The 144179-nt window shown below is 40.0% G+C and overlaps 2 protein-coding genes and 1 long non-coding RNA gene across 3 annotated transcripts; all 3 read right to left on the bottom strand.

Annotated features, from left to right (window-relative positions):
- Positions 1-29058: 29058 nt before the first annotated feature.
- On the bottom strand, positions 29059-31812 carry LOC311090440 (uncharacterized protein C14orf93 homolog; the record flags this gene model as incomplete). The annotated part of the gene is made up of 6 exons (XM_084125697.1): positions 29059-29840; positions 29934-30726; positions 30822-30940; positions 31022-31113; positions 31262-31323; positions 31531-31812. The coding sequence occupies 5 exons, from the start codon at positions 31810-31812 to the stop codon at positions 30487-30489; spliced, it is 795 nt and encodes a 264-aa protein (XP_083981823.1). The 3' UTR covers positions 29059-29840; positions 29934-30486.
- Positions 31813-46153: 14341 nt separating this feature from the next.
- On the bottom strand, positions 46154-95741 carry aadac (arylacetamide deacetylase). The gene is made up of 5 exons (XM_084127632.1): positions 95160-95741; positions 71864-72092; positions 70254-70323; positions 47367-47538; positions 46154-47266 (listed from the first exon to the last, which is right to left on the bottom strand). Exons 1-5 carry the CDS (start codon positions 95298-95300, stop codon positions 46646-46648), a joined length of 1233 nt encoding a protein of 410 aa, XP_083983758.1. The 5' UTR covers positions 95301-95741; the 3' UTR covers positions 46154-46645.
- A 38836-nt stretch (positions 95742-134577) lies between these two features.
- Positions 134578-136255, bottom strand: LOC311091437. The gene is made up of 5 exons (XR_014608093.1): positions 136119-136255; positions 135433-135501; positions 135151-135216; positions 134920-135009; positions 134578-134728 (listed from the first exon to the last, which is right to left on the bottom strand). It is a non-coding gene; the product is annotated as an uncharacterized lncRNA (long non-coding RNA).
- Positions 136256-144179: the final 7924 nt, after the last annotated feature.

Here is a 144179-nt window from a genome sequence, read left to right as displayed (position 1 = left end):
ACGCGTTTTGAGAGCGCAGGAAAGCACACTCTGTAGAATCTCCACCATTTAAGCACACTGTCTGGATCTTGGTTGTCCGAGAGTCGGTGCGGAGATATTCTGCTATTTCAGCATCGACAGGCTTTGCCGTTGAAATGCAGAATGCACTGACTTCCCAGTCTGTGAATCGGTCAGAGAAGCTTTGCTTTTTGGCTGGTGGTGGTTCCTCTGCTGGGGCCAGCACCTGGTCAAACCTCATCTTGAGGATTATTTCCTTTGCACCTTTGGATTAGATTGTTTTAAAAAAAAAAGTATTAATCCTTATTCAAATTAATTCATAAAAAACAATTTTTGGGGAATTTTTTCTTTCTTCTGCTATAAAGTTTGTTTTGCGTAGGCTATAATTCTTATAGCAGTAGCTACTGAACTTTTCACAAATTTAAATAGATTAAGTTCACTTTAGAATAAGTCTACAAAGAAGATTAATAATAACATAATCTTCAAAACAATATTGCCTATTTTAACTGTTCATACACACCTTTGACTACATTTCTTGCATCTGGGCACAGCATCCGTAGCAATCACATTTTAGGAGTCAGGAACGTTGCAATCCTGTAGATCATGTGGAGGGGATTTGCTGATGTGCCACTAGTGCCCATCAGTTCTTCCAGATGTGAGGCACACACACTGGTGACTTCGGAGAGCAAAGGCTCAAGGGATGCTGCTTGGCAGTGTTAAATGAGTCTGACTGACCACGATAGCGCAAGTGATGCGCTTGGAGTGGAGTTGTCAGACTCTAAGTCATTAGTAGCATTTTTGAATAACTTAAAGGGGGGGTGAAATGCTAGAGTTGGATTCCCATGCTAAACATGGACAAAGTTTCAAAAATTAAGTTGTACGTTTGATGGAGTATTTCTGTGCCAAAAATACTCCTTCCGGTTTGTCAAGTTTCGGAAAGTTTTTTTCGAGTATGGGCATGTGTGACGTAAGATGGGGCGGAATTTCCTTATATGGGTCCTGAGGGCACTTCTCCTGGAAGGGCGCGCGCGCACCCGTAGACCAGAGCGAGAGAGTGAAAGCAGTACGCCCATCAAAGCACTGTGCTCGCTGCTGTCACAGGACTTTGTTTATTCCCTGCATTTCGACGATGATTGTTTTATAAACAAGGCCCAGTTCGACGCCGGATTTGCAGATCATCTAATGCTTAAGGATGGAGCAGTCCCAACGATAAAGGTTCACGGTCATGCGTTGGAACCGCAGGCGGTGAATAAAACTGCTTCAAATGTCTGTGTGTTGTTAGCTATCGGCGCATAACGGCACGCCTCCAGCCGCTCGTTTTTTTCTGGAAAGACTCGGTACAGCCTTTCTTTCTTTTATAAATATAATAAAACTAAAGACTTTTTGGAGATATGAAGGATGCAATACTACTCTATAGGTACTCAAGATTAACATGAGATTGACTGAAACTGAGTGTTTCACCCCCCCTTTATTAAGAAAAGCAACCAATGTTTTCAAAGTATTTTCATTTATCTGTGCAATTCTTTCATAGTGGTTGTTGGTCACCAGTAATGTGGGGGATCTCCTCATGCTGTTGAAGTATTGAATCTAGCATATCATAATTTGAATTCCATCGGGTCTCGATGGATTGCTTGAGGGATGTCTTCAAGCTGTTCTGCAGACCTGAATGTTTGAAATATTTTACCAGGTTTTTTTGCATTGGTCAACAATTCAGACAGCTCAGGTGTCTTGGCCAACACATGCACAGGGGCAAATGCGCTGGACAAGATGACATTCAGGATATGTACATTGCAGTTCAGCCTGGTGGATCCATGCAGGGCAGCAATTATGTTGGCTCCGCATTCAGTGACAAACACAACACGGCCAACTAGCAGTGACGTGTCTATTTCAAACGCATAGAGTTTCTGGAACAGCAGGTTCCAGATGTTCTCTCCTGTTTTTGAGACAACATTTTTTTAAATGGAGCCGCAAACAAAATCCTTGAAATGAGACCAAAATCATTGTTTGTGTAATGAATGGTGCTGGATATGAATGAAGTTTTATGGTAATCCTCAGTCCATATATCTGTTGTGATGGCACATCCATATGTTTCAATTATGGGCTTTATCTCCGTTGCGACAGACGACTGAAGTGCCTGTGCTTTTCCCTCAACATGTTGGGACACAGTGGTTGGATGTGGCAGAGCATCTCTTACATCAAATCTGCCATATTTAGCAGCTGCATTTACAAAGTGTTGAACTATGTCAACAAAGCCTTTCCTGGCAACAAGGAATATGGCTGAATGACTTTACAGCAAAGTGCAACACATTTATCAGTAGTGTCTTGCATAACGTGAGCAGAAATACGTGCTTTATCGTTGAATTAAAGTTTGCTTTGACCCTGGAGAATAACCGAGCAGGTATGTCGCCTCAAACCAGAGGTTCCAGATTTATGCCCGTTGTAAACAAATACCTTTGCACATTTGTCGCAACTTACAAAGTTCAGTTCTTCTCCACTTTTTTCAGTAACAATTGAAAACTGTTTCCAAATTTCAAACTTGCCTTGCTTTGTTTTAGTGAAGTAAATAGCCGCTTTAATTTTCTTCTCAACCTCAATTGTTGACTCCATTATGACCGCCCACTCCCACCCACAGCAAAGGTAAAACTGCCCGCTCCCGTGAGATTTGCGTTGAGTCCCGTCTGACCCCAATGCAGCCCTCTAGTAGGGTCCTCTCCAAGGAGGAGTGGTAGGCCATGAAGAACGGCCATTCGTCTTGCATTGATGTTGGATTTCTGCAAAGTTATGAAAATTAATATTTAATAGCATTCATGACACTAACACAAAGCAAACAACAACAGCAAAAGCAACATTTGTTTTACTATCAAAAAAGAACTGTGATGTGTCTGAGGAGCTTACGTCATTTTAATTCCGGTGAAGAGTCTTCTTAAGTTTGGAGCCAATATCAACACATTTAGCCCAGAAGATTTCGATGAAATGTTGAGTGAATCTGTCCAGTTCTTGAAAGAATTCAGTTTGCTGTTTTTTGGCAGATATACGACTAAACTCTGCCAGAATAAAAAAAAAATATAATAATTGGACAAATTGACATTAAGCAATCACTTTTCACTGAAATGTGCAAGTATGAATTAAATATCAATCTGAAAAGTGGTTAATGATCAATTTGCTTAGAAAATGTTCAAGATGAAATTACATATGAAACCAATAAAGACAAGAATATTTACTCACCTGACTCTGTGTGAAGAGGGCTGGCAACCTTTCTACTGTATTCTTCACTGCAGGCTCCTTCTTTATCAATTCATTTCTACGCTAGGCAAATGTAGAATTCATGTTCTGGGCTATCAGTGCAGCATTAAGACCATGTTTCTTCATGTCTTCAACCATCTCTTTCCTTTTAGACTCCATGCTGGCTTCATCTTCACCATCGGGGAAGTTCGTTAGAAAATTATTTTATTTTATTTTACTTCTGATGTTTCTTTGAGGCTACTGTCCTCTTCTTTTCCCACCATATATGGATACCTCCAGACATCCAGCTCAATGCAGTTTTGAGCAGTAATTACCCATTTTCCATCTGAGGCTATCATAGCACTCAAGCCACCCCTCGTAGCACTCGAGCCAGGGATGTTTTTTATTTTTTTTTAAATCAAAATTGCAGCAACAGCCTTGAAATCTTCCTTATCTGGGTAAGCTTTGTAACTGTTTATTGTCTCTTAGAGTAGAGAGTAGAGCTCTCCTGACAATTGTAGATATGTTTGATCTCGCTTGTACTGTAGATTTCCCTGGCATAATCTATATTAAACGTCAACAGGAAAAGTAGAGATCTCAAACGTTTCTGGCCACGCAGTCCGTAGACAATGATGTGGATCATCCAACAGTGAGTCAACTGTCTGTGGTTTCACAGGAAGTACGATTTTTCTGATGTCATTGTCACAAACTATAACTCTGAGTACGGCCCTTGTCTCCATATTTGGTCTCTCTACAAAGGTTAAAGAATTTGAACTTAGTTTTAGTTTTCCATCTGAACTGCTATGCACACTGCTGCTAGCTGCACTAAATAAGTTAGAATTGCTGCAAGTCCCTTGAACCTACATCATAATTACGTCACTGCGTTAGCTGGAGGCAAAACAAAGGGAAAACTGGAGGCGGCCAATACAAACTAGCACAGAGTCGGAACTTAAATGTCATCTTGTTGTGTTGTTGGGTGCCAGAATCAGTCCAGGCTCCAATTTGAAATTGTATTGTATATCTGCTGCTACTGCCAGACTAAAAAGGTAGGTGAAATTGAGTTTTCTAAAAGTGACTGAGTGAATGCTGTAGTAGGCTGTAATTTGTGTGTGCAGTCTGCTTCACTAAAATCTCTATGTTTTGTCCTGCTTTTCTAAGGCTGAAGAGGAAAAGTAAAAGGTAAAGTCTGACAGTGGACCAAGAGGCTCCTCGCCATGGTAAGAACATTAAAATGATGTTTAAATCACTGTACAATGTTATTGTCTAACATAATTATCACACTGCTTTGTCACTTGTCTTTGACTTGTCTTGTCTTTCACAAATGTCTTCCAGCTGATGATGATACAATGACACCAGAGGAACCAGTGGAAGAAGCTGAAGCTATGGTCCCTCAAGCAGCATACAACAGTCTTAGTGAGAAGTATGACCAACTCAACACTGAATATGTCAACTTGAGAAAAGACTTTTACTAACTCAAAGAGGACAATGAAAAACTGAAAGAGGAACTTCAGAAATCATACTTCTCATTCTTCATGGTCAAAAACAAGACTGCACACTTTGTATTTCTCACTGGGCTAACTTCAGTCATCTTCAGTTGGTTAATGTCAAAAATAAAAGACAGTGTGCAGAAGCGAACTGAAAGTCTCATTCTGGAAGATCATTTATTAATGGTCCTTATGAAACTGAGATTGGGGCTCAGTAACAGAGATATAGCATATAGGTTCAAAGTTTCTGAAAGCACAGTGTCAGACATTTTGTAATGACAAACATATTGAAATCTATTATTAAATGGACAAGTAAGGGTGCTGTCCTTAAAAATATGCCCAGATTGTTGTACCTGTTAGAGCCAAAAGATGAAATCTTAGCAGACAGGGGATTTTTGAAAAGGGATGAACTTGCTGCTTATGGTGCCACTTTTCGTATACAGTATGGCAGGGGTCGGCAAGTAAGTTTGACATCGGGCCAAAAAAAAAAATTCACCACTAGATGGCGGGCCAGAACATAGTCAAAGGATAATTTAAGAAATTAATTGATGACAAATATAACTAGAATTGCCTGTGATAGACTGTTGCAGTGTCTTTTGTAACTGGTATTGAGCTGTTACTTTGTGTTAAATCCTGTAGTAGGACAATCATTAAAAAAAGCCACATTTGTGTGGCGGTGTCCGGGTTTTACACTGGATAACTTAATAAAGCAGTAGTGACTAGGGATGAGTCACACTTTCGAATATTCGATTAGTTGATTTAATTATAGAATATTGAATAGGTTGTGCGATTATTGTCTAAAAAAAATCCCCATGTTTTCGGTGCTGATGCGGTGGTGACGCGTTAATGTAACCAGAGGGTGACGCTGCCAATAACGCTCCTAAAAGCTGTCACAAAGAACCGGCAAAAGTAATGAATGTTTCAAATATAGCAAGGAGACATTTGAATTGTTTATTAATAAACTAGTGTTTTCTGTGTCAGTGTCATCTGCAATAGTGAACGCGCCTAAAGAGAGAAATGTACATTTCATACGGATTACATAAGCAGAGAGTAGTCGGTTTCTTTTCGTTTTAAATTGTTTTGTTTAAAAGTAGACATTTCAAGCTTTCTATATATATATATATATATTTCTCACATCTGTGAGGCAGCTCATACGCAAGTTTCGGTTCATTTTTGAGACAAACTCCAATTCACGTGCAATGCAAGTGATTGCGTGGGTGCCTCCATGTCCTGATTATATTGTCTGCTTAATTTGAAATTAAGATACAATTAATACAAAACGAAACTCACTTTAAAGAAAGGTTTTCTACAAAACAAAACTTAATGAAGTGGTCATAATCATGTCTGACCCACTCTATATGTCTCACAATATATTACGGCATCTTGCAACACATCCCGCCTTGCTAAAACACACGTATGTGGGAGATGCAGAGTGGATAAAATTAATTCAAAACATAAAAAAGGACTTGAATAAGCCCATTAATGGGATGTTTGATTCATGCTCTTAACAAACTTGTTTTATTATCTCTTTCCATATTGTGAATAATAAATGTGTATAATTTTAATTTGCTTGTTACACAATGGAGCCTAACTTATTGTAATAATTCTTTGACATATCCTACTTTTACACTCAGCATTATTCCTTGGCATCCTCACGTTGTCACATTCACCATCTGTCTTCGTCTGTGTCTGCACTACACTTCCCAGAATCCTCCGTCATCATCATCTTCACCTGCACATTGTCATCATCATCCTCGGCACCTGTGTTCACTCATCATCATCTCCTTCACCTGTTGTCTTGTCATTATCTCTGTGTATTTAAGCTCCCCTTGTTTATGAGTAAAAAATGAGTATTTTGTATCGAAATTTCACGGAATTTGTCAGATCTTGGATGAAAAGTAGGTTACTAAACTTAAATAAAATAGCGATATAGACTAGTGTCTGTGAATATATAAACCGCATAAAGACTATCTTAATAAGAATCATGCATGTTCTGCGCATGTCTGTGAATGAATGGCGCAGACGCGTGGTTTCATTTACCACACACACTGAGGCAGGCATGACGCTCGCGATGTTTTCAGCCTATATGGACATGAACTTCTGAACGCTCTGAGAGTCACTTGAGCAGCATTTTAGCTTGATTTGAGAAAAACTATCGTCATATCATAAAAACACATAGCGACTCAAAGGTCTACACGGCAACCCGTCAAAATAAAAGGTTGGTTTAACCTTTGAAAAAAGTTTTGCTTAAATCATTACATTTTAAATCATTGGTTATTACAATTTAATTCAACTATTAAAATGCAATCAAGAAAAAAAAATTTTTTTTGAAGAATTTGGTAAAAAAAATAAACATTTCATAGTGCCCTAAATAATTTATTTTACCAATTTTAATAAATTATTGTTAAATTGTATAAGTTTCATGATTTCAATTCATTAGACATGATTTATTTTTGATTACTAAAATGAATTTGGAATGTGGGAAAAAATAAAATGGATTTCATAGGGCCAGCTTTTTGCATTACCTTCTGTTTAGGACTGTGACATCTCGATCCTTGGGCTGACACGTGAGAAATGTACTTAATGGAAAGATGCACACACACTCTCGCAACCTGATTTTGTTATAGTTTTATATAGTTATATGCTTTTATATAGTTATGGTTTTGTTTTTTTGCTGCCAAATTGGTTTGGAACAGTTGTTGAATAAACAATTGAACTAACAAATTATGCCTGCCTATCTGTTTGACTGACAGATTTATTGATCACTGAGATAGCATTGACTATTGAAGTTGGAATGAAGTTGGTTCAATATAAAAATTAAATAAATAAAAAAATAGTTTGGATGTAGTAAACTACTTTTGCCATGTTGCTGTAGCTTAGCTTGCTACAATTCCCAAGGTGGTAGCTTCAATGCTGTACGGTATAGCGGCCTGGTTCGGTAATTTGACAGATACTCCTAGATCTCCGTTGAATCGTTTGGTGCGTACGGCAATGAAGGTGGTTGGTTTAGGGGTTTACCCCTATCTTCAGTCTATTTTAACAAAATTATTTTATACAGGCAAGGAAAATAACTCTGGACCCTTATCATGTGCTTTATCCAGAATTCAAACCACTTCCATTGGGTCAACGTTTTTATATTCCAAGGTTTAGATATAACCATTATAAAACCTTTGGCTACAAGGCTGTTAAACTCTTGTGCAAAGGACATGACTGTGTGATTGTTATTGATGTGGGTATCTAGTTATGCAGCTTCATCTGTATGGCCCAAAACAAATTTCCCTTAAAGGGACAAATAAAGTATTATGTTTTGTTATACCAAATTTCAATAAAGGAAAGAGTCAGTTGCCTGCTTCTGAAGTTGATTCATCCAGACATCTGTCTCGTGTGAGAATACATGTAGAGAGAGTTAGAAGAAGATGGAAGAGTTTCAAAATTTTGCATTCTGTTATTCCAATTTCCCAAGTTAGCTTCTTGGATGACATGGATTGTGTGTGGTACTCTTACCAATTTATGTAAATCTGTGGTGCCCAGAAAAGAAAGAGTATGTCATGTATGAAATAAAGTCTGTGTAAAACAACGAAATGACAATTTATATTTCATATATTTTTCACTCTGCTCACTTTTTTGATTAATTGTGAATCATCTGTGATTGTAAATACATTTTTGTAATTGGTTGTGACAAGAACCTGGTAAGAAAGAAAAAAATCAAAGACAAAATTTTAACATGTACTGTAATATCAAATTTACATAATTTACAGAAGTCAGGTGTATTTATCTACATAAACTACAGTGCCAATTCTGTAGCCTCCTCTTAACTTTTTACTTAACAACTACAATGAAAGAAGTATTTGCACACCATACACTCAATCATTTTTCCAAACTTTGGCTTTTCACATGTGTTGCAAAGTACTGGTATTTGAAGAGTAGGATCTTGGCTGCGGGTTATAAGTTCTGGCAGAATAAAAGATACAAAACATTGCTTTGCTTTAGGTAATTCCTTCTGCAAGAACTCTTTGTCTCTTGGGATACGATTTACAACCAGCTCCTGAGTTGTCCACACCACAAAATCACAGTACTGGACATTGCAGACAGACACGTGGAGATAAACCTGTCCTCTTTAGTTGGAATGTTTGGTCAAGGCAGAAATCCTCAGTGACTGTGACATCCTGTAGGCCTTTTCTGTATTTATATGGGCATTTGATTTCAAGGACTCCTTCCCCGCTGTCCCTCTGTTGACCGTTTTGTGGACTTTCTCGAGAATAATTTGCAACAGAAGCAGTAAACCGCATAATTTTTCTTTGAATAAATTAGCCAGCTTCGCTTAATATTTTCCACGTTAACTAATTGTCTGTATGTATAGTGGTAGTGAAAGCTTCATCCATCTGATTTCTTGGGGAAGGTGAAGGCGTCACTTATTGGCACTGGCCCTCTTCTTACCAGATCAGTCCTTTCTGAGTCTGACAGGAATGCTGACCATTCAACTGGGTCAATTGGAGGGGCTGTTGATCTATCTTGATAGCTGGAGCTTGAGGGAGTGGATGGGAAATCTATAGCAGTGGGTGCAGATGTAGAAGGACCTGTAGGGACATTAGATAAAAAAAATTGAATTATAACATAACACAGGATATTTTACAGTAAAGTCAAAACAAAAACTGTTAGATTAACTGACCTGTCATGCCGGCTGAGGTTGAAACCGATGTATCAGTGAATGTAAGTGCTTGTAACTGATCCTCGCTTTCAGGTGCTTATAACTCTGCAGTGGATGAACCTGCAATTATAAAATAAACAAACAAATAAATAAATAAATAAAACCTGCTGTATCATCAGCTGTGGAGGCTCTGACACTCAATGAAAGATCAGGGGTGGGTAGAGTTGGTTGTGCTCCAAAGTACTTCAATAGTGTTCCTGAAAAAATAAATAGCATTGCATAAGTGCATAGTTGATCGAGCAGAATGAGTTTATTTTGCCATCATTACTTACACAACAAGCAATTCCACACCACACCTAACAATTCATATTCTATTGGCAAATGAGGCATACTTGCAGTATGGTGAAAACTTAACATGGTGATCTACTGCAGCCTATAAATATGAGGATAGCGCCGCTATTGTAACGGGGCGAACAAGACGTGAGACGTGCGGATCCAAATGCAAGGCTTTATTCCAAAAGATGGTCATAATACAGGCAGGGTCAATAAACAGCAAACAGGTATGGCAGAGGTTTGACACAGTAGTGATGTTACGTATGACACTGAAGCTTCGATGCGCGTATCACACAAGCGACACAATTTCTAGTGAAGCCCCGTATCGGGGTGTGTATTGGTTTACTAGAGTCACGTGATCGATGACAAATGAAGCCTCACTTTCTGTCAAATCACGTGTGTGTTTCGCTTTGGGTGTCAGAAGGCTCGAACTCCAGAGCTTATTTAACGAGTCATTGTTGCCTCAGTCTGGTTGATGGGTTTGTGAGGAGAGTGCTGTACTTTGAAAGTTAATCAATATATTACATTTAAATAACCAAAATTTATTTTTCACTACTTAGGCTATTATTTTTTGTTGTTTTTGTGTCTTTTTGTTTTTGTAAAATCTTTGCACTTTTTGGTGATTTTAGGTAATTTGGTGTTGGTATTTGGGTTTAGGGTGGGATTAGGGGGGAAGGGATAGGGTATTGGTGTTTGGTGAAGGGTTTGTATTTAGAGCAATGAAAATAATAAAAATAATTAAAAACTTTATCACCTTTCTGTCATTCCTACAGTTACATAAGCACTATCAGTAACAAGTGTCATAAGCACATTTAATAACAGATGATCCTATCAGACAATGTCCTTATTCATTTTGTGTGTGTGGAGAGAGAGAGAGAGAGAGAGAGAGAGAGAGAGAGAGAGAGAGAGAGAGAGAGAGAGAGAGAGAGAGAGAGAGAGAGAGAGAGAGAGAGAGAGAGAGAGAGAGAGAGAGAGAGAGAGAGAGAGAGAGAGAGAGAGAGAGAGAGAGAGAGAGAGAGAGAGAGAGAAGGCCTACATTAAATCTTGTTGAATCATATAAGCTTATATTATATTTTATTGTCACACTTTAATGGGAAAATTAATTTATTTAATGAACAAATCAAACACAAACATGTAAGGCGTTGTACACATAACATTGAAACTATGGAGTGTGTTGTGGTTGCTTCATCTGCCAGAGCTTCTAACACAGGCTTCTGGCTGCTTTATTTTAAATAAGCACCAGATGGCGCTGTTCTCGACACTCTCAAAGCTTTGAATCTTTTCCCGGAACAGTCAGGGGAAAGCCTCAGTGATTCATGAGGCTTCATTTCCCCTTCCCTATGACACAGAATAAACCTTAGGGCAAGCGTGGGTAGACGATCAGCGAACAATATCCAACAGGGGCAAGACAAGGAGAGGTAATCCAGGTAAACAGCAATGATCCAAACGAGGTGCAAACAGAGTCCAAAGGGCTAGGCTAAAGGTTAATCCAGGAAACACAGGCAAGAATCAGAACACAGGAAAACACAAAGGACAAGGCAAGACTAAGATCACTGGATGGGCTCTGTAGAGTAACTAACACTAGGGAAGTGCTAAACGCAATACAATACTTGGCCACAGGGAGAGAAAGTCCAAGGCTTATAAAGAGTGTGAGATAGTGTGTGATAGTTCTCAGGTGTGAGCGTGATTAGTGGAATCAGCTGTGTGTGTCGTCATTGCAATGAATGATGGGGATGGTAGTGAAGTGCAAGAGTCCATGCTGTGGTACTGGCTTATCATTTATTACCGTGACGCGCGATTTGTCAATGCACGCGAGATGTCTATTATGCGCATGACTCAAACGCTGGCAGACACAGCAGCAGTTGTAGGCAAATCAGAATTTTCCTGTCTTGAATTATTCATTCTCTCATTCATTCATAGTCATTCATTCATTCATTCATTTATATCACAAAAAAAAAACAAAAAAACTATTGGTGGCCCCAAACAGCCGCTTAGTTTGCTTATGCCTCAGGCCGGCCCTGGCGGTAATACTTCTCACTTTTTAGTGCATATCGTGTTTTTTTTGTTTCTGAAACATGTCAAGTATTGTAGGCTGACATGTGGATGTTGCCCCCTGCTCAGATTCAGATTTATACAAGTCATTGTGATGAATCCTAAGATGGGACCACAGGTTTGAAGTATTGGCACTTTTTGCCATTGTACCACCCATGCTGACAACATCTTTACATGTACTGCACACTGCTTGCCCTGGTGATGGTTGAGTGTAGTACTCCCACACTGCACTTCTGAATTTGTCTTCCCCCGTGTATCCATCTACAGTGAGGGTAAGATAAAGAGAGAGTTAAAAGTGGGCCACTGTACGTTTCATGATTAAGCCTATGGATACTGTACTACAGCTAAACAGCTTGGGGAAAGGGAAGTATTGGCTTCAATAATTTACATATTAGAAATGTAGGCTATGTGTAATAGCCTCTCATAATTATTTTCTGATAACCAAACGTAAAATTAATCGTCTAATGCACATCAATGGATTAACTTAAAAAAGCAAATTTTATATATATATATATATATATATATATATATATATATATATATATATATATACACACACACACACACACACACACACACACATATATGATGATTGTAGTCATACAATGACTAATGATGATGTTGAAATATGTTATATTTAGCATTTTCAATCGTTACACCTGCTTAGCATGTATATTGTGAACATTCTTTATTCATATGAATATACCCCAAATTGCATGAAAATCACACACAAACCATATTGTAATTGTATGTTTATTCTCTTTATTTTTGATGTGTAGAAACCAGAGGTGGAAAGAGTACTGAAAATTTGTACTCAAGTACAAGTACCGTTACATTGCTGAAACAATACTCAATTACAAGTAAAAGTACTGGTGTCAAAAAAGTACTTAAGTAAAAGTACAAATTACTCTTCTCAAAAACTACTCAGAGTACTAGTTACTAGTTACTTTTTAGCTGGCGATAGTTAATGTATTACCAATAAATATTCAACCAAATCATAGATTTATGTAGAAAATAGCTACTTTTAACACGTTTTACCTTATTGTCGAAGGACATTAGTGGTCATGATACTGGAATTTCTAACTTCAATATGACACCTTGAAATATGTCAATATTCAGTAGGCTTAGCCTATAATTTTTAATACCATTGGGAAAACTACCACATACTAAATATTTTAATATATACATTTTTGTCCATCCATTTTGTCAAGGCAATCATTATTTTCAAGCATCGAAAAGCACAACACTCATTGTAACAGTAATCTATTTGAATGGAAAAGTTTAATTCAAGTCTTCTGAAGAGACACGTCCACTTTATACGGTGAGATTTTAATTTAGGCTTTTGTTTACATATTTAAACATTGATCAATAACCATTACAATAATCTAACTTAAATATTTACTCACTCAGTGTATTTGTCTTTACAATAGGGTAACGTTAACTGTTGCAATAGCTCACACACAGCACAAGGAAGCTTGATTTCAAACTGAATTTAATTTGCAAAAAAGACTAGATTTTTCATAACTTTTGACAGCGTTTAATTCAAGAGCATGGAGAGATTGGAGCTGGACGTCATTTGAGTCTGCAGTGAGAACCACTTGGAGAGATTCGCTATTGCACATGATATGACACAGTCCGAGAGCGCACACTCAATATCCGAGTCCAGTTCACTCGTATATTTGAGAGCTCGCGTCCAGTTTTCTGCGATTACATGAATGTGCCCTCGCGTTACAATATTGCACTCGTGACATTTGCCATTAAAAAATGCCATAGAAACTTGCAGGTATTAATAAAATTATGCGTAATAGGCCTACCTGCAATCCCGCGCTGAGAGGAGGCGGGTGTCAAACTCGCTGTCGTTGAGATGAGAGAATGCGAACGCGCAGCTGGTATCGTATCGGTGTATAGGCCTATACGCCTATACTGCAGAAAATGAGTATTGACTGACAGATATTTAAGTATTGATATGTATCAAAATATAGATATTTTGACAATACTACTATGTAGTTTATTGTTTCTCCAAATGTTCAGTCCAGCCATTAATCACTCTGAGCTCCTCGTCTTCTTCACTTATGATCAGCTCTTCAAAACCTGCTGCGACTGCGGCGGCTTTAATTCAGTCCAAATATCAGGGGTTTTATTGGTCCGTTTACAATCAAATATTTTTATTGGCTACCGAAATGCCGGTCTAAGATTTGAATATCAATTCAAATTGTACTCAGTAACGAAATGTGATTTTACAAGTAACGAAGTAGATTACTTAGCTTAATATGTACTTGAGTACAAGTAAAATTACAGATTTAAAAATATACTCAAAAAAGTACAAGTACCCCAAAAAAAACGACTTAATTACAGTAACGTGAGTAGTTGTAATTCGTTACTTCCACCTGTGGTAGAAACATTTGTTTTACTGTTTATCACGGAGATAAAAACTAGGAAGTGTACAGGACAGCGTCATCCAGAAACGTGGCATGTGAGATGATTGACAGCTATTCATCGAATGAGAGAGCGCGGAGATCATAACTGACGCAAATCAGGAATAGGGGAGACAGAGCTCGCGCTAAATGCTCTTTCAGCTCTTCAGATCGCATAATTCAATGAGAAATTAATAGAAATGGTATTCTGTATGACGAAATATTTTGAAATCATGTAAAAATAAATAATAAATAAATACATTTTTGACTATGGACGCTGTTCAGTGAAGCTATGTGAACACAAAAACCACAGCAGACGTGAGTGAATTAATTCGTGTTGATAATCTATTCACAATATAACGTTAAGATGGCCGAATGGTAAGAAGCTAAAATAGGTTTTAGTTACACTAAAAAATAACAATAACAATAACAAATGTGAGGCTCCGTTCAGAAGCCTATCACTGCAATGACGGACATTGACCGGGAATTCACAGTACAGGCCTAACTGGGAATGGGGGGGCTTGTCATCATAAATAGATTATATTGAGGTGTTTTGCAACTTCAGTGAAGTGATTTAACGCAACTATAGGAACGTCTTCTGCTGCCTTACATTTGAGAGACAACTGATGCGTGATGATCACTGAAGCAGCTCCTGTAAGCAAGTGCTTTCGGTGTGAGAGCGCAACATTGGCCGGACTCGTGACTCCCAACAAATCAGATGGGCGATGGGCAGGCATTAGTCTAGGCCACAGAGCGGTGCGCTCTGACAGAGGGGGCTGGATCAGAGCCAGATCGCGCATTTCAAAATTCAATTATTTTATCGGCAAATTGGTTTTGAAAATGGCCGATATCGATAACCATAAAAATGCTTAATCGGCGCCGATAATCGGTCGACCCCTAGTCCTGATAAAGGTTTTGCATAATGCTGCACTGCCTCACAGTTTTAAATGTATGTGTGCATATTATATCATTATGTTATAATATATTTTATTGCTTTCTTTGTTGTCCCATATCTGGTAATTTTGTTGTATGTAAAATGTGTTGCGACTCAACTAATGCACTTTGAAGTTTTACTAGACACTTGACTTGAGAGTGAACCTACACTTAGCAGCATAACTCTGATCTGGTCTCGGAGTAATTACATCTTAATTCTTAACTCTATCTTAAATCACTTTGTTTCTCTTGACAAAACAACAAAGCCTGGTCTACTCTGGTACATGCCTCTAGCACTGCTACTGAACCTCCATATTTTGGCTGGAACTGCTTCTGTCAACTGTCTTTTAGGCCTCTGGAAGTTGATCTCCCTAACTCTAGCTGGTCTGACCTCTCTTTGTCTGTTTCCAGAAGCATTCTCCTGATATGCTTGCTGGCTGCTCAGTCCTCCCCATCCTAACATACAGCTCCACCTTAAATAGTATTGCAGTTGCCTGGCTACAACAAGACCCTAGACTGTGATGGCAGATGGAAAATCAAACTTGTGATAACTTGTTGCTCATCTTATAGCACAGCTAACACAACAACATAGCTAACATAACAACTGTTAACAAAATAAGTGTTATATTAAAGGCGAGGTAAGTCGTGTTTGAAATATGCTGTTTGGAAGTTAAGCATGCAAAGAAAAGACATTCCAAATTCCTCTGATTCCTTTCTGGGATAATGAGTACTGTGTGACTGAGATTAAAATAGTCTATTTCACTTGAGTGTTTCTGTTGTATTTTTTTCAACCTATGGCTGAAAAAAAGTTGGTCAGGTGTACTGCTTTCTGTGTACCCAGAGCAAAGTATAAGACTGATGTGTAAGTAAGTTAATAAATAAAACTAAATTAAATGTAAACATCAATAAAAGTATAAAGCATTTTTATGCACAGACCAAAGGTATAATCACTATTGTCTGGTTCATCTCAGTCCTGCAATAACATATACAACAGAAACACTCAAGTGAAATAGACTATTTTAATCTCAGTCACACAGTACTCATTATCCCAGAAAGGAATCAGAGGAATTTGGAATGTCTTTTCTTTGCATGCTTAAGGTTACACATGTTGGTCAAAGCCCAGGCTGCTTACAATATTACAATGCAACCAGTTATTATTGTACATATATTACTGCCTCATACTTAAATGTTAATTTACAGAATTACAGTATATACCAAGATGAAATACAATTGGTCTAACTCAATTGGTCTAGAGTTGAGATTTCATTACTCTTACAGTAGATTGTGTTTTGTCTGTCACAAATGAAAGATAAATGGTGTAATTTTGCTTGCACGGAAGAGCAGATTTAAAAGTGAATTTTTTATTATTTTTTTTCAGTGCTTTTCACAATACACATTGTTGCAAAGCAGATTTACAGAAATTCATGGTGTTAATATTAGTAATAGCTTAATGCCAAATTACCCACAATGTGCCACAGTTCATTGATGCACAGAAATAATGGGGTTTAAGATTATGGTTTTATCGCTGTTACTGTATTTAGTGAACTGTAAAATTAAGGAGCTGAAGAGATTCAGAAGTTGATAAATTGAAAGTCCCTCGCCAGTTGCTTGGCACAGGTTGCAATTTGTAGATTTCAGATAAAAACCTTAAACTGAGCCGGATTGGACAGACTCTACAACGTTCAGGATAAGAGGGTAGGAAGGAATGCAAAAAGATTGAGGGATTTTGAATAGGTGTGTGCTTCACTTTAAACTGAGAGAGTGTGACTGAGTCCTGAGCAGTGCTGGGAAGACTATATAATGGTTTAGGAGCCAAACAGGAAAAAGATCTGTATCCCTTTTTTGCATTGTCTAGGAATTACCAACAGGTTAACATTTTGAGACCATAGTGAATGTGATTGATAATAGCACAATATAAGGTCACGCAAGGGCTAGTAGGCGGCTGCATATATGGAAAAAAAACACCTAACCCCAAAAAAATTCTAACAAAAGGTTTCGCAGCTGTTTTTTTGTAGTATTCGGTGTCCTTAATAACATACTAAAAGTTTACCAAAGTTTGACCACTAGAAAGGTGTAATTTTCAAGATGGCGTCCAAGATGGGCAGGAAGCCTTTAAAATATCCTAACTCCTTCATTATTTGACCTAGCCAAGTAATCGTGGTGTCTAACCCCATGTTTTCTGGGTCTATGAATCCATTGGACTTGTCTAAATTGCACTGACATGATTGCATACTTATGGAATACATGATTTTGTGAGATAACTGTAGAGCCGAGTTCAGACTGTACGATTTTCAAAGTAGTCGGGTCACTGTTCTTTTCACACTGCGTGACTATCTGGGGTAACATTCAGTTGCTGGTGTGTTCACACTGCACAATGCATCGGCGACAGGAGGTTTCACACTGCATGACTTTCAGGAGGAAGAATCGCTGACAACTTCTGTCTGGTCCGCAAACTACGTTTCGCAACCGTAGAAACATGCAACCAAACACACGCGAGAAGTGATAAGGAAATAGCGCAAAATCCCGCGTGCGTAAGACCGCAGTTCTCGCGCGAGACTGAAATTGTTATTAAAATTGATAGCCTGCAAGAAGCTTGCAATCCAAATTGTCTGTGCACTGATTTGCTGCGAAAAGGAGAAAAAGAAAAAACATATTATGTATGAGGAAATGGCTGGGAAGACAAGGGATGCAAGGACTGTTCTGCAAAGAGAGTTGGGGGTAAATAAATAATTTTGCAATTTGCTGCTGGTCAAGCAAATGTTTGTGCTTTGTTTCTGTTTGATATACAGTAATTGTAAATATATCTATTAAAATACTGATATTGTGACCTATAACTCCTCCCCGAACTCCCCGCTGCTCTGTATCTTGCTCTCTCACTGGCTGTCGGTCATTGCCGATGTAGTTTTCAGTCAGAACACTTTCACACAGCAGGATTTTGAATCGCCGACAGGTCCAGATATTTAGCATGCCAAATATCTCACGGGCGTCGGTGATTCTCTCAGATCGCGTCTTTGCTCATTCATACTGCGTGATTGTCACTCGCGTGAACGAGCACCAATTTGCCTGTGATTTCGGGCATTTGTCGGCGATTTCTCAAAACCTGTCGGCGAGCCAAAATCGGGGCTAAAATCGTGCAGTCTGAACTCGGCATAAGGTTTTATCTTTGTTTGGGGTGAACAGGAGATGTAAACGATTTAGCCTATGTCATGTAACCCCTACTCAGTACGTGTTTTTGGACACATACCATTTTTTTGCTAAAACACAGACTTGACATTCAATGTAAAAGTTATTGCACCCAAAAGTAAATTAAATTGGAGTTGTATAACTTTGATCATAAACAACTCTGAATCAGCCCGAACAGAGGCCTGTGTGTGAACCCTCTAAAATGGACACTTATTTCAATTTGAATAAGGTAATACATATGCAATACATCCTTTATTAGTCTAGTCATTTTATGAAAAAAGGTTGAACAAATTGCAACAGAAGAAAACTCAACTGATTTTGTATCCTCAATATGTCCTGAGTAAGGAAAAAAAGTCCCGAAGAATCCCATTAGGGGAAAGTTTCGAAAAAGACCCAAATATAGCCTATTCATACGCCTATTAATTCTTTTTCTTACGTGAATAGGGTAAATATTTCAACCTTTAGTCCATGTATTTTCACCATGAAAATTACTGAGTTGATTACTTACATCAAGATAAACAAAAATTGTATTACAAGTTTTTTGAAATTGTTTGTTAACATGGACAAATGGTGCATAATCTAATTATGTATGTGCTAATTTGCATAAATACCACAACAGATCTAAACACTGGGTCGAGCCTGTTGAAAATGTCTTGTTGAATCTTGTTGACACATAACAGTAAAATACTTAATGTTAAGGTCTGAATGGAACCCATTTAGGCTACCCATGAGCATACTTTAGAAACCAGCCTTTATTAATTTTTATTGCAGAGATGGGGTTTGGGGCTGGGTCTATGGGACTGTTTCTGGGGATTCACTTTTTATTTTACTTACCTTTTGTCTTCTGCATTCTCCTTACCATTGTCTCCTGTTCTTCCCTCAGACTCGTCCCCCAGAAACAGTCCCACGGACCCAGCCCCAAACCCATTCTCTTAAAAAATAATAAAGGCTGGTTTAATTAGATTATGCACCGTTTGTCCATGTTAACAAACAATTTAAAAAAAAACTTGTAATACATTTTTTGTTTGTCTTGATGCAAGTAATCAACTCAGTAATTTTCATGGTGATATCTAAAGGTTAAATTTTTTACCCTATTCACGTAAGAAAAAGAATGAATAGGCGTATGAATAGGCTATATTTGGGTCTTTTTCGAAACTTTCCCCTAATGGGATTTTTCGGGACTTTTTTTTTTCCTACTCAGGACATATTGAGGATACAAAATCAGTTGAGTTTGCTTCTGTTGCAATTTGTTCCAGGTTGACCCCCATTTTGGCTTAAAATGACTGGACTGTATAGATGTTTTTGAGTATAAAGGTGGCATTATACTAAACCTCAGTATCGGGTCCTTCCATTTGGTCCAGCTTTGGCTCCGCGGACATTCTCCAAGTGCATGGATGCAGCTATGGCCCCCTTGAGGCTCCAGGGCATCCGTGTACTAAATTATCTAGACGACTGGCTCATTCTGGCTCATTCCAGAGAGTTGGTGTTTCGTCACAGGGACATCATTCTCCACCACCTCCGGTCTCTTGGTCTCAGGTTGAATGCTCAGAAGAATGTCTTAACTCCTTCACAGCAGACCACTTTCCTTGGTGCCCAACTCGATTCTCTCTCTATGCAGCCCCGTCTGGCCCCTGCTCGAGTTTCCAGTCTCCGTGCGTGCTTGGCCCGTTTCAGGTTCGGCCATCATGTAGCGGTGGGCATATGTCGCAGGCTTCTGGGGCTCATGGCAGCAGCCTCTCCTGTGCTGCCCTTGGGTCTCCCTCATATGAGACCATTCCTGTGCTGGATGAAACTCAGGGGCATCCGCCCTTCTTGGTCTGCCTTCCGCCTGCTGAGAGTGTCGTGCAGTTGCCTTCACGCTCTTTGGAGGTGGAAAGACTCCCCCTTTTTACTTCAGGGGGTCAAGATGGGTGTAGTTTGCCGTTGGCAGGTTGTCACGACGTATGATGTTTAGACGGGCGAGCTTCTCTTGTGGCACATAAATTGCCTCAAGTTGCAAGCTGTCTCTCTGGCCCTGGATCAATTTCTCCCGGCCCTTATGGACTCATGTCATTGTCAGGACGGACTACATGGCAGTGGTGTCCCATGTAAATCGCCAGGGGGGCTCGTGGTCGCGCACCCTCGACAGGCATGTGCACCGCATCCTCCTTTGGGCTCAAGACAGGTTTCTTTCGCTGAGAGCAGTTCACGTTCCAGGGGACCTGAACATCGCAGCGGACTTTCTGTCGAGACAGAAGCTCAAGTCGGGGGAATGGATGTTGCACTGCTAAACAGTGGCTCTAATTTGGAGCATGTTTGGCAAGGCGGACCTCTTTGTGTCGCAGAGCTCGACACAGTGCCCCCTATGGTTTTCCCTGTCTCAGCTCATCCGACACCTCTGTGGATAGATGCCCTCGCTCATCCGTGGCTGGAGTTGAGACTGTATGTATTCCCTCCGGTCAAGTGAATCCCTGCAGTCCTTTGCAGAGTGAGGGAGTGTGGGATCCGCCTCCTTCTGTTAGCCTTGTTCTGGCCATCCCAGACGTGGTTCTCGGAACTGAGCTCCCTGGTGGAGGAGTCCCCTTGGCAGATTCCTATCAGGAGAGATCTGCTGTCTCAGCTCCAGGGCAGGAATTGGCATCCTTGACCCGAGATATGGAGGCTGTGGGCGATAAGAGGCAATCGCTCGCGACAGTGGTGTCTGGTCTTCCCGCTGATGTTTGGGAGACCATTGATAACACTCATGCACCTTCTACTAGACTGCTGTATTACTCTAAGTGCAAGGTTTTTGAGTCTTGGTGTTCGGCTCATGCAGTGGACCCTGTCAGCTGACCGGTCGGTTCAGTGCTGGAATTCCTGCAGGATAAATTTGTGGCTGGAGTGGCTGCAACTACCTTGAGAGTTTATGTCAGCTATTGCTATTAGAGGGGCTATTAGAGCCTTCCTTTGAACCCTTGGAGCACTTTTGTTAGCGTTGGCCTCTCTCAAACGCGTGGGGGATCTGCAGGCTCTTTCTGTGAGTGAGCCTTGTATGGAGTTTTCCCAAGGTCTTGTGAAAGTGTTTCTATGGCCTAGACCTGGTTATGTCACCAAAATTTTGTCCACGTCATTCCGCTCTCAAGTTGCGCCACTGAGGAGGCGCCCGCGCCATCAGCCAATGAAATGGTGTGATTCTACACATGCCTTCACGTGGCAGCCCTGTTTTGACTAATTTGACAGTACCACACAGTTCTAATGAATTTATTCTTTATTGGAATCAAAAGAATGGTTATGAACCAGGCAGGCAAAAGCATCGTTTTTTTTTTCACTGGTCAATTTTGAGATTTTGGGATATTTGTCTTCAATAACATGTCTTCTTTCAGACTTGTGGTGAAAAAGAGTCTGAAATACACATTTAGGTCTTTATTTTACAACACTTTGTCTGTTTGCGTCTGTAGATTTCTCAAAAATTCAACAAAAGTTGGCGTTCTAAATCATCCCGCTGCTCCGCGATTGCTGGAGCACCCTGCACCCTGTCATCACATACACCGTAATTTTTTTCCCATCTAATATGTGAACACAATGAACAAATTATTTTGAACCTGGCTTTATCCAATACTCAGATTTTTTTATATATATGCAAATAAGCGTATATTTAATTAGATAATGCCTAATTTGCATATTTAAACATTAAATTACAGAAAACTTGTAATACATTTTTTTTTCTCATCTTAATGTAGACAATCAACTGGGAAAGTTTCATGGTGATATCTGCTAGTTAAAATTTTTACCCTATTCACCTGTAGTGTCTCGCCTTAAGGGAAATTTTACTTATTTTTTGCATAAATATGCTTGTAACCAATTGTACTGTAATCACTTATCTATCATGCAAATATGTTAATTAGAAAATTACATGGCCCAAACATGTATCTGGCACCAGTATTCCTGGTCTAGGAGGAATACAAAGGAGTAATGGTCATTTTAAGGGTCCTGACGGCCGCCATTTTGAAAATGGGGCCTTTCTTGGAGTCAAACTTTGCTAAACTTTTAGTATGTTTTTAAATACATCTGATACTACTGTAAACCACTGAGAAACCTTTTGTTAGTTTTTTTTTGGGGTCAAACCATATTTGCAGCTGACTATAGACAGTTCAAAGCATTGAAATGGCTTAAAGTGAGGAAAATGCCTGTTGATGTGAATGGGCATCCATTAACTGAATTTGCCACAACATGTTCAGATGAGCCAAAGTCCTCAAATCCTTTCTCAAAGAAATCTCTCAAGAGTCAAAGTTCCAGGTCTCAGAAGAATTAGCTTTATTGATAAGCAACAAAGTGAGATGCCAGCTGGCCATCTGTCTTGCAATAGTCGAACTTCAGGTCTTATACCTTTTCTTATCACTAAGTAGCCAATCAGCTATCTTTCTCTTTTTTGCTCCGCCTCGAGATCTCGTTACCGTTAGAATCACCTTTCCCGGTACCAACCACATACACCATCTTGTATCAACCACCTATACACATCTTCTCTCTGAGCTTGTACTTATCCATCCTCACAGACCCTTTGACCTGATTTAACCCAGCAATACAGACTTTTACATGAAGGAAAATCTCCAACACATCCACCCTTTGGGACTTATTCTAGTCCCACCTTCATTTTTTTCCCAGAATGTATCTTCATGCGCAAGCCTCCTTCTGTTATCTATCAATCATGGCCAAAAACAGACCATCCGTCTTTCTTATCAGTAGGCTTTTGTCACAAAGGTACACTCTGGAGGAATAGTGAGACCAAACATCTCCACATCCTGCCCTTGCTGGTCCGGCAATCGGTGACCGCGCTTGTAATTAATTTATCTTTTGCCCCGTGAAAACATTTTCCAGTAGTCTACTACATGTACTTAACATTTATTTCATAGAAAACTTTCCATTATTAAAAAGAACTCTTTTATAGCGAGTAAAGCGATTAAAAAGTGACAAAAAGTAATAAAAACATTCTTATCTTTTCCCTTTATATCTGGTTGCATTACCTCGTACCACGGGCAATGACCTGCTTCAAACCTTGTATCGTCTTATATTGGCTGGACTCGGAACTGGACTCGGAACTGGATCTGGCTCCTCTGGGCCAACAACTGTCTCAGGCTCGGCGGGCATGGCGCGAACTGCCTTGGCTTCGGCAGATCTGGCGTGAAGTGTGGGCTCGGCTGGACTCGGAACTGGATCTGGCTCCTCTGGGCCAACAACTGGCTCAGGCTTGGCGGGCATGACGCTCTCAGTCTCAGGCTCGGCGGGCATGACGCGAACTGCCTTGGCTTCGGCAGATCTGGCGTGAAGTGCGGGCTCGGCTGGACTCGGAACTGGACTCGTAACTGGACTCGGAACTGGATCTGGCTCTTTTGGGCCAACGACTGGCTCAGGATCGGCGGGCATGACACTCTCAGTCTCAGGCTCGGCGGGCATGACGCGAACTGCCTTGGCTTCGGCAGATCTGGCGTGAAGTGCGGGCTCGGCTGGACTGGCGTTAAGTACAGGCTCGGCTGGACTGGCATGAAGTGCAGGCTCGGCTGGACTGGCGTGAGGTGCAGGCTCGGCTGGACTGGCGTGAGGTGCAGGCTCGGCTGGACTGGCGTGAAGTGCAGGCTCGGCTGGACTGGCGTGAGGTGCAGGCTCGGCTGGACTGGCATTAAGTGCAGGCTCGGCTGGACTGGCATGAAGTGCAGACGGTGACATGGCGTGCCACGGGAGGAAGCTCTCCAGACATCTGGAAGCTCCCTCGGATCAACCAACTTGGCCCCAATCCGGTAACACGCCTTGATTGATTCATCGCTCAGCGAGCAGGAGGCTGCAAGAGGAACAAAACCCCAGGTGAATTGGAACAGATCGCGGCTATCCCGAGCCAAAGCCACGATCTGTCCAGCGAGCTCACAGCTCATGATTTGGTCGGTTATTCTGTAACGTCCAGGTTGAGGAAAAAGACAATGCTAAGTGAAGTACAAAAATAACAAAGGTTTATTAATAAAGAAAGACACGAAACAGTGAGCATGTGCTCAAACAATAACCGACAAAGACATGAGTGACAAGGGGAACTATATACAGACACAGATAAACACAAGACAGGTGATGCAGATGATGATAATGATAAACAGGTGGGTAATTGAGGGAGTGAGTTCAGGTGTGGAGACAAGGAGGATACTGGGAACTGTAGTGAACAGGACGATGACAGACGGTGAGTGTGACAGCACCATAGTTTTATCATCTACATTTTTGTTGTTGAACACATTATGTCCTTTTTTTGTCTTAATAGAGAGTTCAGTATCACTCAAGTTTATATCAGCTCTGTTTTGAAAGCAGAGCCCAAAAACTCTCTGTTCAATGGACAACATCATCACTTATCTAATTATGCATTTACCCCTAGTTTGTTAAAGCAGTAGTCCCTCACTATGCTAAGTCCAGCCTCAGTTTTAGTTAATTATTGAGTCATGCAAACTCTCAACTTGCTCAACTTCCCCTCCCATCCTCTTTTTTTTTTTTTTTTTTTTTTTTTTTTTAAATGCTTACAACTGGACTGATGTCTATTGAAAGAAAGCAAATAGAGTGTTAGCTGAACAGAATATAGAGAACTGCTGTTGGACCAATCAATGAAATTTGAAGCGGTCTCTGTAGTGATCATTGAAAACGCATCACCTGTGCCCACTCAGTAAAGGATGCAGTCCTTCTGCTTGGACCAGCGATCCGTTGAACTGGTTGGGCTGCTGTCTGAGTGTTTCCCTCCTCATCCGATGCATTTGATCTGTCAGTCTTTGTTGGCATTCGAGGTCTGGTGTCATGTTGGGACATAGTGGTTTGACTCTGGATGCTGTTGTCTCTCTGCCTCCCCTCAGCCTGGCTTTCGGCCAAGCCACGGAGGAGGCAATTTTGCATGATGGCAGGATGTTTTTCTTGGTTGTTTCTGCATCAACACAGTCTTTGTACATACCAGCCCCTCAGAAGTTTCAACTTCCTCTTTCAGGGGGGATGAAGGCCCACCAACCAAACGCCTCTTCTTTTCTCTGCAGCTGTGTCCTTCTGTTTCTCGCTCTCACTTGTTGCACTGTCCAGTTGCTGTTGTTTATGTTGAGGCAGCTGTCCCAAAAGCTGTCTGGTGTCATCTGGAAATTGAACACTCAGAGATCCGCATGAATCAAATTCATCCTTTATAAATTCTGCAACCATCTCTTTCAATTGTCCCTTAATTTCAGAAGTCTCATCTGGTTGATTACAGCAGTTTCCCCATGCAATAAAGCAAGTTCTTCTTTGCAGAAAATAGCAGCCTTTCAGTCTGTCTGAGTTGCCTTATTTTCAGTCACTTGTATAGTATTTGTATCACTCGTTATATCAATCCCTACTCTCTCAAGCATTTCAGGATTAAATCAATGAGTCTCATTACTGTAAAATGTGTATAATACAGTATGGTTGATAAAAATGTCTGTTTAGCTTGGTCACCCAATCTTGCTTATTCAACACAATGCACAAGTTATTTTGAGTAACACAATCCAAAGATCTAAAAACTTTCTGCAATGTATGGTGGCCGAGAAGGGTCACAACACATACAAACGCCACAACAACTACATATTCAGAAAACATATGCAAATTCAGAAAACACATGCAAACGCCGCCACAACAACTACATATTCAGAAAACATCTCCAAATTCAGAAAACATGCAAACGCCACAACAACTACATATTCAGAAAACAACTTCGTCGATTTCACATCACGTACGCTGCAAATATTCACAGCACGAGCAAATAGGGAAACGAACTGCAAACTGCAAAGACACAACGGAAATGTTTCCAGGGGGGCCATGATCAGTGACGCGCATCATAAACCCGCATCCATCCAGTTGTCTTCGCGCTATGATCTGAATGTGCGCTTTTGTTGTCTATGGCTACAAGAGGTAAGTAGTGTTGCTTTCGTCAACGAAAATTATGACGAAATATTGTCGTCAACGAACCGTTATCACCTGACGAAAACGAGACGAGACGAGACGTAAATGCTGGTCATGTGACGATGACTAAAATACATGTATAATGCAATATCGTTGACGAATAAAAACGAGACTAAATGTGGTTTACAAAATAAAAACTATGCTAAAATGTCTCTTCATTTTCGTTGACCAAAACGAGACGAGACGAAATGTTATAACGTCACGACGAATGAGAGAGTTGTGCGTGAACCCATAGCTTTGTCGGCTTTAAATTCTGGTTTGCGATCTGGTCACCCGATTATTAGCGAATTTAACAATATTATTCCATTAGTTATTCCATTAAAATGTCTCATTGATATATCTGACACATTCATAATCATTACTTTTGCCGGTTCTTTGTGACAGCTGTTATGTGCGTTATTGGCAGCGTCTCTGGTTACATGAACGCATCACCGCATCAGCACCAGAACATGGAGATTTTATTTTAGAGAAAAATCGCACAACCTAGGCCTATTCGATATTCTATAATTAAATAAACTAATCGAATATCCAAAAATCGTGACTCATCCTGCATGGAATCTCTTGTTTCTTTTCCCAAATCTTCACTCACGTCTCACCCATTTTCTAAAGGGATTATAAACATTTCTTCATTGGTTCGCTTTTAATTAGGCCTAATATATTCGTATTCTTTACTGTGGTAAAGTAGAAAAACGCTGTAGGACAGATAGCCTACATTTGTGTGTACTTGCATGTCAAATTCTTTTTAACACAGTTTGTGCTTGTTATATTAGACATAGGGCGCGTCAAGTTTAGTTGTAAAGCGTGTTTCACACGCGCGGGTGATTTTTAGTTTCACTTTCTCTGGCAACGCAATCTCACACATAGCCTAAATATTTCGCCCTTGTGGAGGATAAAATTTGCTCTTCAGACCAATTTACATCAAGTAGGAAAACACGAAGATATCATAAAGAGATCGATGGTCTCTTTCCTGCTCGTGTCCCACATCCCTCTCAAAGCGCAGAGTGGTAGCCTATATCACGTGTCTTTGTGTGGAAATATAAAACGAGGTTTTATTTTTTTTATTTTTTAAAATAACCCCCCAACCACCGCCGGTAGCTGGTCCATTCCATTAACACCGCGGTGGTAAAAAAAAACTGCCACCGTCACAGCCCTAAATATACTAAATATAATAAGATAACCTTGTTTGAAATTCTATATTGACTGGGTTAAATAGAATTGCATTACTAAAAAGAGACTAAAATACAATTTTCATTGACTAAAACTAGACTAAAATGTCATCAGTTTTCGTTGACTAAACTTGACTAGACTAAAAAGAGTATGAACGTGACTAAAACTAATAAAAACTAAAACGACAGCTTGACACAAAGACTAGACTAAAACTAAAATTAAAACAGGCCGCCAAAAACAACACTAGAGGTAAGTGTTTCTCTTTTATTATGACAGACTTGTCGATGTGTTCTGATACCGAAGAGGTTTTGTGTGTTTTCAACATATTAAGTTATTGTCCCCATAACGTATTAGTCCACGCAGATAATTGTTAAACGTTCTGCCAACGTTGTTAGCTGGAAACTAGCTGGCTAGCTTGCTTCTGGTCACTAAATAGATGCATTACTGGCGTTTGTACATTGTTGTCCTGATATCTGAACTATTTATTTATTTTTCAGATTGAAATGTTCTGTCCGTTTTGTGCTGTGCAACTGGGGGACGCTCCCAAGTTTTGCCCGTCGTGTGGTCTGAACGTGGGGTTCCTTACGGAGCGTCCATCCACGTCATCAAGCGTAGGCCGTGGGCCCACAGGTAACATCCCCTTACTGTGCTCCCATTCCACTGTGCTGCATTGAATTGTCCCGTGGTTTTAGCTGTCAGAAAGGCAACAATTTATCAACCAATCACAAATCATAGCTATAATGAATCAGTGTGTGTGTGTGTGTGTTAGTGAATGAGACAAGTATCCAAGGAAGAGCAGCTCAGTTCATGAGGTTCAGGGAAGTTAAAGAGGCTGAGAGGAGGACCTTTTCAAAGGCTAAAAAGAAACTAAACTTTACGGTCAAGGTAAGCTAATATGGAGGTTTAAGGTCGCAATGTGACTATTACACACAGTCTTAAACATGTTTGTTTTTCTTTTTTCTCTTCTTTTCTTATTTCTGTAGATTTCGATTGGCATAATGACCAGAACAAAATATGGGTTAAAACCTATAAGAGGGAAAACCTTGCCATTAAATGTTGAACCCCTGTGGTCATCAAAACAAATTTTGCCAGCTGCTATAAAAAAACAGCGAGATTTTAATCAAGACACAATGTACGATGGAGAATATGTCCTGGTCTATCCTGATGGCTCTCAACACTGCATGAAAAGAGGTGTGTCCGGACCAGTATACTCCTGTATACACTGCTGAAATTCAGAAGAATCCAGGAGTATACTGGCCGGATAGCTCAAATTCCATGGGTCTGTATATATCCGTATACATCCGAAATGATACCAAATCGGATGTATGTTGTGGACGTATACTTCCGTGCTACAGCCATTTGTTGCCATGGCAAGTAATCCCATCAAAGGTTTTTTCAAGAGAACATTTTCACACCTTTGTGCACCTTTCGGCCTTCCCCCCTATTGGTCCTTTTCTTTTAAAACCACTCCCAATACCCAGACCACTATTGGAGGACAGGACACATTGAAAACCCAGGAAAGTGATTTGATTGGTTACTTTTAGGACATAGCCCAGCCTAGGCCTTATCGCACAGTGATTTGATTGGTTATAGGCCAGCTATGCAGATATTGCTCAGTATACACTAAACCTCCCTTACCCCAATTTTAATACATTCAAATATAATTTTAAAAACACACACAAAGAACAATGAGAGTCTGAGAAATTTTTATTAAGGTATAAAACATTCCAAAGAGCATTATATAGGAATGGGTGGACAAAAACAAGAAAAAAATATATATTTAAAGGGATGAAAATGCAAGTGTATGAACTAACAAGGGCATTTCAAAGAAAGAAAACCAATATAAAATGAACATTCTAAAGAACATTATAAAATGATTGGGTAAAAATAAATTAAAGAAAAAAAGTTAACAAAATGTATTTAAAGGACAAAGATGTAAAGGAATAAAGTGCACAGTGTTTACAAAGTAAACAATATAAAATTAGTACAATAAATCTATAGAAATAAAAAAGTTTATAAAATATACGTAAATATTCCAAGTAAACAATATACATAAAAGAACATTCCAATGAGCATTATAAACATTAAAATGCAGTGAGAAAAAGAAATAAGTAAACAAAATGCCTCTAAAGTAAGGAGATGTAAAGGAATACAATACAAAACATGGAGATAAGCAACATGGACATCAAAATAGGAACAATACAAAGCATACAACATAAAACGCGAACAAATTATATATATAGAAATTAAAGTAGACATACATATACACACTTTTTGAGTTTTGAACATTTTCAGTCTTCAATGATGCGCTGGTGGTGTGCCACATAGCGTTGGTTTAGCCTCTATTCTGGTTTGTAGTACCTGGCAGAGAGCAGATAACTCTGTGGTCAGTTACATCAGTTCTATTGTTGCAGTCTTCTACAGGTCCCTTTCCGTGTTGGTTTGTAAAACCCAGGACCTGGTCTCCAGCAACTGCAAAACATGACAGTAATTTATCCACTAAAACACAGAGAGTATAGTTACATTTAAAAAAACAACAACACTTAACCAGTTTTTTTTACTTACCCGCCTCTTTCTTTGACAGTTCTTTGTCATGTTCTTCAGGGTTTCTTTTCTGGGCCTTTTCAGGCTGAGCCAAATAATATTTCCTCCACAAAGTCTTAAAATACGTCTTGCAACCTGCTCAATAAATCATGAATAAATGTAATGCCAATCAAAAGTCAAACAGAGGACATTAAAATGATTGCACAATCTTTAAGATTACCTTTTACACATTCAGTGTCAATGTCTGTAAAAGTTGTTCTTAATTCTTCTAAGAGGTAAGTGGTCAGAGCCAGGTTGTGTTATGTGATGAATTTATTCTGGTACATTCGTGTCGCAAGATGTTTCAAAGCGGTGGGGGCAATATCAACCTTAGGAAAAAGTGGAGGAGAGTGGGGACACTTCCCACCCGCAAATTACCCCCATGCATAAAAGTAAAAAATTGCTAAAAATGGCATAGCAACCTGTGCTTTAAAAAAAAAGTAAAAAGTAAAAAAAAGAAAAAGACAACCGAACCGTGACCTTAAGATCCAATCGAGGATTTGGAGATTCACACTTTTAGAATTTTGAACATTTTTCAATCTCCAATGATGCGCTGGTGGTGTGCCACGTAGCTTGGGTCAGCCTCTAGTCTTGTTTGCAGTACCTGGCAGAGAGCAGATAAATCTGCATTTCTGTTTGGTGGAGACCTCACCATCCACACTGGCCTTCCAGCAACGATAGCATCATCTTCATCCAACATCAACTCTGTTGTTGCGGTCTTCCACAGTTCCTTTTCAGTGTTGGTTTGTACAAACCTGGACCTGGTCTCCAGCAACTGCAAAACATGACAGTAATTTAACCACTAAAACACAGAGGATACTTATATTTTGAAGACAGAAAAGAAATTGCTTAAGCAGTTTCTTAACTAACCCGTCTCTTTCTTTGCCGGTTCTTTGCAATGTTCTTCATAGTGTGTCTTTTCTTGGCCTTTTCAGGCTGAGCCAAAGAATACTTCCTCCTCAGAGTCTCAAAATATGTCTTGCAACCTGCTAAATAAATCATGACTAAATGTAATGCCAATAAAAGTAAAATGGAGGTCATTAAAATTACTACAACATCTTTAAGATTACCTTTTACACATTCAGGGTCAACATCTGTAAAAGTTGTCCTTAACTCTTCAAAGAGGTATGTGGTCACAGCCAGGTTGTGTGATGAATTTATTCTGAGGGGAAAAGTTGCAGGTATCAATAATGAAATACAGTTTTGGCATTTCAAATCCATATAGTTGTTAACTATATTAGATTATTAAAATAGATTATTAATTAGATTAAACTAAGATTTACAGTATACATTACAAGAAGCAGTCGTACCCGGTTTGTGGATCATATCTGTGTGGGTTGTTCTCTGAATTATGGAGGCGCCTTACAGATTCCTGTAAAATTTGAAATTACAAAGCGTTTAGCTGCTAAATGGATACACAATCTGCAAGAACCACAAAACTAATTTTCAGTTTCAATAAGCTTGATCATCACAGTAACTTAACCGCAAGAGACAAAAAAACATATCAGGCTAGTTGTAAGCAAACTATGGTTTAAGTTACAGCCACGTTATATAACAATAACTGGACCGCAATGCTCACGTTATGTGCCCTTTTTATTCTTTTCGAAGGATTGAATGGTTCTTCATGAATTCTGTGTTGCTGCTCATACTTTTGCTCAAGAGTATCAAGACGCTGTACAGCCTCTCTTAGAAGATCAGTCTGTGCCTGCTGTTCCGCCATCAAAGAAGTAAGCTGACGAACCATGGCATTCTGGCCGGAGATCATCTGCCTCATCATTTCATTAACGCTGACTGGGCTTGGACCTGCTTGCTCACCTCTATTTAACGGAGTAGAAAAGCTCAGATTCCTTCTACACACCATGTTCACCAAACCTCGACCGGAAAAAAACAATACAATCCGTTCTCTGTGCTTCCGGAAAGAAGGCTGGCATTTTAACTTATTTTTCGCGCGCTTTAAGCAATACACTAATGTTATTGGTTGCACCTCCACAACGTCACCACCTCTGTTGTGAGTGGTGGATTTCAAACCTCAAACCGCCCACTTTTGCAGCTTTTTTTCAATCAAACCACGCCCTCGGTTTGACGCGCTGCAAGTGTATCTAATTTTGTGAATAAATATGATGCAGCTGGGTATACGTTATTACCTTTCAACATGGAAGGACAACCTGCTGCTGACAATAAGAGAAAGAGAGCTTGGCGGTTTTGCGACCACTGCAACGAGTTTGTTTCACAAGCACATTTTTATCGTCACAAAAAAGTTTTTTTTTCCAATGGAGCTTGGATCAAAGCTGCGACAAACCATGACACAGAGTTGGAAGACAGTGAATGTCATTCACCCGAAATGAGACATGTGAACTGGGATGATGCTGGTATTCCCTTTGGTAAGTTATGAAATATTTTGTTGGAATGTAAAACCAAATGATAAAAGTAAATAATAGAAAAATAATAGTATTTTTGTATATTTCTTTACTGTTACCTGGTGTTGATAGTGTGTAGGCCCATGATCTGCTTTGGTTATCAGAGTTATCACAAAATAAACGATCAACTCATATAGTGATTTCAGGGCTGCCAACTCTCACGCATTGAGCGTGAGACTCACGCAATTGACACTTTTCACACGCTCTCACGCCACACATCCATTTTCTCACGCACAGAAAAATTGCGGAGCAAAGAGATACTTTTAATATTAAACTAATTCTCAGCTCTTAGATTCCGTCAATTTTATTACGAAATTCAGACAAAAATACGTTTGGCGCTTGTAAATGTGACGTGACAGATCGCTGAGCGCCTCAGTTCAAGTGCACGTTGAAGTCAAGTGCTCGGTTCGATCATCTGTTACTTTTTTATTTAAAGATGCAGTACAACTTACCGAAAGTATACATAATATCGACCAATTAGTGTTTTTCAACCACGGAAAGAGGTCAATATAGCAGCAGGAGAACAATTATGTCACATAACATTACATTTAGCTCAGGAAAGCCATTTAATGACCATAGCATGTTAATTGAATAGAAAAAAATAGCTAGAGAGGAGATTTTGCTGAGCACTATATTACATATTTATTATGTTTTTACTTATGTCATTAAATAATTGTTATTATAACAAAAACTGCATTATATTTAATTTAATTTGTTATTTGTAACCTTTAATAATACCAGCAGATTGGGCCCTCTGTGTTTACAGCATTAGGTGAGATTATTTTTTTTAATTAATTTTAGATTAATTTTTGTCAAGCAATAATAAAAACTGTATCCTACCAGTCATTGTACAATGTAAACATTGTAACATGTTGTCACTAAACTTCATAAAATTCTATTTAGTTACCAAATGTTTTGACAATCACAATTACACTTCTTGCAAAAAATATCTCACTCCAAGCTAAACTCAAAAGTTGGCAGCCCTGTGATTTGCTTGTTTTTAATGCAATATGTTATTTTGGCCAAATAGTCAGTATTAACCTTGTTTATGTGATATTTTAAGTATGAGTATTCTTATTAATACATTGTAACTTATATTCATTGCAACTTTGGTCATAGCTGCAGATATTTTTTGTAAATCTTTTTTATTTAACATAGCTTTTATTTGTAAATAAGTGAGTAGCTACAAATCATTGTATTGTTCTTTTTTGTTACAGAGAACTTTGGAAACAAAGAGCATGGGAATTTCTGCATATTTGAAGAAGACATGCATTTAAATGAAAACCAAGATTCAGCGCAAGATCTTGAATCAACTTTTGCTGAAGGTAACTCTCCTCACATTTAAATTAATGCACACACACATTTTTTGTCCGTTTTTTGTTGTTGTTGATATCTTTCAAAATCCATTGCATTTAAAGGGATAAACTATTTATTTTACAGCTTAATTTGACCAAAGACATTAAAGGGTTAGTTCACCCAAAATTGAAAACTATGTCATTAATGACTCACCCTCATGTCGTTCCAAGCCCTTAAGACCTCCGTTCATCTTCGGAACACAGTTTAGGATATTTTAGATTTAGTCCGAGAGCTTTCTGTCCCTCCATTGAAAATGTATGTACTGTATACTGTCCACCTCCAGAACGTGAATAAAGCCATCATCAAAGTAGTCCATGTTACATCAGTGGGTTAGTTAGAATTTTTTGAAGCATCAAAAATACATTTTGGTCCAAAAATAACAAAAACTATGACTTTATTCAGCATTGTATTCTCTTCCTGGGGCCTCATTTATAACCGTTGCGTACGCACAAAACAGGCCCTGAAAGAGGCGTACGCCACTTCCGACGCATAAGTTGTGATTTATAAAAACAAACTTGACGGGAAAATTTTCGCACCTGCACGCAAACTCTGACCCATGCATACGAACGTTTTGGAGATGGAGCAATTTGGCGACACCGATGGTGAGCTGGAGTTAAGCGTCTTTTTGTTCACTTTTAGACAGAAAATCTAAAGAAAAAATACAAGATAATACAAATATAATTTCACTCACCAAGCCTGTCACTTGAAGCAAATCCCTTCTTAAATGTCCGCGCCAGCGAGCGCGTTGAGCCGTTTAGTGAAACTGACGCAAATAACAGTTTAAATAAATAAAATAATGATTAAAACTATGTTTTACTTCTGATATAAACATTTAGATTAAATATGCCATTCAAATTAATGGAGAACACTTAAACATGAAATCATTACTGAGAAGTTACAACATTTTTTATATTCGAATTCAATCAATAGAAATATTTGTTGTGGATGCGATGTTTTTGAACACGTTTCCTGTAGCGTGCTGTGTTCTAATGTTTTAACCACAGAGATAATTGCTTATCAAGATAATACAAGATTGTCTGAGAAAATAGTTAAAGGCAGGGTAGGTAGGAATGGTCTAAAAAACTTCTTTTTCAAATTTGTTTAAACTTTATGTACATATCAATACATAATTAAAATGTAAGTACTCTGAAAAAGAAAGTATAAAAATCGAGTGTCTGTAGACCTCTCAGGACTGTTTTAAAGACAGTTCATTATTTCCATTCACTCCACCCCCTCCCTTCTGGGCTCCTTCCAAAGCCACGCCCCCAAAACACATGAACGCGCGACTCCAACCGCTGAGCTGAAGAGCATTATTTACCTGAGACAAGCAGAGAGGAAGGAGCACAGTACATGTAGTGACATCATGTCAGAATCACATGTAATAAAAAAATCTAACGCTAATTGCTTATAAATATAAACAAATAAGATGTATTTTAGTACTCACTATCAAGCTAGCATATTGATATTGGTAAATTTAAAATATATATTTTTTGATTCGCTAACGAGCTAGTTATATAAGCTAAAAACAGGTTGCATTGATACACTTTTTTACATTACCATCAGTTATATTGTGATGAAGATGAATTTCGTGTAAGATTCATAACATATATGGTGTTCTGCATGTAGGGGTGGGAGATATTGACAAAAATGAATATCTCGATATTTTTTTTCAATATCTAGATATCGATATTCAGGCGATATTTTTGCCATCCTTCAAAGAAATGTGAGCAAACTGGCAAAGAAGGTCCAGTTGGTTTTTTGACTTGCTGCATTTAACCTATATTATACTAGGCAATAGAAAAAAACAAAAAAGGAGCTAACTAAACAGAATCTGTGGCAGCCCCTACTTTTTCCACTTACAAAAAAAACAAAAAAAAAAACTTAACTAGGCACTTCTTGCAACAGTGATTATTAAATCAAACAACAATATTTTTGATGATCAATTCAAAGTAAAAAAAAAAATAACATTTTCAAAACGGTATAAATCCATTCATTTTTCCCCCAAAACGCTATAAATCCATCTTTTTCTTTTTCTTTTTTTTCTAAATTTATGGTTTGTCTTTTTAAAAAGTTTTTGTCTTTTATTTTTCGTGTTTGCATTTATGAGGAAAAAACAATATTACGTGACAGTTCTCCATTATGGACGCGAGCGCTCTAAAAAGCGGCACTTAGACTTTCAAACTTTCACAGAGACCTCAAAACAGAAAGCACAAAGCCTTTCTTTAAAACGAATTTCGTTTTGTATTAATTGTATCTTAATTTTAATATATATTTTTTTCATTAATTCATTAATATTTTCATTCCTGGATTAAATACATAAAGTAAATATAGGCTATCAATCACAACATAAGGTGCTTGAACTGGAGATTATATCATCGTGAACCGAACCGTAGCCTCGCCTCACAGGCCTAAAAAATGTGGAATATATTTACAGAAATCTGGTTCTAAACAAAACCATCCAAAACAAAATAAAACTATGTAGCCTAATAAATGTGCATTTCTCCGGTGCATGCGTTCACTAGCCTACTGCGAAGATCGCGAGTCAAATATCGTCAACTTCATCTTTGCAGCCGACACAGAAATTAATAAACAATTAAAATGTCTTATTGCAATATTTTACACATTCATAATCATTACTTTTGCTGGTTCTTTGAGGCAGCTTTTTAGGTTTATGGCGTTTTGGAAAAGAGCTCTTCACGTACAAACACCGTTTCACCAAGGCACAGCAGCCCTTCAGCACATAAGAACAAAAAGAGAAAAAGCACGGACTTACTAATTACGAAACTTTGATGTGGTTGAACAGGTGAAACAGTAACAAATTCCTCTGCAGCTCAACCCTTCTCAGTACGAGTTATGAAGGAAGAGAACAGCATTTCAGTTTTCAGCGCGTCCTCCTTTGATTGCTGTGTTGTGACTGGAAAAGTGCATGCAGGAGCACATGCGCAAAATGTAGGTTTGTAAAATGTCCTTTTGTAAAATAAAAATAATTTTAGGGCGAAGCAGAGGAGGTCGTGCAAGAGGCCGTGGCGTGCAACTAGGGTCCGAGGAAGTAGAGGCCGAGGACGGGGTGGTCGCTGGAAAGCTACGCCGATATTGACACGCGTTTTATTTCTTTGTTTATCCAAAGACTTTTTGTTCATTACCTTTTCTTGTACTGTCTTCTTTTTTTGCCTTGTTTGCCTTCACTAACTGCATGCCGGTAATGTGAATTTTGATTGCTCTTTCTCTGCCATTGTTTTGCTATTCCTAGGTTCCGTGCCTCTCGAATTCCTCAAATCAAACGTGCGCGCGCAAGTGGGCAGATCCCGTGGCAAAAGGGTGGTTGCCATGGTTGCGAGAGAGAGTGACAGTCGCCTAAGCCAATCCTTTGATTCGTCCCGAATCGAAATAATGAGCTGTGTTTAATACAGATTAAACGGTCTAGAGTCACTTGATTTTTATACTCTTTTTTTCAGAGTACTTACATTTTAATTATGTATTGATATATATAGAAAGTTTTAACAAATTTGGATCTTTTATTTTTATAAAGTCCTACCTACCCTGCCTTTAAGTGCAAATAATGCCCAAGGCCTATCTGTTTCCATTAAAAATATAAATCAATTAAAAATACTATTCGGCCAGTGGAAAAGATGAAATGTATTTTACACTATTTGATTTATGTATTCAAAAACAAGACAAGGATAGGCAAGTACATGATTTTTATTAATGTAATGTGTCTTGAACCATTAAACGTTATCACGTGGATGAATGATCATATGCAAATGATATGCAGATGAGGATATGCATAGTAAAACTAGGCGTTGTCAGCTCCATATATGGTTATTTCGGGGTGGAGACGCATGTGCGCACAATCTTCCGCTGACTGGGATTTATAAAGTGAATTCTGCGCAGGTTCTGGCGTACGAACGGTTTTATAAGTCTGAATATTTTTTTGCGTACGTCATTTTTGGCTTTCGGGCGCACGTACATTTTTAGTAAGGTTCCTACGCACAGTTTTATAAATGAGACCCCTGGGCCCGTATCCCTAAAGATTCTGAGAATCCTCTCAGAGAGCTCCTAACTTAACCTAAAAATTCCTTGCCAGGAGTTTTAGCTTAGAAGTGATTCCAGAACATTTTCAGTGAACTCTGAGCAAGGAATGGATGGAAAATCCTATCTTAGTGAGGAGGTGTGGTTGACCCCGTTGCTAGGTATGAGTCATCATTTCAAAAGCCGTGATTGGTTGATCCTACAAGTTTGATGAAAATGAACTTTTGGTGATAATGAGCAAAGGATGTACCCTCAAATCAATAAACATAATTATACACTCTAATCTTATGCAGACTGTAATTGTAAATAATATTTCACATTCAAGAAAATATCTGGAAAATGAATAGTAAGCTGTAGGGGTTATAGCCTAACATTAGAATCTAAAATATGTGAAAACTTAAGCTCATTACACCCTGTTCAAATAATGATTCGTGTCTTATTTGCTCATATTAATATCCTAGCTGGCATATTTTGTACTTTCACTCCCATATGGACCCCATTGAAAACAAGATGGCCTATCTCAAGGGGCTGTCCTTAATGAAGTAGAAATTGCAACGTTACAACTCAGTGTGGTCTTAACGAGGGTAACACGGCTCAGCTTTTATCAATGTCTGTGATTGCTGGCTGGTCTATTTATGAAGGCTTGTTAACAAATATCCTACAAACACATTTTGTGCAGCTGCTTAGGGGAACTCCTAAGCCACTAAAAGTCCTCTTCCCTGCTCTTAGCAGATCTCGCCTTAGGAGCCCTTTTAAGCGCTAGGAATCTTGAGGAATAGCTTTTATATTAACTGGGATTTTCGTGTCACTTTTAGGGGAAATTCTAAGAAAACGTCATGACTCTGAGAATTTTCTTAGAATTTGGCCGCTAGGAGCCACTTTTTGCACAAAAATTCTTTAGGGATACGGGCCCTGGTCTGTTGTCAATCCGCGTTCACGACTCCGCAGTGACGATGCTGACGTACAAAAAAAAAACATTGAAAACTTTTGCAATGTTCATTTCCAGCTAATTTAGTAAAACTTTGTAAACTTGAATAGTCATTTAAATACTTTTACTTAATTATCTGGACTACGAAACTTTGGGAGATTATTTTTTAAAGTCTGTTCTTTGAAATTAGCACACACACAAAAAAATCTATTACTTCATTGTTTTTTTGTTTTTTTACATTATCGGCCCTTATCTTAAAATGGAACGTTGCGACTTCCGACTCATTTCGCCAGATCGTCACATATATATGTGTGTGTGTGTTATATTATACTTATAGTCATGGGCGTCGGAACCATTGTATATGGGTGGGACAGGACCCACCAACTTTTTAAGATCAATGATATTATACCCACTCACTTTTACCGTCTCTAATTCAGCGCATTTGTCTGTTCGCTTTTCAAAGCGCTGTCAGTCAAATCCATTCCACTTGAGGAATTAAAATAAATATTTTTTTAAATTAAAATTAATTGAGCGTCAGCGTCAGTTCTGGCAGGCCAGGTAGTCAAGACGCTGCTAATGCTGTTTGCTAACAACACTGTCCCGTCAGCTGATCTGCTCCAGCTGAGCTGCATTAGCTGGTTAACTCCCCTCGCTGCTCAATGGCCAAAGCTCAAACAAGGCGCCCTATTTAAAGCACATTCAGTTGCTCATACATGCTTGCTGCTCGCTTCTGCTGATCTGTACGCTGGTAAAAAGCTGTTTAATTCCTTCATCTAGCTCGTTTCTCAGAAGGTGGCTTAGTCATCTCTTCATAGCGCTTACACTGTAGACTGTCAAAACAGTCAAAGACAGATAATTCTAGGTAACAGCATGTTTTAGCTATTGTGGTCTTGAATAGTCATTTCAGTAATTAATTAATAATTTTTACCATAATATAATTGCTAAATTAGGGTGGCTCAGACGACACCGTTCGAGACACTCAATTTCTGTTTTGGGGGAATAGCTCATCTAGTCAAAATAATGTGAGAGCCCTTATGCTGCTGCTGCATCCCCTCATGCTGATAATGCTGTCCCTATATGCGGCTGCTATCTCCTCATACTGTGCTGTCCCCTGACTCTGCTAATTCATGAATGGTCAGGGGACTCATCTGATCAGAACATACTGCTGCTGCTGTCCCCTGATTCTGCTAACTCATGGGTGGTCAGGACTCATCTGATTATAACATATTGCAAATTATCCGTGTATATTTGTAGATTACTAAGCATATAAATTGTTAAAATAAAATCATCCTCTGTATCTCAGAGGATTGCCAGGTGTGGTTTTGTTTGGGGGGATATTTTATCTCTCACAGTCCTAAACTGTGTGAGCGTTCCCTAATGCTGCTGCTGCTGTCCTCTGACTCTCTGCTATTTCATGGTGCTTATGAAAGGTCAGAGGACTCCCTGAACAGAGCCATACCGCCAAATTTCAATTCAGGAACATCAACCTGTTTGCAATCTATTCAATATAAATTCTTTAATTATTTTTATTGTCTGTGTTCTTGACTTAATGGACCTGACAGAAATTAATTAAACTCCATTTCCGCTGAATCGCTACATTATATTTCTCAACGAGCCGCAACTGACGAAAGTAACCGCCCGTTGTACCTTTCCAGTCAAATATTGCGTTGCAAACATCAATAACAGCTTTAAGTTGTCATTGCTGGCAAATTACCGTATTAGGGGGATAATCCACGGATAGCTGTGCATTTACGTGGAGGCAAAGAACCGCCCAACGTTAAATCAAATCAAATCAAATCAAGTATATTTGTATAGCGCTTTTCACAATACAGATTGTATCAAAGCAGCTTCACAGTATTAAATTAAAATAAAATAATACAACAAGGTTTGTTTCTAGTGGAATTTATTGATTGATAGAATAAAATTAAATATCCCCAAAATATCCCCAACTGAGCAAGCCAAAGGCAACAGTGGCAAGGAACCAAAAAAACTCCATCAAGTGACCTAATGGAGAAAAAAAAAAACCTTGGGAGAACCCAGGCTCAGTCGGGGGCCAGTTCTCCTCTGGGATTTATGAACTAGAGGCCGGATTGTAGTTTGAACTGTAAGATTAACAATATTATATGAATGCCTGGCCGAAAAGATGCGTCTTTAATCTAGTTTTAAACTGGGAGAGCGAGTCCGAGCAACGAACAGTATCAGGAAGACTATTCCAGAGTTTCGGAGCCAAATGCGAAAATGCTCTCCCTCCTTTGGTTGATCTGGATATCCTAGGTATGACCAAAAGCCTCGAATTTATTGATCTTAAAGAGCGCGATGGATTATAGGGCGATAGAAGATCCGTTAAATAGACTGGAGCTAAGCCGTTTAGGGCTTTATAAGTCAGTAGCAATACCTTATAATTAATACGGAACTTTATAGGTAGCCAATGTAGTGATGATAAAATCGGTGTTATATGATCATATTTTCTTGATCTAGTAAGAACTCTAGCGGCTGCATTTTGAACTAACTGTAGCTTGTTTATTGAGGATGCAGGACAACCAGCTAATAAAGCATTACAGTAATCTAGTCTCGAGGTCATGAATGCATGAACTAACTTTTCTGCATCAGAAACTGATAGCATATTACGTAGCTTAGCAATGTTTCTAAGGTGGAAAAAGGCAGTTTTTGTAACATACGAAATATGATTTTCAAAAGACAGGTTACAATCGAGTATAACACCCAGGTCTTTTACTGTAGAGGATAAAGTAACAGGACATCCTACGATGTCAAAGTTGTATTGTGAGAGGTTTTGTGGGCGGTTTTTTGAACCGATAAGTATTACCTCTGTCTTGTCTGGATTTAATAAAAGAAAATTACGCGTCATCCAATCTTTTAGATCTTTAACACACTCTGTCAATTTGGATAATTTAGCGTTTTCATCCGGCCGTGATGAAATATATATTTAAGTGTCATCAGCATAACAATGGAAACTAATTCCATGTTTCCTTATAACATTTCCAAGTGGCATCATATATATTGAGAATAATAGAGGGACCAACACAGATCCCCGCGGCACTCCATAGTTTACTGGAGTTATGATCGATTTTTCTCCATTTAAATAGACAAAATGGTAGCGGTCAGATAAGTATGATCTAAACCAGCTTAATGCTTGTCCTTGAACACCAGTATAATTTTGTAGTCGATCTAAGAGTATTGTGTGATCTATAGTATCGAACGCAGCACTTAGATCAAGTAAAACTAGTATTGAGAAACAGCCTTGGTCAGAAGCTAAAAGTAAATCATTTGTGATTTTAACGAGCGCAGTTTCAGTGCTATGATGCGGCCTGAATCCAGACTGAAACTTTTCATAGATATCATTTTCTTGCAAGAAAGAGCCCAGTTGAGCGGACACAACTTTTTCTAGTATTTTAGACATAAATGGAAGATTTGAAATGGGTCTATAATTTGCTAGATTATTATGATCTAATTGTGGTTTCTTAATGAGAGGTTTTATAACTGCCAGTTTAAATGTTCTTGGAACATGACCTAAAGATAAAGATGAGTTAATAATATTGAGGAGAGGCTCTTCCACTACAGATAACACTTCTTTCAGTAGTTTAGTTGGTATAGGATCTAATAAACATGTTGTTGTTTTAGATGAAGTGATAAGTTTATTTAACTCTTTTTGTTCTATAGTTGTAAAGCACTGTAATTGTTCTTGCGGGGGGATAATTGAGGTTGAATTATAAGGCGCGATTGAGGACTGAACGTTTACAATTGTGGTTCTGATGTTTTCTATTTTCTCAGTGAAGAAGTTCATGAAATCATTACTACTAAACTGTAACGGGATATATTTTGTTCGGGTGACGTCTGTTTATTTGTTAGTCTAGCCACGGTGTTAAATAAAAACCTAGGATTGTTTTGGTTGTTTTCTATTAGTTTGCGGAGGTGCTCAGCCCTGGCCGCTTTTAGAGCCTTTTTATAACGTGACATACTGTCTTTCCACGCGATTCTAAAGACCTCTGAATTAGTTTGTTTCCATTTACGCTCTAAATTACGGGTTTCTCTCTTTAGAACATGCGTAGTATTATTGTACCATGGTGCTTTAATTTTCTCTCTGACCCTTTTTAATTTAATGGGTGCAACAACATCCAATGTTCTAGAGCAGTGGTTCTCAATTCCAGTCCTCGTGACCCACTGCTCTGCACATTTTGTATGTCTCCCTTATTTAACACACCTGAACCAGATCATCAGCTCATTAGGAGAGACTCCATGAACTGAACTGAGTGTGTCAGATAAGAGAGACATACAAAATGTGCAGAGCAGTGGGTCACGAGGACTGGAGTTGAGAACCACTGTTCTAGAGAGAATGGTGCTCATAGTGCTAGTTAGTTCTTCTAGTTCATCTGTTTGTTTGGGTTCAGGCAGCAGCTGAGACAGATTAGATAAGCAATTTGAGAAATTATCTATGGTGGATGGAAGGATTGATCTGCCTGGTCGATAACGCGGCGCAGCATGACATATTACAGCAGTACGTAATATGCAAGTTACCAAGTAATGGTCAGTGACATCATCACTTTGTGGAATGATATCTATATCGGTTGGATCGGTTCCATATGATATAATTAAATCGAGTGTGTGATTAAGACGATGAGTTGGTCCGGTGACGTTTTGTTTGACCCCAAAGGAATTTAATAAATCTATAAACGCAGCCCCTAACGCATCATTTAAATTATCTACGTGTATGTTAAAATCTCCAACAATTAATGCTTTATCTACATTGACCAATAGATCTGAGAGAAAATCTGCAAACTCTTTTAGGAAATCAGCGTAAGGCCCAGGCGGTCTATATACGGTAGCCAAGGCTAGAGATAATATGGATTTTTTTCTAACATCTAAGAGCGTAACATTTAGTACAAGTACTTATAAAACTTATAACCCGTTTTCTGAGTAACATTGAGAATATCTCTATAGACCGCTGCAACACCGCCACCACGACCAATCAGACAGGGCTCATGCTTATAGGAGTATCCAGATGGAGTAGACTCATTTAGACCGAAATAATCATTTGGTTTAAGCCAGGTTTCAGTAAGGCAAAGTACATCGAAGCTATTATCCGTGACTATTTCATTTACAATAACTGCCTTAGGTGTGAGTGATCTAATGTTTAGAAGACCTAGCTTTAGAAATTGTTTTTGGTTACTAATAGCAACATTTTCTGTTTTAATAACAATTAGATTTTTCCTAGATCCTGCAGTAGAATTATTATTTGATCTCACTAAACGAGGAATAGACACAGTTTCTATGCAATGTTCTACACTAGTATTTATATCATTTAAATTGGTGCAGGAGAGACTATGATTTGGACTTTTGGTTACTAGTCATCTAATGGTATTTAACATTTTGGAGATGTTATCCGACAGAAGATCCACTCCGAATCTGCTTGGGTGTAAGCCATCGGCATGGAAAAGCCTAGGACGCTCCCAAAACAGATTCCAATTATTTACAAAGAGCAGTTTCTGCTCATTGCACCATGACATTAACCATTCATTTAGCGCGAATAGTCTACTAAACTTTTCATGTCCTAGTCGGTACGTAGGAAGCGGTCCTGACACAATGATCGTTATTTCAGGCGATGTGCTGCGTACCGTATCGATCAGATTCCTGAAGTCTTTCATCTGGCGCAGCCTGATGTCGTTCACTCCCGCGTGCAGGACCACAGTTCCGACGCGCTCGTCACCGTTCAGAATCTCAGGAACGCGAGCAGCGATTTCAGAAACACGAGCACCAGGAAAGCAGTGACTGTGCACCTTACTTTTACCTAACGTAGCGTGTACGTGCCGAACGATGGAATCGCCGATGATCACAGCATCGCGTTCGGTTTCGCGAAGAGGGGAGAAGCGGTTTTGTGTGGATAACTCGAAAACCGGGAGGGTCGGAGAGAGTCTTGGTCTAGACCTGACTTGCGTCTTCCGCTGCGGAACCATCCAGGCTTCGTGGTGGCGTGTTGGAGCCGGAGTGAACGAGACCATGGCTGATCGCGACCTCGGCGCTCGGGACCGATGCTGAGTAACGCACGGAGTAGACGAGGTCGGAGTCAGCGGGTTAGTAACGTTAATCACTGATTTGTGTGCATCGGCGCGTGATGTTTCAAGAGCTAACCGCCGGTCTATCAGCTCGGCCTGTCTCACTAAAAGGTTGTGGATCTGTTTCTCAACAGCTTCCAGCTCAGACTGCAACGCGTGCAGCTCAAATGTGTCCTCACCTGCACCAAGAGGTAGACTACTTACATCTGATATATTCGCCATGTTTGTTTGTAAGTGAGTGTGGAGAAGACGCGTTCAGCCGTGATCCACGGACGTAACCTATAAGAGTATCCAGCGTTGGATCACTAATAGGATAGAGACGCGTCTGCTCAACAGTCCGCGTTGTAACTATGAGGTTTGAGCAGTAGTGCTTCTCAGTGAGGAAAAGTAGAAAATGTTCGTTGTAAGTGAGTTTAAAGGGAAAAATCAAGAATTATAAATCAAATCGATAGAGCTCCAAAGACAACAACGCGTTCAGACGCGACGTATGCGCATCTGGCGCATGCGTCTAAAGCACTATGTGCTTTACAACAGATTTCATGAAAACAACATGAAGGAATTTTGCAATAAACTTCGCAAAATACAGCTTGTTCCTGAGTTGGCTGGAAGAGTTAATTCTCTATGTGCTGTGCAGTTGTTTTCTCAAATGAGAACAAACAACTACTTTGTAAATGCTATGAAGCCAACAAACATGTGTTCCTTTTTCACAGTATGAACTCCATGCAAAACCTGTTGCACCACTACAATGTTGCAATAAACAATAGGTTTTCTGAACAACTTACCAAGCATGTTGGTTGCACTCAGGTTGTCCTGGACAAGCATGGCCAAAAGCACTTTCAGGTAAACATGTTTTGGCACAATGTTTGCATTTTGCACAATTTAATGTCATTAGCACATTTATCGACTTTTCCCAAAAATGTATTTGACACTGGTATGGGATGCTGACATGCTTTAATGCTAGGGATTGCATGTGAAAGCACAATTAAAAATGAATGATGAGCCAAGTAAAAGGTGGCTGTGAAAACTCTGAAGGATGTAATGTCATACAAGACCTCCTGGGAACAACCATTCAGTGAAGCAATGGAAGAAAAGGTGATTGCTCTTTGAAGGTAGAAATGCACTACACTACCACTACTATGTGGTTGATATTGATGCTTGTTGTTTTAGTTAGCTCTTTTCTGTTTCAAAGCATCATATGACTGAAATTGTTTGTAGGCAATATACTAAGAACTATTTTTTGTGAGATGACGCATGGTTGCATAATTCAGATTTGTTTATAAGTATTTTCTCTCATTCCATGATTTTACTAACTGGCCTGTCTTTTTTCTAAAACATAAGTTACTAAGTATTAATTTGTTTATACAAATCAAACGTAGCTAGATAAGAATTCAGAGAACCAGGAAATTCATCAGACAGTTTACTGCATATCAAACCAAACCTGTCAAAATGTCAAGCAGTCAGTGACAATTGCAAAAGATTTAGAGAAATAATAATGGTACAATATATAGTACAATCATAAATTAAATAATAAAACAATATTAGTGTAATGTTAAGAAGATTGATCAACAAAAATATTATTGTCATGCTAATGTGTTGAACAACTTCATTAGTAACATACATAGTTAAGGGATAACAATGGATACATATCATCAACACTCTTCATTTATGATTGACCTTTACAAATAATATAGTCCAGTGTTTCTTAAAACCAGATTTGGTCATAATAGGAATGCCTGTACCATAATGGATTAATACAATCAAAAGTGTGCCCTTTTTAAGACAAAAAGTGGTGCACTGTAAACAACAGAAAAAAAAAAAGAAATAAATAAAAACAAAATATATAACCTAGATCAACCAAAACTGATGCATAAATCACTGTTGCATTATACATTAATCTTATAGATTTTGCTTAAGCCATGTTACATAGTTGTCCACCATCCTGTGTCCAATATCAAAGTCTGTGGGCCACATAGTGAACATTAGTGCACCATGAAATCCACCGGGGTAATGTTCATGTGTGACATCAACTCCAGCATTACGCAGACGTGTGACATACATCAAACCATCATCCCGCAATACATCATACTCACAGGTCAACACATAGGCCTTAGGCAGGAAACGCAACATTGTGTCCGGCACCAGCAATGGCGATGCCCGTGGATCTGCAAGCGAATGATGGAGACTGATAGAGTGCACTGGACTTTTTCTAGTGGCCACAGGTGGAGCACTGTAATTGTATGTCTGGCGATATGAATCAGGTAAGTATGAACTCCAATTGACAAATTTAAGCAAAGCAGCCGATTCATGGTTATTGTGTCTGTTTGCCATCATGGCTCTGAAAAATGACTTATCGCTGGTGAAGTACTCGCTCCAAAACCTCACCATCAGTGTGCGAGGCAGTATAGGCATGTATTGGTTCTGCTGGTAGGAGGGAGTGTTAAGATCCAAGGCTTGCAGGACAGGGTAGATTAGAGCCTGGGCCTTTAGCTGGACATGCTGTTGTGGGTCCTTCTGCAACTGATTATACATACATAAATATTAAACATATCAAGATTATACATTATTCTATAAAAATTAAACTCACTTTTTTTAAAGTAAACTTTTTTTTAGATTTTACCTGCTGAGCCACTGCAGCTGCAAGGTTGCCTCCTGCACTGTCTCCAGACACAGCAATCCGTTCTGGACTGATATGGTAGCCCTTCAGGACCTCAACATGAAGAAAGTACTTCACCACACGATACACATCCTCAAATTGGGCAGGAAAATGATAAGCTGGGGCCAGACGATACCTGCACAGAGCAAATCATGCTGGTATTGTTCCTCTTAATTCTATTTTTCTGTCAGGATAAATCAATTCTTCAAATATTGATTAACCTGAACAATATCACATGAGTAGAAGGGATGTTGTGGATAGCATGGCTGTTCATAGTCAGCACAAACTACATATGTTGCAATTTTAATATATTTTAATAAATTAATAGAAAGGACAAACAAGTAGCATCCCATCTGTACTAGTGGCTGAGCTTCCCCTACTGGTAACTGAGGTCACTAAGCTTGTTCTGTGTTTGTTGTTGGTTTGCAAGCTCCAACAGACTTCTCGCTTCTTGCTAAACAAAGTAAATGTCTCTATTACTTATGGAATCTTTGTAACCTAAATAGGGAATGAGATGCTGCATCAGTTGCTGGCGCAATGGAAACATCCCTAGGTGTGACAATTGACTAAAGCCCATATAGAAACTCTTCCGTATGCCGGAAGCTAGTTATTTTAGGCCTAGTTGATTAAGTTATAAATATAGATATTTTTCTTACACAAACGCATCACTGCGCTTCAGAAGGACTTTATTAACCCCATGAAGCCGAATGGACTACTTTTATCATGGATGGATGCACTTTTTTGGGCTTCAAAATATCATCCTTCATTCACTGCCATTATAAAGCTTGGAAGAGCCAAGACATTTTTTAATACAACTCCAATTGTATTCGTCTGAAAGAAGAAAGTTATATACATCTAGGAAGGCTTGAGGGTGAGTAAATCATGGGGTCATTTTCATTTTTGGGTGAACTATCCCTTTAAGACCCGCAGACCAATAGATGAATGAAGACCCGGAGTCAAGGGTTACAATCAATATACGAAAATTTACTTAAAAGAAAGGTGTTTGCAATATCAACAGCAGGAGTCAACAAGAGTTTTTAGTCCGCCTCTGATTTACAATCAAATACAGCAAAACTTATGGTAGACAGTATCAGTGAATTACAGTTGTAATCAAAAATATTGGCTAAATTTACAGACTTTCAGCTGTTTGCAATGAACAAATCAAACAAAAGTAATTGAAATAGCTCTACACAACAAATATTTCAAGTGGTTTCCGCAAAATCAACTAAAGAATGCAAATTTTAATGACTTCTGAAGTCTCAAAATTATTCAACCCCCTGTATTGAATCCCTCACAACAGCACAAATATGCAAAACAGGTGTTGTCTCAAGCCACCTGATGCAACTAATCAAAGTCTTCATTAGTTGCACCAGGCATGCTTGAGCTAGAACACATGAAATATCTGAACTGGCTAGGTTTGCTGAAAGTCATATTTCTAACATGCAGTCAAAACGTGACAAAATTAAAAGAATGGTCCAAAAAGTTAAGAGAAGATATCATCACGCTTCACAAATGAGGAGACACCATTGGAAACATAAGCCGCGTTTCCACCAAAATTACCCGGAACGATTTGTCCCAGGAACTTTTTTACCAGGAACTTTTTTTCCCCTAGACCTGTTGCTAGCCGCGTTTCCACCGTGCCCTAAAGTACCATAAAGATTAGGCAAATAGTCCGGTGACGTAGGACTAAGCGCGACTTTACAGTTCCCACTGGATTTCATCCTCTGAATTTAAGCTAAATAAAGCCTGAACCGCGTCGTCAGTCCATCGGTCGCATTTTTTAAACTCCATTGTTAATTCGAATAGCAGACGACTGTTACTGCACGCACCTCAACAGATGGTGGTTAAATAAAATGGTGCGTGGAGTCAACCAATTAAAATCCGGCATGAACTCAACCAAGTGACTGCAAAAGACCTGCAGCAAGACTTGGTGCAGGAAACAGGTTTCAGCTGCACAGTAAGGCACGTACTAAACGCATGCGTACACCACTACTGACCCAAAAGCACTATGGATCAGTGGTATGTCTAGAGGAAGAAGAATGAAGCATATTGTAGCGACTATGGCTCGATGGGTAAAAATGGACTCTTAATTTATATACTAATTAAAAGTGAAGACACTTTCTAATTCCCACAGACTTGGCAAAGTCTGTATCTGAAACCCTTTTTTTTTATGACTCACTTCCCCCTCTCCACAGTGAGCTTCAAAGACATTACTGACATTCCGATCTCAAACAGAAAACCTGCTCTGAATCACACACACACCAAACCACTCTGAAACTCCTAAAACACAAGTTACACACACGCATGAATCATTATCAAAATGTTTTTATGTAGTTTTCTTGTCTATGGGATGTGATGGGATAAATTGAGATATTTATGCCCTTCGGCAGATGTAATGGACACGTGTGTTCATACATTTGAGATGCATCTGTTTCATTAACTGATATTAATATCGGGTTTGGTATCCTACGGATCGTAATGAGCTTCTTTATACGGAAATATAAACTATATTCCGCGTCGAATGTTTATCCTAGACATAATGTGGTATTAAAGTTTTAATGCATTTTTCTGTGTACGATCAGAAGAGGCGTTCCTTCACAAACAATGAAACGCTCCCGCCTCAGAACCGAAAGATTCCATTGGGTCACGTCATCAAACAGGGCGTTACCCCGCGCTGCTTTAAAACCACAACACAAGCAGACGTCGCTCTCTTAGCTCTCTCTCGGCTCTCATACACTCTCACCCTCGTGACTCCGAACTCTGACCCCTCCCTGCACCAGCAGCGGAGTGGGAGAAGGCACAGGGCCTTCATCCAAACGAACCGCGGATGTAAAAATCCAGCTTCGTCCTGTAACTAAGTTTCCTCGCCTTTCCCGTACAGGGAAAAGAAGTCTTCACTCGGTAATGTTACTTTCAAGTAAGCTTTTAAGAACTTCACGCGAAACGCAAGCCTACAAATCGATGAGACACGGTCCAGCCAAGGTACACACGTGGTCCCGAAGCCCAGCTTCACACAGACAAAGGAACAGAATCGCAAGTAACGTATAAAATGATCTCTCTCGAAGCTGCTTTCACAGTTGTCTCTTAAAAGGTTCTGTTTGTAAATTACCATACTTTCTCCCTCACTTTCTTCCTAGTTTCATTTTGATCAAGTCATGTTTTATGTTTGTTTGTCTAAACGTTCGTGGGTCTTGTGTAATTTTACGTACGTAGATTAGCCTATATTACTTCCTATATGCATAATCCTTTGTGTGTCATTTTTGATTAAATAAATCTTTTATACTTTGACTGACTCTGTGTTACAATCCCACCAATGTAATTGTCAATGAAATTGCGATAAGATCTGGCTACTAGCTCTTTATTTTAATTCATAAACCCAGCAATTTGTATCCACGGCCAGGAGAGAATTTGTCTGAGGTTTGATAATATAAATATTCCTTCTTAACTGGTATAATCAAAGCATTCGCTGGTCGAATGACTGATGAGAGACCAGTTATAGAACGAAGTATTTTTGATAGTTAGCAGGTAATGTAATAGCATATGTGACATTTATGAATTATGACTATGAGTTATGATTTTTAATATTTCCCCAAATTTCCTTACTGCTCGAACTAATATTTCATATATGACCTAATTACGATTGTTACCATAAACGCTACAATATGTTGAAAAAAACACCCTGTCTGCAGTTAAGCATGGTGATGCTCTGGGGCTGCTTTGCATCTTCTGGCAATGGAAACCTGCTGCGTGTGGAAGGCAAGATGGATTCATTGAAGTATCAGGAAATCCATGGAGAAAACGTCATGGCGTCTCTGAGGAAGCTGAAGCTTGGGCGTCATTGGACCTTCCAACAGGACAAATGATCCCAAACATACCTCAAATTCCACCAAGGCTTGGTTGCAGAAGAAGTCCTGGAAGAGTCTACAGTGGCCATCACAGACACCTGACTTGAACCCCATAGAAAATCTCTGGTGGGATTTGAAGAAGGGAGTTGCAGCACACAAACCCAAGAATATTCCTGAACTGGAGGCCATTGCTCATGAGGAATGGGCTAAGATTCCTCAGAAATGCTCCCAGAAGCTGGTGTCGGTTATACATCCCGTTTGCAGCAGGTCATAACAGCAAAAGGTTGTTATACAAAGTACTAAAGATGCTTGCCATTAAGGCGCTGAATAATTTTGAGACTGCAGAATTCATTAAAAGTTGCATTTTCAGTTGAATTTGGGGAAACCACAATTGTTGTGTAGAGCTATTTAAATTACATTTGTTAATTGCAAACAGCTGAATGTCTGTAAATGTTGCCAATAAACCTCATTTGCAATAGGGATTGAATCATTTTGATTATAACTGTACGTTAAGTGTCCAAGAATACTTGGTTCTGATTAACACAGATTAAACATAGGAACTCTCCAACATGTCCTTCATGTCAGCACATCAATTATCAATTATCAAATTGCAAGAAAGTCAGGAACAAAGACCCAGGAATGTCACATAACAGCATATTTATATATAAATCTTCTAAAATCATTTGGACCCCTCCATAGTTTTTTTAGGACAGGGAAAGATGGAGACAGGAAACACAAGCCAAGGTGACGTTTCTCCAGAGAGCAGCTGTTATCTATCTTTTTCCCAAAATATTAGGGACAGTTAGAAGTTTGAATGATATTCTTTATTCTGATTCATAATTCATACTAAAATATTTATTTAAACATGAGAGAGACTAAAGAAGACCTCTTTGACCTACGCAATGGATCACCTAACAGTACGACAGTTTTTGTGTACATGCAGAAAGGGACATGTATGCTAGACAGGAACATGGGAGCCAAAACAACTTAAATCATGTACACACTCTATTCTATATTTAGTTTGATCACTTACTAAAGACAATTACTGTTAAATATTGATTATTGATTAACAAGCAGGTGGTGGGAAGATAATTAAGCACCCTCCCCGTCCCCTTCCAAACATTTTAGCCAGGACTAATAGATACAAATTTTCATTGCTCAACTATGTAAACAGGACCTCGATATATACTATATATATTATCCGTATCAAGAACAAATCCATATCAAGAGCCTTGACCGTATCAAGGTTCAAAGTATTTGTCTGGAAAACTGAGTTGGGTTCAAGTTAGTTCATTATCTGCATTCCTAGATATCTCCTTGTAATTTCAGTCATTATTTTTTCCAACATTAATTGGCCAAATAATGTTTAAAAACAAAAAAAATATTTAGTGTGTCCTGTAGTCCAGGGGTTTTCAAAGTATAAGACAGTGGGCCTCCCTTTTGACACAACTTACCCAATGCCCCAATGCATGCATTTGGATATTTCGAGATCGGTTTCAGGCCTCATTCATATGTGGAAATAAATCAGATATAAATCAGATATGTTCCAATGCGACTGTCATGTAAACAGGCAGATCGGATAGGCATTAGGCAACGTCTCCGTGGTTTAATGACAAGAGAAACCCCGATGCGCATCTGCAAAGGGACGGATGGCCCGACGAAACGTTGTTTCGTTGTAGGAGAGGAATGTGGACAAACGTTGACACAACATATCAAAGGTTGGCTTGCTCATCCTAAAATTTCAGACCCACTGCTCCTCGTTAAAGCCAATATTTAAACAGAATATGCTCCCACCAGTCCTGAGATCTCTCTCGCACACAATAACTGAAGCATATGCACAGGCTGTAATAATGACACTTTTTGTCCTCCTCCGCCTCAAAATCATGGTGATGTTTGGCAAACTTTGCATAGGCCTATTTCGCAGAGCCAGAATCAAGCATATTTTGCGTTTGTCCATCTGTGCAAGAGAATTTAACCCTTTAAGCATGCGCAATGTTTCAGATAGTATGGCAAGTGTACAGATACAGTTGAAAGAACGTGTAAATGGACGGTAAATTGGGCATCAAGACCTGCAGTGTAAACGAGGCCTTATTTTCAGAATAATAACAATTTAACTTTTTTAATTTATTAAACTAATTACTAGGCTATAATTTTTACCACTCTCCGCGCCTCCCCTGGCATGCTCTGGCACCCCCCTGGGGAGGCGCGCCCCACACCCCTGCTGTAGTCCACTATATATTCCACTATAGTTTCTGACAGTTAGACATTGGGTAAGCAGTCGAATTGTTTACAGTTTCACAGAAGCAGGCAGTTTGGCAGCAGGAAGCCAGACAGCCAAGTCTACATGTATATGTAAAGAAGATTAAAAAAAGAATGCTTCAGACTTTTGGTCTGAAGGTTATCAGACATTTTATTGTTACTTCACAAAGTTTGTTTTGGCTTTTATGTTATAACTTTATCTCTTTCCTGCGATCCATTGTTTTTGCTGCAGTCCATAATACAGGGATTCTGATTTAGAATGCTGAAGCGCTGTCACGTGCAGATAGGGCTTACTCTCACTGCAGATTCATTGTTCATGGTTATCAGATCACAGCTGAGTCAACAGCACATTCATTTCTACCATTCCTGCAGTGCTTGACTAAAAGTTAATATGTGAACAGCAAGAACAGCCTAGAGCCAAGGCATCCACGTATTGATGTCCTTTTGTTGAAAATGCGTCAACAGAGTTAGGGCTGAGGAAGCGCATCATGCGGCTTTGTCAACAAACTAGGGCAGTTATAGGAAGATATAATTTATATAGATATACCAATCAGTGAGTGCTGTCATAGGTATTAGGCCATGCAAGTTTGTTAAGGGTCATTACGGCCACATTTACACATAGCCGGGTATTTAGAGAAATTAATACCTTTTTCAGATGAAGGGTGTGTTACAGTAACTTAGTTTCTATCATGGTAAGACCTCTTTTTACAGTATGCCTGTATTGAATGCCTATATCTGATACAGCAGTTAGCTGATATGTTTTCCTCCTCCTGACACATCTCTGATCAATCTTTTATTGACTCTTTCCGCTTCAGTTTTTGTATTGTTTATTTATTAAGCACTACTATAAACAGATTTCCATCGAACAAAATGCTGTACAATTTTACGAATCACATACAGAGACAATCATAAAAGACAACAATAAAAAACACAAATAACAAAACAAATAAAGAAAATCCAGCAGGTGACCCATAACCCTAGCTGTAACGTTGATATCCACAGAAGACGAAGATGAAGAGAAATCCAAGGTTTATTAAACAAGTACTAACAAAAGAGCCAATGCGACACAGTATGCTAAACACAAACAATACCGGACAAAGAAGTGAACACAAGGAGGAACTTAAATACACAGTGATGATGACGTGCAGGTGATCAGGTGATGGCTGATTGAGTGCAGGTGGGAATCATTAGGAATGCTGGGAAATGTAGTGCCGTTGAGGTGTGTGACACTAGCTCATATGCTAAAGCAGGAAATATTATTTTAACTTGTGCTTAAACACTTGGCGTAAGATCATTCCAAAGTTTAGGAACTTCCACCGCAAATGCTCGATCTCCACCCGTTTTCCGCGGGGTCCCAGGAATCGTTAAGGCCAGCTGGTCATTTCGGCTCATATTTCTTAATTCCACCAAATACAGAGGAGCCAAATTGTGCAGCGATTTATAAACTAAAATCAGTTCTATTCTATTCTATTCTATTCTATTAAGCCAATGTAAGGAACCCAAAACATTGCAGCAGCATTTTGTGTCAGCGGTTAACTCCCTGGGGTCGGCAGAGGGAGTTTTTTTCTTTGTGTACACACTCACAAAAACAAAATGTTGTGCTTTTTATAAAATATTGAAAACAAACAGGGTGCACGTTCTGCCATCTCTCTCTCTCAGTGAAGTCCATTCTGAAATGTGTCAGAAGATGAAATATAACCTAGCGAATACTTGCCACACAGACATGAGATATACAGTGAGGAAAATAAGTATTTGAACACCCTGCTATTTTGCAAGTTCTCCCACTTGGAAATCATGGAGGGGTCTGAAATTGTCATCGTAGGTGCATGTCCACTGTGAGAGACATAATCTAAAAAAAAAAATCCAGAAATCACAATGTATGATTTTTTAACTATTTATTTGTATGATACAGCTGCAAATAAGTATTTGAACACCTGTCTATCAGTTAGAATTCTGACCCTCAAAGACCTGTTAGTCTGCCTTTAAAATGTCCACCTCCACTCCATTTATTATCCTAAATTAGATGCACCTGTTTGAGGTCGTTAGCTGCATAAAGACACCTGTCCACCCCATACAATCAGTAAGAATCCAACTACTAACATGGCCAAGACCAAAGAGCTGCCCAAAGACACTAGAGACAAAATTGTACACCTCCACAAGGCTGGAAAGTGCTACAGGGAAATTGCCAAGCAGCTTGGTGAAAAAAGGTCCACTGTTGGAGCAATCATTAGAAAATGGAAGAAGCTAAACATGACTGTCAATCTCCCTCGGACTGGGGCTCCATGCAAGATCTCACCTCGTGGGGTCTCAATGATCCTAAGAAAGGTGAGAAATCAGCCCAGAACTACACGGGAGGAGCTGGTCAATGACCTGAAAAGAGCTGGGACCACCATTTCCAAGGTTACTGTTGGTAATACACTAAGACGTCATGGTTTGAAATCATGCATGGCACGGAAGGTTCCCCTGCTTAAACCAGCACATGTCAAGGCCCGTCTTAAGTTTGCCAATGACCATTTGGATGATCCAGAGGAGTCATGGGAGAAAGTCATGTGGTCAGATGAGACCAAAATAGAACTTTTGGTCATAATTCCACTAAACGTGTTTGGAGGAAGAAGAATGATGAGTACCATCCCAAGAACACCATCCCTACTGTGAAGCATGGGGGTGGTAGCATCATGCTTTGGGGGTGTTTTTCTGCACATGGGACAGGGCGACTGCACTGTATTAAGGAGAGGATGACCGGGGCCATGTATTGCGAGATTTTGGGGAACAACCTCCTTCCCTCAGTTAGAGCATTGCAGATGGGTCGAGGCTGGGTCTTCCAACATGACAATGACCCAAAGCACACAGCCAGGATAACCAAGGAGTGGCTCTGTAAGAAGCATATCAAGGTTCTGGCGTGGCCTAGCCAGTCTCCAGACCTAAACCCAATAGAGAATCTTTGGAGGGAGCTCAAACTCCGTGTTTCTCAGCGACAGCCCAGAAACCTGACTGATCTAGAGAAGATCTGTGTGGAGGAGTGGGCCAAAATCCCTCCTGCAGTGTGTGCAAACCTGGTGAAAAACTACAGGAAACGTTTGACCTCTGTAATTGCAAACAAAGGCTACTGTACCAAATATTAACATTGATTTTCTCAGGTGTTCAAATACTTATTTGCAGCTGTATCATACAAATAAATAGTTAAAAAATCATACATTGTGATTTCTGGAATTTTTTTTTTAGATTATGTCTCTCACAGTGGACATGCACCTACAATGACAATTTCAGACCCCTCCATGATTTCTAAGTGGGAGAACTTGCAAAATAGCAGGGTGTTCAAATACTTATTTTCCTCACTGTATGTCTTTAGAAAGCTTGAAGTTTAAATGAAGCAATTCATATCAAAACAAATATTCTCTGTTTATGTAATTCGTATGAAACCAACAGTACAGTTTCTCATGCGTCTACTCATTACCTGTAATGTGACCACACACGCACAAGCGATTTACATGCTAATCGTCCATGCGTGAGCCACGCTAACCTGTAAACACCCCCATCACCTCGATAAACAAACCATCAAGCCTCATCATTCCTTTGCTTTTCATTTCATTTTCATGCGTTTGGAAGACACGCTTTGAGTTTAACTTGGATTTACCTCAGTAGAAGAACAAAGTGATTTATCCAGCGGGGGTAAGGAATTTATTCTCACTTATATTAGTTAACATGTTATTGTTGCATAAACTTCACATTGTACTAGTTGAACTATTGCCAGACTAAAATGTATGAAATCGCTGGAAACATGTTGAAATATGTAATATAGACAGGTAGACAACATTTGAATGCGATTTCAATGTAACAACACAAATATGTTTTTATGCTCTATAATATAAAACACAGTACAAGTGTTAACACTATATAAAATTAGTACAAGTGTTTACACTAACAAGTAAAGTAAAAATTATAATTATTGTTGTTATTATTATTTTATGCTGCCCAAGAAGTAAGCAGAACAAACCTGGTGTTCTTTATATATATATATATATATATATATATATATATATATATATATATATACACACATTTTTACATTTACATTTAGTAATTTAGCAGATGCTTTTGTCCAAAGCGACTTACAAAATAGGACTAAATTAAGGGAGTCATCGTGAAGAGGCAAAAAACAACGCAAGAAGTGCTCAAAATACGAAGTTCAGGCATTGTTCAGAGTAGCATAAGCCCGATAAGCGAGGATTTAAAGGCAAAGGAAATAATTTTTTTTATTATGAAGTTAAGTGCTCACGGAAGAGATGGGTTTTCAGCTGTCTTTTGAATGTTGCCAGGGATTCTGCATTCCGGATGGGGGCGGGGAGAGCGTTCCACCAGCATGGAACTGTGAATGAGAATGTTCTGGAAAGTGATTTTGTGGCTTTTTGTGATGGAACCACGAGACGTCGCTCGTTGACCGATCGTAGGCTTCTGGTAGGGATGTAGACTCGTAGGAGTGAAAGTAGGAGGGAGCTGAGCCTGTGATAGATCTGTAAGCAAGCGTCAATGCCTTGAACTTGATGCGAGCAGCGAGAGGTAGCCAGTGCAGAGATATGAACAGAGGAGTGACGTGGGCCCTCTTGGGCTCGTTGAAGACAAGACGAGCTGCAGCATTCTGAATCATTTGTAGAGGTTTAGTTGCACATGATGGAAGTCCGGCCAGAAGAGCATTGCAGTAGTCAAGCCTAGAAATGACCAGGGCCTGGATGAGAAGTTATGTTGCATGCTCAGTTAGGAAAGGCCTGATCTTCCTGATGTTGTGCAGTGCAAACCTGCATGATCGATGTAGCAACACTGACTTGGCATCCGGCCAGATGGTCTGAATTAGGCGAATCCTGACTTTTCAAACACAGCCCCTTTGTCAGATGAGGAAACAAGAGCTTCTTGTTTTTACTCTTCTGCAAAATGGAAGAATAATGCACAATGTCTAGGACTAACTGCTTCCCTCATCAATTTTTACGACTCTTCAGGCCATAAGTGGTTTTGCATACAAAACTACTTTTGTCTCTGAGATTGCCATTTTCAAATTAAACCCCCAACCCCTCACGTGGTACGCGCACCACGGGATGCAACAGATGTCGACCAAGTCCCCTGATTTTCAACCTCGTAACTTTACACCACACACACACACACACACATACACACACACACATACACATACACAAACTTTACACATTAAGCTTAGAATATAAGCATGTCATATTTCATATAGCCTACTCCTGTGTGTTTCCCAGTTTATATTCACTTCGTTTATGACGTTTATTTGAAGGAACAAACTTAAAATGCCTATAATAATAATATCTTATGTAACTTTGTTTTCCTATAATCTTAATATGACATGTTTGATATCTCTGTAATTCTCTAAATCTAACGGAGTCGAATTCCGATAGCAGAATGCAGTAATGTACATTGTTTTACACATTTCATATGTCTGAAGCCGAAAGGTTTAAGTCAAACACTTCTGTAACTCAAGCCAGGAGGATGTTCCAAACCAACAAAGGAATCTTCCCACTCGCAAAACTCGGCAGATGATTTGCCCATCACGCGAAAGGAGGCGTACACGGGACACTGTTAAAAGTCTGAACCTTCAGTGTCCAAACTCTCTCTCTTCTCCCTCCCTCGACTCCTCCGAAAACTTTGGAAACCCATGTCTGGACTGGCTTCGGCCTGCTTCTCTTCTCTTTTATTTCTTTGTATGTTTTCTATAGTCTAGTTTTGTTTCCTATTCGCCTCTGTTCATTCACGAGCTGAATGAACTTAGCCTGAATCATTCTCGGTAACGTACGTTCAAGTGAACCTTCAAATCTTCCCGCTACAGAACTCCGGAAGAAACCAGTTCAGCTCTAAAAGGGACACACTGATCCCTTTTTCTCAGCTCCACAAACGAGTGCCTCAAACTGCAAGTATCTGACATATTTTAAAGCTGAATCTAGGTGTCTCTCAAAGGGGTTATTTGTTTGTAATAAGTTGCCAGGCTCTTCTTCGATTCTCTCTCTCTCTCTCTATCTCTCCGATCTCTCTCTCTCTCTCACTCTGATCGTTCATTTTGCTTTCACTTTCCCTCGCTCATCCTCACTCTCTCATTCTATCGTAACTCGTTATTCATCTTCTTGTAATATGTTTTGTCTAGTGTTGTCTTAATGTTTCTGTATATACATATATTCCGTGCATAATCGTAGTATGTATTATTTAGTTCAATGATTAAAAATCCATTATATCCTAGTTTTGATTCTGTCTATATTTTTCACATTACGGGTCCCTGAAATGTTTTGATCCTATAGCTACAAGCTTTACAATTTGATTATGGTTTAAGTAACCTAAATCTTATAAGGACAGGAGAATGGTTTCCATGGCCAGAAACTATTTTTCCTGGAATTATAAGAGGTGATAACTTTATTGAAAGTTGATAAGTTAATCTTACAGTCTTTGCTGGACAAACAACTGTTCGATAATGACATTAATTTCCAGTAAAAGATATCAGGATAATTGATCTGAAGAATGATATATTGATATATTCAATTTATCTATTTTTCATAATTTTAATGTAACTGTAATATGCAATATATATTAATCATATTCCTGATTAATTATTAAAATTCCCTGTATATCATTTGAGCTAATGCGTTTACGTTACATCGAGCTGTCTTTGAAATGTGATCTGTGAAGGTCAGCTGGTCATCCAATATTACTCCAAGATTTCTGACCGACCTTGATGGGGTGATTGATGATGATTCTAGCTGGATAGTGAAGTTGTGCTGTAGAGACGGATTGGCAGGGAGGACGAGAAGCTCAGTCTTTGCCAGGTTAAGCTGCAGGTGATGTTCCTTCATCCATGTCGAGATGTCCGCCAGACAGCTTTAGATCCGTGCAGCTACTGTGGGATCATCTGGTTGAAATGAGAGGAAGAGCTGTGTGTCATCAGCATAGCAGTGGTAGGAGAAACCATGTGCCTGTATGATGTGTCCCAGTGATGTGGTGTAGATGGAGAAGAGGAGCGGACCAAGAACTGAACCCTGAGGAACCCCTGTGGTCAGTTGATGTGCTCTGGATACCTCGCCTCTCCATGCGACCCTGAATAACCTACCTGTGAGATAGGACTCAAACCAGAGGAGTGAAGTTTCTGTGATGCCCAGGGATGAGAGGCTGGACAGAAGGATCTGATGATTCACAGTGTCGAAGGCAGCAGATCCAGGAGAATGAGAACTGAAGATTTGGAAGCAGCTTTTGCGATCCGTAGGGCTTCTGTGACCGACAGTAATGCAGTCTCAGTTGAATGGCCTTTCTTGAAGCCGGATTGGTTGACATCCAGCTGGTTGTTTAGAGACAAGAAGGATGTTACTTGGTTGAAAACAGCTCTTTCAAGTGTTTTCGCAATGAATGGTAGGAGAGAGATAGGTCTGTAATTCTCTACAAATGATGTGTTTAGTGTTGGTTTTTTAAGCCATGTGACTTTAGGGCCTTACAACACTGCCCATCTTATAACGTTTCTGTATGCTCTACAGGAAGCACTACTGAGACGTGAAGAGAGAGGTGATGAGCAGGCAGAGCATCCCATGTATGTGGTAATCTGGGACAATGTAAACTTTCACCGTGGTCCTAGAATTCGTGAGTGGTTTGAAAATAACTCATGTTTTATAAATATGTGCCTCCCACCATACCCGCCTTTCCTTAATCCCATTGAAGAATTTTTTTCTGCATGGAGCTGGAAGGTCTATGACAGAAATCCTTATGCACAGGAAAATATCATTCAGTCAATGGATGCAGCATGTGACAACACTGGAGTGGAAGCGATTCAAGGTTGGATTCGGCATGCTAAAGGATTCTTTCCCCGTTGTTTAGCAAGGGACAGGATTGCCTGTGACGTTGAGGAGGTCCTGTGGCCTGACCATGCCCAGAGGCATGATGCTGAGGCAGAATGATTCCAAGACATTGCTTGCTATCGATCTGCTGAATATTTTTGTTTGTGACTACATTTATATGTGTGCAGGATTGTGCAAGTACTTCATAATAAATATAATTGTTCCCCTGCTCTGCCCTGAGTGCAGTGTTTTGCATTTATCTCTATAGTGTGTAATGACTGCTGTGTAGTGTTTATGCATTAGCTGGATGTGTGTGTTATCTGAAAACAGTGTTTGGTTTTGGGTAAAGATAACATAGTTCTGAAGCAATTGTTTGATATAGCAAGACAAGTCAAAGGTTTTGACAGTGTAGCTTAAGGCTACGTTTACACGGAAACGATCTGAAGAGAAAACGCAAAAGTGATCACTTTTTATTCTGCGTTTAGACGAGCGTTATGGGGGGGAAATCTGCGTGCATACGGTGATGCAAAAGTGTGTGAAATTCAATGTAGTATGCACTCCAGGCGGCTAGGTGGCAATGTGAAGCACTGATCGGTGCCTTCACTGTCTAGCAGACTTTTGCGTTTTTACCGTTTAGACGGAAACGCGACGGTGGAGCGTTTTTAAGATTTCCACTCTGGAGGGTGGTTTCACTTTTTTGCGTTTTTAAGCCCCAAAAACGCCGTCGCCGTCTAAACGAAAGGCACATCTGATAAAATATTTTTACGTTTTCACCCGCGAGCGTTCTCGTGTAAACAGGGCCTAAGTTTGGTGATTTGTGTTTAAGGTTTTGAGAAAGCGAGAGAAACATTCAAAAAATGTGTTTTAGCAATTCAGAAATACTGTAAGAAAAAAACACTTGTGCGCTCTTGCCGTGTCCACGTACTGACCGCTTGTCCTGGTTATGACCTGAATCTCCTCTACTTTTATATCTGTTCTACAGTTGCTGTCTCGGCCCAGCAATTAAGCAAATAATCCGAAAATGGGAGAAATCGAAACTAGCTGCTAGGAGGCGATACTTAAGTGCAATGGAACTGCAATAATTTTCACACACGGCTGTTATTTAAAGTAGGAACGCGTCTAAATAAAATACAGATTTGTGTGAAGGTAAAAATGAAAAATAAGCAGAGAATCGAAAATAGGCTTACCTTGAGTTTACATAATCTAGTTTGAAAATTAAAATTAAGTGTGACAATGTGCCATTTTGTACAAAATAAAAGTTTTTCAAAACAAAATTCCTGGTGAAAAATTAAAGTAGACTAGTATGATCAACAGTGCCAATTTTCTTCTGATTTTATTTAATATTTCCAAAATTATTCAAAAATAAATACTCAAAATACTAAAGAGCCAAAATACTTTTTTTACTCAAAAAATGAAATGCCTTCTGTCAAATAAATGAGGCCTACGATCAATCAGATGCAAATAGAAATATAAAACCAGTCCTAATAGAAAGAGAACAAGTTGACAAAAAGATTGAATCCAATATTGAGTGAAAATATAGTATAATGAGAGATTTATAAGCTATTCTTTATAGTCCGGTCATTTTTGACAACATCACGAGTGTTATAGGGTTTTGAACACCACTCAAGGGTTAAATGACAGACAAACTTCAATAAAAAGACCTTTAAATGCTTTAATCACGGCCGGGAGATCTCAGAGCAGTTCTCCAGAGCATCTCACCCAAAAAGAAGAATACATCAGGTTTTATAGGATAAAGACAGACACATCAAAAAATAGGATCAGCATGACTAACATGTCACTTTCTATCAATATGATTGGTTCAATTGGTAAAAATTACGACTAAATATTGTCATCAACGAACCTTTATCACGTGACGAAAACGAGACGAGACGCAACGTGAATACTGGTCATGTGACGATGACTATAATTAAATGTATAATGCAATATTGTTGATGAATAAAAACGAGACTAAATGTGGTTTACAAAAAAAAAACTATGCTAAAATGTTTCTTCATTTTCGTTGACCAAAACGAGACGAGACGAAATGTTATAACGTTATTTCGTCTCGTTTAGTCGCGTTATTATTATTTTGCAGTATTTCTTTTTCCCGTGTTTCACTTCAGGAGGATGCATCAGGTCGCACTGCGCAGACGACGTCACTTCCTCAAGCCCCACTCACGGCATTATTTAGAAGATGCAGCTGCGGTGAATTAGCGTAAATGACAACAAACAAAGTTAAGTCTGACACAGAGAATGGGACCGATGGCCAGCCAGCTGGGGTTCGTCTTTGGGAGAAAAAATATGTACTTATTGTTTTCATTAGAGCCGGGACTTTAACGCGTTAATTAAGATTAATTAATTACTACGGTGGCCGAGAGAGCTCAACGCGCTGCAACTGAAGAAAACACATGCAAATAGAAAAAACACCCGCAAATTAACATCTTCATCAGTTTCACAACACGTGTGTTCCAAATACTCACAACACAACCAAATACAGAAACGCGCTGCAAAAGTTCACAACACAACCAAATACAGAAACGCGCTGCAAAAGTTCACAACACAAACAAATACAGAAACGCGCTGCAAATAGGACAGAACACAACGGAAATGTTTCTGGGGAACCCAATAAGTGACGGACGGACGGCTGGGACGTGCTTATTGCTCGTGAGCTTTACCTATGCCCTACTCTCTTAAAAGGGCAGACGACAGAGCCCTTGAATTGGGCACTTTGGAGGGAGCGGGGCACTTGTGTGCCATGTTGATGAAGGGAGCAACCAGAGAATGTCTAAGCAACGAAAGACAACGTAATTTCCTCATTATTTTCACCTGGGATGTTCCCATGACAACGCAGCGCGTGTCCATCAGCTGAATAGCTGTTCTTACCAGAAATATAGTATTATTGCTGTTAACATAACTGTTGCAAATAAATATACATTTTATACAACAAAGTTTTTTAAAATATGCGTTATATCTGTGTGTGAGTGTCTCAACTTTAAAACTTGCCGTCTCATATTTGGACCCTAGCTGCATTCTAACATTTCTTATGAAACTTATTTTAACATAACATGACAAAATGTGTACAATGTAACTGATGTATAGATTAATGTCTTTCCCTCATGTTCTTTTTCTCTATCTTTATTTATTTATTTATTTTAGTCTTCAGCTCATTGTTCTTTTTAGTATTCTTATGACATTGAACATATTGTAAATACATTTTGTATATTGTATACAAAGTTGTATGTCATAAACGTGTCATCTCTGTATGTTTTGCCCAAAAAAAAAAAAAAAAAAAAAAAAAAGTAGACAGCTGTAAGCATGTCCCAGCCGGGTCCGTCACTTATTGGGTTCCCCGGAAACATTTCCGTTGTGTTCTGTTCTATTTGCAGCGCGTTTCTGTATTTGTTTGTGTTGTGAACTTTTGCAGCGCGTTTCTGTATTTGGTTGTGTTGTGAGTATTTGGAGCACACATGTGTTGTGAAACTGGTGAAGATGTTTTCTTAATTTGCAGGTGTTTTTCTATTTGCATGTGTTTTCTTCAGTTGCAGCACGTTGAGCTCTCTCGGCCACCGTAAATTACACAAAAAATAACGCGTTAATTAAGATGAATTAATTACACAAAAAATAACACGTAAAAAAAAATTCCGCATTTTTAATCACTTATTTTTGCACCGCGGAACGTTTCTCACTGGATGAGTTTCGGCAGACCAATTATACTGGAGCACCAACTAGTGGTGCCAACTATGACAATTTATGGTCATACAGAAAAAAGAAATATAAAAAAAGAATCTGTGATATTTCTACTTTTGTATGTGTCCACTTACAATCAAATCAAAACATTGTGCTTTTGTAAAATAAAGAAAATAAACAGGGTGTGCGTTCTGCCTCTCCGTCGCGGTGAACTTTTTTTTCTTGAGCACGTCTATAAACTGAAACAAAACTCAGCGAATACTTGTCACACATTTATGAGCCATATACCTTTATAAACATTTAAGTGTGTACTTTTAAATAATCGGATTCAAAACGAAAACAAATATTCTCTGTTTAAGTAATTTGTATAAAACCAACAAGATGTCCAGCTTCTCAAACGCTTGCTCATAATTTTTTTAATTTACCACGCCCACTCGCGCAAAAGATATTCACATGCAAATCTCCACATGGAACGCGATCGCGCTCATTAGGCCTACCTCAAAAACAAAACACCAAAACACTTTACAAGTCTCTGCTTTTAGACGCACCTGAGCTTACATTGGATTTACATCAGAAGAAGAAGAACGCGATTTGAAGACAAGAAAGATAAGGTAAGAAATTCTTACATATTAGTTTGCTATTGTTGCATAAATTTCACATTGCAGTTGAACTGTTGCTAGATATATGGTGAATATTATAATATTTAGACCCGTGTTTACTGTTACTGTGTTTGTGGATATCTGCTCAAACGTAGATATGTATATGGTAACCATAATGTTTTATATTTGAGCGCGATCGCGTTTGAATGTATCATATTTTGCAGCGCGATCGCGTTTGAAAAGCAAACGGCTTCATGTTTTTACTATTATCTCATTTCATATCATCATAACGAATGGAAACATTTGAAGTAACATGATAATCAATATATTTTTCTCTAGCTTAGTTGTTACTGAAATCTTTTGGAAGATTTATACTGCTACAGGTTATTGTTATTTTATCCAGCACTGCGCATAGCTTATGCCTACAAGGCACAACAAACAGGTGTTCATTATATTATATAGTGTTGGAAACATTTGTGTGTGTGTGTGTGTGTATTCTGTGAATTTTAAAAAGCAATTTTAACCAGAAAAATCTAAAATGTATTCCCAAAATCGTGCAGGCCTTTCTCTTGATATCAGTATGTTCAGGGCCGCGGGAAGTGGGGGTGCTGCAGCACCCCCTGTTTTCACAGAATTGTAAATGCAACGCATGTTTGTTCATTAAAATTTATTAATTTCTAGCATTTAGTCATTTATTTGTAATAAACACTTCAAGTGGGCTATTTAAAAATTGTTATTTATATGTTAAATTATGTTTTTAAAACATAAGCGCAGAGTGTTACGTAGGCTAATATTGTGTGTGTGTGTCGAAAGAATTTGTCCGCAGCTGCTCAAAAAAAAAAAAAAAAACCCCAGTCAAAAACCCCACTGTCAGTGTTTTGTAAGGAACAGGCACATATGTCCAATATAGCAGGAGACATTTTAATTGTTTACTAATAAAACAGTTATTTTTTATGTCAGTGTCTGTCGGCTAGACACATTAAGTTGACGACTCGCGAACTTAGCAGCGCCATCAGAGAGACATTCCCCTTTTTATACGAATTACATAAGCAGCGCAGTCTGTTTTCTTTCGTTTTGACTTGTTCTGCTTAAAAGTAGACATTTCAAGCTATCTATATGTCTCAGGTCTGTGAGGCAATAGGCTACCTTATAGGCCTACGCTGAGTTTCGGTTCATTTATGAGACGAGCTCCAGGTTCGCCAGCGCCTCCGTGTCCTGATTATCTATTTTCTAATAGCCTATATTTAGGCTACTTTTTATATATTAAATCCAGACAATTTGTTGATGAAACATAGATTAAAATTAAGATACAATTAATACAAAACGAAATTAAATTTAAAGACAGGCTTTGTGCTTTCAGTTTGAGGTCTCTGTGAAAGTTTTAAAACATTCTTTTGTACTGCTTTAGAGCGCTCACGTCCGTAGCAGAGAACTGTCTGTAACTTTTTTTTAAATGAATTTCTAAAAAAAATGCGACTTAGTCCAGTGCGACCTAGGCTATATATGTTTTTTTCTTCCTCGTGGTGCATTTTTTTGACTGATATGCGACTCCGGAGCGACGTATAAAATAGGCTACGGTAAGTTATTTATTCTTTTTGTGCAAATGTCCCATAAAGTCCCATTCTTTAAGGATTAATTTATGTCCCGTTCACCGGTCCATTGCATTACGAATAAAAGCAGAATCAATAAAGTAAAAAATGTGATGTGCAGTCAGGTGATTTGAGTGTGAGCGCGTTTTTTGACGAGTTTTATAGTCTTAATTGATACTGTTTCTTATTCAAAAGTGGTGCACCCCCCCCCCCCCCCCCCCCCCCCCCCCCCCCCCCGCTCTGGTCTCGTGCTCTGTTGTGTTACCTGCTCTCCACCACCTGACCCACACCATGGAGGTCTCAGATGACGACCCAGCCTAAGGTTCAAGGGTGACTTTAAAAAGGACCTGTCTCAACGCCAAGATACACTCAACCATGGATGGCTCAGGGTGGCTACAGCACTCGACCCACGCTTTAAGGTAACGTGTAATGGTCTTCTTTGTTTTTCTTTTCTCTTTCTTTTTGACCCCCTTTGCCTACCTGTAGTAGATGCCTACCTAGCAGTAACTTGCCATTTTATAGATGACAATGACAAACACTGCACTATTTTACTAGGTGTAGAGCATTTCCCTAAGAGCCATACTGCTGAGACTTGGATACTGGACATAAAGCACATGGAGGAGTGGGGCATAAAAGATGAAGTGAAGTGCCTGGTAACTGATGCTGCAGACAATATGATAGCATGTGTACAATCATTAAATGTTAGGCATGCCATATGCATTGCACAAGCACTAAATCTTATTGTGAGGAAGTCATTTGATGACATCAGTAGCTTCAACGTAATTCGATCCAAATGTAGGAAACTTGTTACCTTTTTCCGAACTAGACCAAAAGCCATATTTGGCAAGACCAGTGGCCGAGACCGAGACAAGTCCGAGTCCGAATACCAGCGAGTCCGAGACCATAGAAAAGCGGTCTCGAGTCCGGACTCGAGTCCAAGACCGGACTCGAGTACTACAGCCCTAGTAACAGTTCACTGCACAAAAAAGCCCCTGTAACAAACCTTAACTTTACCCACCACAGACTGCTCTGTTGCAGTTTGATGTATTACACTCCCTCCACCATAAGCACTGCACTCAACAGTCTCACTTTTGTTGTTCATACTGTCCCTATCCAAACAATTTATGAATAATTAATAAACTCTGTGTGTGACAGTTTTCTCTACACAAGTCAGACAGAGAATGATACACATTTTATTTTATACCCAGGCAATGGACAAATGTCTGCTCAGGTCATTGGTTCAGGATTAATAGATTTGTTTGACATTTCTTTTGCACAGTAGCTAGGCGTCTTCGGGTAATGAACCTTTTGGTGAAGCAATGGGCCGCGAAGTCTCAGTGGTTCAGGAAGCCTTATTTTGCCATCACTACCAAAAAGCCAGTTGAAGGTCAAACACACAGATAAACAATCCAAACAAGGATAAAGTCAAGGGCACAAGCAAAAAACAGGGAAAATCCAGAGAACATGCAAACGAACCAAAAACCAAGATATGGGAGAAACAATATTCAAAGGCTCAGCACTGCAGCTTAACAGACATACAAGACATTGCAAAAAGTGAGTGAGTGGACCAGGCTTTTATATACAGAGCTAACAAACTAATGAGAAACAGCTGTGGACAATCAGTGATCATCAGTGGAAATCATCAGCCCCTGTGGCATGGACAACTTTGAAAGATATTTCATTTATCCACCTTATTTTTTAATGTAAGAGACAATGTCATTCGTTTCCAGTTATTTTACCTGTAGAAAAAGAGTCAGCCATGCTGCTTTATACTGGTTTTTGTTATCATATTATTTGCATTTATTGCACTTTGTTTTTTCTAGTTATTAACCAATAATGGCTAAATTAATCCAAGGTCTTGCACATTCCAAGAAATTATCTTACTTCTGTGTTGAAAATTAAGGTGGATAGGCTACAAGATCTGATTTACTCCAATATTTCTGACAGGAACTGTAGAGTTACATTGTTTCAATTATATGTTACACACAATTGCCAGGAATTTACAGGATTAAAGAGTATTATTTTACAATAAATTACATTAGTCAGAAATTTACTGTGAAATCAATGAATTCTGGGACATTTTCATACAAATGATTTTGAATCAAAAAGCAGAATGATGCTGACATCACATTAATTTACTGCTCTTGTTTTATTGTGATTTCACATTATAATGTTGTCTTTAATCATGCCACTGTAATAAATATATTCTTTACCACTGTAATTGTTTTGAAGTCACCATAATGTTGATTAGTGTTCCATTTGCTTGGGACCTCTCTATACATATTCAAACTCAATTTGGGGTTAAGGAAACAACAGTTACCATGGTAAATACACAATACCAACAAGAACTGTTACTGAAACATACAGAAACTGCTCCTGATGAATAGAATAAACATCATACTGTACCTGCATGCAAATCCTTCCCAACTATCACCCAAATTACAATGTTGTTGTTTCTTTTACTGTACACTGCGACCCACCAGTTGAGAAACACTGATATAGACTATAGTTGTGCCACTCTCTAAGCTGATATCTTCCAATAGTAGAAGATACCCAAGCTTTTATGGTCTATAACAAGGGAAGTCCCGGCCTTTACAACCTTCCTCCCTTCCTTGTAAAAGAAAAATCTTTAGGGCATGTCTGACATGCTGACAACTGTCTGCCGAGGATTTCATAAAGAGGGCAAAATGAATGTTACTGATGTTTTGCTGAAAAGCATAAAGTATAACAAATTATAGGTATTGGAAATATAACAGGTATCCGATCCGAAAGAACCAGTTTGCGGACAAGTATTGGGCTTCCCATCACTGTTGAGAAGAATACATGATGGTTTCAACTGATGTAGCTGAAAATAACCATTTGTTGCCCATCACATTTTTTGCATATTTATGTTTAGTATTAATTCAGATAAACCTACTAAAAAAGGACCTGCTTAAAAAAAATTTGAGGGAATTCTATTATGAAATATTACTATTTTATTACAAACCGGGTTACAGATGATTTTATTGAGTTGACGATTTAGTGGCTGTAATAAACAACATTAGATACTTACTCTACAGATACAATAACTGCGTTGAGTTCTGTAACCATGTGCCTGGCTAGGAGATCATATGGGCCCATACCTATGGTGAGAAAGAAAAAAATCTTTTTGACTTTTATTTAATTTAGCCGGTGAAGAAGTACTCAGGGATTAAAGCAAATGTCTTCAGGATGTTAACCTTTTCCAGGCTAGGTCATATTCCTCTATCCATCACTTTATTTTAATACTTGAGACCAACAGCATTTTAATAGAAGATGTTTTAGCACAGCTTATCTACAGGTTGTACAGTTTTGAAGCGGTTTTTAATCTATGAAATAAAACTGATTTGTAAATATTGCAATATTTGACTGCAATAAAAAAAAAACTGCAATATTTGACACTTTCTTAGTTATACAAATAATCCAACATTTAGTTTATTTTTACGCATTACAAAAACAACATTTCACATCTTAGCAGCATGAAAAACAAAAGTCATTCAAACTGGAAATAAATTGTATAATGAAGAGAAAAGAACATTCTCATCACTTAAGCAGTTAATGACTTCAGTGCACGCACAAAAACTCCTGTTCTAATCCCAGTTCTTTGTGCTTTTAGGGTACGTTTACAAGACAACGATATGCTTAAAAATGTGTACAGACATTGTAAAAACGGTCCCCATTCACACAGATCCACGAAAACAACTAAAAATGCTGTATTCTGCTGCCAGGCCATTAGATGGTGATGTAACACTATAAACTGAACACGTAATACGCATGTGCATGACATCATCGTCTTTAGAGTTTCGCGTTTTTGTTGTTTACATGGAGACCGTCTTCAAAAACTTGTACTTTGAAGCCCGTTTTCAAAGGTTTGCATTTTCAGGCACCCAAAACGTTATTGTCATGTAAACGAACGGCCAAAACTCTTAAAATGTTTTACATATATAGTTGAAAACAGTGTCGTGTAAACACCCCCCTAGTTCTGCCCTAGTTCCCCTGTTGTTAATTTGTTAATTTGTCTTACCTGTGTTTATTAATTATTTCATCAAGCTTCTTTGTAAGCTCCATGTATTTAGTCCCTGTGTTCTCCCTCAGTCTTCGTCTGTTCTCATCAATGTATATAAGGTTTTTCCCCTGCGTTTATCTTGAGTATTTGATATTAAAGCCTATCTACTTGAAGTATTCCTTGTCGTGAGAGTTTCTATTATTTACATTACGTGACACCCTGAAGCTGTCTACACTGCTAAATGAATCATGTACATCGTACCGGACTTTATAATTGAACTAATAATTGAATTTGCAAGAGTGCAGAATTCAGTCAGTGAGCGTGATGAGCAAACCTTCTTTGATGCAACATGATCTAAATGTAAATGCTGTAATCAACACTTTTCATATATTTTCGCATTTCACTCATTTTTTTACATCCTGAATTTAGGGGGCATTGGAATTATTGCCCCAAGCCCCTGTTAATTTCTAACCCTGATCTGCGCTGATCTCATACAAGCCAAAAATGTGTCGCAGCAACAGGAGAACTTTAATCCCTGAGTACTTGAATGACTTGAATAGAAATACATTTACCTTACTCTTAAGATATGAAAGCCAGAACATTCCGTTATACAGGAGTGTGTGGTTAATAATACTCACGGGAGCTGCCAAGACACCATCCACCTCCATGCAGGTAAATGATGGCTCTTCTCAGCTCTCCAGTTTCTTCTTGCTGGGTAGGCTGATACACAATCACCTCTACACCATCAAAAATCTCATCTGCCACTTGCACCCTCTCATCTGACACAGTTACTACTCGCTCTGCAAAGGTGATGAACATCATAACTCTCCAAAAGTTCAGAAGTCCCACCTGCTCACTAAGTTCTGCCTGTGAAGACAGAAAAAATAAAAATGCATTGAAATGGCAGTGTTTGGGTTATTTATAGCTTGCCACATGATGCATGGCTGTATTTTCCCACAAAGGCTATGTGCAAGTCAGACGCATGGTTGATCAGCTGAGATCATCTCACTAATAGCCAGAACCCTAAACATTTGGTTCAATGCACAACAGCCCTTTGTTTAGCCACTTAATGTTAAATGATGTTACTCCAGCATGTTCACAGAAGTCTTTGATGCAGAGTTTGAGTCAAATCTCGTCACTAATCCAAATCAAGTCTTAAAGTCACCATTTTTTTTATGAAATATTGTAGAATTATTATTATTAATGATGTATCCATGCACATCATTTATTTATTTTTAATTAATTTGTCCTCATAGTCTTTAATCAAAATAACTTCCCTTTTCTTGTGCAGCGGCATCTGTCGGGGCAACCTGTCACTCACATGAGATCCACCAATAGCAAACAACAACCATCCAACCAATTCTTTATGGATAAAATCAAGTTCCACCCTAATTTTTTTCTTGTTTCAGAAGCGTTTCACTCAGATATACGTCACAATAGGGAAAAGAAAACTATTGCAACTTCCATTTTATGTCAACTTAAAATCTCTTTAAAGTAATAGTTTTTGATATTTTGCAGGTTAGTATTATAAACCATGTTGGGACTCCAATGGTTGTGGATCACCCTAAGGGTACGTTTACATGACAACGTAAACGTAGAAAAGAAAAAGTTTTCTCTTTGTACAGATGACGTTATCAAAATGATCCCCATCTGTGAAAACGACTAATAACACTGTATTATGCAGGCCAGACAAGTTGGCGATGTCATTTCGTAAAGAAAGACTACGTGCCCTAACATACAGTTGGTTGTCAACCAGAATGCCGAAATTCACGAAATGACCGCCAGGTGGCGCAAAGGGACATTTTGCAAAACAGTTGCAATTGCTGCATTTTGAAACCTAATTGCTAATGTCAATTAACAGTAAGGATGAAATACTATTTGAAGGATGATATTTATTTGAATAAATAAAAATAACCGCCCTCTGCTGTATTCACAAATCGCACCCTGGTTTTAAGGGTCCAAAGATCCAGCCCGATGGAAAGATGAAAAGATGGGTTTGAAGGGGCAGTTCAGTGGCTTTATCGTGTTAACACAATAAGGGCCCTATCTTACACCTGGCGCAATGCAGCGCCAAGCGTTTTTTTTTTGGTACTGTCATTTTCACGTCCTGCGCCATGTTGTTTAAATAGCAAATGCATTTGCACCCATTTGTGCGGCCATGGGCGTGCTGGTCTGAAAACGAGGAGTGTTCTGAAAACCAGGTGTGAAAACACGTTGCTATTTTGAGGCAACAGAAATAGACTGCGCCATTGACCAACTGAAACCTGGTCTAAAGTCAATGGTGCAATATTTGCATTAGTAATGTGCGCCTATAGGCGGGTCCACAACGCGCATACACTCTGCATATTAAACACACAGGGACGCACGTACAGCAGCACACAAACATGCCAAATATTTAAAATAAAAGGATTATAATGTAAAAGATTATTATTGTGTACATAAAGATATGATGGAATCCAGCTTGTCCCGTAGATGGTCTGCTTGCGCACTTTTACCTTGTGCATGTACTTTGCAGCCAGGGTCCTCTAGCAACTCTCCGTTGGCTTTTGAGCTGGAAAAACCAAACTCTAGTCAGGCCAATCACATCGTGTATAGAGTCGGTGGGCGGGCTTAAATAAAGAGAATGACTGCTGCTGGCGAACAGCGGTCTTTCGAATCCGCTTTGGCCGCGACTCTGGAGGACTTGGAGTTAAGCTTTTCTTTGAGAAAATAACAAAGAATGGCATTGAAGTCATTCTTAAAAAAGGAAGATGTGTTCGGAGTTTTGCCGACCGAATACGGCAAAAGTTTAATCTCTCTGACTACGTCACCTTCTTCGTTGCTCTGGTTGGTTGTAGCACTATTCTATTGCGTGCAGAGGGAATTTGGAAGACAACCGTTTATCCCGCCCCTCGGATTGAGCCGTGCCAATGGTGTGTTCCCAGACCCAACATCTTGATGTAGGTCTGGCTTGTCAGGCTATCCAAATAGGCCCTATCTTAATTAAATTATAAATTGTAGCCAATGTATTTAAAGGTTTTTCATTAAAAACAAATCAATTGAAGTGTTCAATCCAGTTGTTTCAACTGGTTTTGTAGAGTTTTAGAATGTTTGAGCACAATCTGGCATTATCTAAACATGAACTGTTGATGAAACTCGTTCATGCCAACTAAACGAATGCGAGTGAGCAGCAGATACAGAGCGCTTTAATTCGCCATCAACCTCATTTTAATGTAAGGTGAATTCAACAAGGCATTCTTTTTCTTTGAAGCAACTAAATAATTTGCTACAGTTGTTTTTTGTAAATGGTGTGGATGACAATCAATATACAGTATATAGAGAAATATACAGTATTATCAGCTGTATGTGTTTCTACCCTGAAATGTTTAATTTCAACAGAGACCCGGCGCACGTAGTGAAGGAGACTAAAGAAACTTGCTAAAAAGAGATCCAGTGCGTCTGCGAGAGAGAGGCAAAGAAAAGCGCCTGTTCTTAATTTATGTTGCTTTGTACTAGTTTTATTTTGTACTGTGTTAATTGTACACAGCAAAGTCAACAAAATCAGTCTTTTTTCTGATTTGTTCAATGTATGGATCTGTTTTGAAATTTTTCTTTCGTTGCTATGGCCGAGTATCTGTCACGCTGGGTTCTCAAATGAGGACGATGGAGGCAACGGTTAACAAAATAACAAAAAGCTTTAATCCAAACAACGATTCGTATACAAGGTGCGAAACAGTGTGAACTAACACAAACAATCACATACAATGAACTACTTCTTCTTTCGGAGTTTTATGACGGTTGGCAAACCAGCTAAAAGGTGCATTTACCGCCACCAATTGGACAGGAGTGTGAAGCGTTAACCGAGTGAAGCAAATAATCAAATAATTCTGATTAAAAAAAACAAAACAAAAACGACACCAATGAACTGAAAACAAGCAGGAACTAAAAACAGAGAAGATAACGAGACAACAGCTGAAGACAATGACGATGATGACTGGCAGGTGCGGGTAATGATGAAAGACTTGCAAGTGTGGGACAAGGAGGATGCTGGGAACTGTAGTGCAAATGGAGACTAACAGATGACACTGACGATGACATTGACATTGACAGTGACAGCGACAGTGACAGTGATCGTAACTGTCAATCGTCTCAATTTCGTGAATGATTCATAAAACAATAATTTAGCAGATTAAAGACGAGCTTCATCATCATCACTTTCTGGTGCTTCAACAGCACCTTCGAGTTTTGTCGTCTGTGCAGCACAACAGAGGCTCTACTGGAATCTAGCAAATTTATGTTGTAATGTGCCATTATTAATTATACAAAACGCTTGACTTTAATAATCTGTTACCAATTTAAGCATCAAGAAGGGTAAAATATAAACGCTGTCGGCCAACATCGGTTAACAGCATGTAGGCTTCAATGTTATCGTCTAAACGTCTATTAATAAAAATGACAATGAATAACAAAGCTCCGAAAAGTGTTTCGAATCAATAAATTAACATTTCAGAAGTTTTTATTTTTGACAAATAGCCTATTAAACTAGAAACAAAATGATGAAGATTCAAACTAAGACCGATTGAAGCACAGCGAGGCTCATGTTGAAGCATTGACCACACAGCTATCGTCTGAGCACTGTTTCATGAGCATGAACTTAAGGTCTTACTCTCATGCAAAGCCTCATTGATGTGACATTTTTCTATTGCAATGTTTATGTTGAAATGTTTTCATTATTTATTAAAGAAAATTATGCTAATCATAACAACCTACTGTATGCCTATTTAATTCTTAATTAATGCTAAAACACAAATGCTGCCGACTAACATGTTTTAATTTTACGATCATTTAGTATAATTTGTTTCACTGTTATGTTTCAGTTCATAAATCTAGGCCTGCTAACAAATTAAAATAACATGAAGAATAAGACACAGAACTTTGACATGCATAGCCTTTCTAAATTATAGAAAAACTGGGCACACAATGTTAACATTTAGCCTACTTTGCTTAAATTTGATACAATAATAGAAGCCTACATTTGTAATGTAATTACAGTATTGGGATTATGAATTCGTTCAACTACAATGTTTCAGTTGAATTTATCTGCTACCAGTTCTAAAATGAGCTACGGCAGATAGACAGTAGAGAGAATAAACTGACACTTTGGGTGGCACGATGGCGCCTGTGTTTGGCGATGCGTCTGTCACTTCTCAGCTCTCACGTTCATTTGTAATCCTCCTTGTGATATTACTTGTGTCAACCCTATCAACTACCAGCTATGTATCTGCAATCATACAATATGATCGGGCCGCGTTGTTCCGCATTAAGGCACATATGCAGGACTTGTGTATTACCTGGGACAGATGTTATGAGTTTTTCCCTCCAAAACTGGAGTGCCAAGTGCCATCGTCGGAATACCTGCTGCTTACCCGGCGCCGCGGCAGGAGAAGGAAGCGGGGATCCAGGGCTGGGGTTCAAGTCTGGAGGAGAAAGTGGCGATCCCGTGGATTTTCTCCCGGGCCGAACGGATCCAGAGCTCCCGGGAGTGAGCGGTGCCTGAGGCCGGTTCCGGTCTGCGAGTCAGATCGGGACGCGGTCTGTGCATCGTCACCTGTGTGGTGCACCTCCGACCGGATCTTCCCCATCCGGCCTGCTTGCCATCGTGCACCCCGTCAGCGTGCCCTGTGCCCGGTTACCTGTCGGACGGATCATGCCATCCAGCCTGCCCCAGGACAGCCCTTGTCACGCACACGCTCTACCAGGATTGCACTTATCAACGCGCGCTCCATTGCGAACAAGGCTTTTATTCTGAATGACCATTTTACTAAGGAGAACTTGGATTTTATGTTTATTACGGAGACTTGGCAGCGGGAGAACGAACACTTTCATCTTAAAGAACTATGCCCCCCGGACTGCTCCGTGTTTGGGACTCCTCGGCTCGCACGACGTGGAGGCGGTCTTGCGCTGGTCTTTCGTGACTCTTTCTGCTGCAGTTTGACGGACACAGCTTCGTTCGACTCCTTTGAGATGCAGATGTGTAAGGTTGGGAAAACACACCCCTATTACTGTGTTTTAGTTTACAGACCTCCTGGTCCTGCACGCACATTTATTGATGATTTCTCTGAGTTTTTAACGTCTATCATAAAACTAGATCGCGTTTTAGTCCTTGGGGACTTTAATCTGCATATTGATGGTCCCACTTGTTTGATTGCAGCTGAATTGTTGACTACCATGAACTCGTTTAATTTTGTACAGCACGTTTCTGGCCCCACGCATAAAAAAGGTCACACGTTAGATTTGGTCTTCTCTTGTGGCCTAACCATTGATAAACTGAGTGTGGAGGAATTTCAAATTAGTGACCATTTTTGTATATCTTTTAATCTGTCACTTATCATGATGCCTACTGTCTGCAATGTTGTAACACAAAAACGCATCATTAGTGAGACAACACTTAGTGATTTCTCTGCCTCCTTTGACTCTCGCTCCTTTGTTGATTGTGAGGATGTTGATTCATTTGTGCAAAGTTTCAACAACCACTGTCTGTCAATTTTAGATATGGTAGCGCCTGTTAAAAACATTTCAGGGTCACATAAAAAAGCCCTCCCATGGATGAATGATAACATTTGTAGTTTTAGGAGAAAATGGCGTAAGACTGAGCGTCTGTGGAAAACAACTAAATTAGAGGTACACAGACTCCATTTAAAAGATATGATACTGGATCTGAATGAATTGATAAAGCAGGTAATAAGAAAAATCCTAAGGTCTTGTTTGACACCATCGATAATCTAACTGCACCTTCAGCTCCTCTTGTGCCTGTGTACACACATGAGGACTGTAACAACTTTTTGTCGTTTTTTGTGAGCAAAGTACAAGACATTAGGGCCAGTGTTAAAGTTCCCCTAATCACTGTGTGTTCTACTGAATTCTCAATGATGTTGTCTTGGTCGTCCTTCACTCCTGTCAGCCTACAGGATGTGAAGACCTTAATAGGAAATATGAAACCGTCTTCAAGCCCCGTTGACATTGTCCCAACAACCCTGTTGTTAAAAATGTTCGATATTGTTGGCCCCTGTGTGGTAAAAATAATTAACCTGTCACTTGCATCTGGCTCAGTCCCCAGCTACTTCAAACACGCTGTGGTAAATCTTGACCCTTCAGAACCTAATAACTATAGGCCCATATCAAAACTTCCATTTATTTAATAAAATTGGGAAAAAGTAGTGGCATGCCAGCTGACCTCCTTTATGGAGCAGCACAACTTGTTTGATATTTTTCAGTTTGGTTTTCGAAAATTGCACTCCACTGAACCAGCTCTTATCAAAGTCTCTAGTGATGTGATGATGGCAGCGGACACTGGCCACTACACTGTACTTGTACTTCTCGATTTGACTTCTGCTTTTGACACGGTAGATCACAGTATACTGATCAACAGGCTTCATAATGAGATGGGACTATCTGGATCTGTCCTCCAGTGGTTCTCTTCCTATATTCATGACAGAACCTTTAATGTCGCTATAAACATGGGACTATCTGGATCTGTCCTCCAGTGGTTCTCTTCCTATATTCATGACAGAACCTTTAATGTCGCTATAAACAATGTACAGTCAGATGTGACCAATTTGTCCTGCGGAGTGGCACAAGGGTCAGTTTTGGGCCCTATTTTGTTTTTACTGTACATTTTGCCACTTGGTCATATTATGGGTTGTTTTAAAGATGTATCGTATCATCTCTATGCCGACGATGTCCAGTTGTACTGTTCTTTCAATGATGCTGAGTTCCATCGTTTGTCACTGTTCTTAGAGTGTGTGTCCTCCATCAAAGACTGGCTGGCCACTAACTTTTTGCAGATAAATGCAAGTAAGACTGAAACACTGATCTTTGCTCCAGACCACAAGATCCCGCTGATCAAACAGCACCTTGGCTATCTTGGCTCCTCTGTCAAATCCAGCCTCAGAAACCTGGGGGTTGTGTTTGACCAGGCCATGTCTTTGGAGATACACTCAAAACAGCTTGCCGAAACTGCTTTTATCACCTTAGGAATATCTCTAAAATACGCAAAATGTTGTCAAAGAATGATCTGGAAATTATTATTCATGCTTTCATATCAACTAGACTTGATTATTGCAACTCTGTCTTTACCTTCTTGAATAAGTCAGCTCTGAACAAACTGCAAATGGTTCAAAATTCTGCTGCTAGACTATTGACTGGTGCCCCGAGAAGGTCGCATATCACTCCCATTTTGTTGGCTCTCCATTGGCTCCCTGTAAAATTCAGGATTGATTTTAAGATTTTAGTGCTGACTTTCAGGGCCTTAAACAGTCAGGCCCCACAGTACATCAAGGACCTTTTGAACCCGTACTCCTCTAGCCGCACTCTTCGGTCCTCTGGCCAGAACCTGCTTATGGTCCCCAAGACTCGTTATAAGACCCGAGGGGACCTGTCTTTTCAGTCTGTTGCCCCCAGACTGTGGAGCGCCCTGCCCCTGTCTCTGCGTCTGGCAGACTCTGTTGACTCTTTTAAAAAAGATCTGAAGACTTGTTTATTTAGGAAAGCTTTTGGTTGATGGGTTTTCACTAGTGTCACTTTGATTTTACACATGTATATACATTTTTTATATTGTTTTGTTTTACCTTTCTCGTGTACAGCACTTTGTGATTTTATCTGTGAAAAGCGCTTTAGAAATAAACTTTACTTACTTACTTACTTTTCAAAGTCTGTGATTATAGCGCCTATTAGTGGTAAAAGGCAGCAAATACACACCCACAATTTTACCACAGCGGGAACGGTGGCGGTAAAAGTATTATTCTGGTTGAACACCAACTGTATGCATTCTTTTACTACAGTATTACTTTTTGTCTTCTGGGTAATTTTTATCGTCACAAAGCCAGAAACATTCACTATAATCCCAATTTTAGTATGTTCTCCTCTGAGTACCTTTTTACTTCCTTTAAGAAAATGTCAAATCCTTTGAACACAAAGGCTGTGAAAACATATCATCCTTGAGTCTGTTGTAAGGAACCTTTAATTTTTCATGATGACAAAATGTTATATTGTGTTGATTTGTGTAATTCTTATAACCACTTGTGATGATGTCTGTATGCCGTAATGTCCGTAAAATCACATGAATTAAAAAAGATGTGCATGGACAAATCATTTATAATAAACACTGCAATATTCCAAAAAATACGAACTGCATAGTGTCTTTAAGTGAAATTAAAGTGGTGCCAAAGTCACAGCAGTGATGCATTCATTCTATTTTTTAGACTTGAAATAAACAACCGATGTTGTATTTCAATGTATTTTTATTCTTTGTCTGAGACCTAAAATGTCCAACTCCTCCTAGTAGGGGTGTAAATTACTTGAGTCATTTTACTTGATTACTATTCTTACATATTATTTTGGGGGATTTGTACTTTACTCAAGTGCAATTTAAACTGAACAACTGTACTTTTATTTAATTACATTTTTAAAGAAAAAAAAACCTACTTTTTTCTTCATATAATTTTTAGACTTGAAAAGTACATCAAATTGCATTTTTTAACATTAAAATCAATTGATCAACAGAAACTGTCAACTAAATTGCAAATAACAATAAAATAATTTTTTTCTTCTGCGAGAATTGATATGAAAATTAATAATTTAATGGCCACAATTAAATGTTTTTTATTAAATGTTATAAACCTCAAAAACAATTAACATTAAATTAATTTTAAATTCTTCATAAATATTTATTCACTGTCAGGAGTATAATCCAAATGAAGAGAGATGCGTGACGCAGAATGAATGACGATAACACTTTTAATGAACACTTTAACACAAGACAATAAACTGAGGAAGACTGAAGGCTTAAATACACAGAGGATGATCATTAACAGAACAGGGAACAGGTGTGACGCTAATCGGGACCATGGCAACTAATGAAAGAACTAGGACCCCGTTTACACGTACATGGTTATTTTGAAAAACGGAGACAATTCCCTTCGTTTGTGCACCTTGTTTACATGCAAAAGGAGAATTCGCCGATTTTTTTATCTGCCGAGTTTTAGGCAGCCGACGTCACAGTATGCGACAGAACTTGCACCTGCGTCAAAAGTGCGACCTATGTTTCGAGATTCTGATTGGCTATGTTCCCAATCACCTCCAAGTGGCAATTAAATGAGCCAATGGACATTGGCCAGTGAGACTTGCATGCAGAGTCACACCCACTAGTGTGAAGGTGCAGTGGTGTGTGCGTTCAGCGCACTAGGCACAGACAGCGCATCATTCATCCCTGGGCATTTCAGTTTAAAGAGCAGTTTACCTAAAAGAGCTGCACAGGCAGTCAGCGTCTTTTTCAAGGTGTCTTTCAGTCCATGTGTTTCTGGATGCAGTTGTTTCCTGATCTCATCTCAGCCATGTCTCTCATGCCTGGGCAAACAGTCTAGTTAGGGCTGGGCGATTTAAATCGTGAGATTGTTATGCGCATCTCGTCAGTAAAGCCGGTTCCTTGATTAGTAGTAAATCGCCATCACCTGCTTTCAGATGGAGCGGCATTTACTACAAAGAGCCGTAGTTAACTGACAAGCTGAGCCATATCGCATTAAAAATCGCAGGCGATACGTCCGCGATTTTAATGCGATATGGCTCAGCTTGTCAGTTAACTACGGCTCTTTGTAGTAAATGCCGCTCCATCTGAAAGCAGGTGATGGCGATTTACTACTAATCAAGGAACCGGCTTTACTGACGAGATGCGCATAACAATCTCACGATTTAAATCGCCCAGCCCTAAGTCTAGTCTGGTTAGCACTCTGGAAGATCTGAGGGTTACAGTGGGAGCTTCTTCGTTGGGAACTCCCCACGAAACTCCTACTCCTCTAGTGCACCAGAGTGGTGAGCGCGCGCTCTGACGTAAGGCACGCTCTCATTTGTATAGAGTCTATTACTGTACCCAGGAAAGAAACACTCTGCCTGGGAGACAGTCTGCTTTTGGAAGCATTGATCCTGAGAACCAGGCATTCTAGATGGCCGAGGAGCCAGGATCTGTGAGTTATCAATTGCGCCTCCGATTGGACTATATTCAGCCAATCGTCGAGGTAGTTTAACACCAGCACTCCCCGCTGTCTGCGTCCATGCACTTCTTAAATGTACACGGTGCTAGAGATAGGCCGAACGGTAGTACTGTGTACTGGTAAGCCTGCCCCTCGAAGGCGAATCTCAGGAATGGCCTGTGATGGGGCGATATCTGGATGTGAAAATAAGCATCTTTCAAATCCACTGAGAAAAACCAATCCCCTGGGTGACTTTGCACGAGGATTTGTCTGGTTGTCAGCATCCTGAACTGGTGCGTCATAAGCACTTTGTTCAGGTGTCTGAGGTCTAGGATGGGCCTGAGGCCACCATCCTTCTTTGGAACAAGGAAGTAGCGACTGTAAAAGCCCGACTCACTTTGTGACCGAGGGACCGGTTCCACAGCCCCTTTTTCTAACAGTTTCGACACTTTGGTGCGAAGGACGTGCGCCACATCTCTCCACATCTCCAAATGTTCCTTGATCCTTTGACAGTTAAGAGTTCGTTATGCTATAAAAATACCCTGTAAGTTACAAAACTCAAAACTTCCTTGTTATTCCAAAAACTGCTTTTATTGAAACCAAGGCCAGCAAACGACAGGATAGTGGAGACTTGTGACGTCACACTTCAGCATTGGCCCCGCCCACAGGAGCGTTAGTGAACAGTGACATAAGAACGAGAGAAGATCGATACAGGATCAATACCATTACCTTCCGAACAATCCTAATGCTAGGATAGTGGGGGTTTTTCCCAACAATGTGAAAGTTTCAGCAGTGCATTATTTGTTTGTATTCGTTGTATTTCACTGTGGATTATTTGATAAATTTCGGCGGAGGCTTTGCAAACAGATTTTTTTACGATATGGATCTGCCAGCAACGCCACAAACATGCAAGTAGTCATGTTTATTCTAATGCCTGATCTGTGATCAGTGATTTCTGATGTAATTATTCAACTTCAGACAGATTTTCGATGTAATTATTCAACTTCAGACAGATTTTCTCTCAAAATATCGTTCAATACTGTTTATGCATCAGTAAAGGGTGGGCGTCCTAGAGTCTACCACTGGATGGTGAACTAGGACAGGGGACTCCAGGACGGTACCGGCCGGACAGAAGGTCATGGCGGATCAGGCAGTGCAGGCGGCCATGGCGAAGATGACCCTTCGGGTGACCATGGCGGAGACGACCCTTCAGGTGGTCATTGTGGAGACGACCCTTCGGGTGGCCATGGGGGAGACGACCCTTCGGGTGGCCATGGCGGAGACGACCCTTCGGGTGGTCATTGCGGAGACGACCCTTCGGGTGGCCATGGCGGAGACGACCCTTCGGGTGGCCATGGCGGAGATGACCCTTCGGGTGGCCATGGCGGAGACTTAATTTTCTTGGGCCAAATCAGGGGATCGGGTGAGACGCCGGTCAATATCTCAGGGGACGAGGGTTCCGGCTCTGGGATGGTGACAGGCTCAAGGCTGGGCAGAACCAGCGGCAAAATAGTCTTTGTGCTGGACGGGACCAGCGGCGTAGAAAGCTCTGGGCTGGACGGGACCAGCGGCGAAGGGAGCTCTGGGCTGGACGGGACCAGCAGGTGAGAAGCTTCTGGCTTGGCGGGTATGACTTGAACAGTCTCTGGCTCGGCGGGCGTGACGTGAACAGTCTCTGACTCAGCGGGCATGACGTGAACAGTCTCTGGCTTGGCGGACATTACATGATGCGCAAGCTCGGCGGGACTGACGAGAAGCGCAGGCTCGGCAGGACTGATGTGAAGTGCAGGCTCGGCAGGACTGACGTGATGCTCTGGCTCGGCGGGCAAGACGTGATGCGCTGGCTCGGCGGGAAAGATGCGAGGCGAAGGCTCTGGACTGGACGGGACCAGCGGTGAAGGCTCTGGGCTGGACGGGACCAGCGGTGAAGGCTCTGAAAAAGGTCAATTAAGTCCTTCTCGCCCGGACTCTGGATGAGGACAGGAACAGGAGACACTGGACTCTCGATGACTCCCACAGTGAGGGAGGATCCACATACCCACAAGGTGTGGTCGATGAACTAGACAAAAGAGAGGTGAATATCTCCCAACAGCAGCATCTGGGCGAGTAGATCGTCCAACCCGCTCCAGAACTGCTGTTTGAGAGATTCCTCATCCCAGCTCGCGTCCTGATACAGGTAGAGGTAAACCTCCACATAATCCTCCAGCGAGCGACCGTTCTGAGAGATCCAGTCTTCCACGTTCATTTTAAATGGGTCCGTTCTTCTGTCATGGTGTGGTGTAGGTTGAAGAAGACAAAGAGGCCAATGGCTCCAATACATACATTTTACTAATTCACTCAGATAGGCACATAGAGGCAGAAGGTTAACACACACCAAACACGACATTACATAGATGAGAAAGGACAAAGACTGACTGAACAGAGGGAACTAAATACAGACACTGATGAACATAAACCAGGTGACACAGATGAAGGTGATTGACAAGACACAGGTGATGATGATGAACTAATGATAAACAGAACAGAAGTGATACAAATGAACTAATAAAGACAGACAGGACTCAACAGAAACCCAACACTGACACATACGCGATCAACAGACTGTCCGTCATCTGCTCAATGCTCATCACTGCAACCTTTCATGTGATGGGAATAGATCACTATGATCAATACTTAAAATGTAGTAAAAGTTTTCGAGAGAGTTCCACATGTAATACTAGCTATTTCATATGCAAACATATCAGCCAATCACAGCAGTGGGCGTTTACACTGAAGTCTAACAGCCAATCACAGCAGTGGGCGTTTACACTGAAGTCTAACAGCCAATCACAGCAGTGGGCGTTTACACTGAAGTCTCACAGCCAATCACAGCAGTGGGCGTTTACACTGAAGTCTCACAGCAGACACGCCCCTTCAAACAGAGCGTTCAAATCAGAGGCTAAAATCAGGCTTGGAAAAATGCCTTTTATTTATAAATTATGACAATTTTTTATGTTAAAATCATTCTAACATTATAAGGGCACCCCAGGAAACATTATAAAATAATAAAATAATCCATTCCATGACCCCATTAATATTTCTTTTGTAATCTTTCACATTTTAAAGGCCCTATATGGTTAAATTATTGAATTATGTATAGTATGTCTAAAATTATTGAATTTACCCATTTTCAATATATAGCTACACCAACGGATATTAGCCTATTGTAAATATCATCAGCCTCTATTCAAAACGATAAACTTAAAAGTTTTTATTTTATTTATTTTTTTTGGTCAGGAAGATAGGCTACATAGATGCCATATTACTTAAAAGCACAATAACTGAATGTCTTTGAAATTTTATCCAAAAAAAGCATTTAGACAATGGCACTAATTTTAACTAGGCCTAAATGATGTTGCAAGCATGTAGAAATAAATGAAAATGCATATTTTTTTCAGATAAAGAGAACTTAATAGGATTAGTATGGGCTGCTTTTTAATGCTCGATATTTTACAGAGACTTTTACAGACTTTACAGGACAAACTGTCTTCTGTATGGCTTTCATACGGGACACTTCATTGATGCCTTAAATACGGGACGATTCCGTATTATACGGAACAGTTGGCAACCCTATTTCTCACTAATATGTCTACAACTCAAAAACGCTGGCCTCAAATTTTTTTTTTTTTACTCGTAATTTCACTTTTTTTTTTTTTTTCACTCGAAATTTCAACACATAAATGAGTGTTCAACTCAAAAATGTTTTATCCGACAAGACTTGATGTGCTCAATGTTAGCATCATGTTAAAACAAGCTCGCAGCATAAACATTTGTTATAACATGCTAGCAATATGTTAACTGTCAAAACAAGCTAGAAACATGTTCACAACGTGCAAAAACATGCCAGAGACATGCTCAAACACGCTAGCAGCATACTAAAACATATGACCGTCATCTTAACAACAAACTAGGAACATGCTATCAGTGTTTTAAAATAGTGGTCCTCAACTCCGATCCTGGGGACCCACTTCTGTGCACAGTATGTACACTCACCTAAAGGATTATTAGGAACACCATACTAATACTGTGTTTGACCCCCTTTCGCCTTCAGAACTGCCTTAATTCTACGTGGCATTGATTCAACAAGGTGCTGAAAGCATTCTTTAGAAATGTTGGCCCATATTGATAGGATAGCATCTTGCAGTTGATGGAGATTTGTGGGATGCGTATCCAGGGCACGAAGCTCCTGTTCCACCACATCCCAAAGATGCTCTATTGGGTTGAGATCTGGTGACTGTGGGGGCCATTTTAGTACAGTGAACTCATTGTCATGTTCAAGAAACCAATTTGAAATTTATTTTTTTCCACTGATATACAGTAGATGAAAATGAAAAGGACTGACATGGTTTTAAGGCCATTGTTATCCAATCTTTACCCTCCAGACATTTTAAAATGCACATATGTAGATAAAATTAATCAAAATGTGACAAAATTACGGTTTCATAATTTTTACTGTACTCTTTCACCCCTAAGCCCAATTTATACTTCTGCGTCAAACTCACACCGTAGCTACGTCGTAGGCTGTGTGTAGCACGCTTACCCTTCGGCGTACCCTGACGTGCACCTCTCCAAAAATGTAACAACGTGTCAATTCTACGCAGACCGCAAGCGCTGTGATTGGTCTGCTAGAACCATTCCCTCGGGTTTCACAAGCACCCTCTGCATGTGTAATTGCGCTTCAACGCGGACAACGACGCAGAATTATAAATGAAAACCAACGCGTTGCCTACAGCGTAGAGGCTCCGGCGTAGGTCCGACGCAGAAGTATAAATCAGCCTTTAAGAATGCAGTATATCATGCTGGAATTCACACTTGGCTTCTGTAAACCAAGCCTTCCAAACCTTCTTTGATTTGATTGGACTTCCCAATTATTTTAACATTGACAAGTGCTGCAAGACCACTGAGGCAGAGCAGCCTGAAAATACAACTTTTAAAAGTTTCGTTTCATTCTTTCACCCTGACAACATACAGAACGATGCAATGCAGCAGAGCAGCATCAAGAATATCAAATACTGGGGACACGTCTCCCTTAATGTCTGCTGATATTGTGTTAAGACAAACAGTATACAAGTGGCACACAACCATATCATTCATTTACTTTTTATTCAAGAGTAAAATCTCCCTTCATTACTAAAAAAAATGTATGCTTAACAATTGTCTTTCCTATTTAAAAAAAAATTAAATCTACAGTCATGGTTGATGAGCAAGGCTTTAATAAGATTTTCCCAATAAAAAAGCATGAATAAATCAGGTGTCCTCCATGATTCCTGTTCTTTCCGACAACAAAGCACTTGAATGGGACAAGCTCTTATGGTGTGTTCAAGTCATCCCGTAAAGATCATATTTACGAGCTGAACACACATTGAACACACATCGCCACCACAATGTCGTAAATACGAGTGGGAAGCTCGGGATTTTCTTTTAAGCCCCGATCTTAATGAGTTGGGGGCGTGTCAGTGAGAAACAAGGTGGAATACCACAATACTTAAAGGTATACTAGCTGTGTCCCAATTCAGGGGCTGCATCCTTTGAAGGCCGAGTCCTTCGAAGTGCGCAGCCGACGCGGCCTTCGGAGGACGCACCGAGACTCGTTTAAAGGGGAAAGTATAGCTGATTGAGTCATCGCGGCGCAGCGATGGCTGTCCCAATTAGAAGGTACATCGAAGGCTCCTTCAAAATGCGGCCTGCAAATGCTTCGCAGCCTTGCCTACCCCAGAATTCATTGCACGCCGGACACGAAATTGCCAGATTACAATTTTAAATGTAAGTATTGGGTTTCAATTTAATCGAATAGTTGAATGTATCTAATGATTCAAATTAAAACTAAAAATAATAATAAATACAATAAAGATTCAAATGTTGACTTTTATGTTACCAGTATGTGATTTTATATAGGCTAGTTTATACACTTTAGACTTTATTATATACATAAATTGACCCATGAGCATTTTAAGATAGATTTTCAACCCTGTTTTGTTTTTAGCCAGTTATAACTATATATGTATATTATATATAACTTATATAAAGTCCAGTACATGTGATAGCCTATGATATCTATGAAAAGTTTCAGTCAGGATTCAGGCCGCATCATAGCACTGAAACTGCGCTCGTTAAAATCACAAATGATTTACTTTTAGCTTCTGACCAAGGCTGTATCTCAATATTAGTTTGACTTGATCTTAGTGCTGCGTTCGATACTATAGATCACACAATACTCTTAGATCGACTACAAAATTATACTGGTGTTCAAGGACAAGCATTAAGCTGGTTTAGATCATACTTATCTGACCGCTACCATTTTGTCTATTTGAATGGAGAAAAATCGATCATAATTCCAGTAAACTATGGAGTGCCGCAGGGATCTGTGTTGGGCCCTCTGTTATTCTCAATATATATGATGCCACTTGGAAATATTATAAGGAAACATGGAATTAGTTTCCATTGTTATGCTGATGACACTCAAATATATATTTCATCACGGCCGGATGAAAACGCTAAATTATCCAAATTGACAGAGTGTGTTAAAGATATAAAAGATTGGATGACGCGTAATTTTCTTTTATTAAATCCAGACAAGACAGAGGTAATACTTATCGGTTCAAAAAACCACCCACAAAACCTCTCACAATACAACTTTGACATCGTAGGATGTCCTGTTACTTTATCCTCTACAGTAAAAGACCTAGGTGTTATAATCGATTGTAACCTGTCTTTTGAAAATCATATTTCATACGTTACAAAAACAGCCTTTTTCCACCTTAGAAACATTGCTAAGCTACGTAACATGCTATCAGTTTCTGATGCAGAAAAGTTAGTTCATGCATTCATGACCTCGAGACTAGATTACTGTAATGCTTTATTAGCCGGTTGTCCTGCATCCTCAATAAACAAGCTACAGTTAGTCCAAAATGCAGCCGCTACAGTTCTTACTAGATCAAGAAAATATGATCATATAACACCGATTTTATCATCACTACATTGGCTACCTATAAAGTTCCGTATTAATTACAAGGTATTGCTACTGACTTATAAAGCCCTAAACAGCTTAGCTTCAGTCTATTTAACGGATCTTCTATCGCCCTATAATCCATCGCGCTCTTTAAGATCAATAAATTCAAGGCTTTTGGTCATACCTAGGATATCCAGATCCACCAAAGGTGGGAGAGCATTTTCACATTTGGCTCCGAAACTCTGGAATAGTCTTCCTGATACTGTTCGTTGCTCGGACTCGCTCTCCCAGTTTAAAACTAGATTAAAGACGCATCTTTTCGGCCAGGCATTCATATAATATTTTTAATCTTACAGTTCAAACTACAATCCGGCCTCTAGTTCATAAATGCCAGAGGAGAACTGGCCCCCGACTGAGCCTGGGTTCTCCCAAGGTTTTTTTTTTCTCCATTAGGTCACCTGATGGAGTTTCAGGACACCATTAGGTCACTTGATGGAGTTTTTTCGGTTCCTTGCCACTGTTGCCTTTGGCTTGCTCAGTTGGGGATATTTTGGGGATATTTAATTTTATTTTATCAATCAATAAATTCCACTAGAAACAAATCTTGTTGTATTATTTTATTTTAATTTAATACTGTGAAGCTGCTTTGATACAATCTGTATTGTGAAAAGCGCTATACAAATATACTTGATTTGATTTTGATTTGATAGCCTACTGCCGCTCGACACAGCTGTCACCAGTTGCTGGGCGACAAAACCAGGCTGTCCCATTGCATTGAACAACTCCCGGGACACAGCTAGCAACCATTTGTTAATGTGACAATACATATTCCAAATAACCAGTGGTGGAATGTAACAGCATACATTAACTCTGGATTAAAGTATACATTTGAAGTACTTTAGATTGTTATGCAACTCCTCTTCATCTCAGAGGCAAAGATTGTACTTTTTATGAAAAACTGACTTTTTACACATGGATATTAGATTTTAATATTAGATATTGTTTAAAAAATATGAACAGAATATAATACAAACACTAAAAATATGTCGGTCCTGGAGGGTCGCTGTCCTGAGTTTAGCTCATAGAACGGTTTTTCATGTCAGAATATTTTATGGTTTGATTTTTGAGTATGCGAGTTAATTGAACTTATTCTTCCCTCTTTCTGAGAACATCTCAGTGACTGGCAGTGGAAATATGCACTGATCCCAGGTGATGTCCCACTGGCAGAGGCCTTGCCAGCGTCTCTATTGTGCAGATTATCCAGGATCTCCTGCTCAACTGGTTTTCTTCCAATCTGTTTTATGTATACTGTTAATTTAAACATGCATTTTGTTTTTCTTATCTTTAACGCAAGTTATCTTGTAAATACTTGTAAAAAGTACTGTAAGTAAAAATGGAGCCTATAGAACAATTTATTTTGTTTACAAATTAATTGACATGACAAAAATAAATGAACAGAATAATTTCCTTACATTTACAAGTTGTAACTTGCATTACAAAAATAAACGATGCACAGAAATTATTTTTTGGTTCATTTACAAATATAACTTACATAAAAGTAATGTATACGATTGTTTCATTCTCAAATTTTAATTAACATAACCAAAAGTTTATTTCTCTACCATTCTGTCAAGAAGAGAAAACAATCTGTTCATGCTCTCCTGTGATCTCCTCTCTGTATCTCTCTCTGAAACGGCATGTCCTCCCTAAATATCTCGATCAGCTCCTCTGGGCCTCGTTTTCTAACATTAGAAATTTCCCGGGGGGAAAAAGAACGGTAGGGGACCATTCGGTATTTATGGAATGGACCACCGGAGGGTCATGTCTTTTTATTCTTTGTTGAGGGGAGGGTCACCCAACTTTTCATGAAAACAGCAAAATTTCAAAATGGCTTGTTTGGTGCATATTTTTCCATGTATCTCTCTCAGTCCCGCCCCCCATCGCTAGCAGATGGGTCTGTCCAGTTTGGTGCTGTTTGACAGTGCGCGCGCTTCAGGCGTACGCACTAGAGGATGATACCCGACCCGAGCCCGACGGGACCCGCCGGTACCCGACGGACTGGGCTGGGTTCGGACAGATATTTAGAAATGATGTTCGGGTTCGGGTCGGGCTCGGTCACATCAGCGCAATAAGGCATTGAACATTTTAAATTTAAAGCAGCTTATTATGTCGGTAGCCAATGTGCCTGATGCTTTCATTTGATGCAAACGTTCGTTTTTGTGATTAAAATACATGTAAAATATTACCATAACATCTGTCTTCCTGTGTGCGGAAATTTGTTTATGTAGCCGTGACAACGAAACACGTGCATGCGCGTCTTAAGTGCGCTTGTTGCTCCATGCGCGCTGATGCACTCATCCTGTTGACATTTCCGAATGCCTTCCTACAGTTGCTTAATAAAAGCGGGCTTTCCACACAAACAAACGTACATGTGTCATTAGTATGAGAAAAAAAGGGATTTTAACTGTCGGCCTCGGGTCGGGTTCGGTTACTGCTCTGTCAGACGCGGGCCGGGCTCGGACAGAAAAATTCGGCCAAATCCGCACTCTAGTACGCACTTAGAAAATGTGCATCATGTCAGAACAGAACGCCAATTAAATGTTTACCCAGCAAAGCTTTAAAGCACAAGCAAATAATGAACTTTTGTGATTGCGAATAAGTGCAGTGTCCTCTATCGCTGCGTTAACATGTGATGTGAATGTAAGTCGAGTTTTACAGTATTGGGACTGAGGCGCCAGAACTGCAGCTGATAGAATGTGCGCTGTACGATACTACCATCTTTCTTCAAAAGCAGATCGTGGAGACATTCAATCATCCACGATCAAAAACCGTGATATCGCATAAGCACAAGTATAAAACAACTGTTATAATGTCTGAAAACAAACACAAGTAACGGAGTTTACAAAACTAAATCGCACGTGTACTATGTGTGGTGTTTAAGATGAGAAAGCAGAGGTTAAGTCGTTTGTCACGGTTGTAAAAAAACAATGGCTATCTGAACATCTGCCAACATCTTGCAACATTGCCAAATGCAAACCAGTACAGAATTAATCAATAAATTATCAGGGAGGGTCATCATCATTGAGGGTTTTTCACAATCATTTTGGAGGGTCATAGAAAAATGTATTGCTGGCGAAGGGAAGGTCAAGTCTATGACTATAGATCTCAAAACTCCTCCGGTAGCCCCTTAAATTAAGAACAAACAGTCCCTAGGAGGGTTGCCAGTTCTTTGCAACAAAAGAAGAACTGCCTGCACAGAATATGATGGCATTATATTATAACAATATAATATGCAACGATAAAGTTTGCAGAAGCTTCATTAATTAAAAACATAAAAAAGCAATGCACACCTGATGTCTTTGTTCTTCATTTTCTTGCTGTATTTTTGTGTAATTAAGAGAAAGTACTCCGCCATCTTACTCTGACGAAAGTGACTTGAACGCACCTGCTGTCGTAAACACGACTTCCCACCTCGTAAATACGAACTTCCCAGGAGGACTTGAACGCACCATTTATCACGACTTCAGAAGTGGGAAGTAGGAATTTTCCAATAGCACATGAAGGAAGCATATGTGGACGTTAACTGTGACCAGATGATTGACAGGCCAGTTTACAACGACAGGATCAACACAACTATGCCAAGAAAAAAATATTCAATTATGACGTGGTATAATGTTCCAAAATTTGCCTAGTCTTCTGCTACACTCAAAAATATGTACTTTTTCTTCAGAAAAAGAGTAGCCTACATATTTTTTGGGGCGTAGTACAAGTAGGCAAATTGGGATGCAGCATAACAAGACATTGTGGCATGATTCTTAGTTGTTAGCCATGTATTTATGTGTTTGTACAGTATTCATTTTTTTCAAACTTGTTTACAATTTGGCCGTTTCTCAATATGCGTTCTTGTCTGTACTTGTGTTCTTGTGGACTTGTGAAACGTCATCAGTCGCTGCCCAAGTACTGTCCCAATACACAAGTTTGCATTTTGGCAAGAACGGTTAAAAATCCCGGAAGTGTTCTTGACACACCCATTTTACCGAGGATGCATCGTTTGGTAACTTGTGTGAACTTGACGGCAGAAATATCCCAGCATTCATTTCGGCATTCGAGGAAGGAGAGGCAGGTCCTTTTTCTACAATTTCGTACGCTATTTCATCACTAAATTCACTTCTGAGAACATTTGATGCGAGAAATCAACTGTGTAGATTTCAAATATTGGCATTTTTACGAAAATTTATGGCGAATCGAAAATGTGCTCAAACGTTTTCGGAAGTGAGAATCTCCATCTTTATCGTTATGAATATACATTACATTGTAGTGTACAGTTGTAGAGTAATCCCTTGAGCTGAGGGTAGGCTTGGACGATAAAGCCTGGCTGTTATCGTCAATAATTCTCGTTATGTTTGGGTACTGCAGACGGCGTCTCTGCGAGGGTATTATTGCGCAATACCAGCAAGAACACATCGTCTCAAACTGTCAGCAGCGTTCTGTGTGCTCGTCACCTTGTGAGTTCATTCTTCCAAGAACAACTAGCAAGAGCGTTCTCCCCAAGAACATAAGTCCATTCTTGGTTTTGAGAAACACCCTTTAAATGTTTCCTATTTGCTAAATGGAAATGTTTAAAGCTACAATATGTCATTTATTTTTTGCCGCTAGGGGTCGCTAACCTCTCACAATAACAAAGGCGTAGATTCATGACGCAGTGAATAAAGACAAATCATGGAACTTGTCGTCATGCCGATGGATCTAATAATGTTTATGGGAAATAATGTTTATGGATGAGTGAATACATTAATGTTTTTTAACATGACTGTGGTATGAAACAGGGCATAATTGCTAATGAGAGACAGATATCAGCGCCACACGCGATATAAAGGAATGAGGACATTTCATTCTACCGAACTACCCGCAAGTGCTGAATTAATACTCACACAGGGCAGTTTATTTAACAAATTAAAATTGTGAGGTAACACAGTGCTCTTTAACTTGGTCTACACTATCACACTAAACAGCATTTGAGTGTGTTTAAAGTTATAATGTTATTATGTGTTAGTTTGTTGGCTATATGAGACTAGCAGTAAGCTAGATCAACATTAGAATAACATACTGATCATATTCTAACATTTCATCATGTTGAACTATATAACATTGATTTGTTTTATGTACACAATTGAAAGAAATAACACTGTGCAAGTAGTTTTGGGATATTTTGATTCAAAATTCTTACATATTGTACCTTTAAAATGAAAACTGGAGTCAGGGTGATGGGGAATGGTTTAAAAAAAATCATGAATTTTCAGTTAATTTTATAAACAAGATGAATGTCACTTAAAAATGTAAACTGATGTCCATATTTTTATTAGTGTTCCACTGCACCTACAACTCAGCCAGTAGTTGTAACAACAGTGACACATTTTTACAGTTAATCAGATTTACAAGATGTAGATTTCAAAACAACCGTAATTTGTAAGACAAACTGAGACCGGGAAAAAAGCAGCAGCAACAACACAGAGTTAGACACTAAAGCAAATAGTGTTACAACACTCACCCCTATTTAACGTGCGTTTTACACATTAAGGTATTTATTTAAATGGCATTTCCTGCAATAATTTCCTTCTATTATTAACCACAAAGCTTACTTTAATGGTCGGATTAAGAATTGACATAATCTGTAAACTGTAAATCTGCCTGACTCTATTGACACACACTCTTGAGCAGTGTCGTGCCAAACACTTGTGAAATTCAAACAAATAATCTAACGCTTGAAACAACAAATAGGTTACAACTGCGATTAGTTGCGTAATCACACTCTTTGATCAACCCAGCCGAAAATAGCAATATGGCAGTAATATCGCAATACACATGCGTTTAACTGGCATTAAACTTCAGAATGATGTCTGTCAGTCTTTTATCCACTTAAAATACAAATGCAAGCAAACTTACCAAGTGGCTTAAAGTTTTGAAGAAAGAGTCAGTGAGCATTAGTTTCCATCTCTCTTCTATGTTATTCGGGATTGGTGAATAAACGTAATAAGCGGTTAACGCGCCCAGTAACACCAGCACAAACACTCCTTTAGACCTCATTTTTAGATCTCGCCTGTACGTGTCTTCCGTTTATTTTATAGTCTGTTTGCGTTAGAAGTCCTCGACAAGTGAAAGCTCCGTCAGCTGCGTTTATTAGTCATTGAGTGCTCTCTGTGTTAAAGTGTAATCCTGGATTAATTTTGGACTGGAGCCAGCGAGATATGACAACACGTGTTAGAGTCATCTGATCGTGATACTGTACGCGTGCATGTGGAAAGATTTGCGCTTGAGCGCGCTCTGGTCTCCTCAGATCTGCTGCGCAAAGGATTTATTAAATCGTAATGAAACGCGGCTGGAGCTCCTCTCAAATTCCTCAGAAAACCCTGTGGGTCATCGCACGGTTTGTGTGCCTCCCTCTCTATACTCACAACACTGCTGAACGGCTCCACTTTTCTGGCTTGCTTTGTGTTGACATTTCTACGAGCAGTTCGTCTCGTGTTAAACCAGCTGTTGTCATCGTGTTGATATATGCTGCTGCGCAGGATCAGATGTGGGGTATAACGGGCTAAAGGCCTTATACAAATGCGCTTTTCACTATTCCCATGGTGTATGATTGCAGAATGATTCTATGATTAATGTTTTTATTGAACAATGCGCAGCAGATAAATAATGAGGTCTTTAACCCCACAGACACACAGGGTAAAACCAGCAGGGGGCAAAGACACACAGTACTGATACAAATACTGCAACTAAAATAATGTTATTAATAATGTCTAAGTTAGTACTTGATCAAAACAATCACTTTAGCAAAGTTTGCACTATTTTTGATCAATATTTCTGTTCAATAAATATACTGTCATTAAAATGTTCATTTTAAAAATGCAGACACAAAATTATTTTAAAAAGTAAATATTCTGCAAATATTGAAGGAGATCCCATAATAATTCAATAAAGCTTTACAGTTGTAACTAACCATTCTATTTTATAATATGATTAATATTATATTTCTACATATGATGGCTTCACCGTAAATATGGTGATTATCGTTAAGGTGGACACCCAACTTGTATGATATTTCCCATCTGAATCTAACCATATCATGCCAACAAATGGAAAATTCAGTCAGGTATTTATTATCATTTTAAAGGGATAGTTCACCCAAAAATCAAAATTAAATATATTATATTAATTATTATATTTATTCACCCTCAAGCCATTCAAGGTATGACTTTCTTACAGACAAATACAATCAGTTATATAAAAAAATACCCTGGCTCTTCCAAGCTTTATAATGGTAGTGAATGGAGGACGAGATTTTGAAGCCCAAAACAAATACATCCATCATAAAAAATAATCCATCCTGGGGGTGAATAAAGTCCTTCTGAAGTGAAGCCATGCATTTGTGTTAGAAAAATATCCATATTTATGACTTTATTAGCTATAATAACTCTTGGACTATGAGGGCTCCCTGGAACTTACTGTTGGGCCCTATGTGAATATGAAGGCCCCAAAACCTTTTATAGAACCATTGTCCCATCCTGTTTAAAATTATATTTATTAGAACCACTCTTTAAGTTTTTTTTTTTTTGGGGGGGGGGGGGGGGGGGAGGTATTGGGAAAATAACTATTTATTATTACAGCATAACTGTCCAACATTGCCTAATTTTTCATTTGCATAATTGTTTGTTGCCCAATTATAAATGATCCAAAAAATGGGCCAAGAGAGAGCATGTTTTAGCATATTTATTATTTAAAGCTGCAGTCCGTAGCTTTTTTGGGTTAAAAATTAGCCAAAATAAATTTGAGCAAGTACATAACCAGCCAGTGTTCAAAACTCTCTGCTTGCCTTACTCGATTCAAAATGTTAAGCTTGTAATAATGATTTTAATTCCAGTGGTACTGGTGGATTTCCGCGGGAAATTCAAGCATGTCTTTGCGTCATTACATCACATCTGTACTCATAAAGAAGAGTTTTGGCTAGTAGGCTATGAGTGTGAGGATGTTGGAGGTGGAGATTTAAAGCCTTTTCTCACAGCACTTGATATAATTAAACTTATCAGTTTGATGGCGGATCCAGAAAGGTTCAAACGACAATCATCAGTGACAATTGGAGATTCACCCGTTGTAAAAGGCGAAAGACTTCGGACTTCGGAGAAAAAAAGAGACTACAACCGGGCCCATGCGAAAACAAGGATAAATATCGGAAGGGCATTAAATGTAGTCACACAATACTGATGTTGTTAACATTAACAATTTGAGAACAAAGTATAATTTGCACGGTTTGACATGATATGAAAAGCGATCGTTAGATTAATCACCGCAATTTACAGCAATGCTTTTTTCCCCTTAGTTGGTCAGAACAAAAGTGGATGTTACTTGTTCAGACGACATTTTCCGGTCAAAATTCTTATGTTGGTCATACTTCCAAAAAGTAGAATCTGTGATTGCGAATTGCTGTATCCACATGAGTGTGGTGACTAACAGCCGCACACTCTCCTCAAAACATCGGATTCATCCGCACCGTGCCGTGCCGAGGCACAACCCACGTAAAGTTAATAATTCTGCGAACAACTGCAATTGCAGATTTTGAACAGAGATGGTGACAAAGAGGAAAGAACTGCAGACTGCAGCTTTAAAATTTGAACTGTAAAAAGTAGAAACATACACCCTTCACTCTACAGTTGTTTGAACGACTGTAAAAGATGCACCTTCAAATAAAAAAGGCAATTAAGCAGTGTATATTGGATTTTCTTTTTTTTACTGGTCAAACCAAATTTTCCCCTTTACAAGTCATAATCTGTCCCTGCCCAAATACCATACTTTTACATGTTCTTCCATTATTGAAAAACTAAATTACCTGAAAAAACTGAAAACTGAAAATGATTAAGACAACCTTTGTTTCAAAATATAAACATTAATTTTCTTAATTTTAAATTAATTATTAATTAATTAAAAATTAATTTTCTTTCATTAATTTTCATTAATTTTTACAAGTATTCGCTGAGTTTTGTTTCAGTTTATAGACGTGCTCAAGAAAAAAAAGTTCACCGCGACGGAGAGGCAGAACGCACACCCTGTCTATTTTCTTTATTTTACAAAAGCACAATGTTTTGGTTTGATTGTAAGTGGACACATACAAAAGTAGAAATATCACAGATTCTTTTTTTATATTTCTTTTTTCTGTATGACCATAAATGACGGAGTAATTTAAGTTTATAGTGCTACAATGTGGAGAAAATCCAGCAAAACGCGCCCGCGCGTTTGCCGACCTCAGAGGTTTAAAAGGAATTTATACCTGTGTGAGATTACATTGTACGCATATTGGACCAGCGGTTTGGAAATGCATGGATGGATGATTCAGCTGCGGCAATTCATTTAGCCAACTCTCACAATGCATTATGGGTATTCTCTAGCCATTGAGCGTACATTAGTTGTACACTCATTATTCTGGGATTGAATGAGTGCACTCGATAACGGCAGAAAACAAAATCCACAGAAACCTGTCCCTGCTCTTGATTTTAAAAATACTCTACACGAGGACGGTTTAGAACCCAAAACCTCTGGCACACTTATCAAACGATTATTACTAGATTATTAGTGAGACGAAATTCCACGTTAACACTAGATTCCGTTAGCCTGGGTTTCCCCATGCTGCCTTTTATTCACGCTGCTAGGCAGCCTGGACACCATGGACCAGATTTTCCCCTCAAAAAGGGAACCAATCACAGAACGGGGAGGGAGCAGCAAGACGATGACGACGTCTATGCGACACACCAAAGCAGTTTGTTAATATCTATGGATCCAATATGGCAGCAGACGCGAAGTTACCTTTCGATGCAGCCTTAGATTAGTGTTCTAAGTAGTTTAACCCTCTGGGGTCTGAGCTGTTTTCTGGCCCTGGAGGTGTTCTGACATGCTCTGACATTTGTGCTTATTTCTGTTACTTGTGACATTTTCATGGCTAAAGTCTGATTACACTGTATTTAGCACAAACTCTGCTACAATAATATATAAGCAGCATGTATGTAAAAGTTTGTAGTTTTGAGATAATGACATTTATGCGTGGTTTGTGAAAATACCAAAAAAAATTGTCATTGAAATAAGGCCATGAAACCCATACTGATTATTTCTTCACAAGACTTTTGAAAATTGTATCACGTAGCCTAGAATATTTGCTCCAAAACTATGTGAATATCACCCTGACTGCTCATTCAGATAAGACAATATATTGATTTAAAATTTGTAAGACGTGTTTTGTGTAAGAAAGCTTTATGCGAAGAGGCGTAAACACATCATTAATATGTATGGTTTTCACACCTGAGAAAGACAAAGACCCTCCCCTAACGGCCCTATTAGGAGCTATCAGGCCCTGTCTTTTTGAGCAACCTTGCACAAAGAATGAGGAGATTTAAAAAAGAATGGCTTTTTGATTGTTTGGATTTATTTACAACACAACATAATCCAAAGATACACAACAAATGACAAAAAAACACACTATTGAAAACAATGATCCAAAGACAGAGACTTTTCTGATATTCCTAAAAACATTGTACATACCTTTCATTTCCAAGGTGTTTGATTTTCACTTTACCATGTTCATGTACAGAGACTCATGTGAATGTTGAAGTCAGCAGGACTCAGTGGCATCTGGTCCCTGTATAAAACAAAACAAAAACAAAACTGTGAACATGCTGATATCAAGAGAAACTATAGGGCTGTACGGTTAAAATGTTTTTTTTTTTTCTGGTTAAAATTGATTTTTAAAATTCACAACAATATATAATGAACACCAGGTTTGTTGTGCCTTGTAGGCTAGGCTACGCGCAGTGCTACATAAAATAATAATAATAATAATAACAACAATAACCTAAAGCAGCCTATAAATCTTTCAAACGGATCACTTCAGTAACAACTACTAGAAAAAAAAAAAAAATTGATTATCATATGTTACTTCAAATGTTTCCATTCGTTATGATGATATAATATGAAAAATTCAAATGCACAGCGTACTCCAAAATATGTTACATTCAAACGCAGAGCGCGCTCCAAAATATGTTACATTCAATTGCAGATTGCGCTCCAAAATATGTTACATTCAAACGCAGAGCGCACCCCAAAATATGAAACATTCAAACGCAGAGCGCGCTCCAAAATATGATACATTCAAACACTGAGCCAAAATATGATACATTCAGACGCTGAGCGCGCTCCAAAATATGAAACATTATGGTTACTATATTATACATATCTACGTTTGAGCAGATATCCACAAACAGTAAACACGGCTCTAAATATTATAATATTCACCATATATCTAGCAACAGTTCAACTGCAATGTGAAGTTTATGCAACAATAATGTTCAACTAATATAATTAAGAATTTCTTACCTTACATCTTTCTTGTCTTCAAATCGCGTTCTTCTTCTTCTGAGGTAAATCCAATGTAAGCTCACGGTATGTCAAACTCGACGAAAAGCAGAGACTTGTGAAGTTTTTTGGTGCTTTGTTTTTGAGGTAACAAGCGCGTTCGCGTTCCATGTGGAGATTTGCATGTGAATCTCTTTTGCGCGCGTGGGCATGGTCGAATTAAAAATAATGAGCAAGCGTTTGAGAAGCTGGACATCTTGTTGGATTTATACAAATTACTTAAACAGAGAATATTTGTTTTCAGTTTGAATCCGATCATTTAAAAGTACACACTTAAATGTTTATAAAGATATATGGCTCATAAATGTGTGACAAGTATTCGCTGAGTTTTGTTTCAGTTTATAGACGTGCTCAAGAAAAAAAAGTTCACCGCGACGGAGAGGCAGAAAGCACACCCTGTTTATTTTCTTTATTTTACAAAAGCACAATGTTTTGATTTGATTGTAAGTGGACACATATAAAAGTAGACATCTCACAGATTCCTTTTTCATATTTCTTTTTTCTGTATAACCATAAATGACAGAGTAATTTAAGTTTATTGTGCTACAATGTGAAGAAAATCCAGTAAAACGCGCCCGCGCGTTTGCCGACCTCAGAGGGTTAGACGAAGTTTATTTCGTCTTCTTCCTCGTCGAATTTCTGTCGCACTACATGCGTCATCTGGTATAATTGAAACGATTGGCTATGAGCTACGTACAGGCGCATTTGAGAGACATTCGTAGCGCCCAATAAACGGCTCTGGGCATTCGTAAACCACGCCTCAAATACGAGAAAATGAACATGTGGTTCCCAGACCACGTCTCAATGAGTCGAGGTCTGACGTTAGCCAGGCTAAGATTCCGTGTTAATTTGCCAATTCCGCGATTCCTTCCGCGATTCCATGATTGCGGAAATTATAGGGCCCTAGTAATGTTATTTTTTGTGCTCTCACCCACTTTTTTGGAGAATGTGTTATGCAGATGCCCAAAATAATTATTAATTCTGTCCACATGGAGATGTTTAGCTGTAAACGTAAAAATGTTGTATTGTATCGGCGTTTCGTCCAGACGGATCTGGCGTTTTGGGAGACTGAAACCGCTATTTTTTTTAAACCGGGTCCCAGAGTGTATAAATCTGAAAACGACACCCTTGCGTTTTCGTGTGTACAGCCAATCCGTATATTTAGTGAAACGATGATGTCATCACCTGTCACGATTAGCCACGCACTCCCTGGGTGATTACAAACTCCATTTCCCATCATGCATCTCCCTGGACTGATTACACCATACACCTGCACTGCACTGATTACACACACAAACACTCTGGGCGAAGTCTTGGTTTGCTGCTGCAAACATTTCCAAGCGTTTTCCATGTGTTTACCTGCCTGTTGTAACCTTGTCAGTTCCTGATCTTCTGCCTGGTTCTTGTATCCTGTTTGTTTGCTGTCTGCCTTGATATTCTGCCCGTTTGTTGACCACGATTTTGCCTGATCATCTCTGCTGTGTTTGCTGGTGTATGACCCTTGCCTGGTGACTACTCTGTTTAATAAAGACAAGCTGCACTTGGATCTGAATGACTCCTATGCTTTGTAACATTGGCAGTGGTTGGCAACTCTAGTCACAATAACATTCAGTTTAGTTTGTTTTAGTTTCATTTATAAGGACTTTTAGTTAGCTTATCTTTGTTCCCGTTTGTCATCAGTTACCATGGTTATTCATCATTTGATTAATTAGCAGACACGGTTCATGAATTCACTGTCTCTCTTTCTCTGAGGGTGATTGTCAATCACTGTAATTATCAGCGCCAGCCTATATATGTTCATTGCTTGGTGTCTTGTGTTCCCAGATTGTTGTGAGAATCCCTGGTGTTCTGTCCTGTTTCCTGTTCTCATTGCCTGTATTGGTTTATTGTTCCTGTTGTTCTGCATTCTGCCCTGGGATTACTGTTCATCTGGAGTTTATTGCTGCATGCTGGATTCTCGTGGATTCTCTCTGCACTTCTGACATCACCCGTCGATGTCCCCCTGTGCCACTCAGAGACAGCGGTGCACCATCCCTGCACCAGACTGCTTGGACTTTGCACTACACTTCATTTATAAATAAACTGTTGTTACTTGCATCTTGTATCCTCCATTTATTATCATGGCATGTCTGTATTTGGTTCATCTTCACTGTGTATTTAAGTTCCTCTTTAGTTCCAATTCATTGTCCTGTATTCTTTGTGCATGGCACACTGTGTTCTTTGATATTACATTGCCTGAGTTTCCTGTATGTTAATAAATCAAGTTTATATTTGGATCTACTCCGTCTACCTTCTTCCTCCTTGGATTAGACATTACAGGATCAGACTGTTTAGGATGACACTGTACTGTTCTCCATAAACGTCCTGTGTATAGTCCAACAGCAAGCTAAACTCCCCCTCATCAACTTCACAGACACCCAATGTCCTTTTCCATATTTTAATATGGGTAGGGTAAAACTATGAAATAATAAACAATAAACTATTTGAATTTACATCCATGATGTGTATATAAATAAATACTTCTTACAAATATTGTAATCTAGATTTACATTTTCTTCTTATCAAACAACATGAAAATAAATTGTCATGCTAATTAAAGTAATAAGTATATCAATAGCTCCCACATGATCCACATCTGAGAGGCACTCGAATAATACAAATTACAAATACTTCAAAATAATCAAATACAATTTAATGTAATATGAATAATAACAAAACACACAGACAAAGCTATCAAAGGCCAAGGATGAATGCAGAAGGATACGGATTCACTGTTTTCTCAGGAATAGAATAGCATCATGGAAGGCACTAATTTCCTTGTTAGTCATCTGATCAGTCACATGATAATGACAGCGCTATAATGCATTATCCTCAGAACAGCCAGTATAGAGAGACAAACTACCAACCAAACATGTACTTTTAATTATTGTTAACTTTGACCATTACTGTAATAGTACAGACACCATTCACAGCCATGTATGTTTTTGTTCGTTTAAGACTTTGAGTGCCCTTCATTGGCATTTGACAAGACACCTTTCCGCAGATAACCAGACAAACAATGACCTTATGTCAAATTTTTGTTTCAAAAAAGTTTTTTCCCCCACACATTAGACATCATCTAAACTACAAAGACACTGTCCGATGTGTTTTCTGTGGTTGCAGTGGCGGGCGGTGCATTTCACACCTAGGCCTTCAGTGGTGTCCTACCTGAATTAATTCACCTCTTAATACTCTTTTAATAGCGCACAGACTCTTTATAATTGTTGTGAAATTGCTGTTTTATTTTGCCCCGGCAGTTATAGGGTTAATGCGGTGAGTTCGGAAAAGGCCGGGTAGAGAGAAACGAGCGAGTAAGTTAGGCTGGTGCGTTTGTGTACAGTTGTTTCTGATTAAAAAGTTTAGAAATGGAGCCTCCCTTGTCTGTCGTTCTTCAGATGTAACAAAAGTATGAATATTTGGAAAAAAAAAAAGTTTCGATCATAAATTTACAAGAAAAATTAAGAAGAAAGTCATATTCAGCACGGAAAAAAACGGGGACAAAAATTATACTCACCAAAACTACTGATTATTTTTACACAAAATCCATCCTCCTTTCTTTCCTCAAGAAGACTTCAATTACTCTGTTGTACAGGTTATCTGTGCGTTCCAGTCCCAACAACCTTTTCTATCGCCATCGAGGCTAATGCTGAAAGTCGAGTCTGTCCCGTCGTATTTCTGGCATAAGTTTTAATTTGCTTTAGTGCTGAGAGTGTCCGCTCGACAGAAGCAGTGGACACAGGGATAGTCACCGCAAAGCATGACGATGTGTACAGCTGCCCCATGCTCTCACACATATTTTTCAAGGAAATCAATTAGATCAGTGGGACTTTTGCCTTCAAAATCAGTCATGGCATTCATTACAGTCAGTTAGTTCTGTTTTTACCCGTAACCCGGGACAGATCAAATAGTGTTCTGTGACTCTAAGTTAAGGTGTCAGCTTCAAGACTCACACGGGAGTTCGTAGGCCGCCCCGCTTACAGTAGTGATGTATGTCTCGAGACCACTTTTACGTGGTCTCGGTCTTGTCACGGCCTTGACGGTCTTTGGTCTTGGTCTTGTCTTGGTCTCGGACCTCTCGGTCTTGTCTAGGTCTCGCTGTCTCAGACCGACATAGTGGTCGGGGATTTAGCAATACAATACTACAATATCCACGACGACACAACGTTCGATAATGCAACATTATTATCCGCAACGGAACGGATTGAAGCGCGCGTCCGAGTGAAGACAGTGCGGCGTGTGCGCCCAATATACGAGAAAACACTTTATCCGCGCCACTGATCGCAGCGGCAACGAGCACTTTGATCACTTGATTTAAAAAACACATATCAGTGACATGATGGGTTTAACTTCATTCAGGAGATTTTGGGCAACTGTAGAACTGACAGATGACTTTGAGCGCACCGCCAACTACACACTGTGTGTGTGTGTGTGTGTGTGTAACCATAGCGACAAAACGACCAACTTTCGGATCCTGCACTTAAACCTATAATTTTGTTTTTAAAAATTTAATTATGTATTTAAAAGTTGCAGAATGGATTCATTTGGAGACTCCGAAATCGGCAGAGATAGGCAGGCATTTGCTTAGATGAATTTGTGTCTTTGATATCTCTCTGTGTGTGTGTGTGTGTGTGTGTCTGTGTGTGTGTGTTGTTTGATTACAGTATTGTATTTAAGATGGTGTTAGACTAAATAAATGGTCTTTTAAATATCATCTGCATATCTCCGTTGTGTTGACTAAACATTAGGCCTAATCCAAGTTTATAATTTTGTATCTTTAATTTGATGTTACGATTTCATCTACACATTAAGTATAATTTCAATTGGTTACATATTTCTCATTCTTTAGACAGTTGTTGGAGGAGCAAGATGGTGTTGGAGGTGTTTGATGTTTTGTCAGATGAACCAGTCAGTACCAGTCATGTCAGTCCTCACCAGTACACAAAAGTTAAGGGAGTCTCAATCCTCTAATAGTGCAGTAACAGCCGTCATGCAATTGCTACACATAGTTGATCTCACCCAATCTGCAAAAACACTTACAGTGAGCTCACAGTCACACACATGACATGGTCTGTCTCTGTATTGTTCTGCCTGTGTAGTTGAAGTAATACCATCTAATATGTATTGAATGTAAACTGCGGCTGAATTCATACAAGTTATTGCTTAGCTTCAACACTAGTCTGATTTTTTTTTTTTCCTCCGGTCTCGACTTGGTCTCGGTCTTGGTCTCAACTTGGTCTTGGTCTTGACTTGGTCTGTCTTGGTCTTGGTCTGGGTCTTGGTCTTGTCTTGGTCTCGATACCCTCTGGGCTTGGTAGTGTCTTGGTCTCGGTTTAGGCGTTCTTGACTACAAGTCTAGCTTACAGTAACAAAGATCACAGCAGTTATACCATTTCCAAGGTCTAAGCTACGCCATTGCTTACAGGTTGAATGATTCTCATCGGCTAAGAAATTGATAAACATAGTAATTTTCCACACATATACAGATAGACTGAAGCATATCTCCATAGATTATGCAGCTGACACTCGGACCCTGAAGTTAGGCACGCCGTGACCTTCCAGTTCTCAGATTTGGGTTGCTGGGTGCCAGCATGTCTCGAACAACAACTCAGTCAATCTCCAATAATGCCAGTGATTCCTTAACCTGTAAGCAAGAAGACTAACACACACACCGACACACAGCTTTTCCAAGGTTGGATTTGGCCAGGCTCTAACTATAAATAGGACAGTCGTCTCAAAACATCAAGATAATGCTGATTAAGATAATTCTTTCTCAAGGAGAGCTACACTTTAGTCTAAGTAAGGCTTTAACAAAGAAATGGTCCCTTAAACTATTGGCTTCAATGACCCCTATGTGTTTTAACATGTTGAAGACCTTTCTCAAACACAAAACATTTCCCTATTTAATTTCTTGAAGCCGGGCTAAATGAGCAAGCACTGTTACTGCATTCAGATATCAAATACAGACATTAAAGAATACATGAAAAGAACATTTAAGCAATTACACTGGTATAATCTATAACAAAGTAAAATCTCGAGAGAAGTCATTCAACTCATTTGATATTTAGAAGGAAAAATATTGATTAATACCTTGATTATAATCACTCATTACATATACATTGAAGCAGCAGTGGATTCCAATCCACCCCCTTCAATGGCAACACATGATGGCTGAAATATGATTAGATCAAAGTTCTAACATCAATATTTAAACTACTGGAAGCAGTGCAACCAAGAGAAAAGATATGGAATTAAGAGATTGTACTATTGGGAATAATTTAATAAACATTCATGGAAAAAATATATTAAAACAAGTCAGTGATTCCGATGTGTTTAGGCTAGCAGAGAAGGCCTTGCTGGCCCTGACGGCCCACCGCTGTGTGGTTGTGATTTTCACATAAATGTGTATGGAACATTTGCTATTCATAAAAGCAGAAAGTATGCATCTCATTCAGAAGCTGAATTTAAACCTGCTGTTCTTTTGAAAGGGCTGAAAAGAACACTGTATCCTGGCAGAGCTGTTGATTTATGTAAATGACACAGAGGAACGCGAAAACAATTGTTCTTCACTGGATGAGGAGGGTGACTCTGTACAAAATACTGCAGAGAGAAAACTTGGTTCTTTGCTGCTTAAATTGGAAAGCCTCTTCCATGTTCCAGCCAAGCTCAAGCATTCCAGGTTAAGCACAGCACTTGGAGGCGATGGCCCCTTTTTCCATGTATTCTGAAGGAAAAAGCATTTTAAATACAACTTTGATGTTGTTCAGCCTGCAGAATACAACATTGATGGAAGCAGAAAAGAAGTTTCCAGGATGTTTCAAGCCATTGTAGCATTGGTGCATGTAGATTCAAACAGAGTTTGCATCATCTGAAGTCCTAGCAGGAGTTGGAGTTTCTCGATTCATCTCTTCACAGGTGTTGGGTCATCTGAAGTCTTCATAAGACCACATAAGGTCTTTGATGCTGTGCGGGCAAATAGACAAGGGAAATCAAATAACCAGTCAGTAAGACCTCGCTGTGTTTGGGCAAGATTGAGCAGAAGTTGCCGGTCTGATTGCTGGAGTGTTGCGTGCTGCATCTCCAGACGATGACTACAGAGAGAAGCTGAACAGTGCGGTCGAGTTCTCCAGGTCCAATTTTTTTTACAATCTTTAACCCTCTTAATTTTCAAAGTTTTACCTCCCTGACATTATTGGTCAGTGGCTCATCTCACACAACACACAATTATTGCCACTCGTGACATTCACAAACATACCTGTACACACTTGCGATATACAGGCTTCATTTGATTTCAAGTATAATATATGTTCTCTTTCATAGGTTCACTCTACGCTGCGTAGCGATGACACAATGGGAACGCCCTCAGGGCGGTGCAGATTGTCTGAACCCGTATAGAATCACGCCAATTCATTGGACCTGATGGCGCGGGCGCCCATGAACTAGTTAGTTCACTGTTCTTCGGAATTTGGATTTTGTCTTGTGCTTCAGTGGACTATGGATTTGCGTCGTTGCCAGTCTCCGTGCTCTCTTCGCATAGCACATGCTCGCGAGGCTATCTTTGGCGCTTCTAGCTCCAAGTCTTGTGAGAATTTTAGACTAAAAACTCTCTGCACTAGGCTTGCCTGCTTTGATAAAGATATCCAGTCCATTCTCTCCCGCCCTACCCTTCATGAAGCCAAGGCCTGAGGATCAGACGTTGAGCTTGAGGCGTTAGAAAGTGAGCAGGCCTGCTATTCCCTCTTTCACTCTCTCTTGCCCGGGTGCGCCCACCGTACCGATTCTCCGGTGGAGTTTCTTCACGACTATTTATGCCCCAGTCCAGAGGCACACAACGTTGTCTTCTTCGGACTGGAGGATGTTTTATTCACTGCGGCGTCTGATTCAGAGGATTTCAGGTCCGCGGCTGACACTCTCCCGCCCAGTGGCCAGGAAGTGCGGCCCTCTACGGCCTACACCGAGCTTGTGGATGTGTTAGCACGTGCTACTGAGAAGCTTAGTATTGAATGGCTGGACGAGCCTCGTGATTCTCAGTCCTCCAAGCTCGGCGAACGTTTCTGAGTGGTCAATCCTCTTTGCGACACTTTAGAAGAAAGCTGCCATTTTTCAGCGATCTTCACTGTGAGATTTCTAGGCCCTGGAAGCAGCCTTTCTCCACGCGGCTGACTAACGCTGCAGCTGCTGACTTCACCAACCTGGTTGGTTCTGTGGAGCAGGGCTACACGTGCATTCCAGTGGTTGAGGACACGTTGGCCACACACCTTTCGCCTTCGTCCCCTCCTTCCTGGAAGTCTCGCCCTCTTCTTCGGTCTAAGCCCTGCAGGACCACGACCACCCACATAGGAAAATCTTACACGCCGACTGGCCAGGCAGGTATGGCGCTCTATACCATGGCGATTCTCCAGGCCTACTAAGCGGAAGTCCTTAAGGAAATGGACGAGGTTGGTACTAAGCACACTGCATGTGCGGTTGGACGCACCATGGCGGGTTTGGTGGCTGTCGAGCGCCACCTATGGCTGAATCTCACTGAGATTTGTGAGAAAGAGAAGGTCTTCCTATTGGACGTCCCTATCTCCCAGTCAGGCTTATTTGGAGAGGCGGTTAATTCAGTGGTTGACAAATTCCGAACTGCTAGGACGCAGTCGGCTGCCCTTAAGCAGTTTATGCCTAGGAGGGCCCTTGATCCTCCTACTCCTTCCCCAGCGCCTAGAGACCGCTTCGCACGCTGGCCCCTAGAAGGAGTGACGAGCTGAGACATCCTCCACCTCGCACGGTCTGGGGAGCTCGTGGCCGTCCGATGCCCCGTCAGAGCCCCCATAGACGTGTTGACCTGGGGCATCCAACAAAACCCGCTGCTTCAGCTTCGCAGGGGCATTCCTGATCCACCTGTCTGATCTTGAGTCAAAGTGCTAATATTTTTTCTTTTTGTGTGTGTGTTCTATTATTGATTGGTGAGGGGGAAAAAATTATTTAGAAATGTAACCTTTTTTTAATGTGCTTCTAAATCTTGATTTTTTTTTTTTTTTTTTATAACAGGAGGCTTAATATATCTATTCTGGGTCAAAACAATAATTTTGTTGTTGACAAGATTGAGCTTGTCTGGTACCTTTAATCATTGAACCAGAATACCCCATTTAATTCTTTTATTAAATTTCTGATTTAAATTATCTTTGGGGCCTGCCTCCATTACAATCTAAACTTCTAAATGCTAAGAATATTTTGGAAAAAGCTGCTGAAGGCTTTGATATCACAAAAAAATGTGTGTAAATCTGAAGTACAGTACATGTGTGGTTGCAGGAAGGCAGACGAAGACAAAGAATAAAGTCCTAATTAGCGATAGGTCATTCATGAACGATTTATGTTCTGAGTCACTGAGAACCAATGAACAAATGTCTGTGGGTTTTACCAGATCTTTGATCAGTTTTATACATTTGTAGACGTTTTAATTAGACATTTGTATAATTAAAATGAATAATGGTAGTTAATAGTCTTATTGGCCTGTTTAGCTGAGCCATTCATAGAACAAACAAAACAAACCCTGACAATTGATAAAATAACATTTGATTATCTTTTTAGATGATTATATAATTGCATTTGAAAGATTTTACTTTCAATTAAAAAAAAATTTGCAATAGATTTGTAAAGTTTTTTTTTATGCATGTTTGGCCCAGGTTTTTGTTGCATTTATACTGTTCTGACCACTAGGGGTCACCGTGGAGACGGCTGTCGGATTGTTCAGTGCTTCACCAAAGCTTGATTTGACCATCACTATGAAATGACTCGAAAAAAGATTTGTTCATTTTGATGAACGAGGGAGTCAGTAAAATTATCCAAACTTCCCATCACTAGTCCCAATACAAAGTTTTTTGATGATGATGATGATGATGATGATGATGATGATAAATAATAATCAGACAACAGGAAGGGCAACACACACTAAATACAATGTAGACCAAACTGAGAATGAATGAGGGATCAACTTATATATCCAGTCAAGGATAATTAATAGAACACAGCTGAAACCAATGAACTTATAATGACAGTAACTATGGAGACAGACAAGAGGCGGGATTCAGAACAAGGAAACATGTGACAAATGAAAAGAAACTGAAAGTCCATGAACAAAACTAAATAGAATGGTGACAACGTGTCATTCTATGACAGGGGTGCCCAATCCTGCTCCTGCCGATCGACTGTCCTGCACAGTTCATCTCCAACCCTAATCAAACACACCTGAAGCAACCAATTAAGGTCTTCAGGATCACTTGAAAATTAAAGGCAGGTGTGTTTGATTAGGGTTGGAGATGAACTGTGCAGGACAGTCGATCGGCAGGAGCAAGATTGGGCACCCCTGTTCTATGACAACACAAACTTTGAGTTTAGGGTTTCCCTGATCTTATATGGATGACTTTGAAATCTGTAATCCACTTGAAACTTCCACACAAAAAAAAGAAGATAACTGCAGTTTAATGGGTATCATGGATCTATTACAACTTTGGGTTTAGTTCCATTCATTTGTCAGTGCTCTGCAAAAGATGGGGGGAAAACAAACATGGACATTCATTGGCTCTGGAACCACTTTGGAAAGATCTTGTAATCTTGGAGAGGGAACGTCTTGGTTACTAATGTCCCTGAACGAGGGAACAGAGATGCTACATTGTGGGGTCTCGCCTGGGAGCCCAATCACTCTCAAGTGGCCAGTGAGATTTTTTTTTTTTTTTTTGGCGTTTTTGCCTTTTATTAGATAGGACAGTATCTAGACAGGAAGTGAGGTGGGAGAGAGAGGGAGGACAGGATCGTGAAAGGTCCACGAGCTGGGACTCGAACTCGGGTCGCCCGAAGCACAGCGACACTACATGTTGGCGCACTTGCCCACGAGGCTATCAGCACAGACGATCACAATTACATGGTTTATTTGAAGCCTTCTATTTATCATGTAGCATTATTTATTAAATTATGCTTAACAACAATGTACAGTGCTATGCATAAGTTTAGACACCCATGCTAAAGTTAACTAAAAAGAGGAATAAAAAAAATCATCTTTTGGAAATTGAACTTAATGCCTTAATTTAAAAAATTAGGAAAAATCCAACCTTTAAGGACACCAATTTTCTTTGTGAATGAATAATGTATCGTAAATAAATAAATGTTCTTCATTAAAATACAGGGTGCATAAGTTTGGACACCCCTATGTTAAATTCCCATAGAGGCAGGCAGATTTTTATTTTTAAAGGCCAGTTACTTCATGCATCCAGGATACTATGCATCCTGATAAAGTTCCCTTGGCCTTTGGAATTAAAATAGCCCCACATCATCACATAGCATTCACCATACCTAGAGATTGGCATGGAGTACTTTCCATAAGATCATCTCTCAATGCAAATCAAACTAGCTTTTAGGCTAACTGAAATAAAACCATGCCAATCTCTAGGTATGGTGAAGGCTATGTGATGATGTGTACAACTTTCCTGTAGAATAAATATTTTTAGAAGAAAAAAAAGATAAGAGAACAAATAGAGTCTTTAATTTTAGCTTTAGACTACTTTAACTTTAGACTAATAACTGCAACAAAAAAAGGGCCATAGCCAAAATATTGTTTTGAGTCAGTCAGCCCTCAGTTTTTCTAACATACCAGGACCACAGGTAATAAAGTGCACAGAAAATAAAATAAAAAATAACAAAGAACTTGTATCTCCATATCTGTATCCATCTACTGTATATCTGTCTATAACTTTAACTCACTTCTCAGAGTAGGCCTAACAATCCAGTGGAAGCTCACATATCTTGGGATGTCAAGAAGAAATGCAGCTGACACTAACAGAACAATAGCTGCACAATCATGATGGCTTTTGCATCTGAGTCAATGATTCATTCTGGGAAGCTCAGTCAGATTGTGTGGGCTTTTAGAGAGGTAGAGAGAGAGGGAGAGGGAGGTAGAGAAACAGAGATTTTAAGATGCATATCTCCCAAAGTTTACGTCTTAAGCATCAATGGCAGATTTTTCTTTATAAGTATAAGCATCTCTGCATTTTTGGCTGACAGCTAGTTTCTCTTCTAATCTATAATATTCCCTGCTGTGCTAAAAAGTCACTCGCTATAAACACTTGTGCATAACTTGTTGATAACTGGCTCTGATAGGTAGAGATTCAACTGAGCTGCTGATGTCACTGCCACCACATTCCCGATCTCCATCCAACAACTCAGCATACATAGCATTCATGGAGCCATTTCGTGGAACTTTCTCTGAAGGTTTGGATCCGCTTGCAGCCAAACACTTCTCACCCTCCTGCTGCTTCAGTCCAGTGGCCAGGACATCAGAAAGCAGCCCACGTATCTGGGGCTCGAGTGCGTCAGAGAAATATCTGTCTTTGTACCTTTTATTAACAAGAAAACAAAACATTAGTTAATTTATTTGAATTGAATATGAATTGATCAAAAATCAGAATCAGAAATACTGCTCCATTCTTTCTATATGCAAAAATTTTATGTAAAAGGTTATGCTTGGCCCTCGTTTTCATTAGTCAGCCAAGCATACTCCAAAAATATGCTTTATATTCTATAGTCTTATTATTAACTCTTCTAAATGCTTATTTTTTACAGCAAATTTGACCTGTTAGCCAGACCCCCGCTTTTGAAAAAAATATCAAGAAATGGTACACACAAACTAGCACAGATACAGTTCATGAACAGAAGCATAAGTATGGTCTCATTTGAAAGCAATTACTTGGCAGTTTATTATTGTCATAATGACATTTTTTTTATAAATAGCTTCAAAGTTTTGTAAAGCTATTAGAAATGTATTTTTATGAAATATCTTTATGAAGATAACATTTATTTTGGCATTGTTTTATACGTGATTATAAATTGATTATAAGTCTAAAACTCTTGAGTTTTATGAAATGTTTTTCAAGATCATGTCAGGTGATTTACATTTTCAGAAGACTCTAAAATGCTAACTGATGTTTAATGTCATTTTCAAAGCATCTATTCAGTCTATTGTCTCTTGTTTTGTGGTGCAAACGAGCCCCATTCAATCTCAATCTCCCCTGCACACATTCACACCTCTCCGGCCTGGTTATGGGTCTAATTATTTTCTTTTGTCTTCATTATAATTACTGACAACTTTATATTCACAATGTTTTTATCAATCCACCTTCTTTAAACTGTATCAAATGCCCTTCTTGAAAAACAAAACAAAAAAACATTTCAGTTAGCTTCACTATTCAAAATTATTTATAAAAATAACATATTTGATTAAGTATCTGAACTTGCAACAGAACACATTTTATATTATTATTTTACATTTGATTATTTTATTTATTTCTAAATGACTTATGTTGGTGTGCCTTGAGCAGTCATTCTGAACCAGTAATCATGTTTTTGACAATTCTGCATGGATGGGATAATTTTTAAATTTTTTTTATTTACTATATAAAGTATGACTCATGTGCTGTGAGGGAACCAAGCGGAAGCATTCTAATCTGAAAAATGAAGCCTACCCGGAAGTGCGAAAAACTGCAATACATCGAAAATCCGCTAGGGGCAGGTCCCAAAAGGGAGCAAATGTCCATAGACCACCATGTTAAAATGTCAGTTTTCACAGCACAAATTCATGTTTTTACAGGTTGGTCCCATGGACTTTTATTGTATTTTTCGATAGGTTCCGAGTGCCTGACAACTGTGAGGGGGGTGAATTTTTTTCTAACTCGTTAGTTTAGATCGTATTTAGATATAAAATGTATGACAAATAAGGGCGTGGTTAACTTTGATTGACAGCTGATAACGAGCATAGGCTGCGCCAAGGAGAATGACAACATAAGAAACGCCATTTTTTAATATACAGTTGAAATATAATACTACTGTTTTTGTATCATGAAATGTAGTTTTAAGAGTTTTTCAGGCGAGAATGTAGTTGTTTAAAGCTCAAATCTGTGATTTATTTATAAAGATTTATGAAAATTTTATCCAGGTTGTGATATCCAGCGATGACCGGGCGCTCGGCGCTCATGTACCCCGCCTGGAACAGCCTTTCCTCGGCTAGTCGTTCTGATGTTTGCCGCTGACTCTGGCATCTCTGTAGTGGTTAAACGAGATATAATTCGTCTTGCGTATATCTAACGGACGATTTTTGGTCTCGTGAATCTATAATTTGTTCCCTGGCCAATCGTTTTGGCTGAGGGCTAAGTGAAGTTTCACAACTTTATAAGCTATTTAACTTTACCGTTGTATGGTTAGACTAGAGCGCTGACTTGGTATGTTTGACTGAATTGTTTGCTTTATTTGTATAGCTTCTTGTACTTTTTACTTATACTTTTATAATGGATAATATTGATAAAACTGAAATTTAACAAAAAGAGACTGGGTTGAGTTTTGTCATTTTAAATTTTAATACAACGAAGATGATCTGTAATGTTGTTTACTGCAACATCTGTTGTTTAGTACAAATGCACATATTGCCTGGACCATATTAAAATGTTTAATATTTTTAATTATATTTAAACGAAAAGAGGCAGGTTTGTGTTTTATATTTCGTTTTGTTATAAATAGGCTAACATTATATGCAGTGAATATAATCAATACGCATTGCCTGAACCACATTTGTGTGGCTATAATGTTTAAGATTTCTTTAAATGAAAATGAAAAGAGTTAGTGTGGTGTTTTATAACATATTTCGTTTTATTGTTGCCTAAAATATACATACAGAGATAACCGGAGTAGCAGAGCGAGCTGAGTGACGCTTTCAAGAACACTGCTGTTCTCTTACGAGAGGTTCTCTCGTATTGCGTAAGTTTAGCTTACGCTACGGGAAAGTTGTCTTTTCTCGAGATCTGAAGCCAAAAAATGATCCTGAATTTTGTATTTATTGTCAACGCAGTGTGACGGCCGGCAGACCATGGCAGGCTACATAAGCGTGCTCATTGGCTGTCCAACGGCAACTGCTCGAGCTTACCAGTGAGCCCTATGTGACGTCACGCTCCTCCGCGCCCCTCTAACCGTCAAGGTGGGCGTGGCTAGCGTGTATATAAGCAAGGGCTCGTAGGCTGAATATCTGATTTTCTTGTCTTCAGCGAAGCTCTTCGCATCGCTGGATCTTGAGAGCCGCCGCCGTTGAAACCAGCGACCAGCAAGCTTAGGAGTGCCTGAGGAAGCCGGCCGCCTTCGCCGCCTTCAGCCATCCGTGCCTGCTACGCCATCCGGCGACATATCCTTTTCTTGCTGTGTGTGCTCGCCCCTGCGTCACACACCTCTCTCACTCTCTAAAAGAGCACGAGGCGTTTTTCTCAAAATGCCTCGTTTTTCCTGTGCCTCGTGCCGCGCCCTGCTGAGCAACGGAGACCGCCACCTCATCTGCGCTCTCTGCCTGGGCCGTGAGCACGCCGCCACCGCACTCTCTACGGGCGGCTGCCCCGAGTGCGAAGAACTTTCAATGTCGACCCTGCGGGCTCGACTTGAAGTTTTTGACCAAGCTGTCGCTCCGCCTACCTCTGCCGGGCCGCGCAGAAAGAAGCGCCGCTCACAGAGACCACCGGAGACTGATGTGGCACCGAGAAGCTCGCCGGAGCCTTTCCCTCGAGCTTCTCCCTCCCCCTCGCCGCCTCCCCTCCCGTCCGCTCAAACGTCGGCTGTAACCGCCCGTGCCGCCGCCGTGTCAGGGGACGAAGCGGATGAGCTTGACGATGCCGCCGCTGACAGCTGTTCCATCCTGGCTTCTGACAGCGAGAACTGGTCCACCGCTTCCTCGTCAGTCCAGGATTCCGGCCGCACTCGAGCAGGCGAGGACGCGGAGCTTTTACGCCTCCTCACCAAGGCCGTTGACCAGCTGGGCCTCGAGTGGTCTCTTCCAAAAGAGCCAGCGCCGAACAGACTCGACGGCTGCTTTCTGCATCGCCGCCGTCGAACACCGACATCCAGGACTGCACCCTTTCTGCCTGAGCTCCACAGCGAGCTTTCTAAATCGTGGAATGCACCATTCTCCGCGAGAGTCTCTTCCCACACCTCATCGACGCTCTCACAGGTTGACGGCGCCCTTGAGAAGGGGTACAATGCCATTCCCCCCGTCTTCTGGATGGCGCTCAAAGGCTGCCCACCCGTCAAAGGCTTGCAGGACCACATCAGCCCTCGTCGGCCGCGCTTTTACCGCCGCCGGACAGGCTGCATCCGCCTTGCATTCTATGGCCGTGCTGCAGATTCTCCAAGCTGATCTTCTCCGTGATCTGGACGAGAGAGACTCGGAGTCTGCTTCCATTACGGATCTACGTAGCGCGACGGATCTTTCACTTCGCGCTACGAAATCCGCTGCCCAGGCCTTAGGAAGGTGCATGGCCTCTCTGTCACCGTCTCTGGCTGACGCTCGCCGACATGAGAGAGTCAGAGCGCGCGGTGTTTTTAAACCCCCTCTCTCCCCCACCGGTCTGTTCGGCCCAGCGGTAAACGGGATCGTGGACCGCTTCTCGGAGGTGCAGAAGACCACCCAGGCAATGAACCTCTTTTTGCCTCGACGCTCGAGCTCAGCCGCACGCCGTCCTCGCGACCAGCCCGCGCAACGCTCCACACAGCGTCCTGCTCGACCTCCGTCCTCGCAGCGACGACAGGGCGGCCGCCCTAGATCGCGCTCGACCAGCCGAAACAGACCGCCTCCCCCGCGGGGACCCCGGCCGAGGATAGCGGTGAAACCTGAGCCCGCGAAGTCCTCCTAGCCCGAAGAAGAAAAAGACAGTTGAGTCCCGCTGCGGCCGGACCACCGTCAAAGCTTCACGCTCTGTCAGTCCCCGTTGCCACGGCTACTGCAGATGTTTATCTCGCAGCCAATGAGCCGGTAAAACTACCTTCTCGCCTGCACACAACCGCCGTTTTCACGGCGACCCAGAGAAATCTCAAAAAGAGTACAATGTCTGGTTGCATGGCTCACGCCGCATGTGTTTTAAGTGTAGTGAATGTGCCCACGTTTCTGTGTTCACCCCTGCACACAAGCACTATAAATCCCGTGTCTCTCACAGAGCCCACTCTCATAAAGCGGACGAAAGCCGCTCGAGTGTTAGAAGTAGGTCACGTGTTCACCCCCCGTGCCCACACCTACTCACTGCCCGCTCTGTTCAAGTTCAAGTTCAAGTTCGATTTATTTATAGAGCACATTTACTACCGGCTGTCAACCGACCAAAGTGCTGTACAATAATTACAATCAAATACACAATGAAACAATCAATGATCACTTGTAATCAATAAATACAAAAATCCAATTACATATTAAAAGCTGAATCAAACAGATGAGTTTTCAGAGCAGATTTAAACTCAGATAAAGTGGAAGCCATTTTAATTTGGATTGGGAGTTTGTTCCACAACGTGGGGCCCGCCACTTCAAACGCTCTATTACCCCTGTTTTTCAAGCGGGTTCTGGGAATCTGAAGGAGGAATTTGTTTTCCGATCTAAGCCCTCGCTTAGGGGTATATAGGTGAAGTAGGTCCGACAGGTATAATGGTGCAAGATTTTATATTCAATTCTATGCTGAACAGGTAACCAATGTAGGGATCTCAGAAGGGGTGTAACATGCTCAAACTTTTTACATCCCTTCAGGAATCTCGCTGCTGCGTTTTGAACGACTTGTAGGCATGAAATTTGAGTCTTAGCAACACCATAATATAGAGAGTTGCAGTAGTCCAGCCTCGATGTTATGAAGGCATGGACAGCGACCTCTAAAGAGGCGTTAGAGAGAAAAGATTTAATTTTAGAGAGAGAGCGTAGATAGAAAAAGCTAGAGCCCACTACAGAGGCAATTTGCCTGTCAAATTTCAGACTGTTAGCGATCATCACACCCAGATTACGCACTTGGGATGAGGTACTTAGATTTGAGAACTCCAAATTTTGTGAGTTCTGTCTACTAGTTTCGGAGGGGCTAAAGACAATAACTTCCGTTTTATCTGAATTTAAAAAAAGGAAATTTTTTGAGAGCCATGATTTTACGTCGTCCAGACACGCGGATAAACAATTAAGAACATGCTCATTTTCGGAGGTCAGAGGCAGATAGATTTGCATATCATCAGCGTAGCAGTGGAAAGAAACGTTGTGTTTCCTAAAGATAGATCCCAAGGGAAGCAGATAGAGAGAGAAGAGAGTAGGTGCAAGAACAGACCCCTGCGGTACACCACAGGTTAGCTTGCGTGATGATGAATTAGAATTTCCTATTTTAACCGAAAAAGTTATATTGGTTAAAAAAGATTTGAAACAATTTAAGACCGTTCCTCCAAGCCCCACATAGGACTCCAAGCGAGAGATGAGAATTTCATAATCGACGGTGTCAAAGGCTGAAGACAGGTCTAGCATAACTAAAATGACAGAATCTCCCGAGTCAGTAGCCATTAAAATGTCATTTAGGACTTTTACAAGGGCCGTTTCCGTACTATGCAGTGTTTTAAAACCTGATTGGAAGGTCTCATAGATGTAATTGTTAGTTAAAAACGATTGGAGTTGCAGAGAGACAATTTTTTCCATCACCTTAGAGATGAAAGGTAGAACAGAAACAGGCCAAAAATTTGCTAAAATAGAAGGATCCAGTGTAGGTTTCTTTAATACAGGGGTGACTGTGGCCATTTTTAAGCTCTCGGGGATAACCCCTGCTTATCTCTATTAAGTAGAGATACAAGCCCTGATCCTACAGTATCAATTAATTGCTTTAAGTAGTGGGGGTGTATAATGTCATGGGGACTAGGGGAGATTTTTAACTTTGTAATTACTTCTTTAAGAGGTTGCAAGGAGATGGAATTAAAAGTAGTCCAAGAGGCCGAAGGACTCTTTAGCAATGTCATTTCACCCTTGGTCACTTGTATTTGAGCTCTAAGATTGGTAATTTTGGTCCCAAAATAATTTAAAAAAATCTTTGCATAATGCATTGGTCGCATTGTTAAAAATCTGTACAGAGGGATTAAGTACTGAATCTATAACCGAAAAGAGAACTCTAGGAGTTTGATGGTGTTTTTCAATCAAGTTAGAAAAATAGAGAGACTTGGCTTTCTTAACAGCGTTCTGGTATATCAACAAACAGTTTTTAAGTATATTAAAAGATATTTGCAGTTTGTCTTTCTTCCATTTCCTTTCTGCTTTCCTACATGATTGTCTCAAGGCGCGAATGTCATGATCTATCCAAGGCTCTGATTTACGCTTCGGCTTTAGAGACCTATAAGGTGCAACATCGTTCAGTGTTTCCAACCATACAGTGTTTATAGATTCAAGATGCTGCTCAACATCTAAATCAGATTATAAAAACTCATGGGACAAAGAGAAAATATTTCCATTGTAGCCTTCAGTAAAAGCCTCGCAGAATCGAGGTGAGTACACATGGACCTGTTTAATGTCAGAGACAGTTCTGCAAGGGATTGCGGGGAGAGACATTTTAAACATGATTGGAAAATTATCAGAAATCGGAGATTCAATCACTTCAGTATCAATTATAGACAGACCAAAAGATAGTATTAAGTCCAGCGTGTGGCCTTGATTGTGTGTAGGTTTTTTAACCCATTGTATCAGATTAAAAGAGTCAATTATATTCAAGAAGTCCGCCACTAAATGTTTCGAAGCACAGCATACATGAACATTAAAATCTCCCAAGAGTAGGATCCGATCATGTGCAATAATTAGATCCCCTACAAACTCAGAGAATTCTTCAATAAAGTTTTTCGTCAGATGTGGGGGTCTATATATTAGAGCTATGACAATAGGTTGAGACCAGTCAAGCAATAATAGCTGAACTTCAAAACTTGTGGGGTTAGTGGAGGGTAGCATTTGACAGCGTGCTCCAAAGCTTTCTTTAATTAGTGGGGCGGCAGTGGCTCAATGGTTCATGTCTACAAACCGAAAGGTTGGTGGTTCAATCCCCGGTTCCATTTGACCAAGTGTCGAGGTGTCCATGAGCAAGACACCCAACCCCAGCTGCTCCCGACGAGCTGGATGGCGCCTTGCATGGCTGACACCGCCGTCGGTGTATGAATGAGTGAGTGAATGGGTGAATGTGAGGCAATGTAAAAGCCTCTGTGAAAGCGCTATATAAATGCAGTCCATTTACCATTTACCATAATAATGACAGCTAACCCTCCACCCCTGCCAGCAGGACGGGGAGCATTGTAAAAACAATAGTCAATTGGAACAAATTCTGAATAAGGGCTCAGATCTCCTACCTTCATCCAGGTTTCAGTAATAAACATGAAGTCCAAGTTGTAGGATGAAATAAAATCCTTTCAAATAAATGTCTTATTAACCAAAGAATGTGCGTTGATCAGCGCCATTTTTGGAGAATGTAGAGTGCTGTATGAAGCCGAAGCTTTCCTCAGGGGACGAAGATTAGCAATGTTTACCCCCGAATAATCATCCGTTGATCAAAATCCTCTAGAAGTTGAGCCAGCGTATCGGGAGGAACTGGGAAGTCAGTCTGAATGTATGTAAGCCAGCGAGATGAGGGTACCGGCACATACCGAACCGCAAAGCCGATCAGCTCCTTGGTCCGTGGCCGAGACGTAGAGTTGAGTAGACGACCAGCTCACAGGTGGATCTTTAAACTGACCATTTTCCCGCTCCGTTTCCCACGTCTTCTCCGACGTTTCCTCGGGGTAACATCCATTTGCCAGCGACAAAGAAAATCTGGGATGTCTCTTAGTTTTGTTTGCAAAATTTCCCAATTTTGCGTCAAAAACGTCCATGCAGCAATTGCGAATATCCAGTAGTGTCTGACGATCGTAAACAATAGACTCAGCATAATTAAAAGGTATAAGAGCACATAAAACCAGCCAAATACAGGACACAATAAGGAGTGTTAGACGGCGTGCCACTCTCACAGGCGCCATCTTGCCAACACGTCAACATATGGCTCTGTCACACGGCCTCTCACTGCCGGTCATGTTTCAAATGTAAGTCCTGTGCCCGCCCTCGAGCGCTCACACATACTAACAAACATTTCGCCCCCGACGCCGACGCCGACCCCGCCCGTCGTGCCTCACACTTTATGCTCCCCGTCCAAAGCTACTGGGACAATGTGTATAAAATGGCCAGCCACCACTGTTTGCGAGCCGCCGTATTCAAGCACCAAGAGCGCGCGCGCTGCGCCCATGCCTCCATATCAAGCTCTCGAGCCCGCGACACGCGGCAATCAGAGCCCGGAGACCATTCTGCCCCTGGCGGCACATGCGAAAGCGTGGGAAGCTATTCCAGGCGCGTCAGAATGGGTGCTGAGCACAGTAAAAAATGGCTATACTCTGCAGTTCGCTCGCCGCCCCCCACGCTTTCTAGCGCGAACCGAGACGAGAGTGAATGGGGAAGTAGCACATCTACTTCGAGCAGAAATAGCGACACTTCTGTGCAAAGGGGCTATAGAACCGGTATCCCCTTCTCTGAGCGAGTCAGGCTTTTACAGCCGTTATTTCCTCGTTCCCAAGAAGGATGGAGCTCTCAGACCAATTTTAGATCTGAGACATTTGAACAAAGCTCTTATGAGAAGACCGTTCAAAATGCTCACAACCAGGCAGATCCTCGCGCAGATTCGCCCGAGAGACTGGTTTATTTCCCTCGATCTGAAGGACGCTTACTTTCAGATCCAGATAATACCCCGTCACAGGCCATTCTTGAGATTCGCCTTCGACGGTCAGGTATATCAATACACCGTCCTGCCGTTCGGCCTGTCTTTAGCACCCCGTACATTCACGAAGTGCATGGACACGGCTCTCGCTCCCCTGAGGGGTCAGGGAATGCGAATTTTGAACTATCTGGACGATTGGCTTATTCTAGTACAGTCAGAGGAAGAGCTTATCGCTCACAGAACAGTGCTTCTCAGCCACCTGGAAAGCCTGGGTCTCACAGTCAACTGGACCAAGAGCTCTTTACTGCCCAGTCAGTCAACCTCCTTCCTGGGTATGGAACTGGACTCTGTGGCAATGACGGCCCGCCTGTCGACACAGCGCGCGCGCTGTATCCGACAGCTGGCCGCGTCTTTCCAGTCGGGCAGCACCGCACCTCTCAAGACATTTCAGAGGATGCTGGGATGTATGGCTTCAGCTGCAGCAGTGCTTCAGCTGGATCTACTGCACATGCGCCCGTTGCAACGATGGTTGAACGCCTGAGTGCCTCACAGAGCCTGGGCCTCCGGCAGCATTCGAATCGAGAGTGACTCAGAGCTGCGTTTCAGCACTGAAGCCCTGGTTAGCGGCCGACTGGTACCAGCGGGGAGTGACAATGGGAGCCGTCTCGCACCGCAAAGTTATCTCGACGGACGCATCCAACTTAGGTTGGGGCGCTCTTTTCGAGGGCAAACCGGTCTTTGGCCTGTGGTCAGACCAGGAGAAATGCCTCCACATAAACTGTTTGGAGATGATAGCGGTCGAGAATGCGCTCAAGCGCTTCCTCCCACTCATACGGGATCACCACGTGCTAGTCCGTTCGGACAACATGTCCGTGGTGTCCTATGTGAACAGACAGGGCGGTGTCAGATCCAGGAACCTCTGCAAGCTGACAGAACGCCTTCTCGTGTGGGCTCATCACTCGTTGCGCTCGCTGAGAGCTGCGCACGTGCCGGGCCACCTGAACGTCGGCCCAGACAGACTGTCCAGAGACAACATTCCCCCGGGAGAATGGTCTCTGCACCCTCAGACAGTCCAGTCACTCTGGCGCCTATTCGGCAGGGCGAAAGTCGACCTCTTTGCGTCAAAAGACAACGCCCACTGCCCGATGTTCTTCTCGAAAAGCGAGGACGCGCTGGCCCAGACCTGGCCCAGCCTCCCGCTGTATGCTTTCCCTCCGATCTCCCTGTTACCACAGGTCATCAAGAGGATCAGGGAAACACGCCACCCAGTGCTCCTAATAGCCCCGCGGTGGGAGAACCAAATCTGGTACCCAGAACTAGTGAGGCTGTCGCACTTAGCCCCATGGCCGATCCCGCTGAGAAAGGATCTCCTCTCTCAAGCCAGTGGATCAATCTGGCATCCCCACCCAGAGCGCTGGTCTCTGCATGCGTGGTTAATCAACGGGTGCTCTCCTTCCTACAAGAGCTGTTGGACAAGGGCAGGTCCCCCTCCACGCTCAAAGTACATGTTGCAGCTATCGCAGCGTTCGCAGAGACGACGCGCGGCCGCGCAATAGGAAGAGATGAGCTTATCATCCGCTTCCTCAGAGGAGCCAGACAGATGAACCCACCGCGGCCCCCCTCGGTTCCTATTTGGGATCTGTCCTTGGTCCTGGAGGCCCTGAAGGCTTTTCCCTTTGAACCGCTTGAATCCGTGGATCTGAAATACCTCTCGTTCAAAACCGTTTTTCTGATAGCTCTGTCTTCAGTAAAACGCGTGGGGGATCTACATGCGCTGTCTGTTAGCCCCGCGTGTCTTTAGTTCGGACCTAATGATTCTAAAGTCATCCTCAAACCGAGACACGGTTACATCCCCAAAGCGATTGGTACTCGATTGGGCGCAAATCATCTCCCTGTCGGCTCTGCCAGCATCCGATAGCGAGGACGGTGATAACCTCCTTTGCCCCGTCAGGGCGCTGAGGGTTTACATCACGCGCGCCGACCGCCTTTAGGCGTTCTGAGCAGCTCTTTGTTTCATTTGGCGGACGCACCAAGGGTCTCGCCGCCTAGAAACAGAGTTTGTCCAGGTGGATAGTGGACGCGATCGTGGCAGCTTACACCTCCAAACACCTGCAGTGCCCTATGGGCATCAGAGCCCACTCCACTAGAGGCATGGCCTCGTCGTGGGCTTGGTCCAGGGGGATTTCTATTCACGATATTTGCATGGCGGCGGGCTGGGCCTCCCCATCTACATTCGTGAGGTTTTATAACCTGGAAGTTCCCGCTCTGCAGGCTAAACTGTTATCAGTATAAGTGATATGTATGTTCTGCCCAGTCACGCATGTGCAGACTACGTTCATGTACTGTTAATATACTTCTGGTAATGACACCAAGGGAAGAGCCTTGTGTACACAGACCGGCTGGGCCGCTCTGTCTTTTTTGCCCCCTTATGCGCACGTGTATTAGTGCGGGCCCGCGCTGCTGGCCGCCTATTCTTCACTCGGTTGCGCTGGGGATTATTCTCTCTATACATAGACCGACGAGACCGCTCTATTTTCCCCTATAATGTGCTTATGTATTATGCTGGCCCGCGCTGCTGGCCACATCGTATGAATCGATATATAGACCGGCAGTGCCGCTCTATCTTATATGAAGTGCTTATTACATGTGCTGGCCCGTCTCTCTGACTGGCCACCTGTTCTAGCATGTGATTTTCCCCGGTTCCCCTGGGACTCATGCACTGATGCTCATGCACTGATGCTCGGCGCACACGGTGTTGACAAGGGGTTCCCGTAGCGTAAGCTAAACTTACGCAATACGAGAGAACCTCTCGTAAGAGAACGTACTCGGTTACCTAATGTAACCTCGGTTCTCTCTAGAAGAGGAAACGAGTATTGCGTAACCTGCCGTGTCGCGCCACGAGCTTTTGCGCTTCAGACTGTGAAAACCAGATATTCAGCCTACGAGCCCTTGCTTATATACACGCTAGCCACGCCCACCTTGACGGTTAGAGGGGCGTGGAGGGCGCGAAGCGCCCTCATTGAGCGTGACGTCACATAGGGCTCACTGGTAGGCCCGAGCAGTTGCCGCTGGACAGCCAATGAGCACGCTTATGTAGCCTGCCATGGTCTGCCGGCCGTCACACTGCGTTGACAATAAATACAAAATTCAGGATAATTTTTTGGCTTCAGATCTCGAGAAAAGACAACTTTCCCGTAGCGTAAGCTAAACTTACGCAATACGCGTTCCCTCTTCTAGAGAGAACCGAGGTAACATTAGGTAACCGAGTACGTTCCATTTGCAGAATAACCAGACTCGCGTCCTTTACCCATATATGGATTGGCCAGAAGGTGGGCGGGGTTAGGATTTCCCAAGATTTTCCAAGATGGCGCCACCCATACCCCCCATAAACGGCCTCAAAACCGTTCTTCAGAAAGTCTATGGGTGACGTCACAGACGCTTTGTCCATATTTTTTACAGTCTATGGTGGGAACCCTGTGCGCATGCTTTGTTGTTTGCTGTTTACGTTTGTTGTGTTCGTTACATGGTCAGCTCTTTCTGCATTCCTCTTCAAACTGGACTTTACTTTTTCTGCTTGGCTCGGCATATTTCTCTGTTGCCGTAGGGAACTCTCTGTTATCAGCCTGTCTAACCCTCTCGCCCTTATATCCTCCATCTGTTGGACTGACTGGCTACGTTTATATGCACAACTTTTGTTTCAGTTGGACTGAATTCATTCCGGTTGATGAATCCGAACGTAGTGTTTACATGAATGCTAAACGTGATCGGGTTGATGTCCGTGTTTATATGTCACAAGCCTCAAATCAGAATAGATTTTTTGACATGCGCACACTGCACGAACATCAGAGTTTCCCGCTGTTTGTTCATAATAACCATTCTCCTACATTGGTTCTTTATTTGTTTTAAACAGAAGACTTAATATTTATCCATTTCTGGTCATAATTTGGAGACAGTGAGCATATGAACCGTTTTGTCGTGCTGCTTATATTTATCACGCAGTAAAAATGCCCAAAACCAGTCGTCTGTGGATGAGAATCTGAAAACAAGGACTGGTGGGACGTTGTCCTGCTCCACTTCACACACGCAGTGAAAGGAGAATTTTAGAATGACGGACACTCATTTATATGAACACTTTGGGCCTGTCCCAATACCTCCCCTTCCCGTAGATTTTTGCCCTAACCCTCGTTTTTGCGCGTTCTTGTGTAGGGGTAGGGTGTCCCAAAACTTTAGGGAGCAAGGGGGAGTGCTATTCTTCCCTTAAAATCAACCCTCAAAACACAGTGAGGTCCGATGCAGGCTTAAAACGAAGTGGGAGATGAAATTACCCAGGATACCTTGCAAACTCAGCGAGCCATCCAAATTTTTCAACAAAGATGGCGGACATCGCTGGAAGTATATTTTCGCAAATAAGCATGTTAAAATTTGGAAATATGTTGGAATATGTTAGTTTGATGCACATCAAATGGACTGGTGAGTTTTGAACACTAATGTTAGAAAAAGCTACCTGACGATGTTCATGATATCTGCGGAGTGCTTCGAGAGAGTCTGCCCATCAAATATACATCTGATCTGTGTAGTTAATCTAATTTTATTTTCTATTTCGAGTTTGGCTTCCAAGGATTATAAAAAGAAGATATGTGAGGTAAAACTATTAAAAACTAGCCGCGTTGGTCTAGCACATCATCTTTCCCTTCACTCATTTCTCCCTAAACCCACACTCAGCGCCAGAATCAGCACTGAGCACAATCGGTGATTGTTGTAAAATGCAGTGTCTCTTGTTTCTAAACTGCGGGACGTGTTTGATAGTAAAAAGAGCTATTAAAAGCACAATCATCCGCGCAAGAGACCTTACCCCTGTTCCCATCGTGGCGCGCGCTCGGAAATGGACTGCAACTACCCTTACGAAAAATACGTTTATTCAAGTGTTCTATTAGTATACTTCTTATAGAACTAAAAATAAGAAAGTATACTTTCAGTCTACATTTTATATACTTCTCAAAAAAATACTTTATGTACTTCTCATAAATATACTTAAAATTACACTTAAGTGTACTTGACTTATACTGAGAGAAAAGTCCAAGTATATTTGGCCTGTACTTGTACTCAGTCTTTTGATTGAATACTTAATTATACTTTTAAGTATATCTCTAAGTATACTTGGCTTGTAGTTGTGTTAACCCTTTTGATCGAGTAGCCTATTGAATATACTTTTTTAAATAGTTTTTCATATACAGTCTTATGAAACTTACATTGTCTGAAAATATTGATTAGAATATTGATATAAAACAGATATGTTTCTAATTCAGCATATCTGAATTTCTGTGTAGGCTAGTCCACTGATAGTGTATATAGGAATTTACTCTAATTCTACTTTTCCCACCATTGACTGAATTTTCTAGCTATCCATGTTTTCACTTTTATACGGTAGGGGGCGCTATGACACATCTTCTAGTACAGAATCTCCGGATCAAAACACAGGAGAAGAAGAAGCTGAAACAAGTGATAGAAGATTGCTCACTCAAATGTAAAATAACATGATCATCAAACATTAAACAGCATGTAAATCAAAACTGCTTAATATTACCAAATTAAATGAAGCGTAACCCATGGAGAGAAAACGACTGTGAAGCTTTGGGGGAGGTAGACTCGATCTACTATCAGATCAGAGCTATTGATCCACAATACGAGGTGCCAAGCCGCAAATACTACAGAGATTCCAAAATTGTATGCCGAGCTCCGCGAAAAGGTTGAAAAAGAGCTGTGTTACTTGAAATACTTTGCCACTACAACGGACCTGTGGTCGAGCCGTACCATGGTGCCTTTCATCAGCCTGACCATTCACTATATAACGGATGATTGGAATCTTAGCAGCCGGTGTTTGCAATCATCGTACTTCCCCGCTGAACATACGGCCGAGGAGATCGCACAAGGACTCAAGGAAGCGCTTCAGTCATGGGGTTTTAAAGAAGAATGCCAAGTGTGCATCACTACTGATAATGGAACGAACGTGGTCAAGGCAGCGTCTCTGAATGCTTTGGACACAAGCTGCACCTCACCATCGGTAGGTTAAAACATTTTGTGCATAATATTATAATATTGTAACATTACACTGTAATATTTGCCTATATTACTGCACAGTAATATTGCATTTGCGTCTAGAGATGCAGAATTTGCCTCTGTTCAGTTGTATAGCCAATGCTATTTTAATGTTGGATTTGTGTTAAGTGATGTTCATTCAATCCTAATCAAGCATTTCAGGAGTTGTTGTTGGGGTGTGTGTGTGTGTGTGTGTGTGTGTGTGTGTGGACAGAGAGAGAGAGAGAGAGAGAGAGAGAGAGAGAGATGTAGATTATAGATGAAATGAATTAATAATATCTTACAAATTTGTCAACAGAAAAAAAGTGTGAAAGAACCCCAAATTGACCGTGCTGTTGCCTTATGCAAGAAGATTGTGAGTGCCTTTTCACACTCTTAGAAAAGAAGAAAAGAGTTGAAGAAAGCCCAGGCAGAGCACCATCTTCCCTTTCATCGGCTCATCACAGAAACACCAACAAGGTGGGGGTCACGCCAGATGATGATCCAGAGGGTGCTTGAACAAGACAAGGCCCTATCACAGGTCCTGAAAGCAAACAGGAAAACCAAACACCTGGTACCCACTTGGCAAGATACAGATGTCTTGGTCTGATCTGATCCCAGATCTATAAGCAAGACCCTCGGCCCACTGCTGTCTGGAGAAAAGTATGTCAGTGTGTCGTACAGTTCTCCATCTTTCAACAACACTATTCTAGCTGCAGCTGATGATGAGACAGAGCTAACCAAGGACATTAAAAAAGAGTCATCCTAGAGTACTTAAACGAGTAGTACTCAGAAACGGTTGACCGTAAGAAGAACCCAACTTACAAGTCACCAGACTCAGACATTGGTAACAAAAATGTGTCCATGCTGATTCGGAGCTGACCACGTTCCTCCAGGAAGAAGCACTTGGTGCATCATCTGATCCCTTGATGTGGTGGTGTGATAACCATAGAAGATTTCCTCTAATAGCCAAGTTAGCACAAAAAAACACGTGCATTTGTGCAAGAAGCACTAGCTCAGAAAGAATGTTTTTAGCACAGCTGGTAACATTGCTACAAAGAGAGCCTGCCCCACAAAAGGTAAACATGTTGCTGTTCCTTTCTCGCAATCTGCCTAACAATTAAAAATGGATCTGGCAGCAGATATGGCCTATTGAGGCATCTGTGACTGTGTGAGTCTGTCAGGAAATGATACGAGGATTCAAGTGCAAGTCAAATAAAGGTTTATTTAGAGTGTTGGTCAGATACAGGTTGAGTGATGATGGGTGATAGTCCAGTGAAGGCACTTGGTAGCACAGGGATGCTGAGAACAGCCCGATCCTCTCCGGTGAAGATGATGATGAAGATGATAGGAAACAGAGACGGAGCGGAACCGGCAACCAGGAAGTGGATGGCGTGGAAAACTGAAGTGCAGGAACAACGATGAACACAGGAGACGCCGACAAACGGGAACACACACGGGAACATCCACAACGCTCTGACAAAGACAAGGTGAAAACAGAGGGACTAAATAGGGTTAGCTGATCAGCTGCAGCGATCAGCGACCCCGGCCACATGCACACATACACACACACAAAATGCAAGACGAGACAAAAGGAGACAGTGAATTCATAAACCGTGACAGTGACACTTTACAAGTCTAAACTGACTTTGTTTTGTTCTAGTTTGTTACCTTGCACTTTGAGATCTTGGAGAGGGGTCTATCAGAACTGTCTGTATATATAACTGCCAATATAAGTGCTGTATTTTTTTTTTGTGTGTGTGGAATTTTTTTTAATTGATGTTCCAGTAATGTTCAAAATAATTGAAAGGAAACCTAGCATTGGGGATTTCTTGCATTTTCCTGTTGTACTGACCCAAAACCAAAGTACGTACCGAACCGTGACTTCTGTGTACTGTTACACCCCTAGTAAACCATTTAGTTGCTTGGACTAGATTAGTTGGACTGGACTTTAGATTGCTTAGTAGCATGGTGTCGGCTGTTGCGCCGGCGCAATTGTCTCCCTTTTTTTCTTATCAGTGCAAAAGAGACTCAAATAACTCAATTTTTGTCATACAGGCAAGTGTTATACATCATTCAAAACTGTTAAATGTCTTCTTTTATTTGTGTACACTAATAATAAAAACAAAATGTTGTGTTTTTCGTAAAATAAAGAAAATAAACATGATGCGCGTTCTGCCATCTTTCTCAATGTGAAGTTCATTCTGAAACGCGACAGAAACTGATCTGTAACTCAGCGAATGCTTGCCACACATACATGAAACATGTCTTTACAAAGCTTGAAGTCTCCATTTTTAAATGATGTAAATCATATCAAAAACAAATATTCTCTGTTTAAGTAATCCGTATGAAAGCAACGACATGTACAGTTTCTCCAGCCCGAGCTCATTAGCTCTAATGTGACCACACCCACGCGCACGAGCGATTGACATGCAAATGGTCCACGTGGAGGAACGCAGACCTGTAAACACCCATTACCTCAAGAATCAGAAACAAAGAATCAGAGACTCCAGTATTCCTCTGCTTTTCATGGAGTTTGGAAGACTGTGTTTGTGCTGTGCTGATTACCTTGGATTTACCTCAGAAGAATTAGAAGAACACGATTTGATTACGAGAAAGATTTTTAAGGTAAGACAGTCATAATAGTAAGCATGTTAAGTAACACTTTACAATAACAGTACATGAAAAGTCATGTACTAATACCTGAATTAATAATTACTTTACTATGAACTAATGATGAGTTAACCCTCTGGGGTCTGAGGGGTTTTCTGGGCCCTGGATGTGATCTGACATGCTCTGACATTTGTTTTTTTTCTTCAGTTATTTATAAACATGTTAATGGCAAAGGTGTAAATTCACTCTATATAGCACAAACAGGGCTACCATAATATCTGATCAACATGCTTGTAAATCTTTGTATTTTTAAGAGAATAATGTTTATGCGTGGTTATTTGAAAAAATAAAAATGAAAGTTGCTGAAATAAGACCACAAAACACATACTAAATATGTGTCCACAAGACTTTTGACTAATGTATGTTGTTGCTTCGAGTTCTGGCTTCAAAATGATGTGAAAATCATCCTGCCTAATCGTTCTCATAAAACAATACATTGATTTAAAGAGCATATTGCAGGTTAGAAGACCCAATGAGTCAATGTATAGAAAAATATTGTAGGAACTAGATTTTCTTTAAAAAAAACTTCTAAATGCGCTACAGTGGCTTCTGGAGTCGTTTTTGTGAGAAAATTTTACTTCCGCATATGAAAATGGGCGTGGCGGGCGTGACGTCGCACGAGGGAGAGCGGTCGATTCAAACAACAGGGAAATAATGGATCGCAAGACGTTTCAGACGCTGAGGAAATTGTTCATACTTACTCGTATGACGGAGCACAGCTATACAATTATGAGCCTGCTAGGCAGCCAAGAAAGCAGGGACAGGCCAGGATTAATGTTAGACAGAACAACGGTCAGAGGAGACAAATTGAGTTGTGGTGTGAGGAGATAGTGAAGAACAGGGCAGGTGTTTTGGTGAGAGACCAGTGTTAGCTTATAGATACGTTTCCTTGAAATTTCCTTGAATATTATTTTTTTTTAAATTAAAACTAACATCATAAATATGATATTTTTTTTACTTTGAGCAATGATGGAGCTATACTTGACTCTTCTTAGAAGCAAATAAAAGAAAACAGCTCCTTGGACAAAATGAAATGTAATATTGGTAGTATAAACAAAGGTTTATTTTAGTTCAGATTAACATTTGAGGGCAGCAATTGTATTCATAATGTCAAAATAAAACCGACGTAATGTAAATTGAAAGCATTTTATCCTACTATTCCTGCCAAACGTCCATGGTTGCAGACAGTAGTGTTACTACAGTAAATCCATGGTGAATGTTGCTGATCTGTGGACACTGGATAGTTCATTCATTGCACAGTTTATTCCTGGTTTCCACGTCAGCGCTGTTTGATCCGTTAATAACGGAGAAATGTGAATATTTCTCACTAGATCTCGCAGCGATGTTATTACTTCAGTGGCGAATTCAAATGCTTTATTTACTGGATCTCGCAGTAACAGTGTTGCTTGATCAGGCTCGCGCTGCACTGGTCCAAACTGATAAACGGTCCACACAAACACAATAACGAGTAGCTCAGTTTTCGTTTTCCGAAGCCGACGCGGAAGAGAAATCCCGTCTCTTCACCTGCACAAACCGCGCACAGGCATGTTGTTAGGAAACCGGTGGACTCGATGTCCTGACAGGCTGGAGTTTTTGCAAGCTCCACAAACACAATAATTTACCATGACGATGATAAATTGAAATACAAAAACTACTGAAAACACACTGACTCACGACCGCTCTTACTGAATACCAACTTACTCTGCACTGAGCTGCGGCAGAGCACAGCACCCAACTACCTCATGTGACGTAAAATGACGCGATGTTGAAAAAAAACGTTTTTTACAAGCAGTCAAAGAAACGCTCACTTTATCTACTAAATTGGTGTCCTTATGTCGTTTTAAAACATTTTAAATCCTGCATTATCTTTTCATATGATATTTTCATACACGGTTATATATTCATTTAGATTTTTTTTTTTTTACCTGCAATATGCCCTTTAAACCTTGTAAAACTGTTTTTTTGTCAGAAGAGGTTTATGCATGGGAGGGGTAATGGCCCATCAATATTAATGAGATTCAGACCAGGGGTGTGACATACAGTGCAATGCATAAGTTAATACACCCATGCTAAAGTTGACTAAAAAGAGGAATAAAAAATCATATTTTGGAAATTGAACTTAATGCCTTAATTTAAAAAATTAGGAAAAATCCAACCTTTTAGGACACCAATTTTCTTTGTGAATGAATAATGTATCGTAAATAAATAAATGTTCTTCCTTAAAATACATGGTGCATAAGTGTGTACACCCCTATGTTAAATTCCCATAGAGGCAGGCAGATTTTTATTTTTAAGTATTTTTTTTTAATTAATTTTTAGGATACTATGCATCCTGATAAAGTTCCCTTGGCCTTTGGAATTAAAATAGCCCCACATCATCACATAGCCTTCACCATACCTAGAGATTGGCATGGGGTACTTTCCATAAGATCATCTCTCAATGCAAATCAAACTAGCTTTTAGGCTAACTGAAATAAAACCATGCCAATCTCTAGGTATGGTGAATGCTATGTGATGATGTGGGGCTATTTTAATTCCAAAGGCCAAGGGAACTTTATCAGGATGCATAGTATCCTAAAAATTAATTTAAAAAAAATACTTAAAAATAAAAATCTGCCTGCCTCTATGGGAATTTAACATAGGGGTGTACACACTTATGCACCATGTATTTTAAGGAAGAACATTTATTTATTTACGATACATTATTCATTCACAAAGAAAATTGGTGTCCTAAAAGGTTGGATTTTTCCTAATTTTTTAAATTAAGGCATTAAGTTCAATTTCCAAAATATGATTTTTTATTCCTCTTTTTAGTCAACTTTAGCATGGGTGTATTCACTTATGCATTGCACTGTAGATACTCCCCCAATGGCTAATGGGCCATCAAGTGAGGCAGCCTGAACAAAGAAGTAGAGGAGATTCAAAGGTTTTGTTTTTCAATCTGTTTTATTGTAATTCCTCTATGTGGAGGAACTAAATGTTCTAAATTTGCAGGTATCTCACAGTAAATGCTTATGCCCCGTTGATGCGGGCTCTAAGCAAAATAATGCAAAATGAGCAAAATAAACTAAAATAAAGGCAGATAGAATATAGTTACATGTCTTGGTGCCATTTTTGAAAACAGTTCCTGTTCAACTGAAGACACAAGTGAACATTACATGCCTGGCATTTCCAAGGTGTGTCCTGCCTTTTACCAAGCTGTCCTTTGCAAAGCACACAGATCTTGCGACCAACTGTGCAAATGTTCTTTGCATCTGAGCCCAGCTCAGCTCCTGGAACCGGCACATGGTCACTACTGGTTTGTTTTGGTGCTACTTTCTGTGACACACCACAGAGCTCTGCAATAAGCTGTTCCATGAACTGTTTAGGGCCATGTAAAAAAGCAGCCCAATGTAGCGGTACATCTCACTGATGCTGACATCAGCCCATTTATATTTGTGGCCTTTTGCAATTGCACCAGCAGCTTGAGCATTGGTGTTGTGGCACAGAGTTGACACTGCATTCTCAGAAAAAAACATTTTGAAGAGACTCTGAGGAGTGTGTGCGTCAGCAGGACTCAGCTGTGGGCCAGGTTTCCGTGCAGGCAGGAATCTCAGAGTCTGTGGAACCATATCAATGTCAGTCTCTGTTTTCCATGACATAGTAGACTGCTTGTTGCTTGTCTGAATGTTTGTCTTGGCCCTCTTTGCAACAGGTGTCTGATGATCACCATCACCTTTATAGCTGTAAAACAAACAAACAACTGTGAGCATGTTTATTACACAAAATACAACAACTGCATTTCAATCATTAAAAGTAACATTGGCCAGATGCAAAGCCATACAGACACATAATGTTTGTATGGACTATGTAAAACCAGAATATGTAAACAGAATTATACTAATATCTGAAAGAAAGGGAATAAGTGTACTTACTTTTCAGTTGTTCTCAAAACTGAACGACACCTGTCGCGTGCCCTCCCAGTGCGAGTTGCAGGTGAGGCTGAGAGTGATGCTACCACATTCCTATAAAAATAATAATATTAATATTAATAAAGTTTGAACAAAGTACTATGCCAGCACATGCATAACTGATGGACAGTCAGCATGTTGATAAAACAACATCAGGTCTAACATCTGTAAAATAGTGGGTAAATATGTACTTACTCTTTCTGATTTCTGTCTATGTTGCTGCGTGCCCTCTTAGTGCCAGTTGCAGAACCTACATCATTCCTTTCAAAAAAAGTTGAAAACTATTATTATCATATATTTTAGAGTACTATTCCAGCACATGCACAACTGATGGGCATTAGCATGCTGATAAGATAACACAAAGAAAAAATATGTAACATTATCAACCAACCTCCAAAAATAAATAAAGTCATACAGGCTCATATTGTAATAAGTATATAAACAAAATTGAACAAACATGGGTAAATATGTACTTACTCTTTCTGATGTTCGACTGTGTTGCTGCGCGCCCTCCGAGTTGCAGATGAAGGTGATGCAGCTACATTCCTTTTTTTTAAAAAAGTTGAAAACTATTATAACATAAATATTTCAAAGTATATTACCATTAGTCTATATGAATAACTGATGCGAACAATTGTAGACACGTGCTGTAGGCATATATTGCGTGTCAATGGGCCATTACGGAGATGGCACAACGCAAACATTAACACATTTGCAATTCATCAGCTGGGCATATTTACACATTTCAGCACATACACACATTTGCAATAGATATTTGCAAGCACTCTTCGTTGATGATAATGAGGCAGCATAAACACTAGTCAAAATATAATCTAAACATACATAATATTTTCTAAATTAATTTCAAAATTCTAACTTTCATACAGGCCTATGATCTAAACATATCGTTGTACATATTATACAGCATGTCTAGGCTATGCTGTATAAAGTCTTCTGAAGGCACGCGCCAAAACGCGTTTGTGCAAATAAGTTTATTTATGCATGAAGCATCTCTCCTACTTTATACAGCATAGCCTAGACCATTTAAATATAAATTACTCTGAATGGCAAGTATGGAAATGGTCCAACCAGTAAAATATGTATAGCCTACGTTTATATAAAATAGCTTGTCAACTAATGCAAGTAAATTTAAGAAGACTTACTCATCCGAAATATTATCCACGGCTGGATCAAGTCACTCTTCAAAATACAAACGTTCGTCGTCAGAGTCCCGCTCTTCTTCTGAGGAAAATGTGAACTCTTCATCACTATCCAGGACTAGCTGAAGGGCTTCCTCACCAGTGAATCCAACGGCGCAGGAAAGTGAATGAATGAAACTTGCTGGTTTTAAAGCATTTCAGGGGCGTTTACCTTATTTCGCATAGATCACCTCAGCACATTATCTTATGAATAGCGCGCTCTGCGAGTGGGTGTGAACTCATTCCAGATAATTAGATGAGACGGGAGAAACTGTACTTCTCTTAAGTTTCATACAGATTACATTGCAGGAGAATATTTGTTTTGAATGTGAATTGTTTTATTTAAAAGTAGAAATTTAAAGCTTTCTTTAGACGCATGTTTCATGGTTGTGTGATAAGTATTAGCTGAGTTTCAGTTCATTTTCCAGACTTGTTTCAGAAAGATTTTTGCGGAGACAGAGTGAGCTGAAAGTGCACCCTGTTTATTTTATTTATTTAAAAATAAAAACAAGGATTTGATGTTAATGTGAGTGTACACAAAAAAAGAAGACCCTCTATAGTTTATAATCATGTATTTATTTTATTTATATGACCATAAATGACGGATTTTTTTAAGTTTATGTTGCTGCTATGTGAAAAAAATCCAGCAAAACGCGTTTGCCGACCTCAGAGGGTTAAAGGGGTCATATAATGGTACATGAACTTTTACAAGTTGATTGTACTGAAATGTGTGTTGGCAGTGCCTGTACACAACCATCATAAAATTATAAAAATCCATGCAGTGTTTTTTTTTTAATCTTCTTGTGTTGGCAGTGCCTGTAATCTTCTTATATGTTTTCCCCCATCTCAAATCAAGCCATTCGACCATGTGACGTCACACGGTCGGACGCCCCTTCCACGATTGTTGATTGACAGCAGCTTTTCAACACAGACCCGCCCTCGCTCGCTCAATCATAGTCCACGCGGACCGGCGCGGTCATTGTTGATATGCTGGAGCACTGTCTATGAGCAGAATGGCGTCTAAGCGATTGTGGTGTTCTTCTGTTCTTGGGTGCAATAAGGGACACAGCAGTCATTTTGATGTTCCTAAATCCGAACCGCTGAAGACGCAGTGGCTGAGTTTTGTTTTCGAAGGGAATATTCCCCACGATCAACGTCAATGCTTTCATGTTTGCGCGAATCATTTCACCAGACTGCTTTACAAACGAGGGTCAGTAAAGCTGGTTTTGCTAAGAAGCTGCTCCTGAAAAAAGGATCGGTACCAACTATTCGTGTTCCTGCTGCACCTCCAGAAGAAGAAGTGAGTGTAACGTTTTATTAACCTTTATATTAATATTTATATTAATCTTTGCAAATCGCTTGCTGCACGCTTCACAGTGAATGCGGCTGTTTACACTCAGGGTACATTACGGCATGTTTCTATGTACGACGTTCTCAATATAATTCATAATCCCACGTTTATAATGAACAACGCGTTATGGTTATTGTGTTACAAACGGTGTACCCACAGAACAGAGGGGCGGGGTGAGCAAAGCTCATTATCATTTAAAGACACATGCACTTAAACGGCGTGCTGAAAACAGAGCTGGTTTTGACCAGGTAAAATGAGTGTTTTCTTACAATACTAATGAGAATTTTTAATTAAAGTATATTACAAACTTTTAATTTAGACCCCAAAGAATCATATTAGCTTGTACAAAAATGGCATTATATGACCCCTTTAAGACATATACTAATGAAGAACTAACCTTAAAGGTGCTCTAAGTGATGTCACGCGTTTTTTAGGCCAAAACATTTTTTGTCACATACAGCAAACATCTCCTCACTATCCGCTAGCTGCCTGTCCCCTGAACACACTGTAAAAAAACGCGGTCTCTGTAAACACCACAGGCTCCACAAACAGCAAGAAAAACAAACTGGACTCACCCGTACCATGAAACACAGCAAACAGTGCTCCAGCCAATCACCGACAAGATGTATTTGAGGGTGGGGTTTGGGGGTTAGTGCGCGTGGAGCGTGTGGAGGAGAGAGAAGCATGAAGAGGGAAGATTGAATTATGGCCGAAACACGACCAAAGAGACGACGTTCCGATGAACAAATTGCAAAGAAGAGGGACAAGGATAAGGGACGAGGATAAGGAACGAGGATAAGGAACGCGCTAAGTACCGAATTTACATCGGAAAACCTTCGAAAGGTGGCGAGAACTCCGCCGGCAGAATCCGACATTCAGTTGCTCTGTTTTTGCAGAACAGGTGTGTAAATCCATTTTTCTTTCTAAACTGACGTTCATGTTCGCCAAACCAACACAAGGATGTAATTAGCTAGAACTATGCAGTCAGTGTTAACTTTGGTGAATACAACATGTTTCTAGCAGCTATAGCGATCAATCTCTATTGTAAATGATCAAGCAAATACACAGTAGGGCGACAATTTGTGTGAATGATTGTTTTCACCCACTGTTTGTTATGAATTTGAACGCTCATTTATAGGCTGTTGACAACTTTGACTAAATTTGTTTACGATGCCGCCGTTGTTTATGCTCACTGGGAAACGCGAAGCTAACGTTATCTTGTTATTATTGCGTCCTTGTATGGGAGCTATAGTTATAACCTCAGGTGGCGAAACGATTTTAAGATAATGTTTCTCTTTTTCTGCAATATATAAAACCCTTTATCTAACTTGGCGACATTACACACTGAATGAAGTATCAGTAAAACTTAGCTTTGTTTGTACTAGTGACTACTTTGACTTTCCTTTATGCCGGAAGGGAGGGGAGGAGGGAGGAGACGGGATGAGGAGGAGGGAGGGTCTAGCTAGCCTCCGTTTTGTTTGACAACAATTCGAATGTCAACAAGAAGTTACGACTTCTGGCATCGCTTACAGCACCTTTAACTACGACATGAGTCATATGAATTCCTGCATGAACAATACCATCTTAACTACATGTTAGTTCATGCTTGTTAATTAATATATTAATTAACACTTTGGGGTAAACTAAATCAAACTTTCTTCTCTAGATTAGAAGAAAGATGTATTAAAGGGGCACAATGTAAAATTGTTCATAAATTTGCCAAAAGCAACTGTCACATACATCATTGAATGACACTAGATGTCTTGCAATATATACATTTAACCTTACTCACTGAACACACAATAATGCATTCATCATTAAAAACAATTTAATCTCATTCCGTTTTAAGTGATTCCACTACTGCCATCAGGAGTGAAATACCTACACTAACATATTCATTAAGCAGATGCAATTTTCAATATTCAAATCAGTGTTAACACAGATTATGGTTATTTCTGTGGTTATTTTGTGGATTGGTTTACTGTCTTTATATCATAATGCAGTCGGATGTTAGTCTTGTTTTCTTGCTCTTCTTTTGGGCCACTACTGCCCCTTCAAAATGTGTCCACTTTCCTCCTACCGTTCAGTTCCTTTTCCATCCAAAAGCGGGCACAGCACCTCAACTCTTCCACTTCTTCACAAACCACCAGAAAGCACCAAATGATATCTGATTTAGAAGAGCTGAATATAGAACATGTGGGTAACACTTTAGAATACTGTATCTTACTTAATGCATAATTAATAAGAAATTATTGCAGAACTACTTCAGTCACTACTATTAACTACTAAGGAAGATGTGTTAACTAATCAGTATGTAATAGCATTTTTTTATTTATTGTAACAATTAACTAATCAATAACTACTTAATTCAGTCATGCCTCCTGAATAACTACTATTAATTATCTACTAATTAAGGTTCAAGAAAAATAACTAAGAAGTTACTACTAATGAACAGTCATACACAATTAGCCATTACAATAATCGGGTTGGTCTTCTTTATTACCAATGCTATTATTATTTTTATTATTACTACTATAGAAATGCAATATGCATTTAGTGGAATTACTGCACTCCCAAAAATTACATTTTATTGTCATTACAGCAACATTTTTTCCCCCCTGTATGGTCAATTGCTTTGTAAGTGCAAAGTGGAAAAGTAACCTAAACGGAAAAGGGAACCCATGCATTAGTAATGAGTGATTGTTTTATTATTCTAGTAAAGTTATAACTCAAGTGTCTGTTTGCATTTTTTTATTAGCTTCATATCCTCAAACGACTTTACTGAACAACCTTTGAATTAAAATATCTGATGTAATGTCTTAAATGCAGTACTTTCTATCCTTCATCAAACGCCCCAGAGGACAATATCTGTGCTCCTTCCCCATCCAATAAGTCCATTCAATACAAGCCAGGTGTTCCTTCAAGAGCTTCTCGCTCTTGTTGCCTCTCAATCTCCAGATCTGACTTTTGTATGTAGACCATGCCCTTTCAATATGTGACCCTGGACCACAAAACCAGTCATAAGGTAATTTTTTTGAAATTGAGATGTATACATCACATGAAACCTGAATGAATAAGCTTTTCATTGATGTATGGTTTGTTAGGATAGGACAATATTTGGCCGAGATACAACCTTTTGAATATCTGGAATCTGATGGGGCAAAAAAATACCTGTATTTACATCCTGTTTTCGGTCGAAGTCCACAGTAGTCGATTGTTGAGTTCACGCGCATAGGTTTAGTTACCTATGATCACGCGCGTGAACTCGACAATCGACTACTGTGGACTTCTACCGAAAACAGGATGTAAATACAGGTATGTGCGCTGGCTCAAATAACATCACTTATCTTTCACATCTACTGCAGTCAGATTCACCCGTGTTCAATCTGAAGGAATCACTCACATGACCTGTGCAATTGTAATGACACATCAAGGATGTTAAGAGGCTAAAAGCAGGTTTAAAACTTGCCCCATTGAAGTCAACACCGATTTTTGTCGTTGTTCTCTGTACTGACAGCACTCCAAATTTACAAAAAAAAAAAGTTCTCCTTTAAGTCCTTAGCTACGCATATTACTAATGAAGGGAAATAAATGAAATTTACACCATTGATTTACCACAACTAAACCTTTATACACACAAAATTTCATTAAAGGGTAACTAAACCCCTGGTCAGAGCCAGACTCCACCCACTGGCAATATTTGAAAAATGCTAGAAAAGTGGGCAGACCCCAGCGGAGATAGAGGGGACGAACCGTGAGCGGAAGGGCGTGCACCTGAGAGTCCTGCTGTCAGACTGTCTAAAATGGAGAGTTTGCTCACAGGGTCGCAAGACGACGTAAATATATATCTGATGAGTTTTATCGAGTTGATGTCAATAGCGCGCGCGCTCTATAGGCATATTCATATTTTGCCGCTATGTGAAAAAATCCAGCAAAATGCGCTGACGCGTTTGTCGACCCCCGATTAACTTTAGCCTAACCATAAATTGTAATTAAAATATATCACTCACATCAAGACGCCGCTGCAGTGGTGGAGTCCATGCAGGAGAAGCAGCGTTTGGTACAGCGTCGCTTTTCAGCGCGAGCTGTGTGGAGAAGCCAATTTTCACCTCTATTGCGTTGGAAAAGCAATTCCGCGTAAAATGCAGGTTTTACACTCACGGTCTTCCAGGCCAAGTGCATGCAAACACTGGCGCCTAATTTCCAAGTCTGCTGGAAAGCTATGCAGTCCAGCAGTGCTGTTGCACCCAGCAACACTACACCTACCACTGTACTAAATACAGATAAATCTATGCTAGCTCATCCAAGGGCGCGGTGAGCTCGTACCAAGGGAGGGCGTGGTGAGCTGGAACCTGCTTACGTCACGCAGTACCGCTTACGTCACACAGTACCGCAACATCCAATAGGAAAATTCAACCTGAAGAGGGCAGCACTCAGATGTTTTTACACCATATATTGTAGCATTAAAACACTTTATACCCAAATGTCAAAAAAGTTACTCGAATCAATGAACAGCACTAATAAAGCCCCATTCTTACAGATCATTAACTAAAAAAAGTTGGTTTAGGGTTTAGTTACCCTTTAAAATATTTCATCAGGAACATATAAAATTTTACACTTGACACAAAACCAAAGGACAAAACGGTTTTTGTTTTGCCCTGAGCAATTATCGCAGTGGAGATGCACATCTGTTTCTCTAATGCCATAATTGCTGAAGAAAAAATGGAGGTATGAAATCACTGCATTTGAGCCTTTACTAATGAGATGTGCTTCATCAACCAGGAAGTTCACCTGCCGAGGAATCCCCTCACAGCAGACACCAAACAACCCATACTTCCTTGGAACTAGAAAATAAATTGGTCCTGGCTGCAAGGGGTTACTTGGCAGGTGGACTTGCTGGGCATAGTCAAACGAGTAGTGCATAGTGATGTAGCGACTACATGGCTGGTTGCTGCTTAGGTCTTTGATGTCATTCTCAGCACACACTTTATTGGCCTCTGTGACCATATTATTGTACAGGGACCTCTCAGTTTTAACAATCAATAGATGCTTGTTTTGTTGTGCAACATGGTCTGTTTTCTGTCAAGTTCGCACTACTACTAAAATGAGACTATTATTCTCCTGGCAAATCCAACACAAGTCCGTCATTGACTTGGCCGTGATAATAAAAGGGCAGACTTTCTTCCAAAGCTTGAAAAAGTTGCTGTCTCCCATTATTCTGTGTCCTGAAAGCAACAAATACAAGAATCCGATAAAGTAATTTTCTAAAGTATTCCAAAGGCTTGAAATGTTTGTGCTCTCTCTATAATACCAATTTCAATAATAATTATTTACCTGTATTTTCAAGACCTTGCCTGTAGCAGTTGTAGACAAAATCTTTGTGTGAGATGAAGGCAGAAGCTGCATGTCATCCCTCTTGAAACCAGGAACCCTCCCAGGAAGGACCAATGCATTTTCTGATGCATAATTTGTCAGGAAACTTACAGCTCGCTGTGTATCTTCAAATTCTAGTGATCGTGTATTGTTTTTTCTCCCTCCAGATTAATTTTCCTTTGACTCCAATCCATGCTCTTTATAATGTGAAAGTAGACCTGTGAGGCGATCTTGGCTTAGCCTGGAATATATATAAAAAAAATAAAATAAAATAAAAATCGCATTCAGATCAACACAACTCATTTTCAATAACTTCTGCACACAGAATGTCTTTGTACATCTCAGGAAAGAAAATCTTAAGTGTCTATAAAATACTACACAATCCTATGTGTACATAGTGTCTGATCGATGAGAATGACGAAGAAGCCGGTAATTGTACATTTCATTATATGTTTTCTTAAAGTTGTACAGCATGTAAAGTTACGTCTTAATCAGACATATGCCGGTGTTGTGCCGAATTCTGTGGCCCACCAAAGTGACTGAAGTAGGCACTGTATTGAGCTAATCCTAAACCTACCATTACTACATTATGTGCATTGTATACGGTCACAGAATTAGGTGGGTCACAGAAATCGGCATAACACCGGTATTCGGTAATACGATATCGCTGTAATGAACATGTGGTTTTGTTAACGTGATACATCATTATCAGTATTGGGTAACGCTTTAGATTACAGCCCGGAAAGTACTGCGTAATTACGCCGAAATTACAGCGTACCTTTCGGTAATTATAGTGTACTTATAAAGTACGTACGTGTAATTATAAGGGAACAATTTATAATATTAGGGGAATAAAGGGGTAACAACCAGGAAAAGTACTGCTTAAGTACACCGAATTTACAGCGTACCTTTCGGTAATTATAGAGTACTTATAAAGTACGTACGTGTAATTATAAGGGAACAATTTATAATATTAGGGGAATAAAGGGGTAACAACCAGGAAAAGTACTGCTTAAGTACACCGAATTTACAGCGTACCTTTCGGTAATTATAGAGTACTTATAAAATACGTATGTGTAATTATAAGGGAACAAGTTATAATATTTGGGGAATAAAGGGGTAACAACCAGGAAAAATATAAATAATATGCAGTATTTCATAACTAAGGGCTAACTATTTTAATATTAGGCCTACCTGATATGGCCTACAAGCTACATGCAAAACAACAATCTTATATTTGAGAGCAATTTAGCGAGAACACATTCACTGAATTGGCTCGATCACACTCCTCTCCACATATA

Source organism: Abramis brama (assembly GCF_963993115.1).
Source record: "Abramis brama genome assembly, chromosome: 10".
NCBI lineage: Eukaryota > Metazoa > Chordata > Actinopteri > Cypriniformes > Leuciscidae > Abramis > Abramis brama.
The sequence above is the reverse complement of the archived record's forward strand: the minus strand, read 5'-3'. Positions and strand labels throughout refer to the sequence as shown.

What these genes read in the sequence shown, in the direction of transcription:
- aadac (XM_084127632.1), bottom strand. Translation starts at nt 95,300, where the DNA reads ATGAGGTCTAAAGGAGTGTTTGTGCTGGTGTTACTGGGCGCGTTAACC. An exon ending in TCAAAACTTTAAGCCACTTG is followed by an intron (nt 72,093 to 95,159) that starts GTAAGTTTGCTT and finishes CTGTCTTCACAG; the next exon opens with GCAGAACTTAGTGAGCAGGT. An exon ending in ATGGTGTCTTGGCAGCTCCC is followed by an intron (nt 70,324 to 71,863) that starts GTGAGTATTATT and finishes TTCTCACCATAG; the next exon opens with GTATGGGCCCATATGATCTC.